A 144,179-nucleotide genomic window follows, 5' to 3' on the forward strand; every position below is an offset into this window, starting at 1 on the left:
AACCTACTACAAAAGGAATATGTCCGAGGAAACTAATTTTGCTAATACATATTGATCTTTTGAAAAGCCCATAGAAGTAGGTGGCAAGGAGATGGTGGTGTATCAGAATGTTCACATAGTTCTGATAGAACTCAAGGGATAAATCCTTGTGTTGAGACCACTTTTCTGACACACTGTTATCAGCAGTCCCTAACTTGGGGGTCCCCGGTCCCCCGCTCGGCGAACAGCGAGGGCTCGAGGGCACTGGGAGCCGCTCGCAGCCGCTCGGAGCACGGGTCCCGTGGCCTTCCGCGATCGCACAAGAGCGGCCCTCGGCACTCGCCGTACGTGGACTCTACCATCGCCGGCGCAGGGGGGGTTGGAGGCCGCGGAAGAGGAGCCCCGAGGGCGGTTCGGGAAAGCCGGGCATTGGAGGACAGTTGTTTCACAGCTCGCATAGCCCGCCCGCCCTTCTCCCCTTTCCACTTCCCACAGCGCCGTCCCATCCGGGAGCTCTGCCGTGTTCCCGCGGCGGCAGGTGAGTGCCCGGCCGCGGCCCCGGCCCGGCCCCCCCCCCTTCTCGGCGGTGGCGGCGGCCGGCGGGGAGGCGCCTGCGCGCAGTAATGGCAGCGCGGTGAGCAGGGACGGAGCTGACAGCCGCCGCCGCCCACCCTCCTCGCCGGGCTTCGTCCTGCGCGCCCTCGGGCTGTCTCCCACCCCTGGCCCCTGCCCCGCGTCCCGCCTCTGCAGCAGGTAACCCGCTGAAGGCCCGGATCCGGTTGCGGGCACCGGGAAACTTCCCTTCCCGGTTAGTGGGTGGCGGGGTTGGGGCGGGGAGAGGAGTTGGGGGCACGGAGGGGGAGGGGAGGGATGGAGGGGCGGCTGGGGACCGGGTGTCCTGTGGGTGACCCCGGCTCCAGGAGCGCCAGCCCCGGAGCCCGGCCGCCCCCGGACTGCATCCCGGGCCTCCCAAGCCGGTCTTGGCCGCCCCTCCCTCGGCCTCATTTTCCTCCTAGGGAGGGAAGGTGCGAGTGCGTGTTCTCTGCTTATTTACGTCCTCACGCGGGCACAGAGCTCTGTGTGTCTGCTGGGGGCGGGGGGGGGGGCGGCATCAGTCTCTTATATCCTTACTACGAGTGTTTTCACTTTTGTTTCCGCAGACAGCGAAGATTGATAGCTCTGGGGAGTAGTGTCCTATGTGCATGCTAGACCTGTCTCACCACTTAGGGTTTGGTGAAATTAGATCCTTAGACTCTCTTAAGAGCACTTAGTTACACACCAGGGAGTCTGCACCATTCCCCATCACCCCGCAAATACGTGCATCTACATAAAACATTTGCGAGTTGCAGGCTGTTGTTATCGTTAAATCCTCTCCTTTCCCCAGGGATTACTATTACCAGTTGAAGGACAGTACCTTGGAAGTTAAAATTTTGATAATAAGATAAAAACTATTAACATTTGCTACAGACTGTTTGACTTTACAGTGTAAGCATCTTTGAACTAGACCTGTCCCAAATCTACACTCATAGTAAGGTATGGGAAATAATCACTTAGTTCTCATTTACTACCGACTACGTAATAGGCATTTAAACACACTCAAAAGACTGCTCCTTCCTTTTTACAATCTCACAGTTCTTTCCAAGACAGACAGTTGAACAAATTGTTTATATTTTGCCTCTTTTGCCCAAATATAGTGTTTGGAAGACCCTTCCAAAAGAGTCAGAGTTGAAATAGCAGATGTACACAGTGTTTTGAGTTAATCTTCTTCCCCCCACCCCCCGCCGCGAGATGCTGTTTATAAGTTGGGGGAACATCTCTGTAGTGTGCATGCACAAAGTATGTGAAAAATACCTTTTCTATGTCTTTGAATGTTCACTTGCATCTGAAATACTGTTACTTCACTCTCCACCCTTTGGTGATTTTTTCAGTGTTTTATATGGAAAGGTAGTTTATTCATGTTTTTTATCTTCACCAGTTTGTCACTAAATTAAATGCTGTGGACCTTCTTTAAAGTCAGTTTTGCCTTGTCTAACAGTTCAATATTTATTAAGCACCTGATTCGTATGCCAAGCATTACTGGAAGCATTAGGGATACAACCATAAACAAGACACATGAAATTTCTGCTTTCCTGGAGCTTCAATTCTGGGAGGTAAGGGAAAGTCAGAAAGTAATTAAGAAATAAAAGCAATTTCAGAGAATCATAAGTGCTATAAAGGAAGTAAAATAAAGAGTTGTGGTAGTGACTGGGATAGACTGCTTCAGATGCTGTGGTCAGGAAAGACCTGACTGAGGTGACTTTTGACCTGATACCTGAAAAGTGGGAAGGATTTAGCCTTTGGAAGTCTGAGGGAAGAGTGTTCCTGTCTGAGGGAACAGTAAATGGAAATCCCTAGAGGTGGTTTCAAGCTTGGGTTCGGCAAATTGAAAGAAACTCAGTGAAGGTGAGCTGGGACCCTCGCGAGAGAGAAGAGGTTAGGTGGTAGCCAGGGGTCAGGTCATGTGAGGTCTGTTATCCAAAGGAGCTTGCTTGGCTTTTATTCTTAAAGTACATTGAAAAGCTATTTCCTTTTTGTGAAGCTGGGAGTGATATGGTCTGGTTTACAATCTGACTGTGAAGGAGATTGGATAAGAGGAGAATAGCAGGGATACCAGTGAGAAGGCTGTGGCAGATTTGAGTAGTGACTGGAGTCCAGTAAAAAAGATTTTGAGATATATTTTATAGTTAAAAGTAGTGATTTGGCATGGTTGGATGGGAATGCAGTTGGTTGGGACAGGGGTGACTCCTGGGTTTGGGGCTTCACCTGGGGCTTGGTGATGCCACGTGTTGGGATGGGGAAGAAGTGAGGGAAGCAGGTTGTTGTATGGGGATAGGGTTGGAGGGGACGTGTTACATAGGACCTGTTAGATGTTCACGTGGAGTTGAGAAGCAGGCAGTTGGATATACACGTCTGGACTTCAGTGGAGAGGTTAGGGAGTCCTTCGTCCATTCAGCAAATAGTTTTCAAGTACTAGCTGTGGACTAGGCGGTGGGGGTGTGTAGTAGTGAAAAAATAGACAAAAATCTCTGCCTTCGTCAGATTTAAATTCTAGTAAGAGAAAGAGATGGGGAGTCATCCGCCTTTATCTGTTGGTTTATTATAATTATGTTTGGATAAAAACTACATTCACCTGATTCAGAATTTGAAATGTTTGATGGGATATAGAATGAAAATCTCCTCTATTTCTTGTTCCTGCAGTTTTTGTCAAGGCCAAATATGTTAGTGGTTTCTTACTCATCTTTCCAAAGATATATTTTGTGCACATGTAGGCAAATGTGTGTAGATTCTTCTCCCCATTTGGCTAAAGTGGAAGCATACTTTCCTTGCTTTGACACCTTGTATTTTTAAGAGTATTAAATAGTATTTAAAAGTTATGAAGCAGTATGAGACCACCTAAAGAAAGAATGTAGAAAGAAGAGGAGACAGTCCTGGGGCACTGCAACATTTTCTGATTTGGTCCCTGCCCTCTTTGAGTTTGGGAACTGCACATGTGGAGTTGTTTAAAGAGCTTTTATTTTTGTGAGGCTTTTTACAGAAGTTTGCACTGTTTGTGTGTGTGTGGGTGTGTGGGTGTGTTTCACCTTATCTGCCTATTTTCTTTACATGCTAAAATAATGTTTGATTATGATTGAAAGCAGCGTTTTCATGTATGTACTGTCAGTTAAATTCAGATAAATTAATGACAAGATCAAGCCCTTGAATGTTAATATTTTGAAGAAGTTTGGCTGATGTTAAATCTTAGAAAAACAAGCAGAAATTTGGAATGTTATCATGAGACATAACAAGTTATTGATACTTGAGATGTATGACTGAATTCTCTCTCAGTAACCAGTTAATAATCAAACTATTTGTTCAGAGTGATCTGGCTCTTTGCCTGGGTTTGAATCTTAACAGTGATGTTTCTATTGCATTGCAGATGTTAGCATAATCTTTGTGTTATTATCTTAAAGAATACAGACCTTCCCCGATTTACGATGGTTTGACTTAGAATTTTTCGACTTTATGATGGTACAAAAGTGATATGCCTTCAGTAGAAACCATACTTTGAATTTTGATCTTTTCTTGGGCTAGCAATATGGAGTATGATAATCTCGTGATGCTGGGCAGTGAGCCTCAGATCCCAGTCAGCCTAGCAATTACGAGGGTGAACAACCAATATACTTAGAATCATTCTGTGCCCATAAAACCATTCTGTTTTTCACTTTCAGTACAGTAGTCAAAAAATTACATGAGATATTCAATACTTTATTATAAAGTAGGCTTTGTGTTAGATGATTTTGCCCAACCGTGGACTCATGTAAGTGTCCTGAGCACGTGTAAGGTAGGCTAGGCTAAGCTATGATGTTCGTAGGTTAGGTATATTAAATGCATTTCAACCTAACGATATTTTTAACTTCTGATGGGTTTAGTGGGATGTAACCTGATCTTAAGTTGAAGAAGATCTGTATATAGATTCAAACTATGTTACTACTGTGTATTTGGAAAGGCCTGTTGGAGATACTAGAACAGAAGTTCCTTTGATTCTTAAAAATTTTGAGGCAGTGAGTAGTGTTAAGATCATGATATTAGCATCTGCAACAACTTTTGGGTGCAGTTAAACCCTGTTGTTTGACCTGGAGGAGGGGAGATGGAATATTCTGTAAGTTGCTTTAAGCTTTGTTATTTTGAAGAATTAAAAAATCCAGACTTACTGTGTTCTCTACTGAATTTATAATACTTTTTATATTGGTTGGCATTTTGATTTTCAGTTAGCTGTCTTTAGCCAGATAACTTCCTATGTAAATTGATCTACCTCTTTTTTTTCTGAGATTGTTCTTGATTTATGAACTGTTTTGTTTATGAACTGTTTTGTTCAGTTTGATTCTTGTGGTTATTTTTGTTATTGTTACCTCCTTTGTTTTCTTTTTTGTCTGAGATAAGTAAGCAGCTAGTTTCTAGGTTGGAGAAATATAATCTTTGGTAGAAAATATTTAATATTTCTTTTTGAAGCATTAGACACTAATTACTATGAAACGTGTGGTGAATGTGTTAAGCCTACTTGAACTCTGGAAATGTGTAGATGTTAATGTCCTATTTGAAGATTTTAGTTATCCAAGGGATTTTCATTTATATTCTTTAACATTGTAAATGATGTTACTGTTGTTATTTAATCATTGGATTATAGCCTGATTGTGTGTCGGAATTTTTCATCAATCAGGCTAATAGTTTATCATTTTTGTTTCTCTTATCATCTGTATGCTTCTTGAAGGCAGCATCTCTAGTACTTGGTAGAGAGAGGTCTGAATATTGTAAATACTTAATAAATATCTATTAACTCAGTGACTTAAGTCCTGTTCCAATGTAGGTTGCTTTTCAAATAGCGAAATGTTGGATTTACCCTGTATAGATATTCCTTGAATTTTTCAACTTTGTTTTACTTCAGTTGAAAAAAAGTACAAGATACTTAAAATTTTATTTATTTAGTTTTGGCTGCACTGTGCAGCATATGGAATTTTCCAATCTGTGCCCCCTGCAGTGAAAGTGTGGAGTCTTAACCCCTGGACCACCAGGGAAGTCCCCCCAAGTTTTTTAAATGTTGGAGTAATTTTAGACTTACAGAGAAGTTGCACAAATAGTACAGAGAGCCCAAGTATACTTTTCCCCCAGCCTTTTGTAATGTTAACAGCTTACATAACCAGAGCACAATGATAAAAATGAGGATAACTAACATTGTTACAATACTGTTAAACTACAGACCTTATTTGAATCTCACCAGTTTTTCCTGTAATGTCCTTTACCTCTTTCAAGATTCAATCCAGGATCAGACGCAGCATTTAGCATGTGTCTCCCTAGTCTCTTGTGATCTGTGATAGTCTTTTCTCATCTTCCATCACCTTCATGCTTGTGATGAGTGTGGTCAGTTATTTTGTAGAATGTCTCTCAACTTTGGTTTGTCTGATGTTTTCTCATAGTTAGATTGAGGTTGTACATTTTTGTCAGGAATACTAGAGAAGTGATGCTGAGTCCTACTCAGTGCGTCACATCACAGGATACAGGGTGTCAGTATATCCTATTAGAGGGATGTTGACTCTCATTAAGGTCATGTCTGTTAAATTTCTCTTCTTGTAAAGTTACTGTTTTTCTCTTTGTAATTACTGGATATCTTGGGGGAGATTGAAACTGTGCAGAAATCCTGTTCTCAAATTTTTGCCCATTCGTTGCAGCATCCTTTGGTAGTTCTTGCTTGTAATAATTATTATAGTAGTGTTCACCTGATGGCAATTTTATATATTTCTCATTTCCTTCTACACTTATTAATTGGAATTCTTCTATAAGGGAGAACTGTCCCTTCTCCATATTTGTTTATTCCGTAATTTGTTTGTATCAGTGTTGGGTCATAGATATTTGTTTTACTCTATGGTTTATAATCTAATTCTATCATTATTTATTTTATCGCTCAAATTGTTCCACTGTGGCTTTCAGGTTAGCTCTTTGTCTTTTGGACATCCCCCATCCTCTTTAGGAAAGCACTTCTATTTTCTGGCATCATAAGATGTCCAGGCTCATATTTTCCCTGCTGCAGCCCTGGAACCAATCACTTCTCCAAATGCTGGTTCCTTCTGTTGGAGAATGGTATCTAGAAACCAAGATCTGGATGCTGTGTGTGTTCATTGCCACTGGGGTGTCATTGCTCCTAGGCCCGCTCAGTGAGCAGAGCGAGAACTATATATGTATACTAATCCATGCATACACAAACGTCTATGTTTATTTCTATATCTTTTTATCTTTGTGTGTGTGTTAAAAACCATGAGTTCACACTGATAACTCTGATTCCAATCAAGCACTATAGCATTTACACTAGCTATCCCCTTTTATTTATGACTACTATTTTCTGACAGAAATAGAGCATACTTTTCTAATAGTCATAATAATGTATGTAGTATAAAGTTACCAAAATAATGAATCCAAGGTTTTTAGATATATGTGACTTAATTTAGCTCTCAGAATAGGATAACAAATATTGCAAGTCATTGGGTTGTGCAAAGAGAGGATAATTAGAGTAACCATTTTTAATATTTGGATAGAAAGTCAGGCCTAGAAAAAAAATGCACTCTTAATTGGATTATATGTGAAAAGGCTTATTGGTCATAGCCTTGTCTAGCCTGCATGCCAAACTGGGCTTGCCTACCCATGAGAGACTCAGACAAATTCAGGTTCTCTAACTCATCCCTGATACGTATATAAGAATTTTTTTTTTTGGCCTCCCTGGTGGCACAGTGGTTGAGAGTCCGCCTGCTGATGCAGGGGACACGGGTTCGTGCCCCATTCTGGGAAGATCCCACATGCCACGGAGCGGCTAGGCCCGTGAGCCATGGCCGCTGAGCCTGCGCATCCGGATCCTGTGCTCCGGAATGGGAGAGGCCACAACAGTGAGAGGCCCGGGTACCGCAAAAAAAAAGAATTTTTTTTTTTTTAAGGCTGGTTGGTATCTTAGATTCCTTGCTTAGATTGTTAAAAATGGAAAAAAGTGAGAAAGCAAGTGAAGAAGACATTAAACTTCATGCTGATAGGAGCAATGTGAAAACTTGGAAAGAAATACTGTCTGTGTAGATGTGTGGGAGAGTCTCAAGTTCATTGAGGAGAGAAGGGTCTTTAATTCTGGTCAAATTAGCTTTATTTTGGAAGCAAATGTCTTCTGTAACTTTTTTGTTGTATTATAAGTACATTCCCTACTTACCACTGTCCCCCTTCCCTTTTTTTGAGACTGAGGTTTTCATCTTGCACTATACATTTTGCCAACTGGGATGACAGACTGCTGTATTTCTCTTTACTGTTTTCTACACCAGTTTCCTCCTTTTTTTTTTTTTTTAAGCATACTACTAGAAATTCTTAGGTAGGAAAGTCATGTGATGGAGATGACATTTGTGGTGTGGATCTTGTGTGTCAAACCTCATTGCAACAGTAAGCTTTGTACCCTGAGCCTCCACCTAACAAAGGTACCTCTTAGCTATAGCTAATGGATCACACATTCAGTACATAAGATGGAAGTATTTAGATGCATTCTTGGAGCTTATTTTCATATGAAATCATGGTAGCATTTTTGGTCAGTGTACACTAGAGACAGCCCTTGAAATGGAAAATATTGCAAAGTTAATAATGCTCTTTGATCGGGTCTTAAGTATTTTCCTTATTTTGTGTATTTAGAATATAACCTGCTCAATAAGCCCCCTGAATGTCATTTTGAAAACTAACTATGGTATGTTGACTTACCTGAAATTTTTTTAGTCCCCAGTATTATATCTTTTTGGTAATTTTTGGAATGCCAAATTTTTGTTGCTGGTACTGATAAATACTGAAATAAAAAATTATCATTTGCTAGTTTTTTGGTTTTGTTTTGTTTTTTTAACTAAAAAGAGACTCACAACTTTAAGCGTTTAGCCATTTACATTATTGATAATTATACTTTTGGAAGGCAACTGAAATGTTTATCAGTAGTTAAGCTGTAGTCATACTGATCAGTATGTTAAACATGTTATACATTTTACTAAAATAGTTTATACTTCAAATAAAATATCTAATTATGCACCAATGTCAGTTCTAGGCTTAAAATGGAATGTTTTGAGATTCTGTTACTGCTTTACCTGCTGAAATGTAATTATCCAAGTCACTTCTTTGTATGAAAAATGTCTAAGTGAAGAACTACACAGTATCACTCCAAATTAAAATCCATCTGATCTTTGCAAAGTTATATCTTTTGTATTTCTGCTATTACTAGTAACTTTGTTTTTAAAACATTTTTGGAGTGGGAATTTTGTTAGGCTGTGTTAACACATCATACTTTGGGGCAGTACCATGTTATTTTGGAGCTCTTTCAGCCTCAGTACCTAAAACTCACTGGAAAGTTAAGATTTTCAGGAGAAAGGAAAGGTTAGTGACAGGTCACCTTTCAGTGTTCTGAGGAGTGAGGTATGTGTATGAGGAGAAAAACTTTAAAAGCAAAAGAGATTTTAGAACATTGCTATCAGAAATCTGGATAGCTTATTAATTTGATTTTCCTGATTGCTTCTTTATTTTCATCTTTACTTTGGATTACCTAGCTATTCTCTTAGAACTGGTAACCGATTTAAAAGTCTTTGTTGTCAGAATATTAGTAAAGTATTTATTGACTTTCATGGGAAGTCAGTGATAAATTAAGAAAGCACAGAGAAGTTTTATTTTTTCTTAAATGATAATTGATAGATAATAAGGATTGTAAGTTAAAAGTCTTTGAAGAATTGTAAGCAGAGGGTATGATATTATCAGACTTGCATTTTTGGAAAGCTTACATTGGCCACAGTATTTGGAATGTAACAAGGGGGCAAAAGAGGATACAGGTGGCTCATTTAGGAGGCAGTAGTTGGGTGAGAGGTGGTGGTTTGGATTAGGGTGATGTCAGTGGGAATGGGAAGTAGTGGTTGGATTCAAGAAATGGTTAGAAGATAGGGTTGACAGGACTTATTCATTGATTTGAAGAAGAGAGTAAGAGAAATCAAGAATGATGAATAAAATTTCTACCTTGAGGAGCTAGATGTATGAAAATATTTATTAAGATGTGAAATACTGGAAATGGATGGACATGTTGAGTTTGAGGGGTCAGGTTTATTGAGGTATAACTTACACATAGTAAAATTCACCCTAAAAAGATACACAGTTATTTGAATTTTGACAAATTTATATGGTCACATAACCACCACCACAATCAAGATATAGAATATCTTATCACCCCAGAAGTTTCCTATTTGCTCCTTTGTAGTCCATCCTGAGTCTCTGACAACCAGTAATCTGATGTATGTCCTTATATTTTTGCCTTTTTCAGCAGCCATACAATACGTAGCCTAATGAGTCTGTCTACTTTCACTTGGCATAATGCTTTTGAGAATCACCCATTGTTGTCCACATATCAGTGATTTGGTCCATTTTAATGTTGAATAGTACACCATTGTGTGAAAGCACCACATTTTGTTTTCCATTCACTAGTTGATGGCACATTTGGGTTTCTGGGTTTTGGTAGTCATGAATAAAGGTGCTCTAAAATTTTGTGTTTAGGTTTTTCTGTAAATGTATGTCTTCATTTCTCATCTATAAATAGCCAGGAATGGGATTGCTGGGTCACATGGGAAGTGTTTGCTTAATTTTAATAGAAACTGCCTAAGTGGTTATTTCATTTTAAATTCCCACCTGCAGCAAATGAGAGTTTCAGTTGCTCCATGTCCTCATCTGCATTTGATACTGTCAGAATTTTTGAGCCATTCTAATAAGTGTATAGTGGTATCTTGTTGAAGTTGTTTTTGTTTGTTTGTTTGTTTGTTTTTTGCGTTACGCGGGCCTCTCACTGTTGTGGCCTCTCCCGTTGCGGAGCACAGGCTCCGGACGTGCAGGCTCAGCGGCCATCGCTCACGGGCCCAGCCGCTCCGCGGCATGTGGGATCCTCCCGGACCAGGGCACGAACCCGCGTCCCCTGCATTGGCAGGCGGACTCTCAACCACTGCGCCACCAGGGAAGCCCTGATACCACTCTTGATAGAGAATTCTAGGTGGTTAGTCATTTTCCCTGAGAATTTTGAAGGCATTGCTTTATATTACCTTCCAGCTTCCAGTGTTGCTCTTGTAAAGCTAAAGACTTTAATTTATGTAGTCGTTTTTTCCTTTCTGAAAACTTACGGAATCTTTTCTTTACCCCCAGTGTTTTAATGTGTCAAAAAGAGGTGCCTTGTTATTTATTTTTAAAATCAAATATTCTGGGTATTCAGTATGCCCTTTTAAGTTGGAAAACTAATGTTCATTAGTTCTGGGATATTTTTTCTTTGATAATTACCTCTCATTCTAATTTTCCAGAATGCATATTAATTGAATGTTAGACCTTTTGGATTAATACTACTTTTTTTTTAAGCTTTCTGATTTCTTTTATGTGCTTCCCCCCATATTTATGGAACTGTTAATGATGATGATGGTGAAGATTTTGTTTTTTACCCTTTTACTTTGGAAAATCGCAAACATACACAGAAAATGCATATTATAATAATCCTTCATGTACTTATCACTCATTCTCAACAATTATCAATTCATAAACAAGCTGTTTAATTTTGAAGCAGATCTCAGACAGCATTTATTACATCCATAAATATTTTGGCATGTGTCTCTGACAGATAAGGACTCTCAGTTTTAAAGCTCTCATAATTATTGTTATAAACATTATTTTTTAAAGTCATCAAATATCCCATCAGTTTATAAATTTCCAGGGTTATCATAAATATAATTTTTAAAAGGAGCTTAAATCTAGATCCAAATAAGATCAGTCACACTGTGGTAGATGAATGTGCCTTTTTAGTCTATTTTAGTTCAGTTTCCATTCCACATATATCTCTCTCCCACTCTCATTTTCTTTTCTCTCTCTTCCTCTTATGTGTGTGCATAGTTTATTGAAGAAATCTGATTATCCAGTAGTTTCCTGCAGTCTGGATTTTGCTGACTTGCAGGTTGATGGTTAGTAATGCTTATATGTATAATATGTATAGCATAGGAGGAATTCAGAAGGTATTTAGTAAACGGTAGTTAATGGTAATAGTGTAATTTTCTTCTCTTATCAACTAGTATAGCAGTTGTAACTTAAATTGTGTTATTAGTATCTTTAGAAGAAAACCTTGTTAATGTCAACATAAAAAGAGCTTACTGGGCTTCCCTGGTGGTGCAGTGGTTGAGAGTCCGCCTGCCGATGCAGGGGACGCGGGTTCGTGCCCCGGTCCGGGAAGATCCCACATGCCACGGAGAGGCTGGGCCCGTGAGCCATGGCCGCTGGGCCTGCGCGTCTGGAGCCTGTGCTCCGCAACGGGAGAGGCCACAACAGTGAGAGGCCCACATACTGCAAAAAGAAAAAAAAGAGCTTACTAATTCATAAAAAAAAAAACTATTTAACTTAAAATTACTGATATTAAACTAGGCACTTCAATTTTGGAGGACTCATCACATATCATATCAAACTTAGTAGAATGAATCCAGATACAGCCAAACAATGAAATGCTATTAAGATTAAAGAAGCCCTTGTGTATTAAAATGGAATACTTTCCCAAATATACTGTTAAGTGAATATATTGTTAAGTAAGCAGTGTAATACCATTTATGTAAAACAAGTAGAAAAAGACCCTCTCTATATTCATTTATGTAAAAAGGGGGAATAACAATATATATGTATAAAATACCCTCAGACACATATAATATATGCCTCTGGTGATGGGAGCTGGTGACTAGAGCATGGGAGTGAGAGGGAGACTGAGATTTCAGAATTTACAACCATGTAAATATACCTTTTCTCCCCTCCCCTCCACGTTAAATTGCTCCAAAGTTTTTTGTTTGTTTGTTTTTTTGTGGTACTCGGGCCTTTCCGGTTGCGGAGCACAGGCTCCGGACGTGCAGGCTCAGCGGCCATGGCTCACGGGCCCAGCCGCTCTGCAGCATGTGGGATCTTCCCGGACCGGGGCACGAACCCGTGGCGGACTCTCAACCACTGCGCCACCAGGGAAGCCCGCTCCAAAGTTTTTGATATGATTATTTCACCTTAAGTGTCTGACAGCTTTATTGAGTTATGCTTCACATACCATTTCAGTGTACTCTTGAACTGTACAATTCAGTGGTTTTTAGCGCATTCACAGCGTTGTACAAACATGATGACAATCAATACTAGAACATTTTCATCACCTAATTAGCAATCACTTCCCATTTTTCTCCAAGTCCTCTAGCCCTGTGCAACCACTGAAATACTTCCTGTGTCTGTGGATTTGCCTATTCTGGATATTTCATGTACGTAAGTGGAATCCTAAAACATGTGGTCTTTTGTGACCAACTTTATTCACATAGTGTGTTTTCAAGGTTCATCTGTATTGTAGCATCTATTAGTACTCCATTCTCTTGTATTACAGAATAATAATCTGTTGTATGGATGTACTGCATTTTATTTATCCATTTATTGCTCGATAGACATTTGAGTTATTTCCACTTTTTTGGCCTTTATGAATAATGCTGCTCTGAACATTTGCGTCCAGGTTTTTGTGTGGACATGTTTTCTCTTGCATAGGAGTGGAATTGCTGGGTCATATGGTAACTATGTTTATATAAATCACTTTTGTGATTATTTAACTTACTATTATTGACAGCCATACATACTTAGAAATGGTGCTCTAAGTGAGAAAATCTAATCTAGGAATCATTTTCAAATGTAATGAAAATTTCGTAAATGTTATTGTCATAAAATATTGTCATAATGTTATCTGGAAACATAAGTAAACATGAATTTTTATTTTTCAATTTTTTTTTAAATTTGGAGACTATGATTTATTTTTAGGGGCCATAGGCACAGTACCTGTGTGCCAAAGTGTTAAAAACCCTAACGTTGCATGAATGGACCCAGAAGAAAGCTAGAGGAAACTTTAGTAATGTGAGATTTGAACTTTGCAGGTGCTCAGTAGGACATAGTCTCACTGACTGGGGATGGAAGTGGTCCTGACAGGACACCAGGTGAAAGACATGATGTGGCACAGGAATGAAAACAAGACTCATATGTATTCTTGTGAGTTGTCTGACAGTTTGGGAAGTGGAGAAGAACAGTGTGGTGGTCGTGGTCTTGTTTCTTTCTTTGCCCTCTCTCTTTCACATCCTTACATAAACGCTCCATGAGTAAATGATCATTTAAACAATTGAAATAAAATGAAGACTTCTCTCACCTTGGTGTCCACATTTTCCACCCATCTAAGAATGGATTATCACTGCACATAAACCCATTCTGTCAGGAACCTGTTGGTCTCAGCAGAGAAGTCAATGCCAGTCTGATTCTGCTAAAACTTCAATAAAGCTAAAAGGTAATCTGTGCAACCATTAAAATAATTTATAAGCAGGGTGTGTAGTATGATTCTATTTTTATAAGGGGAGGAAAGGAATGTGAAGCAGACAGTGACAGCTTTTTGATAGACAGTTACAGAATAGTCCCTACCTTGAAGAAACACTCATAATCACAGTTGAGCATGGTTTAATCCTCTAATAGAGTTCTGAAGTAATGCATAAGAGGGCACCTTACGTAGCTTAAGTGGGCCCAGAAAATTTCTTGAAAGCAGATATTCTGGGCCAAGGCTGAACTATCAGTAGGAGTTAGGGGAATGGGTGGAAAGGGGGAGGCAAGGAGAAGAGAAGAATTTTAGGTACAGAAAACAATGAGGATAAACGGCAGGGTGTGTGAATCAGCCTGTTGTGTTCAGTGACCTCTAAGCAGAGAAGTTACCAGATTATGATGTCAAGGAAGGGGGTCCCATGAGAAGAGCAAGGTGGAGAGGTGCTTTAGTCCAAGGTCAAACCATGGAAGCTTGGTGGGCCATGTTGCCAATGAGCTTAAACCGGATGCTATCTATAGTGGACAATCACAAACAGCTTTCAGTACCAGAGTGACATGGTCAGCTCTGTGGTTTACGTAGGTTATTTTTGTTTCTGAGTGCCAGATCCAAGAGTCTAACTTTCTTGAAGGTCAAGAACTTTGTTTATTGACCACTGTATCCTCAGCCTAGTACAACGCCTGGCATGTATCTAAGTATTCACTAAGGATGTTAGTAAGGCAGTATAGTTGTATATTGCAGTTGAGGGCAGGGGTTACAGCACGGGTCTGAATAGCTCCATGACCTTAAAGCAAGTTTCTTAATCACTCTGTGATCAGTTTTCTTATCTAGAAAATGGGGAGAACATTGGACCCTACCTAATCAGTTTGTTGGGAGGATTAAGTGAACTTACATAAAGCACTTAGATTTGTGTTTGGCTTATAGTAAGTACTGTGTAAATATTAACAGTTGTTAGTATTTCTTTGATAAAGATTAATACAAACTGGAACTGCTGAGGGCCTGATCTCAGAGCATTCATAGGGTTGCACAGGAATGGATGGATTTAAGAAGTATTGAGTAACACAGTTAGATAGGATGTGTGAATAAGGGTGAGACGGAGTTAAGGTTAATTTTCTGATTTAGAGCTAGAGCTTTAGGTTTCCCCCTTCCCCCAGTACACACACACACACACACACACACACACACACACACACACACACACACACACACACACACACACACACACACACACACACAGGAACTACTGCTAATCCATTCTCGGTAGTTAGAGGAAGTTTAAGGCTTGTAGGTGGAGTCCCTGGTATGTTGAAGAAAGAGGGTTGATTTAGTGTGGCACACCCTCTTTTGGGTTTTTGTTTGGCTTCTCTGATTCTTTTTCTTCCCTTCCTTGGACTCCTCTTGAGTTCTTTTCTTCACAGGACAGAAACGTAAGAAGGGCCCAGGGCCACCTCCGGTTTGTGGGCTGGGACCGTGCAGCTGGTCTCCTCCCCTTGTCTCTTTTTTCCTTTCTCTCTATGCATTCCCCCCTTCTCCCCACTGTTTCCCTACCTCCTTTTTTACCACAGCGGGACACAGGAGGAAGAATGTTTCCTCCTTGTTTGGCCCTGGCTACAGACTAGCTTGGTGCTTCACAGTCCTAGTAACGAGGGAAAACTTTGGGGAAGATGTGAAGGCCTGTGCCGGAAAAGTGCTCCCTTGTGCAATTAAATTTAACTTTAGAGATTTCTCTTTTTAATTCTGTTCTTCTGGTGTGATATTGAAAAGGATTTGGAATCTAGTTAAACTGATGCTTCAGGAAAATAAACCCTTTAATTGTCTTGTGTTTTCTCATATATGGCCTCAGTCTCCAGTTTAAGGAGTGCAAACCACAAGGATTTGGGGCCAAAACCTTTTTATTGAGTATCTCTTGTGCATTTCTCATGATGGAAGTTAACTTTTTGGCTCATTAGGTCCCAGCTTCTTTCTCTCAGCAAATTAAATGAGGCTTCTCAATCTTTGGGCCACCCTGGGTTATAAATAATTTGTGCTAAAAGCTTTTTATTTCCTAGAGTTTGCAGTGAATGCACATATGCTGTGGAGTTCCTTGTCTGGACAGTCATGAAAAGATGGCAGCCAGTGTTTATTGTTCTCACCACATGCCAGGTTCTGGTCTCACCCCTTCCGTGCAGCATGCTGTCTAGTTGTGTGGTGCTTTAGAAACAAGTAACTGACCTTGTAGAATTCATGCTAACGTTACCATTGTTTTTAATTAACAGATTTCAACACTAAACTTGCACAATGTCTTTGAAACCAAGAGTAGTGGATTTTGATGAAACCTGGAACAAACTCCTCACGACAATCAAAGCTGTGGTCATGTTGGAGTACGTGGAGAGAGCAACATGGAACGACCGCTTCTCGTATCCTTCCAGTGGCACGGATGCCTGCACTGATCAACATGCTAGGTTCATAAGCTTGTTGAAAAGTGACAACAGGTTTAAGTTTTCCTAAGTGGAAGAACATGCCAGTGTGACTATTTTCATATATATTATTGTTCACATTTCCAAGTTCATTGCCTGTATGTGGCAGTCAACAATCTTTGATAACCTTTTGCTCAACAAATACTTTACTGAGCACTTAGTATATGTCAGGCACTACTTTAGGCTTTGGGAGTACATTTGTGAACGAAGCAAACTACTTTCCCTTCATTCTACTAAAGGAAATAGATATTAAATGGATGTAAAACACAAAACCTGATGCCAGTGCTTCTAACAACAGGTTACATCCCGTGGGGGGACGTAAAGCAAAGCGAGGGCATGAGCGTGGTTGGAGTGCGTGTGCGCGCCTCTCTAGATGGTGGTCAAGGAAGGTCTCCTTGAGGATGTTGATGATGTCGAGGATGGCATACTTGAGCAGAGGCAGGAACCGAGGGAGGGAGCAGGTCACACAGAAACCTGGGGGGGAGTGTTCCAAGCAGAGAGCAAACAGCAAATTCAGTGGCTCTGAGATGGAAACGTTTCTTATTTGGGTTTTCTACATTTGTGATTTAGGGGTTTTATATGAAAATATAAATTTGTGGTTTCCCTAGGACAGTCTGAAACCTGCTGTCCTGCATTCCTACATGACAGCAATCTTTTTTTAAAAAATACATATATATACATACACACACACACACACACACACACACACACACACTGTACATGATATGTATAATGTATGTATATTATTATAACGTTATTAATAATATTATTTTATATATACATTATATATGTAAAAAACACAGTGCAACCTCCAGCACCCAGGCTATATACTCTGGCACCAAAGGAAAAAACCACAGTATTACAATACTGTAGTTTCTTAGTACTGGGGAGGTTAAAGGGGTCTCTAGGAACCCTCAGCCACAGGTAGCTGGAGTAGAGTGGTGGGTGGCAGCCTCATCAACTCTGCCCAGTGTTTGCCAGGGGCCACGGCTGGGAGGGCCTGGGAACGGCCTGTGCCCTGGCAGACTCCTGACCCGCCTCCGTCTTCCACCACAGGGACCACCACACACACCACATTCCAGGGCAAAGAAGGGGCATAGGGTCGAGGCCTGGTCTCTGGGTCTGAGTGCCATGGCAGTGCCCCAGGGCCCTGAAGGAGGCCTTGTGGACTGGGTGGACACTGTAGGGACCAGAGATTCTTTCCCCCAAAAGGGAAGGTGAGATGTGAAGGTATTATTACCAGAGTGAGCTTGGAGATTCCGAGTCCTCTCACGCGCTGTGCCGCCCTCTCCAGCAGTGTCCTGGGGCTGAAGGATGGCTGCCCTCACTGTGCGAGGTGTGTGTTCTCTAGAAAAGCTTGGATTTCATAAGACAGTGATTCAGCTTGTTCTCAATGCCTAACCTAATTGTCAATATTAAACTGAATGTTGATGCAAGAACAGTGAAGTTCTTTGAATTCATTACAATTGCAGTTGTCAGTAAGAAACATTTGTTAGGGTACCTATGTTCTAGGCACTACAGATACAGAAAATGATGGTAACATTTCTAGAAGGCTTCAGAGTTTGCAAAGATCTTTTATATTTTTAATGTAGAAACAAGCCTATAAGATCAGTGGGGCAGATATAATAGATGAGGAAACTGATACTCAGAGGTGAAGGGACTTGCCCCGGGTTATGCAGGTAGTCATTCATGGAGCATACAGACTTGCATACAAGATGTCTAACATCTAATTTCCTGTACTTTCCATTGTATCTAGATGATAATTGTTATGGAGTCTGTCTTTGAAGAGCTTATTTTTGAATTAGTCTCTTAAATTTTTTTTGTGGAACATCATGAATTGTTTTTGGTGGGAATCAGTAAAAACTGAGAAAGGGTTAAAGGTTACTTGTGTGTTAATGAGGTTGGGCTAAGCACATACTCAGGTACTTTTAATGCTGTTTTAACTAAAATAATGAGCAGAGAGAGGAGAGAAAGAGTTGGTCATAGAAGATTACAAGAAAAGAGAAAATGAGCATAAGGTAAAGAAAATAGAGTCATTAAATGTGTTCTTATTCTTCTACAGAATATACAGTTAATTGCTGGTTTATAAATGGTTTTGAGATAGCTGACTTCCTTTGAAAGTGCCCCTTCAGTTACTGATATTTCTAAGATGTTTATTGTTTGATCCCTCTAAGATGGTTCAGTTACTCTTGACCTGGTCACGAGTTTTCTCCTCCTCCCCTGAAGTAAAAAGTATCTACAGAAACAGTAAACTGAGGAGCGGAATATCATTTTAAATTTTATTATGAAAAATAAAGGAATGGAATATCATTTTGAATTTTATTGTGAAAAAATTAGCATTTTATTACGATTTTATTTATTATGTAAAATTATGTTCCTAATTGTTCTAAAGCCAGATTCCCTCCTTTTCCCTGTTATTTTGCCCTAGAATATAAGGTTGACATCTGATACTCAGATATTTTATGTAGAAATTTTAGAGGCTATAAATCTTTAATATTTTGAAACTGGAAAAGAGCCCTCCCTACAAATTGTTCACCACCATATATTAATACTTGATCTTTTACAAAGCATTTTTTGAGGTGTATGAAATATAATGCATACATAAGTAAGATATACATGTAGAGTTGAGCAAATAATTATAAGACAGACACCTGCATTATCACCACACAGGTTAAGAAGCAGAACACTGCTGGCATCCACCAACCTTCCCCCACCAGCTGCCCCTCTCAGTTCACAAGCCTTCTCCTTTCCCTTGGAGGCAACTACTATCATATTATTCTCTTGTTTTTTAAAGAACAGCATGATTGCTTATATATACAGCCTTAAACAATATTGGTTAATTGTGTTTTGAACTTTGTATAAATGGAATCATACTGTGTACATTCTTTTGTGTCATAATTTTGTCTTTCAACATATAATGCATGTGATTAATTTGTTACAGATGATCTTGTAAAATATATATTATTAGCCCATTTTACAGTTGAGAATATAGTGGCCCAAGAGGGTTAAGATTGACTTCCCGATATTGTAGGCTAGATGCTGGGATAAAAATGCTCAAGTCTCCTTACACCCTTGAAGTGGGTATCAAAGAAACCTGGTCTGCCAGCTGAAGTGTTTAGCCTGTGTAAGTATGGAACTTAGTGAACCCCTGTCTACAACATTTTTACTAAATATAACCTCTGTAAGGGCACAGATACCCGTCTGTTTTGTTCACTGCTGTATTCCCAGTATCTGGTACATATAGACACCTAGCAAATATTTGGTGAGTGAGTAGCTACTGTCAGCTGAATGCCATGAAGCATACTGTATGGATGAAAGAAGTAGCATTAATATTTAGCTAGTTCTCTTATTGTGTTGATAAGAGGGCTCTTAACCCTCATCCTTCATAAATGTACTGGGTCCAGTTATGTATGCAAGGCATTCTGGTTGATAGGTAATGTAAATAGAAGACATCAGTGTTTTCTTTTGATGCATAACAAATTACTACAGATGTAGTGGCTTAAATTTAGTGTTTCACTCTTTTATTATCTCCCAGTTCTGTAAGTCAGAGTCCATCGTGTGACTAGGTTCCCTGCTCAGGATCTCACAAGGCTGAAATCGGGGTTGGCTGGCTGTCTTCTCATCTAGAGCTCAGGGTCCACTTTTAAGCTCATTCCTGTTGTTTGGCAGAATTCAATTCCTTACAGCTATAGGACTGAGGTCCCGGTTTCCTACTTGACTTTTGGCTGTGAGCTGCTCTCATTGACTTACGGTCACTCTCCAGTTGTTGCTTGTGACCCCCTTCCATCTTCACAGCCAGTAGTGGTGAGTCAAGCCTTTCCCCTTCTGCAGCTGGTGCAGGGGGGCAGGGGCTGGTAGGGATCTGCCTTTGAAGGGCTCATGCGATTAGATTAGGCCCATCAGGGAAGTCCAGGATCATCTTCCTATTTTAGAGCCAACTGATTAGTAATCATAACTGCAGCTGCCAAGTCCCCTTGCCATGTAAAGTAACTGGGCGTGCTCTCTTATATTCACAGTCCCAGGGGTTAGGGAAGGAAGTCTTCAGAGGCCATTTTTAGAATTCTGCCTAACACAAGTAATAATGATGCTCTATAACAGAAGCTCTGTGACAGCTTAGGTGCAGTCTAGGGTCGTTTGGGACTTACTCCTTAAGAGGTATATCAAATGCTTATGATATGATAGAGGCTAGGTGTAGATGTACATTTACTATTTGCTTCCCTGGGTTGGAGTTCTTTGGTTCTTTTGGTTTACGGTCGACCCTTGAACAACACAGGTTTGAACTGCACAGGTCTGCCCATACTCAGAGTTTTTTCAATAAGTATACTGTCGGTCCTGTAACCACGGGTATGGAGGACGGACTGTAAGGGGCTTGAGCATCCTCGGATTTTGGTATCCACAGTGGGTACTGGAACCAATCCTCTGTGGATACTGAGGGACAAGTGTACTTGTATTCATGATTTTCTGCCTTTTGGTAGCTGTTAGGACAATTTCCAAACCCCAGCAGTGTAACATAGACGGTCTCCTACTTAAGGACAAGATAGATTCTAGTGAATAAATGGTTTTATGTTTAAGTCCATAGTGACTCAGTGAGGGGTTATTTAAGATTGCTTCCCTGAATGTAATTCTCCCAGATACGAAAACCTGGCTCTAAAACTATTGTCTTTATTTCAAATACATATTCTATGAGGAGTCTTTTTCAAACATAGAACAATTTTGACTGCATTGAAAAATGTTGAGGTGGGAAATCTCCATCCTTGATGATCTTCACAAGTGTTAGAAGGAGGACCTCTTAGCAACCTTGGCATCTACACTTAGCAGCCCATCAGTCTTTCTTAGATTGTGTGGATTGGAAAAGGTTGTATCTGTAGTCATCCCTGGTTGGTGCATCAGTAACAGTTTCACTCCCTTCTTCTAAATTATGTCAGAGTTCTTTTATTTAATGAGTCATTTTTTTATCCTTGCTTGCTAATCGATGATTTTATAGATACTGCATTTTTTACATGTCACATTTTTATTTTTTCGCTTACGAAATGTCAATAAAATTTTTCATCTTTTACAGTTTTGTATTGTCAGTTCTTTTTTGACCATTATTTTACCATTTTCAATTTTAAGGTAATCTTTACTTTTATTCCCATTGCAAAACATTGTTTTTGACCCACTATGCAGTAGAGTTAAAAGTGTTAAAACTAAAAATTAAGCCCAAGCATAGGAAGCCTCTTTTAATAGAGAAAATGAACTAAAATAAGTAATTTGCTGCTTACCAGCACTGCCTTTTGGTTGTAACAGAGTTCAGAGCTCTTGCTCCTGAACACATTTTGTTTCTGACTTTGAGAATTTGTAAGTGGAAAGTTTGTACATACAGGTATCTTTCTATTCCGGCTCCCAGAAAAGATGACTTGGAGAAGACAGTGTTTAAATCTAAATCTGACCACCTACGTTATTTGCCATTTCTGGTTTTTTAAAGTATCTTGTCTATAACCAAATCATAATTGAATGCTAGAGGGTTGAAGAGTGCTCCTCTTGGATGCTCTTCCCAAGGCCTAACCATTTCCAGAGTGGTTGGGTATTTGAACAGGTTAAAGAAAAAGAACATATTTAGGTATATCTTTTAGGCAGTTGAGTGAAATTATGCAGTGAGACTCCAAACTATGCTGAGTTAAAATATTCATTTAAAAAATTTATTAAGGTGGACTCCATTAAAAGCAATACATGAGTACATTCTCACTGAGGAAGAGTCAAACAATATATAAGTCCTGTATGTGGAGTGAAATGGGAAAGTCTCCCTGGATTCCTACCTTGCACAGATCCCTTTCCCTCAGCAGAGAGAAGGGAAGCCCTATTAGGTGAATTTTGCTGGTCATTTCTGTTTACATATACATGCAGTGGCTATATTGAGACGTTAACTTTGTTGATGTAAAACATTTGAGCACATAATTAGCATATATTGAAATTATGGTACTGAATTGCTGATTTTTCAGTATCAAGTAAGTTGTGTATTCTAGAAATGTGTATATATGGCGTAAGGGAAGATTAGAGGAGCAAATATCATCATCATGTTGGATGGAAGTTCTGGAAGTAGGTATTCAGAACTTAAAGATAATAAATGTGTCACTTCTGATTGTTGATCTAGAGCCTGGCCAAATTTAGTCATTTAAAAAAATTTTGTTCTTTCTTTTTTTTTTTTTGGCAGTGCTGTGTGGCTTGTGGGATCTTAGTTCCCTGAGGGATTGAACCCAGGCCCACGGCAGTGAAAACTCCGAGTCTTAACCACTGGACTGCCAGGGAATTAAAAAAATTTTAATTTAAATTTAAGTATGATATACGTGCTGACTGGTGAATGTAAAGGTGAATTCTCACAAAGTGAGCGCACCTGTGTACCCAGTAAACAGAGTGCTCCTACCAACCAGGAACCTCTGTTCCGCAGTCGCTGAAGTTAACTGCTGTCCCGGCTTCTACAACACCTAATTCTGACAGCCCTTTTACATCTAGTTTTACTAGGATAGGCTTGTGATCAGTTAAGATTTAAATTATGTCATGAACTAGGACTATTTTTTCTAAAGGCATTTTTAGCTGAAACCTGGAGGGACCCCAGGCTGATCCGGGAGCTCATGTAGTACCTTACTTTGAAGCTCCTTCTCCATTGATGACTTGTTCCCTCTCCCCTCCACCAAACCATGTCAATTCTCTATAGAATTTGTGTCCAGATAAATTAAAAAATTTTTCTTTCTTAGATAGTGTATATTCAAGTCTCTACTTTCTTTGTAATACAGGTGAATATTTTTTATGTTATTGCTGAAAAATAGCTCTTATATCTGTACTATTTTATTTAATCTTCCAGTCTATAAAGGTTCATTATGATATCTAAGTTGACTTAAAATAACTTAATAGTTTCTTTTTTTTTTTAACATCTTTTTTGGAGTATAATTGCTTTACAATGGTGTGTTAGTTTCTGCTTTATAACAAAGTGAATCAGCTATACATATACATATATCCCCATATCTCCTCCCTTTTGTGTTTCCCACCCACCCTCCCGATCCCTAAAATAACTTAATAGTTTCTTATTGTAACTTTTTTTGCTATAAAGAAACCTGGCACAGTGATATTACACTATTTGGGTGATATTTTTGCTTCACCATGTTTGTTTTTTAAGTATGTAAATAAAATTTTAAATATTTAATATAATAGTAATCGAACAAATATATATACATGGATACATGGAGATATTTTATTGGTTACTAATTACAATTAAAAATAAACAATGAAAGAATTTGGAGGGAACATAGGAAAGTCTGACTGAGGCCTCCCAGACAATGACATCACGTGGAGAGGGCTGCTTGCTCTTTTTGGGGTGAGGATACAAGGTAAAGAGTCAGAGCATGTGAGGTTGATTTCCCACCTCCCTTCTATCACCATTGTGTTGGGTAAGTGTCTTTCATTCTGTGTATGTATCTATATAATCCTAAACTGCAAAAATGAAATAAGGATTTTTCATTTTTTAATGCCAGACTTGAGTTAAATCTTTTGTTTTAAAGTAGTATCTTCAATGAATATGAAAACCTTAACAATTTAACTAGAGATATCTATGCTTTATGTGTGGCCTATCCTGAACCCCTTGGAGAAAGACTTTATACAGAAACTAAGATTTTTTTGGAAAATCACGTACGGCATTTGCACAAGGTAAGGATTGATATATACATGATGTAAATGTGTTTATGGCTACATAGTTATTTGACTAGCTCACTGTTTTCCAGTGCAGAACTTGTATCAGGTTAAGGTATTTGTTTTGTTTCCTAATTAGCATTTTTCTAATATGTGTATAAGAGCTTTGGGTCAAGCTCTGTGTTAGGTTCTCCAAGGGAAGTCAGTTTAGTTGCTCCAGATCATACAACTAGTAAGTTAAAGAGTAGGGTTTCAAATCAAGATGTGTTCAATTTGAAATCAAGTGCTTACATATATCCTCTGGATGGTGTTTATAGAACCAAGTTTTCTTTACTGTTGCTTCCCACCTCTTGGTGAATCTCTGTCTTTATATTCAACATTTTAGCTGCCTCTTCATATCCTATATAAGGTCTTTAAAAACCTAGAATTAAAAAGGAGAATGGTAAATTAAAAAGTATGATAGAAAGCCTCTGTGACCAGTTATTTTGGTCAGTGTGCCATGTGCATGAGGGCGACATCACCGACTTGATCTCTGTATAAGCAGTGAATGAATTTTGTAGTATTTGGCTACACACAGCATTTCTGACTTCTTTTGGATTACTGATCTTATCAGGAACTGGATGAGATCATTTATTCTTTGAACTAGAAACTTGACTACCTTCTTTTCCCCCCCAGTATTTTATTTTATTTATTTTTTAAAATTTTTTATTTTATATTGGAGTATAGCCAATTAACAACGTTGTGATAGTTTCAGGTGCACAGCAAAGCGACTCAGCCATACATATACGTGTATCCATTCTCCCCGAAACTCCCTTCCCATCCAGGCTGCCATATAACATTGAGTAGAGTTCCGTGCACTATACAGTAGGTCCCTGTTGGTTATCCATTTATTTTATTTATTTTATACATCTTTATTGGAGTATAATTGCTTCACAATGCTGTGTTAGTTACAGTTGTACAACAAAGTGAATCAGCCATATGCATACGTATATCCCCATATCCCCTCCCTCTTGTGTCTGCCTCCCACTCTCCCTATCCCACCCCTCTAGGTCATCACAAAGTGCCGAGCTGATCTCCCTGTGCTATGCTGCTGCTTCCCACTAGCTATCTGTTTTACATTTAGTAGTATATATATATGTCGATGCTACTCTTGCTTCACCCCAGCTTCCCCCTCCCCCAATGGTGTGTCCTCAAGTCCATTCTCTATGTCTGCATCTTTATTCCTGCCCTGCCACTAGGTTCATCAGTACCATTTTTTAAAAAAATTCCACATATATGCGTTAACATATGGTATTTGTTTTTCTCTTCCTGACTGACTTCACTCTGTATGACAGGCTCTAGGTCCATCCACCTCACTACAGATTACTCAATTTCATTTCTTTTTATGGTTGAGTAGTATTCCATTGTATATATGTGCCACATCTTCTTTATCCATTCATCTGTCGATGGACACTTAGGTTGTTGCTTCCATGTCCTGGCTGTTGTAAATAGTGCTGCGGTGAACATTGGAGTACATGTCTCTTTTTGAATTATGGTTTTCTCAGGGTATATGCCCCGTAGTGGGATTGCTGGGTCATATGGTAGTTCTATTTTTAGTTTTTTAAGGAATGTCCATACTGTTCTCCATAGTGGCTCTATCAATTTACATTCCCACCAACAGTGCAGGAGGGTTCCCTTTTCTCCACACCCTCTCCAGCATTTATTGTTTCTAGATTTTTTGATAAGGGCCATTCTGACCAGTGTGAGGTGATACCTCATTGTAGTTTTGATTTGCATTTCTCTAATAGTGATGTTGGGCATCTTTTCATGTGCCTTTTGGCTATGTGTATGTCTTCTTTGGTGAAATGTCTATATAGGTCTTATGCCCATTTCTTAATTGGGTTGCTTGCTCTTTTGATATTGAGCTCCATGAGCTGTTTGTATAGTTTGGAGACTAATCCTTTGTCTGTTGCTTCATTTACAAATATTTTCTCCCATTCTGAGGGTTGTCTTTTCGTCCAGTTTATGGTTTACTTTGCTGTGCAAAAGCTTTTAATTAGGTTCCATTTGTTTATTTTTGTTTTTTCATTACTCTAGGAGGTGGGTCAAAAAAAAATCTTGCTGTGGTTTATGTCAAAGAGTGTTTTTCCTGTATTTTCCTCTAAGAGTTTTATAGTATCCGGTCTTACATTTAGGTCTTTAACCCATTTGGAGTTTATTTTTGTGTATGGTGTTAGGTAGTATTCTAATTTCATTCTTTTACATGTAGCTGTCCACTTTTCCCACCACCACTTATTGAAGAGGCTGTCTTTTCTCCATTGTATGGTCTTGCCTCCTTTGTCGTAAATTAGGTGACCGTATGTGCATGTGTTCATCTCTGGGCTTTCTATCCTGTTCCATTGATTATATTTCTGTTTTTGTGCCAGTGCCATACTGTCTTGATTACTGTAGCTTTGTAGTATAGTTTGAAGTTGGGGAGCCTGATTCCTCCAGCTCCGTTTTTCTTTCTCAAGATTGCTTTGGCTATACGAAGCCAGCATCACCCTGATACCAAAACCAGAAAAAGATATCACAAAAAAGAAAATTGTAGACCAATATCACTGATGAACATAGATGCAAAAATTCTGAACAAAATACTAGCAAACAGAATCCAACAACATATTAAAAGGATCATACACCATGATCAAGTGGAATTTATCCCAGGAGTGCAAGGATTCTTTAATATACACAAATCAATCAATGTGATACACCAAATTAACAAATTAAGGAATAAAAACCATACGATCATCTCAGTAGATGCAGGAAAAGCTTTTGACAAAATTCAACACTTATTTATGATAAAAACTCTCCAGAAAATGGGCATAGAGGGAACCTACCTCAGCATAATAAAGGCCATATATGGCAAACCCACAGTGAACATCATGCTCAATGGTGAAAAACTGAAAGCGTTTCCACTAAGATCAGCAACAAGACAAGGATGTCCACTCTTGCCACTCTTATTCAACATAGTTTTGGAAGTCCTAGCCACGGCAATCAGAGAAGAAAAAGAAATAAAAGGAATACAAATTGGAAAAGAAGAAGTAAAACTGTCACTGTTCACAGATGACATGATACTATACATAAAAAATCCTAAAGATGCCACCAGAAAACTACTAGAACTAATCAATGAATTTGGTAAGGTTGCAGGATACAAAATGAATGCACAGAAATCTCTTGCATTCCTATACACTAACAATGAAAAATCAGAAAGAGAAATTAAGGAAACACTCCCATTTACCATTGCAACAAAAAGAATAAAATACCTAGGAATAAACCTACTTAAGGAGGTGAAAGACTTATACTCAGAAAACTATAAAACACTGATGAAAGCAATCAAAGATGACATAAACAGATGGAAAAATATACCATGTTCTTGGATTGGAAGAATCAGTATTGTGAAAATGACCCAAAGCAATCTACAGATTCAGTGCAATCCCTATCAAACTATCAATGGCATTCTTCGCAGAATTAGAACAAAGAATTTTACAATTTGTATGGAAACACAAAAGAACCCGAATAGTGAAAGGTTATCCATTTTAATTATATCAGTGTGTACATGTCTATCCCATACTCCCTAACTATCCCTTTCCCCCATCCTTCCCCCCTGGTAACCATAAGTTCCTTCTCTAAGTCTGTGGAAGCTTGACTACCTTTTGTTAGCCCTGTGACCCTGGACAGCTCACCTAACCTACCTTGTAGATTGAACTTCATGTTCCTTTATCTGTAAAATGGAGATAAAGTAACACAGTCTGTGTAATAATATGTCTAACCCTGTACATGACTAGGAGTAGATCTTTTTCAAATGGTAATAACCCATAAGTAGAGCACAATTGATCCTGTGATATTTCCCTTATAACATTTGAAGAAAAGCTCAGTTTTTCAAAGCCTATTTTATCTATCTGTTTATTTTCTTTTATTTTGTTTTCATTGAAATGTAGTTGACATACAATATTTTGTAAGCTCAGATTTTCAGAGCCGATTTTATCTATTTTCTTTTCATTGGAATATAGTTGACATACAATATTTTGTTAGTTTCAGGTGAACTACATAGTGATTCAACATTTACATACATTATGAAATGATCACCAAATTAAGCCTAGTTACCATCTGTCCTTATACAAAGTTATTACAATATTATTGACCATATTCCTTGCACTCTACGTTACATCCCCATGACTTATTTATTTTCTAACTGGAAGTTTGTACCTCTTAATCCCTTTCACCTTTTTGGCCCCCTACTCCAGCCTTCTCCCCTCTGGCAACCACCTGTTTGTTCTCTGTATCTCTGAGTCTGTGTCTATTTTGTTTTGCTAGTTCGTTTGTTTTTCAGATTACACATATGAGTGAGATGATGCGGTATTTGTCTTTCTCTGTGTGACTTATTTCACTTAGCATGATACCCTCTGGGTTCATCCACGTTGTTTTAAATGGCGAGATTTCATTCTTTATATGGCTGAGTAATATCCCATTGTATATATATATACCACATCTTCTTTATCCATTTGTCTATTGTTGGACACTTAGGTTGCTTATGTGTCTTGGCTATTTGTAAGTAATGCTGCTATAACTGCTATGAACATTGCGGTGCATGTATCTTTTTGAATTAGTGTTTTCTTTTTCTTCAGGTAAATACCCAGGAGTGGAATTGCTGGCTCACATGGTAGTTCTGTTTTTAATTTTTTGAGGAACACCCTGTTTTCCATACTGGCTGCACCAGTTTACAGTCCCATCAGTAGTGCATGAGGGTTCCCTTTTCTATAGATCCTTTCCAGCACTTGCTATTTCTTGACTTTATTTATTTATTTATTTTTGGCTACGTTGGGTCTTCGTTGCTGCACACGGGCTTTCTCTCATTGCGGCAAGCGGGAGCTACTCTTCATTGTGGTACGTGGGCTTCTCATTGTGGTGGCTTCTCTTGTTGTGGAGCACGGGCTCTAGGCGCGTGGGCTTCAGTATTTGTGGCACGTGGGCTCAGTAGTTGTGGCTCGCAGGCTCAGTAGTTGTGGCACACGGGTTTAGTTGCTCCACGGCAAGTGGGATCTTCCCGGACCAGGACTCGAACCCGTGTCCCCTGCATTGTCAGGCAGATTCTTAACCACTGCGCCACCAGGGAAGTCCTATTTCTTGACTTTTGATGATAACCATTCTGACAGGTGTGAGGTTATAGCTCATTCTGTTTTTGATTTGCAGGAAATGCTCTACTTTTCATTTTATATGGCAGATACATTTTAGTGTTCTAGTATGTGCATTTATCAGTTTATGAAAGTGGTTTTAATGACAAGTAATTTAACTTAGTCTTAACATTTTTCATATGTTAGTTTTGAAGTTAAAGTTCTGCTGTTGTGAGCTGGTTAGCTTTGGTTATAATATACTAGATAACTGTGTGAGTCATTTATAAATTTTGCAATTTTATGTTTTAACGTAGGTTGTAAATGTGATTTTTAAAAACTTTTTATTTTGAAATAATTTTAAGCTTATAGAAAAGTTGCAAAAATAATACAAAGACTTCTCAAATACTTTTTACCCAGCTTCATAATATTAACATCTTGGGTAACAGTGGTACAATTATTAAAACCAAGAAATTAACATTGGTATAATTGTGTGATTGAAAAATTACAATTGTGAAGTATTTTATGAAAGTTTAGAATATTTATATAATTGTATACCATATTTTCTCTCAAGTCCAGTGACAAAAAAAGAAGTTGGCTATTATGTAGATGACAAAGTAAATTGTTAATATAGCCAACAGAACTGAAAAGTTTCACCTGTGAGAGCTTTTTAAATTACTAAAGTATTGCATTATGTTGTAGATCATTTAGAACATACTGATAAGGAAAAAGAAAATAAACATCACCCATAACATACCTCCGGAATTAACCACTGTTAATACTTTTGATATATCTATTTTTAAATATATCTTTTTTTGATACATATTAACAAAAATATAATTTGATATATGTCTTTTGCATATTTTTGTTTTGTGTAGACTTCCATTTTTTATTAGAAAATGAAGTCATGTTGTATACTTTATAATGTGCTTTTTGCTTTTAATAATATTGTAGGTCTCTTTCTTTGTCATTAAATAGACTTTTGTAATTCTGGCAGTGATTGTAAAATTTTTCATTTTGTGGAGATACTGTGATTTGTTTAAATATTCCTATATTGCTGGGCATATAGATTATTTCCAGTTCATAAAGTTGTGATTATAAACAATACTTCCATGAACACCCTTGTAGCTAAGTTATTCTTGTGTTACCAAGTTTTTTTACAGGGTAAGTCCCTAGACGTGGCATTACTGGGTCATAAGTCATGAACATTTCCCTCCATATCTCTGTGTTCCAAATTGGTGGATATGGAGGCCCGGCTGTAGGGACTTGAGCACCTGCGGATTTTGGTATCCATTGTGAGGTCCTGGAAACAATTCCCCACTGATGTTGAGGAACAACCGTAGTAAGAAATTGTTCTTAGATTTATATTCTATCCAACCAGCAGCAGTAGTTCCTAAGTGGGCCCTATTCCCCACCATTATTAATAGTGGTTGCGATTTTTAATTTATTTACCATATGATAGGCAAAAAAGTACTATTTATAGGCTATTCCTATCATCCTGAGACTTAACTGGTAAAACTCCAAGTTTAAAAGCATAGCTTTCATCAAGAGTTAATTGGATGAGTGTTGAGGTCATGTCTTGCCTAAGGTCATGCGGACGGTTGATGGAAGAACCGAAGTAAGAGCAGCGGTGGCCTCGGGAATGTCTGTCCTGTCCAGTGGATTTTTATTGTTAGACTGGATTTCCATTAAAATTAACTTTTTAAACATCAGCCCTCAGATTTCAGTTTGATTTTCATTTTTCAAAAAATAGTAGGTTTTTATTAAATAAATATAAAATAACTTATTTGGGGAATATGGAAAATGTGTCAATTTTCATAAGTAATCTTATTCACAATAGTGAATAATATGAGGTGATGACATAACTGCAGGCTGATCAAAAGTGATGGACGTGAGGAAACACAATAGAATTACATTCTGTTTTCATCTGATCTAATATTCTAGCCCAAAGAACAGCATCAAACCATTATATTTTGTTTTTTTATCTTAGAGAATGAAACAGTTACTCTCTAGTATGGACGCTTCACTTTCATATCTAAGATTCACATTTTTTTCTATCTCTTTAATTGTTACTAAAGATAGTTAAAAATAAGAATGTAATTTGTAAATGTAATATATAGTGCTTGAATTATGTCACTTATTTGAGAACATTAGTTTTTGATAAATTTCATAGCTTACAAATGAAAATGATTAGTGCTTTCTGAGTAAAAAATATTTTTCTTCTTTTTTTAGAGAGTTCTGGAGTCTGAAGAGCAAGTACTTGTTATGTACCATAGGTACTGGGAGGAATACAGCAAGGGTGCAGACTATATGGACTGCTTGTATAGGTAAGTACACTTTTAGACTCTCGACAGTCTAAACAGTATTGCCTGCATTTGGTAATTGCAGGAGTTTTTTGTTTTTACTACCTACTACCCATGAAAATGAGCAGAACTAAAGCATTACCTGATGTATGGACTTTTCTCTGCTACGGGGAAAGGTCTGCAGTGTGGGTCATGTGGGTATTTGGGAGCCAGGCAGTGTATGGAAACTTATTCTGTGAAAACTAAAACTGTATTTGATGGCATAGCTCTGTTTCTTCAGTTGTCTGGGACTGTGTAACACACATTAAATCTTGACAGATCCGAAGTGAAACTTCAGCTTGGATGAAACTTTTAGTGAATCTAAGCTCGTGCCCCCCTCTAGCATGCTCTTGTTTGACTCTAGGGTTCAGCATTTTATGTTTCATGGAAGTACCTGGCAGTTTTCTCTTGACGTTCTCCCGCCCTTTCCTCTAGACGTACTGAATTACTGGCAGTGTTGTGATGCCTTGTGGTCTCATATCATCCCACCTTTCCTTGTGCTATTCTGTCTGTCTGGATTGCTTTTCTTCCTTTCCCTGAATGACTAGTTCCCATTCCCCGCTCTGAACTCCCCTCTCCTTGCCTCAGTCTCCTGCTTAGATCTTTGGTGTTAACTGCCACTCATGTATGTTCCTGTGGCACCCTGGGCTGGTCCTCTCTAACTCATCCACGTAGACGGTGGAAATAAGTACAGTACCTAGGTACACAGGCAGAGACCCATTTGTTGAAGGACAGTGGATAAATAGGGAATAGTGCTGTTAAGCACCTGGGCCTTGTGGCCTGTGATGGTCGCAGTGATAATTTTGCCCTGTGCATTGTGGCTTGGGCCACAGATGAACCCCTGCCTCAGTTTCTTGCTGGAGAAGAGGAGTAGAGCTAGGTCTCAAAGCGTTTCCTGCACAGGTGCATGGGGCCAAGGCATGGTCGCCTTGGTGTGTCTGTCCTTTGCTTTACTGGTTCGTATTCCCTTTGGTTTTTATAACAACACTGGACTTTACTAGATGTAAGCTGCCTATGTTGGAAACTGGAACTCACTTCTAAATGGCCAGTAGCTCTATTTCCTCTTAGAAGAGCAAAATATAATAAAACCAGAAACCAGCAATTGCTAACATGGGCAAGGTTCGCTGGGGCTTTGGCTTTTACAGAACATGTCTGCCATCCATTAAACATCCTGACATTTGATTTCCCCCCTCCATCCACCAAAGTGGCCTAGTCATAAATAAAACTTTAAGAATTCCTTAGCTAAACCGTGGGGGAGAGCGGGGGGAGTTTTAAGGATCAGAGTGAGAGCATACGCGTGTTTTTGTCACTGCTGAGAAGCTGGGGCCACTGGTATATGGATGACAAAACAGTGCTTCGACTGTGTGCCGTGCAGTGGATCCCTCGTTAGCTGAGATACTTCAGTAAAGATTCAAGTTGTTTTTCTGTTCTTTCTTAGTTTTCTGGGGCACCGTTCTCTTGGTTCTCCTGCACCTCTCTTTACCAAAATCAAATTGGTATTATTGAAAGTAGTACTATTAAATTGGTACTGTTGATGAGCTTTTATTAAATTTTGCAATATATATGATATATACACATATGTATGTGTATATATAAAGCCATATGAGATAGTTGGTTTTTTACAATGGAGGAAAACTAAGAGTCAGAGAGGTCAAGGTCCCTGAGCTGGAAAAATTACAAGGGCAGAATTTAAACCCAGATCAGTCTGAATAAATCCATTTAACTTCTTCATTCTACCTAGCCTCATTCTAGAGAGTCATTGCAGTCACTTACATAGGTTCTATTCTCATCCTTTAGCTACACTCTGCATTCTTTCTAGGATGATCTCTATTACTCCTGGTTTTAGCTACAACCTAGATATTGATAACCACCAAAATAAATGTTTATTGAAGGTGGTCTAAGTTTCAGAGGAATATTCTTACCTAGCTGCCTGTACCTCCAGGATGTTCCGTGGGTACATCGTACTACTGCAGATGTTCACAACTGAGCTTGTTATCTTTTACACACACGCTGCCCCAGAAATACTCATTTTGGTTAATGGTAGTCCTGGACATCCAGATGTATAGGCCGGAAGTCTCAGTTATCCTTCACCTAGGGTTATCCTCTCTACCTGACCCCTCTTGGTCAGATCCTCCAAATGTCTCTTAAATTTATTATTTCCTTTGCAGTGCTATTATAGTATTGTAGTTCAAGCTTTTTGTTGTTTCGGACCTGGACTATTATTGATAACATCCCTGTAACCAGTCTCCCAGCCTTTGATTTCTAATTTATTCTATTTAGTAAACTTCTCAAGTGCAAATTTGATCACCGTCCAAAATCACGTAGTAACTTTCCACTGTCTGTAGTAAAGACTTAGAACCAATGGCTCATGGGATTCACTTATAGAGTGTTTTGTTTGACCTCTGTGGGGTTGGCTTCATGTGACTGATTTATTTAATTATATTGGTAGACTGGGTGGTGAGATCCTTCTCATAGAGGGTACATTTGATTAGATAATTAGATAAAAACTGTAATTAGTATAAAAAGTAGATAGTTAGATAAAAACTGCTTGATAGTCTTTGCTTGTTGGGTAGTAGGTTATCCAGGCTATCTCTTGTTATTAATCTTAGTCTATAAGGAAATCTGTGTGAAGAAATGTAAAGGAAAAAAATCAGTTTTATTTCAAAGCATTTTTCGGTATTATTGTTTTGAAGTAATTTCTAGCCTTTTCTTTACTCTGATTGATTTATAAGATGGATATGCATTAGCATAGGTGACTTAAGGATTCCAATTTTAAAGAAAAATAATGATGCTCCTACGCCACCTTTCCTGCTGCTACATATCTGTTTAGGCCCTGCGGGCCCTTGAAGTGGGATACTTAAAGTATTACCTTGAGAACTAACGACTCTTGAAATCCAGTAGGTATTAGTATGGGAACAGTTCTTATAATAGATTTTTTTAAAGATAGATTGAAATGCCTGATTTCTTAGAGGCTTCACAGTTACCTTAGGCTATTAGTTCTTGTTAGTTAATACTGTTGTGTTACTGCTGATACTCCAGAAAAGCAAAGGATACTTATCAATCACTTTGTTGCCAGAATAAATTATAAAAACATGTACTACTGCATGAGTTAGACCTGAGCAGAACAGTCAGGTATTGACTGTGTGGTAGAGTATTGACTATTTAAAGAAATTATTGAAAGTTATTTTACTTTACGATTTCCTAGAATATATATCTTTATTTAAAAACAAATGTGTGGTTAATAAATCTCATTGTAAAATACTACAGTGACTTAGAAATTAAGAATGGCGTCTGAATCAAAGTGAAAAATTATGCTACTTACATTTTAAATCATATCTATAAATTATTTTAAAAGCTTCTCTATCAAGCTTAAACTGTCAAGAGTAGAAATCTAATGAGAAGAATATAGATGATGAAAGTTAGTGTAAAATTTATTCCATGCGGGAAAGAGAATAGTGACTTGTCCTATCAGATATAAAACGTATAAAGCTCCACTGAAACAGTGTATTGGCTGTGGAATATACACACAGATCTCTAGTGAATCCAGACTTCTGCAGATCTAGCAGCTACTCTTCAGAGTCAGCAAACTCCTACGCTGAGAAGTTTACACTTACTGTATAGGAATAAGGGGGCTGCTGTAGGCTTCTGAATAGGGAGTTGATATCCTGAAAGCAGAATTTTTAGGTAAATTGGATATGCCAGAAATGGGAAATAGAGATCAGTCATGAGAATGTTGCACATGATCCAAGCAGAGAGTCAACGAATGGCATTGACAGTGAAAAGGAAAATAATGGGAGGAGGTGAGGAATAGTGTGAGAGAACAGGAGGACCAGCTGAGTAAAGGAGGTAAACGGAAGGATGAGATAAGTGATGCTAATGTTTTAGGTAGGATTACTGGGATGGCCATGGTACAGTGACCAGAAAAGGAATGGTTTGGAGCAAAGGGTCTTATAGAAAGGCACATGTAATGGTGCAGATATGACTAAGTTCCCCCTACTCGGCACTTTTCACTGTTGATATGTTACATTTGTTTATGTTTTTATGTCCTACCAGATGGGTAAGCTCTCTGGGCAGAGACTACATTTTTGTTTTTCGTTTTTCTATCCTCAGTGCCTTGTCGTACCTGGCATGCAGTACGCACTTGGTCAGTACTTGCTGAATGAGAGTGGGAGACCTCGTGAGTTTTCTGGCCCAGCTCTGCCACTTAGTAGCTGATGGACCTTTGCCGAGTTCTTTAAGCTGTCTAAGCTGCAATTTTCTTACACGTAAAATGAGGATCCTAATAGTACCCCATATATCTACCTCCTAGTATTCAGCCAGCTGCAATGCTTACGCCTGTCTCTGACACACGATAGGCGCTCCATAAGTGTCAGTGATTACTTTTATTTCCTGACATTCATGCTTTTATGATCTGTCTCCAGGCTGCTTTTCCAAGTTTGTGTTCTAATGTTAGCTTTTGCCATCCGTGCTGCTGAAACGTTACCCGTTTATTCATTTCGTAATTCGGAGAAGTATTTTTCGAGGACTGCCTGTCTGCCTGCCACTGTTCTGGACACTGTCTGCCAGACCTCACATTCTAGAGAGGAGGTGGATGTACAAAACCAGTAGACAAAGAAAAGAACAGGATTATTTCTCATAGTAGCAAGTGCTGTGAAGAAAACAGTTATGTATTAGATAGTTACTTCATTGGGGGCGGGAAGTGAAGGCTAGTTTGGTTTGGGGTCAGGTCAGGCCTGAGAGAGGTGTGTTTGAGCCGAGACCAGAGTGACAGAGGCCAGAGGTGAAATGCCCTACCCCAGGGAATCTGTTTCAGGTGAAGCAGCCGTTTCTCTCCAGCTCTTGCTTCCGTCTCAGTCCTGTTCCCCTTTTCTCAGCTGGAAGGCGTGGTGGAAGCACATCAGGAAATTATTAGGGTTACAGTGAGAATGGAAGGGAAAGCTAAATGATATTTTGAAGGAAATGGCTTTGTAACCAGTGGACAGAAGAGACTAAAATGTCACATGGAGCACCAAGGTTGTAAGCCCTGGAGTCCAGAGCTGGAAGTGAGTGAATGTGGGAGGGAACTTGTGTAAGTGGTGGTGGCCGTAGCGCTTTATTATTTTTCATCGTCTGCTAGGATTGTCAGTGGAGTTATGCAGTTGAAATTTTTGTTTTCTTTGCTTGCAGTTTCAGTTGTCTGAACATTCAGCAGACCTTTCATTTTGATTCAGTGAACGTGGGAAAGTGTGTGTTTTAATACAGAGATTTTGTGGTTGTTGCCTAAATACTTGTATTGTCAATAGCTATTTTCACCTTGGCAGAAGCTGTCAAACGAATAGTTTTAGGTGTTGAGCATTAAAGGCCTTGTGGTGAAATCTGGGATGGTGAAAAGTGATGCTTGAATATTACATGCCTTTGTACACATTTTATTTAATCTTAGAACTCTTTATTCATCTTAGTAGTTCTCAGAGTTCATCATAGTTATTAGTCTTTCTTTATAAAGCTGTTTACCCCTGGTAGACAAAGTGATCTTGAATCTGTCAGTTTTGCCCATACTTCTTACTGTCTGTAACAATCTATTGCATTTTCTCACCTACTGATTGTGATTTTTTTGTTTGTTTAAAAATGAAAAGTTATGTATTTAATGGTGATAAAATATAGAGAACTTTCTTGACTTTGATCTTTTAACCATTTTCTGTTTAATTCTTTGCAAAGTGAACTTGGCTTATTTAACAAGAAGAATCCGGGAATGAGCAAATTAGACTGTAGAGGGTTGACCCTTGGATAGGAGCTGTTGGGCTATAAGAGTATTGGAAAGTTTTAGAACAAAACCCCTGAGTTTTTTTAAGTGAGACTGTGGTAATAGGGGTTTTTTCTTTTTTGCTACTCTAGAGGTCTTACTCTTGGTCTCTTAGGGCCTAGCAAAGGGAGTTGGGCTGGTAATTTTTATCTTTTTTAAAAATTATATTTCTAATTTATATATAATTAGTTCCTTTTGGATGTATTACTGAACTACTCTACAGTTGATTATAACCCTAAAATTATTGCTCTAAAGTTGCACGTTACTTGTTTTCCTACTGATTTTGACAGTGTCTATTGATATTATGTTTGTTTTTCAGGTATCTCAACACCCAGTTTATTAAAAAGAATAAATTGACAGAAGCTGACCTTCAGTATGGTTATGGTGGTGTAGATATGAATGAACCACTTATGGAGATAGGAGAGGTAGGACATTCTTTAAATGACTGGCAAACATAAGAGTGTTTTTATATACTGAGGAAATTTGATTCACTGTCCTTTTCTTAAGGACACTGAGTGGACTATCTTAAAATTGTCAAGATTTAAAACATCCTAGGGAATAATTCCCTGGCGGTCCAGTGATTAAGACTCTGTGCTTCCAATGCAGGGGGACGCGGGTTCGATCCCTTGTTGGGGAACTAAGTTCCTGAAAGCTGCGTGGCCAAAGGGAAAAAAAAAATATCCTGAATGTTAAGTAAATGAAATACTGTTATGATTTCCTAAGAATCTTCGGATAGATGAGACGAACAGAAAAGATGTGATGAGTATTATTTTAATAGTTAAATTAATGATGGATGAATGACAGAAGGTTAATAGTTCTGCTGTATGAAAAATCTCATAAAAAATATTTAGAAAATGTTGAGACTCTTACGGTTGAAAAGTGTGAAGGACATGGACTTAAAAGAGAACCTACAAGAGAGGAAACACAAATTTGTGGATGCAACAAATTTATTTTAACTTTAAAAAGTAATTAAAGAGGGCTTCCCTGGTGGCGCAGTGTTTGAGAGTCCGCCTGCCAATGCTGGGGACGTGGGTTCGTGCCCCGGGCCGGGAAGATCCCACATGCTGCGGAGCGGCTGGGCCCGTGAGCCATGGCCGCTGAGCCTGCACGTCCGGAGCCTGTGCTCTGCAATGGGAGAGGCTACAACAGTGAGAGGCCCGCGTACTGCAAAAAAAAAAAAAAAAAAAATTTAAGAAATTCAGAGTAAAACAATAAAGTGTGCAGTTCAACCAATTCACTCAAATTTTTGAGGTACAGTTCAGATTTAAATGTGGAAAATTATAATAATATATAAAACATATACTGACTATGCAAGAAATACTCTGGTGCGGTGTTTTTTAAAAAATTATTTATTTATTTTTGGCTGTGTTGGGTCTTCGTTTCTGTGCGAGAGCTTTCTCTAGTTGTGGCAAGCGGGGGCCACTCTTCATCACGGTGCGCGGGCCTCTCACTGTCGTGGCCTCTCGTTGCGGAGCACAGGCTCCAGACGCACAGGCTCAGTAGTTGTGGCTCACAGGCCTAGTTGCTCCGCGGCATGTGGGATCTTACCAGACCAGGGATCGAACCTGTGTCCCCTGCATTAGCAGGCAGATTCTCAAGCACTGCGCCACCAGGGAAGCCCTAGTGCAGTGTTTTTTTATTCATGTCGTACATATTTATCGAGTCGCCAGACATTGGGGATACAATGGTGAACAGACAGAAGGTCCGCTCTCCTCATGGGGAAGCAGATGCCAACAAAGTAGAGAAATTAATGTTAAATTTTGTTGGGTGTCAGTGAAGGAAATAAACAACTAAGATGCAGCATTAGTAGAAATTTAAATTAGAATAACCCTTTTAGAAAGAAATTTATCAGTGTCTTTCAGTAGACTTTAAAATGTTCAATACCTGTTGACCAGGTAATCCCACGTCTGGTAATTTGTACTGCAAAACTAATACGGAAAAAACGGTTTAAATGTTTAAAAGTATTCCTTGCAGTCATTAATAAGGGTGACTAATGGACTAACAGTCTAAATTTCCAATACCCAATAAAAATCACACATAGAAGACTATATACAATATGATTTTGTTATGAAAGTAGGCAAAGGGATAAATTAGTAGAAAACAGTTCATAGAAACATTAACAAAGGGGAAAATGGTTTTTGAAAATATTTGGACACAACATTATATGTTTAATAGGAATAAAGCTGTAGAGGGGAAAGGATGTAGAGAAACAGATCAGTGGGAAATACCAGAATCTTAATAGCAGTTGCTTTAGTTTGTAGGATTATAAGTGAATGTTTTATTTTATAATCGTTCCTTATCACTAACGCCGTCATGCCCACTCCTCTTCCCAGAGGAAATCACTATAAACAATTAGATTTATATCTTTTCTGAATTTTACCTGCGCATTTACATATAAATATATATATACACACATAATAGTTTTGACATCAGAGCATACATAAAATTCTGCAACTTGTATTTCTTGCCTTTTGTTTAACAAGTAGGGGTATCAAATAATTATTAATTATTTATTAAACTATTCCCCTTAGTTTTCATTTTTTTGTTGTCACAAACAATACTGTGTGAACATCATTGTTCATTTGTTCACTTATTAAATATATTTTGAATCCCTCTGTGTGCTAGACACTGTACTATATGCTGGGAATATGGTAATGAGTAAAGTAAACAGAAATCTTACAATCATGGATTTACATTTGTGTATATATCTGCTGCTACATGAGCAGAAATTTTCATGGAGTGGGTACCGGGAAGTGGATTTTCTGGGTCAAAGCACAGCCTGAACTTTGATAGCCCTGCCACCTTGCCTTTCAAAGGCTTTACCAGTTTGCCCTCCTACTACAGCTATAAAATCCCATTTTCTTATGTATTATCTTCTTTGTGCTAATGAAAAAGAAAAAGAAGGCAAAACCTGAAGATTGTTCCTTGTGGGAAAACAGATGCTTTTACTTATTTTTATAAAATTACCAGTGATCAGAAAAAAGTTATCCCAGGGAAACAGTAGAGAGACTAAAAACAGAATCATACCTGTGTGGATGCAGCTACGTTGGAAACAGGAGAAATCAATTTTTTTTTTTAGGAACAATCAGTTTTTGATACTGGAATAATTTGTACTCTGTATGAGAAAAATTTATTGGAGTTTAAAGGCTTTCATGTGAAGGCAAAACTTGAAAACTTTGGAAGGCAGCATAGGAGCACACATATCTCCTCAAGGTTGACCTTAGGGAGCAAAAGAGTTCTTAAAAGACACAAGAATGCAGACAATAACGGAAAAGATTGATAAATTTGAGCACATTAAAATATAATATATTTTTACTTAAAAAATGCTGTAAAGAAATTCAAAAGTCAAGTCACAAACTATGACAAAGTGTGATATGTAAAACTGTCAAGGGATTAATTTCCACGATATATAAAGAACTACGAGGTCGCATTGAGAGCAAGACAAACATTAATGGAATAATGGGCAAAAGAGATGAATGGACAGTTTACAGAGAAAAAAGAAAACTGAAATGCACAAAAATCATAAAAAGATGTCCAGCCTTATTCAGGAAATTGCCAGTTAAAACGTGAAGGAGGTCCATTTTATGTCCATCACATTGGCAAAGTCTGACCGGAGCCTGGCAGTAGCAGTTGTTGTCAGGATGTTGGCTTCAAGTGTAACGTGGAAAACCACTTGGCTTTGTTTAGTAAAGCTGCACGGCTCCTGTCGGCCAGCATCTCCACTCGTCGGTGTGTATCAGGGAACCGCTTGCTTATGACCACCAGAAGGTGAATACAGGAACAGCCGCAGTGTTCTCAGTGGCAAAAGCTGGGATCACAAACAGTGTCATCAGCAGTAGAAAGTAAAAGCTGATCATAGTGTCTTCATACAAGAGGATACTATATAGCAATGCCAATGATTGAACTATAAACGCTATCAATTTGGTTGGATTTCAATAAGTTACAGTTAAAAAATTATACATAAGAAATAAGATTAAAAAATAACAAAAAATAAATTTAAAAATAACAACAAACAAAACAAACCAAAACGAAAATCATACATGGAAGAGCATACAATGTGATTTTGTTATCAAGGTCAGAAACAGTCAACTTCAGGACTTCCCTGGTGGTCCAGTGGTTAGGACTCCTTGCTTCCATTGCAGGGGGCACGGGTTTGATACTTGGTCGGGGAACTAAGATCCCACATGCCACGTGGTGCGGCCAAAAAAAAAAAGAAATAGTCAACTTCAAAAATATCATATGGGGATAGTTACACACTTGGTAGAGCTGTAAGGAAGGGAATGATTTAACACAAAACGCAGGATAGTGATAATCTCTGAGGGGAAAGAAAGGAGGAGGACATTTGGGGCAACAGTAATGGTGAAGTCGTATTTCTTAAATTGGGTGTTGAATACAGGTATGTTTATTTTATTATTCTTTAAATTGACTTATTCTTTTATGTTTGTATGAGAGGTGTTATAATTTTAAAAACCAGCCAACAGCCAAATCACATTATTTTATTTAACATAACTCCTTTGTTTCCATTATAGTTTTGGTGTCTGTAGCCCTTCCCTAATATTGGGCATTTAACAATCAATAAATTAAGGTTTTATAAAAATCAGTTATTTCTGTAAGATTTTCAATTAATGATAAAAGCTTAATTCCGTTGTTTGTACAAGTCTGATATGATAGTCATTGTCATTTTAAATTAGAAATTTATTTTCCTTATATTCAATTTTTATTTGAATTTTGAAGTAGAGTTATAAATACTTCATTTGATGGGTGTTTTTACTTTTAAAAGAAGTCTTGAACAAATGTTTAAATCAAATACTGAGTAATTCAGCCTTGATGATTTTCCTTTTTCCTGGCAGCTAGCATTGGATATGTGGAGGAAATTGATGGTTGAACCACTTCAGACCATCCTCATCCGAATGCTGCTCCGAGAAATCAAAAAGTGAGTACTGACATTGATCTTCCTGAGTCAGTTCTAATTTGCTGTTTGAAATGGTCTAAAATAGTGAACGGTTGCATGGCTGTCAACTGCACATAGGCCTCGTTTTACTGTAACAAGCCTCATTTTCCATTCTAATGCCAATATTTTAAAATCGTTTTATAATCTTTTGGTTTTGGGGGGCACATTTCACTATGACCTAATATGCTTCGTAAATAAATAAGTCCCTGAAGGAAGTGACTTGTTTTGTAATCCTGAAACATCTTGGATCTTGTAGGCAGTGCTGAGTTGTTTGAACATATTCTCAGCTGAAACCCTGATGACAATAACCTACTCAGGAAAACAGATTCTTCCAGTTGTTGGTCACCTTAATAATCAGTTAACTTGTGAGGTAAATTTATGAGAAAAGGGCTTCCCACTGTCCTCATGGCCCAGAGTGGTTGACTCTTTACCTAACTGCTGTGTGAATAACGTTTGGCACCAAGTAAGTTATCCTGTGGAGTCCAGAGTAGAACATTCTTGGTCAGCTCTGGCCTAGAAGATTCTTACTAGACCTCAGCTCTGGGGAATCCGAAACTGAAATCGCTCACACAGATAAATTTTAGGTGACTGGAACTACTGTGAAAGGAATGCTGTAGGCCAGTGAATTGCTGTGTGATAATGGCCAACTCCCTCTGAAACTGCTTTCATTAAGAAGACCCAAATACGGAGTTTTTTATGTGAGGAAAAAAGCAGAGCGTTGTTCTTACTATGGGGCTCCTAATAAGAAATAAGAGGTTAAGAAAAAAAGCCACAAAAGGAGAGACTATTTTAATAATTAATGTTAACACCAAATAGAAAATATGTGGTAGGAGTTAGTAACTTGGTTTTTAAAAATGGTCACTCACACTTTTCATGATTCTACTGTTTCCAAAGGTGATGAGAGAGAGGAAAGGCAGTAGTGAAGCAGTAGGGTGGAACAGTTTTCTTCCTTCCTCTTTCTCCACTGAACTATGACTGACTAAAAGAACACGTCCAACGAGAGTTACAGGCTCTAGTATAATTTCCTTTGCTAAGAAATATTAGCTTTCTTCTTGACTTAGAATTCAGCTATTTTACGTTAAAAGTATAATGAAAATATTGTTACAATTTTCTAAATGCACTTTTAATGAAATGTCTTTTTTTTTTTTTTAAAGAATTTTATTTATTTATGGCTGCGTTGGGTCTTCGTTTCTGCGCGAGGGCTTTCTCTAGTTGTGGCAAGCGGGGGCCACTCTTCATCGCGGTGCGTGGGCCTCTCACTACCGCAGCCTCTCTTGTTGCGGAGCACAGGCTCCAGATGTGCGGGCTCAGTAGTTGTGGCTCACAGGCCCAGTCACTCTGTGGCATGTGGGGTCTTCCCAGACCAGGGCGCGAACCTGTGTCCCTTGCATTGGCAGGCAGACTCCCAACCACTGCGCCACCAGGGAAGCCCCGAAATGTCTCTTTTAATATAATTTTGATCCAACCTAGTAAATTTTCCTTAAGTGTGATTGTTAACTTGTTAAAAATGAATTTTATGAAAAATTAAAGAAAATATAACTGAGAAAAATAATACAACAGTAGGATACTAATTCTGGAAAAGACATAGGGACTATATGTTTAGAGACATTAGGGCAACTTGTTTTGGTTTTGTTGTTAAAATCAGTTTCCATTAAAGTATTATTCAACATGCTTTACTAATATCTCATTTATTTTTTATGTCTACTCTATTAGGTAGGTATTATCTTACATTTTACAGCTAAAGGTACTAAGGCTTAATAATAATAATAAAATATGGAAACTGTATACCAAGCAGTGATCTAAAAACTTTACGTGTGAATCCCATTTAATCTTCACCCTAGGTGATTGGTACAGTTTACCATTTTACAGTTGTGTTGCTCTATTCAGCTCCCATCTTCTTAATTCCAGAGATTCAAATCTGGAATTTTTAACTCTAAATCCATGATGCCTGTCATTTCAATCCGCAGAATGTTTCTTCCACTCCTAGCTCCAGTACTTGAGCTTAATGATGAATATATCTTGGTTTTATAATGCTTTGAGTATTCTAGTGTTTTCACACGTATTTTCTTTATTTGATCTCAAGGAGGCCAGGCAGGTTTTATTTATAAGTAAGCAAATTGAACTTCAATAAGGAAAAATGACTTACTGAACTTGATGTAGGTAGGAAAGAGACTCCATGTCTTTAAGCTTCCAATTTGGGTCTTTCTGCTACATTGCTTTAACATCTATTTACCCTTTGTCATGTGAGATATCATGGACAGATAGGGTGACAGTAAAGCATGATGAGAGAGTGGTAAATTGCCCAGAGCACTGGGAAAAGTAGATTGAAAAAGGTGGATGAAGTGGAGAGGATTATACAGTGAAAAGATTTCAGAGCAAGGACAAATGACATGCCGGCAATCCCTAACAGATAGACGTGGTTTTATTCCCGCCTAGATAGGTCTCCCTTAGTGCTAACATTATTTAATGTAGTCTGAGAGGTTATTTTTTATCATAATAGCCAAGAGTTACTAAAAGAAAAGACATGTGTCTTTCCTAGTTCTTAAATATATTTAGTACTTGGTACACTGTTTACCCTTGGACGTCAACATTTTTTAGATACTGCTGCTTTAAAACTGTTCCCAGGGTTTTACGTTTGTTTAGCCCTGTGATTCTTAAGCACTTGTCCTTTAGCTAAAATGCTTGCTTCCACCGCTCAGGTGCTTATCTGATACTAATGATACAGCTCTTTTCCTACAACTTGGGTTAGATAATCCCTACCTCAGTTAATTGTTCTTTATTTTACCCAAGTAATATACTTTCTCCATCTTTTCACTGTGTGCTCTTAGCTTCATCAGTAGATGAATTAATTTGGTTAGCACCTTTAGGAAAAGAGTAGTTCCTAATGTAACTTTGGTTGTGCAGAGGTATATTTTATGCTGCACCATCACCTGCATCTCTAGGAGTTTTTGTATAGAATCACACATAGAACTGTCCTTCATTTTCTTATTGTAAGAGAAATATACAGATCATAAAAATTCCCCAACTCACAGGTAGTGTGTTGATCTTCTTGGAAGATTTCACAAAGTTGAGGGCCATCTCAGCCTTGAAAGAGGTAAAGTTATCTGTCAAGCTAATAGAGGACTTTTTCTTGTGAAATCAAAATGTTCTGCTAAGTGAAAATTCTTACTAGGCATGAATGCTGAAATGCTCAGTAAACTGTAATACAATTTCATGACTTTTGAAAAAAGTTGTATTGGGTGGAGTAGGGTTTCTGTAGATCAGAAAAGACGGTCTAAAAAGGTCACAGGCAGGAAAACAAGACAGCAACATAAAGTGACGTAAAAGGCTAAACGACCATGTATCCTCTGCTTTTAAGGTACAGACTAGGTCCAGGCTCTTTTTTTGATTAATTGTATTCTATAAAGGTGGCTTCTTTTGAGGTATATAAGCGCTACAGGAATAATCCCAGCTTCATGCATTTTAGAGAAACTGTTTCAGTGAAGTACTAGATTTAAAAGTGGAATGTAGGTTGCAGAATTTTTTTGTTTGCTTAAGAGAGTCAATGAAACAATTGTGTAATTTTCTTCATGGTATCATGAAATCTGTACACATAAAATTTAATTGATAATCCAAAGGTAAAAGTGCTCCTTCTATATAAGGAAGAAAGGTACAAGTGATGTAGTCATAGGTTGTGTATCTGCATGTTTTTCACAGTGTCTGCTTCACTAAGGAAAGATAAAAGTAATTCTATTCATATAATAACTTGTCTTTTATAATAAAATAGTAGAATTGCCAATTGGGGCTTTCAGCGTAGTAACAACCTAACATTGTTTTTAATTTTAATAAATAAAATGCTGTAACTTTGTGGATCTAAATGTTACAGTGTAAGAATATGAAATTAGAGAGAAGAAAGTAGATACATTTTTAAATGCAGGTAAAAGGATTTGCTTAGATGCTTAAAGATACTGTTGAAAACACAGACTTTTTAATGCTAAATGGATTCAGAATTGCTTTCCTTTTTTCCAGTAGCTCCACAGTTAACTTTCTAGTGTCAAGTAGTCTTTGAACAAAAGTAGAAACTTTAAGTTTTAAAATTTTTTTTAAAATATTTTATTTATTTATTTTTGGCTGCATTGGGTCTTAGTTGCTGTGCGTGGGCTTTCTCTCTAGTTGCGGCGAATAGGGTCTACTCTTCGTTGCGGTGGGCGGGCTTCTCATTGCAGTGGCTTCTCTTATTGCGGAGCACAGGCTCTAGGCGTGCGGGCTTCAGTAGTTGTGCCTGGGCTCAGTAGTTGTGGCACACAGGCTTAGTTGCTCCGTGGCCTGTGGGATTTTCCTGGACCAGGGCTCGAACCCATGTCCCTTGCATTGGCAGGTGGATTCTTAACCACTGTGCCACCAGAGAAACCCCAAAATAAAAACTATAAATAAAATTCTTTCTTTCCCTTTGAATTAGGAACAATCTATAACATAGGCTGCTATGGCTGATTTGTGTTTTCTCTGGCATGTTCATATGTTTGTTATTCTATTTCTTAACTGTTAAGAAATTATAGATTTCATTGAGGAAAAATATCTTGGATAAAAATAAAATTTAGGGCTTCCCTGGTGGCGCAGTGGTTGAGAGTCCGCTTGCCGATGCAGGGGACATGAGTTCGTGCCCCGGTCCGGGAAGATCCCACATGCCACAGAGCGGCTGGGCCCGTGAACCATGGCCGCTGAGCCTGTGCTTCCAGAGCCTGTGCTCCGCAACGGGAGAGGCCACAACAGTGAGAAGCCTGCGTACAGCAAAAACAAACAAACAAACAAAATAAATAAATAAAATTTAATGTAGTAGTTTTTATTCTTTTGTATCTCAGTTTCTGAGAGATGTTTTAAATTTCCCAGCTCATTTTAGATTTATGGATTTTCATCGGTACAGTTGTTAGTTTTTGTTTTATGAATTTTGAGGCTCTGTTGTTAGTTGAATAAATATCAGGGTTATTCTGTTCATGGTTAATTGTTTTTATTGTTATGTAGTAACTTTATTTATCTTGTGCTCTTTTTCTGTATTCTGTCACATATTAATATTGTTATAACAGTTTTCTTTTGGACTTTTGGGGATTTTGCTGTGTGTGTGTATCATTTTAGTGTAAAATTAAATATAGATACAGGAGGCCATACAACACAAATGTACAGCTTAATGAATTATTATAAAGTGAATGTGCTTGTTACTGCCACCTAGGTTAAGGACTAGAACCATGCCAGCCTCCCCTGAGACCCTTGTGTGTGTCATATCCCCTCCCTTTCTCCCATAGTAACCACTACCCAACTTTTGAGGCAATCACTTTCTTCTATTTCCTTATGGTTTTTTCACCCATGTGTGCATTCCTAGACTCTGTAGTTTAGTCTTGTCTATCCTAAAAAAACCTGCTCTAGACTGTGCCCAGACTGAGCTAGACTGAGCTAGACTGCGCCCAGACTGCACCCTGACTGCTCCCAGACTGCACCCAGACTGCCCCCCCAAGACTGCTCCAGACTGCACCCAGACTGCAGCAGACTGCGCCAAACTGCCCCCAGACTGCGCCAGACCACACCCAGGCTGCGCCAGACTGGGCCCAGACTGCTCCAGACTGCACCAGACTGTGCCCAGACTTCTAATCTAACACATCTTTTAATCAATAGGTTTCTCCTCCATCCCTTTTTTTTTAACTTGTAACTTATTTGTTCATGAATCCTGGCCATTTGATCTTTAGACTTTACCACTGTCTGGATTTTGCTGATTGCATGCATGAGGCCCATTTATACGTGTTTCTTTGTCCTCTGTTTCCTGTAAATTGGCAGTTCAGTGTTTTACTCAGACTCAGGTTGGTTCTTGCCGGCAAAACCGAAGATATTTTGTTCTTTGGTAATGTCTGATTTTTCACTCTTTTTTTGATGTAAGCAGCCACTGATGCTAAATGCTGACATCTTTTACTGTATTGGGGTTTGTAAAAAGTTGCCACCTTAATTCTGTCATTCGGTTTTCATTTTTTAACTTGAAAAATTTTATAAAAATATTCTTACCCTTATCTACTATTTGGTTATCATATAGGAAGGGCGAAATAACTGCTTGTTTCTTTTCTTTTCTTTACCCAGTTGTCAGGATAATGAGTTGGTTTGCTGTCATGTTCAAAAAGTGGCCAATTAGCTTTTTTTTGTTCCAACATACTGTGATGAAACTTATAGACTTTATATTTGACTTGTTCCTATTCATTGTCTAACTTTATTAAAGTTTAAATAGCCTCTCTTTGGTTAGTTGGTGCCAGAGCCTTTTTGAAGTGACCCTAGTCATCATTGATAACTTTCTTGCTATCTAGTATGTCAGTGTATTCCAGGCTTATCTTGTACATTTTCTTCCCCAGACCTGGTACCAGCTACTCAGTGAAAAACTTAGTTCCAAATACACAATGACATGTACATGCATTCTTGAAAACCTTTGAGTGTTCCAGATCCTTTCCTCAATCTTCCTCTCCACAGAGGTAATCCCTGTTATCATTTGGTTAACTGTCTTTTCAAACCTTTTTCTATGAATTTTTATATCTATGTAGAGAAATAAATATGATACAGAATACAATACAGAATATTGTTCTGTTTTCTTTTTTTAAGTATAGAATTTTTTCTTTTTTTCTAACTTCTGAAAATCATTTATGACGTACTTCTTTTAAAATTCAGGTTTATATCTTGATAATTTTTCTATGTTTGTACGTAGAGATCTTCCTCATTCTTCCTAAACTCTATATAATATTTGGTAGGGCTCTACCTCAATTTTTAAACTCTTCTCCTAGTAATGTCTATTAGGTTGTTTCCAGCTTTTCCATTACTACAACTCTTGGTTCTGTCATGCGCAGGTGCAGATGTTTGGAGCCATAGAGTATGTGCATTTAGAATTAATGTTGCCCTCTGTAAAGTACCTGTTCTTCCAAAGGCAGAGTATGGGAACCCGTTTCTCTACTACTCATCAAGTCTTGCCAGTCTGAAGGTGAACTGTTTCCTTGATTTTCCAGTGCCTCCTGAGGTGCTCTGGGGTTGGGGCCAAGCAGTCTGGGGGCAGTCTGGCGCAGTCTGGGTGCAGTCTGGCGCAGTCTGGGTGCAGCCTGGGTGCAGTCTGGAGCAGTCTGGCGCAGTCTGGAGCAGTCTGGAGCAGCCTGGGGGCAGTCTGGGAGCAGTCTGGAGCAGCCTGGGGGCAGCCTGGGAGCAGTCCGGAGCAGCCTGGTGCAATCAGGGAGCAGTTTGGCACAGTTGGGAGCAGTCTGGCCGCAGTCTGGAGCAGTTTGGCCGCAGTCTGGAGCAGTCTGGGTGCAGTCTGGGCACAGTCCGGGTGCAGTCTGGGAGCAGTTTGGCGCAGTCTGGGGACAGTCTGGGGGCAGTTTGGCGCAGTCTGGCCGCAGTCTGGAGCAGTTTGGCCGCAGTTTGGGAGCAGTGTGGGTGCAGTCTGGCCGCAGTCTGGCGCAGTCTGGCCACAGTCTGGAACAGTCTGGGCGCAGTTTGGCGCAGTCTGGGGGCAGTCTGGGGGTAGTCTGGGCACAGTCTGGGAGCAGTCTGGCACAGTCTGGCGCAGTCTGGAACAGTCTGGGGGCAGTCTGGAGCAGTCTGGAGCAGTCTGGCACAGTCTGGAGCAGTCTGGGAGCAGCAGTCTGGGGGCAGTCTGGCGGCAGTCTGGGGGCAGTCTGGGGGCAGTCTGGCGCAGTCTGGGGGCAGTCTGGTGCAGTCTGGAGCAGTCTGGAGCAGTCTGGCGCAGTCTGGGAGCAGTCTGGGCGCAGTCTGGGGGCAGTCTGGCGCAGTCTGGGGGCAGTCTGGAGCAGTCTGGAGCAGTCTGGAGCAGTCTGGGAGCAGTCTGGAGCAGTCTGGCGCAGTCTGGGAGCAGTCTGGCGCAGTCTGGCGCAGTCTGGCGCAGTCTGGAGCAGTCTGGCGCAGTCCGGGGGCAGTCCGGGGGCAGTCTGGGAGCAGTCTGGGAGCAGTCTGGCGCAGTCTGGGAGCAGTCTGGAGCAGTCTGGCGCAGTCTGGAGCAGTCTGGCGCAGTCCGGAGCAGTCTGGGAGCAGTCTGGCGCAGTCTGGAGCAGTCTGGCGCAGTCTGGAGCAGTCTGGGGGCAGTCTGGGAGCAGTCTGGGAGCAGTCTGGCGCAGTCTGGCGCAGTCTGGGAGCAGTCTGGCGCAGTCTGGCGCAGTGTGGGAGCAGTCTGGAGCAGTCTGGCGCAGTCTGGAGCAGTCTGGGGGCAGTCTGGGAGCAGTCTGGGAGCAGTCTGGCGCAGTCTGGCGCAGTCTGGGAGCAGTCTGGCGCAGTCTGGCGCAGTGTGGGAGCAGTCTGGAGCAGTCTGGCGCAGTCTGGCGCAGTCTGGCGCAGTCCGGAGCAGTCTGGGGGCAGTCTGGGAGCAGTCTGGGAGCAGTCTGGGCGCAGTCTGGAGCAGTCTGGCGCAGTCTGGCGCAGTCTGGGAGCAGTCTGGAGCAGTCTGGCGCAGTCTGGCGCAGTCTGGAGCAGTCTGGAGCAGTCTGGCGCAGTCTGGCGCAGTCCGGAGCAGTCTGGGGGCAGTCTGGGAGCAGTCTGGGCGCAGTCTGGAGCAGTCTGGAGCAGTCTGGGCGCAGTCTGGGAGCAGTCTGGGCGCAGTCTGGCGCAGTCTGGAGCAGTCTGGCGCAGTCTGGGGGCAGTCTGGGGGCAGTCTGGGAGCAGTCTGGCGCAGTCTGGAGCAGTCTGGGAGCAGTCTGGAGCAGTCTGGCGCAGTCTGGGAGCAGTCTGGCGCAGTCTGGAGCAGTCTGGGAGCAGTCTGGAGCAGTCTGGAGCAGTCTGGCGCAGTCTGGGAGCAGTCTGGCGCAGTCCGGAGCAGTCTGGGGGCAGTCTGGGCGCAGTCTGGGGGCAGTCTGGGCGCAGTCTGGATGCAGTCTGGCGCAGTCTGGGGGCTGTCTGGGGGCAGTCTGGCGCAGTCTGGGGGCAGTCTGGATGCAGTGTGGCGCAGTCTGGGGGCAGTCTGGTGCAGTCTGGCGCAGTCTGGCGCAGTCCGGGGGCAGTCTGGGAGCAGTCTGGGAGCAGTCTGGGCGCAGTCTGGAGCAGTCTGGCGCAGTCTGGGAGCAGTCTAGAGCAGTCTGGCGCAGTCTGGAGCAGTCTGGCGCAGTCTGGAGCAGTCTGGGGGCAGTCTGGGAGCAGTCTGGGGGCAGTCTGGGAGCAGTCTGGGAGCAGTCTGGCGCAGTCTGGGAGCAGTCTGGAGCAGTCTGGAGCAGTCTGGGAGCAGTCTGGGCGCAGTCTGGGCGCAGTCTGGAGCAGTCTGGCGCAGTCTGGGAGCAGTCTGGAGCAGTCTGGCGCAGTCTGGCACAGTCTGGAGCAGTCTGGCGCAGTCCGGAGCAGTCTGGGGGCAGTCTGGAGCAGTCTGGCGCAGTCTGGGAGCAGTCTGGAGCAGTCTGGGGGCAGTCTGGGAGCAGTCTGGGCGCAGTCTGGGCGCAGTCTGGAGCAGTCTGGCGCAGTCTGGGAGCAGTCTGGAGCAGTCTGGCGCAGTCTGGCGCAGTCTGGAGCAGTCTGGCGCAGTCCGGAGCAGTCTGGGGGCAGTCTGGAGCAGTCTGGCGCAGTCTGGGAGCAGTCTGGAGCAGTCTGGCGCAGTCTGGCGCAGTCTGGCGCAGTCCGGAGCAGTCTGGGGGCAGTCTGGGAGCAGTCTGGGAGCAGTCTGGGCGCAGTCTGGAGCAGTCTGGAGCAGTCTGGGCGCAGTCTGGGAGCAGTTTGGGCGCAGTCTGGGAGCAGTCTGGCGCAGTCTGGAGCAGTCTGGCGCAGTCTGGGGGCAGTCTGGGAGCAGTCTGGGAGCAGTCTGGCACAGTCTGGAGCAGTCTGGGAGCAGCCTGGAGCAGTCTGGAGCAGTCTGGCGCAGTCCGGAGCAGTCTGGGGGCAGTCTGGGCGCAGTCTGGGGGCAGTCTGGGCGCAGTCTGGATGCAGTCTGGCGCAGTCTGGGGGCTGTCTGGGGGCAGTCTGGCGCAGTCTGGGGGCAGTCTGGAACAGTCTGGGGGCAGTCTGGATGCAGTCTGGCGCAGTCTGGGGGCAGTCTGGGCGCAGTCTGGGGGCAGTCTGGGCGCAGTCTGGATGCAGTCTGGCGCAGTCTGGGGGCTGTCTGGGGGCAGTCTGGCGCAGTCTGGGCGCAGTCTGGCGCAGTCTGGGGGCTGTCTGGATGCAGTCTGGCGCAGTCTGGGGGCCGTCTGGCGCAGTCTGGGGGCAGTCTGGGTGCAGTCTGGGGGCAGTCTGGATGCAGTCTGGCGCAGTCTGGGCGCAGTCTGGGGGCAGTCTGGCGCAGTCTGGGGGCAGTCTGGCGCAGTCTGGGGGCAGTCTCGGGGCAGTCTGGGGCAGTCTGGGGGCAGTCTGGCGCAGTCTGGGGGCAGTCTCGGGGCAGTCTGGGCACAGTCTGGGGGCAGTCTGGGCGCAGGCGCTTCCCTTCCTCGTGGTACCACACTCACTGCTCCTGCAGGGACACGCAGAGCAGCTAGTCTGCTGATGACCTTGCTGGTTTTGTGCCAGCCCGCTTTCAGTAACACCACTTCTTGCCTGTCCTCCTTCACTATCTTCCACCCCCTCCCTTTAGCAGTTCTTTCTCTTGTGCATTTTGGTCTGTACTTTGTTTTTCTGTGCTATCTAGTCTTCATTCTCTTTTTTTCAATTTCTACAGGTCCAAGGGCTACAGCCAACAATGGAGTGTTAAAAAGTATCCTTCCTGTCACCTCTCAGATTTGGAGTGAGAGCAGGAGGCTGCATTTAATTTGTTGGAACCATATTCTCATTTTAATCATAGGGGGTGAATGGGAGTTTCACCAAGAGATTAATTTACCCATTGTCACATATCAGAATCAGGACTTCTGAGAGTTCCAGCCTAACTTTTAATGACCATCGCAAACCTGGTCTGCTCTCTAAAATGCCTTGGTTTTAAAATCACAGTTAGTGCTTTTTTTGGTCTCTCAGCTTTCTTCTCCTCTCTAATTTATTGAAAATGCTTCCATTTTGCGCCTATCTGTACTTACAATACTAGCTTATTGATGGTTTACTCATGTACCAGGCACTGTGCTACGTACTTTCTTGGATTATGCATAATCTTTACCATATCCTCGTGAGAGTACATACATTTCTTACCCCCACTTTACAGAAGGGGACATCTCTGAGTACTAAAGGTTAATAAGCACCTGCACAAGGTGACATATTAATGCAGCCAGAACTTGAACCTAGGTAGTCTGACTCCAAAACCCTGGTCTTAGGGGCTACAATAAACTATTCCTATTAGTTCCCATCCTCCCAGCTGAGTGATTTCATTATGGTTGTTGTAGGCATTTTCCACTTAGTTCTGTCAAGATCAAATAATGAGCCATATTCTAAAAATTCTTCATATTCTTTTCTCAAGCCTCGTCTCTTGGGATCACTGTTCTTAGATGAGACCAGAGCTTATTCAGATAACCAGCTTAGTCATTGCTTTTATATAGTACTAACTTAGCATCATTTCAGTTTATTTTCATTATCTGTCAGCCTAATAGAAATAAATTACAATGATTTTCTATTGTACCTTTTGTGCAGTTATCAAAGTGTATGGTGAATTGAATAATTATGCCTAAGAGTTTCTGAGTTCAGATGTTCTTCTTACCGGAGAGGACAATTTAGTTATTAAGCAGTAGGAATGTCGATGTTCTTTCTAGGCACTGCCTTACCTGATTCCCGCTTCTCTGGGCCTTTTGGGGTCAGAAACAAATGGCAGGAGTGCTGAGAATAGCAGCAGTGGACGTTTTCCTGGTGCTGAGCAGGGACAGTAGGATTTGGTCATGAAAATAATTTTAGGTAACCTGATTTTCCAAATATTTAGATATTTCTCACTTTTGACTGATTTTCATTTGGTCCCAGACAAAGTTAAAAGGCAAAAAGTAATGCGCTCCAAATCAATGGAATAGGTTATATCATTATTTCAGCAGATTTAATTTGGGCTTAAGAGGGAAGGTCAGCAGAGGAAAGGAGCTCACCATGTGTCACCTTGTATGAACTCATCGTTGTTATTAGTTCTTATATCAAAATGTAGACTTTGTAACTACATTTCTGTGACTGTCAGAAGGACTGTAGCCATATTAATTCAAGCACAACAAACTTTTCCCAGAATATCCAGATAATTAATGGGAGACAGAATGAGGATTAGAGGGAGGCAGAGGCAGGGAGGGACACTGATATATAAAGGTAATTGCCACAATACTTTCCTTAAATGTTAGAAAATCTTTATATCCCAGTACGAAAACCAGAAGATTTTACTAGGAAATGATGATAATATATTTTTCTGTTGCTTTCTTTGTAAAATAATTATTAATTCAAAGAAAAAAATATTTTAAAGTGAGGTGGAAGATTACCATGGAAAGGTAAACCTTTGACTGTATAATGGTTTGATTTGAGCATTATTACTGGAGTCAGAAACTTCCAACACAGAGCCAGACCGTTTTACTGTGGCTTTAGGTCCACTCTTATTTTTTTCCTATTTCATTTTCCTATTTCTGTAATTATAAAAGCCAAACTTCACCTTCATTTCTTATTGTGATTAAGACTTGCATCACAGTAGTACCCTTGACTAAGTAGGAACTTACCAAAATGTCACATGAATAACTGAGATGATTTTAGATCCCTTTGTAACTGTAACAGAATATAGAAATATTACAACATATCTCACTAAATTTCTAAGTAGAGAAATACCTTTGTGCTTAAATGAAAGCAACTCAGTGGCTCTGGCAGACCTCTTAGAGAGAGAACAACAGTTATTAGTCATTTTAATGAGCGATATATTGTATTAGAGTGTACCTTTGAGGAATGAGTCTCATCAGGTTACTGTAGGCATACTTGTGATGGTTCAAAGACTGCATTCTCAGACCACATCCTCTTAGTAATAGAGTTTGTGGTGAGTGAAATTCAAATATTCTTAACCACTGGTATTTAAAGTCTTGAATTGATAGGCTCATAGCTACTTTATTAAAATTGAAGAAGTATCATCTTAGTGTCAACATAGTATCTTTAATTTTACAGTTAAGCTTTTCTGTTGTTTATTGAAATCTAATATGTACATAAACTATCATAAATACTAATTCAGCTGCAATATGAAAAATCATTTTTAAGCATCGTGTGCATTGACCTTTAAAATGCTTTATACATAATGTGATTAGACCAATAGAATAAGCAGCCGTATTGTGGCATACTTTGGTATATTCCCATAGATATTTGTATTCTCAAGAATGTTTTGTGTTATACCTTGTTTTAGTGATCGTGGTGGAGAAGACCCAAACCAGAAAGTAATCCATGGGGTTATTAACTCCTTTGTTCATGTTGAACAGTATAAGAAAAAATTCCCCTTAAAGGTAAAAAGCCTCCTTTAAAAACATAAATAATTAGACCTTTAATTTCTTAAGTTGCCTGTTCTAATTTTTTAAATATGATTTAATTGATTTATTTAGTTTTATCAGGAAATCTTTGAGTCTCCCTTCCTGACTGAAACAGGAGAGTATTACAAACAAGAAGCTTCAAATTTATTACAAGAATCAAATTGCTCACAGTATATGGAAAAGGTAAGAAAACATTATGTTAACTACATCATCTATTATATATCAGGCATGGTTTTATTTAATATTAGTTATCTTAGTTAATATATTTTTTTGGTGGAAAAAGTTCTTTTTTTTTGATCATTACACTGAGTTATAGTTAATGTACAACACCTATTGATAAATCATTGTTCCTGCTATGGCATTTTCCATAGAAAAGGTGCTATTCCAGTTTTCATTGTGGTTGATGCTTTCTGATAAAATCCTGATTGCTAGATTTGCTTGTCTTTAAAATTAATATATATTCATATTCTTGGCAAAATAAACTATATTTTGTGCTTAGTAGATAAGGGAATAGGGTAAGTACAAAAGCTAAGGGTTGGGGTTTTTATCTTCCTCTAAAATGGAAGGAAAAAAATAGTAAAAATATAATAATTCTAGATACTTGGTCTTTTTGGTCTGTTAAGTTTGTGGAAGGCTGAGAAAAACCTCCACGAGAAATTTTAATCATTAAACCAACACACTGATAACCATATTTATAATTCCATGTATATTTTCTCAGTAAAAGAATAGTGAGATTATAAATTCAGTCATCAGATAAGATATGTTAGAAATTTTAACTAGATTGTTTCATCAGCAGTGTTGGATTTCAAGCATTTTATTATCAGATGATTTTTGTTAGTTTGTTTACCTTTAAGAAAGGTAAAATGGGGACTTCCCTGGTGGCGCAGTGGTTAAGACTCCACACTCCCAATGTAGGGGGCCTGGGTTCGATCCCTGGGTGGGGAACTAGATCCCACATGCATGCCACAACTAAGAGTTCACATGCTGCAACTAAGGAGCCCGCCTGCTGCGACTACGACCCAGTGCAACCAAATAAATATGTAAATAAATATATATTTTTTTAAGAAAAGGTAAAATGTTTCAAGTGGAATAGCTGTAGTGAGGCTTCCATAGGCCATAGGTCAGGAAATATCAGTACTTACTGATACGATACAATGGTGAATATTCTACAAAGCCCAGGTCCAGAAGTCTGAGTTGTTTAATTCTTTTCATGCTTTGTCACTCTTTAGCTCTGGGACCTTGAGGAAGTTATCTAGGACATTTTCCTCCGTTAAGTGCAGGCTACACTAAGTCAGTGGGTCTTAGCACTTAGCCCTTTTTACATCTTAGACTCTTGTTAAAGGTTCTAGATCCAATCCTGAGAAGTACACACAGAATATCAGGGATACATACTCTCCTTGTTATATCTGGTTCTCAAAAACAGGCTATTGGCAAACAATGGAAACAACCCAAATGCCTTTCAGGAGTTGAAAAGACAGGCAAAATGTGTATACATACAATGGAATATCATTCAGCCTTAAAAAGGAATAAAGTTCTGACACATGCTACAACATGGATTAACTTTGAGAATATTATGTTGAGTGAAATAAGCCAGACACAAAAGGACAAACATCGTATGGTTCCACTTATATAAAATATCCAGAATAGACAAAATAATACAAAAAGTATTATAGATTAGAAGTTATTGGGAGGGGAGGATAGGGAGTTATAGCTTAGTGGTTACACAGTTTCTGTTTGGTGTAATGAAAAAGTTTTGGAAATAGACAGTTGCACAACATTGTGAATATAATTAATGCTACTGAATTGTACACTTAAAAATGGTTAAAATGACAAATTTTATGTTACATATATTTTACCACAATTTAAAAAAACTAATAATGTAATATACTAAAACCCACTGAATTGTCTACTTTAAATGGGTGAATCATATTATATGTAAACTAGATCTCAAACTATTAAAAGGAAGGCCATTGGAGATTATATTTGGAAAATAACATTTATAAGAATAGGTCATTTAATTAACAGACAATTCATATGGCCTTCCTACTTCCCTTTCTGTATCTTTCCTCTAGTTTTGGCTTTTTCTGCCAGCTACAGGTGGTTTATTTGAAGCCCTGCATTGAGGCACTCCAAACTTAATCTACTTTTTATTGATATGCACACTGCCCCCCATTTTCATTATTTTATTTTTTTCCTTTTCTCATCCTCCCTTGCCTCCCTCAGACCCACATTCTAATTCCTTTTTTATTTAGTTAATCCATAAGCAGGTTAAAGTCATGTTTGTATACTAAACATGGCTAGGTCTGTTTTTCTTTTGAGGTAGAAATTAGCCAGATTCTCTGGCTATTATCTTTATTATCTGGTTCTTGTTGATGTTAACCAGTGTATTGTTTGTACCTCAGTGGTTTTTTAATAGGATAAGCTTTAATAAAGATCTTGATTGAAATATTTGACTATGACTAAATTTTTTTTACTTTAAAAAAATTTAGTGGAATATTTAATGTGATAGTTCACTATCATGTACATACTGTTTGTTTTGTAAGATGAATCAACATAAAGTAATTAGCTTAATCTACATGATCCAGTTGATGTAAATTACTTTCTAGTTTGATAGTTAAATATTCATAAAGTGACCACCTATTCTGGTTTTTAATGATCTTTACCCATGTTTCCTATTGCATATAGGTTGTCTATATGTAGGATGATTGGGGTCAATAAATGAGGGCAAAATGCAGACCATTTAACTTTTCATAAGACCGTGCTGTTCATAAGACAGTGCTGAAATGTAGGTGACATCTAGCAGCTTAATAAAATTTTGAAATGACTTATGGAATGTGAGTTTAAATTAGTTATATAATTCTTATTTGTAAGTTACTTTGCCATGTAAGTTACTTATTGATATTACAGGTGTTTTCTCATAGTAGTTTCTGACTGTAAGAATATATTTCTAAAGGTTCTAGGTAGATTAAAAGATGAAGAAATTCGATGTCGAAAATACTTACATCCAAGTTCATATACTAAAGTAATTCATGAATGTCAGCAACGAATGGTAGCAGACCACTTACAGTTCTTACATGCAGAATGTCATAATATCATCCGACAAGAGAAAAAAAATGGTAAGTGATACCATACATCAATGTGAATAGAAATTAAATTATAAACCCACTTTTTACATCATCTTCCAGCTACCTTAGACTTCCAACATATTTAAGTAATAGTCTCTAAAATATTCGATATGCCTTTTTACGTAATCTATTTTAAAAGATTGTTTTGGAAAAGTATATTTTCAAACTGTATTCTAAAGTCAAAAGAAAAACTGGGAAAATATGTTTACACATTTTAAAAAATCACAGGGGCTAATTTCCTGAATATATTAAGAGTTTCTAGTAAATAAGAGGAGAAAAGACAAAGAACATGAAAATGAAATATAAATAGATTTTAAATATGTGAAGATGCTCAGTCTCACTCAAAATAGGGGAAATACAAAATGAAAATACAATGAAATGTTAACAATAAGCAGTGAATAAAATGGAATTTTTAAGAAAAAAGCAATAAGGATTTTTAAATAGCAGGGAATAAATGTAACAAGATATGTGTCAGACCTACACAGAAAACTAAACATTCATGAAAGCAACATTGATTTATAGATCCAGGGCAATCTTCTCAAAACCCAAGATTCTTTTTTTACACTCTGAAACTCTGAAAGTTATACTTACTCTTCAAGACAATTTTGAAGAGCATGATGCGAAAACTGCGGGATAGCATGACTTGTAAAAACCACAGTAATTAGGAATATGAGGCGTTGGTGCAAGGATAGGCAAAGAGACGAATGGAATAAAATAAAAAGCCAAGAAATAACCCATACATATGTAGATACTTCATTTAAGACTAAGGCAGCCCTGCAGAGCAGTGGGTGAAGGATAGTGTTTTGAACGCACAGCGCCAGGTCTGTTGGATATCCATGTGGGAAAAAAGCAAAATTTGATCTCTACCTCAAACACCATATACAAAATCGATCAATTCATTTTGGGCTTTTGATCTCAATGTAAAGCAGTAACACTTCCAGAAGATAATATAGGAGAATAACTTCATGACCTTGGAGGTAGAGAAAAATATTTTAAATAAGACACAGAAAGCACTAACCACAAGGAAAGATTGATCAAGTTGACTACTTTATCATTAAAAACTTTGGATCATTAAAAAACCATTAAGACCATTGGATCATCAAAATAGCATCACAATGACAGTCATAGGACAAAGGAGCCAAGAATACACAATGGGAAAAGGACAATCCCTTTAATAAATGTTTTTGAAAAAACTGGACAGCCACATGCAAAAGAATGAAACTGAACCACTGTCTTATATCCTACATAAAAATTAACTCAAAATGAATTAACACTTGAACCTAAGACCTGAAGCCATAAAACTCCTAGAAAAAAACAAAGGCGATAAGCTCCTTGACATCCGTCTTGGTGATGATTTTTTGAATCTGACACCAAAAGCAAAGGCAACAAAAGCAAAAATAAACAAGTGGGACTCCATCAAACTAAAAAGCTTCTGCACAGCAAAGGAAACCATCAGCAAAATGAAAAGGTGACCTACTGAATGGGAGAAAATATTTGCAAATCACTTATCTGATAAGGGGTTAATATCCAAAATATATAAAAGACTCATACAACTCAATAGCAAAAAGACTGATTAAAAAATGAGAAGATCAGGGCTTCCCTGGTGGCACAGTGGTTGAGAGTCCTCTGCTGATGCAGGGGACACGGGTTCGTGCCCCGGTCTGGGAAGATCCCACATGCCGTAGAGCGGTTAGGCCTGTGAGCCATGGCTGCTGAGCCGGCGCGTCCGGAGCCTGTGCTCCGCAACAGGAGAGGCCACAACAGTGAGAGGCCCACGTACCACAAAAAAGAAAAGAAAAGAAAAGATCTGAACAGACATTTTTCTAAAGAAGACTTACAGATGGCCAGCAGGTACATGAAAAGGTGCTCAACATTATTAATCATCAGGGAAATGCAACTCCAAACCCCAGTAAGATATCACCTCACACCTGTTAGCATGACTGTTATCAAAAAGGCTAGAAATAACAAATGTTGGCGAGGATGTGAAGAAAAGGGAACCATCGTGTACAGTTGTGGGATAAAAATGAAAAATAAAACTATGATGTGATCTAGCAATTCTACTTCTGGGCATTTATCCAAAGAAAACAAAAACACCCCAAAAAATATATGAACCCTGTTCATATATGTTCATTGCAGCATTATTTACAATAACCAAAATAAGGAAACAACCTAAGTGTCCATTGATAGGTGAATGGCTGAAAATAAACACACACACACACACACAGAAATATCAGTCAGCCATTAAAAAAAAAAAAATGAAATCTACTATTTTGCAACAACATGGATCGACCTCGAGGGCATTGTGCTAAGTGAAATAAGTCAGACAGAGAAAGACAAATATCGTGTGATCTCACTTATACATGGAATCTAAAAAACAAAACACATGAACTCATGGATACAGAGAAGAGCTTGGTGGTTGCCAGAGTCAGTGGGGATGGCTGAAGGGAGTCAAAAGGTTTAATAACTTCCAGTTATTAAAAAAATAAGTCATGGGGATGTAATAATGTATAGCATGATGACTATAGGTAATAATACCATGTTGCATATTTGAAAGTTGCTAAGAGAGTAGATTTTAAAAGTTCTCGCAGATATCGTATAATGACGCTTATGTGTGTAATCTAGAAAAATGGTATAGATGATTTTATTTACAAAGCAGAAATAGAGACACAGAGGTATGGATACCAAGGGAGAAAGGGGTGTGGTGGGAGGAATTGGGAGACTGGGATTGACACATATACATTATTGGTACTATGTATAAAATAGACAACTAATGAGAACCTGCTGCATAGCACAGGGAACTCTACCTAATGTACTGTGGTAACCTAAATGGGAGGGAAGTCCCAAAGGGGGGAGATATCTGTATGTGTATGGCTGATTCATTTCTTGTGCAGTGGAGGCTAACACAACATTGTAAAGCAACCATACTCCAATAAAAATTAATAAAAAAATAAAATAAAAAAGTTCTCATCACAAGAAAAAAGTTGTAAATATGTACGGTGACAGATGTTAACTCGACAGATTGTGGTGATCAGTCTGCAGTGTATACCAATATCATTATGTTATAAACCTGAAACTAACATATGTCAGTTATAACTCAAAAAGAAAAAAAAAAGGCTGTCATACGGTTATATATTTGCAATCCCTGAAAAAGGTTTATGTCCAAAATATAAAATAGTCAAGAAGTTTGAACAGGCACTGCAGAATAGAGATTATGCAAATGGCCAATAAACATATAAAAAGGCTCTCAATCTCACTAAAACAGAGGAATGCAAATTAAAACCAAACTAAGGTATCAGTACTTAGTCACATTTTGATATAAAATGAAAAAGACTGAAAATAATAAGTGTGTGGAAGTGTATAGAGTAACAGGAACTTGTTATATGTTGGACCTAGAGTATAAATCAATGCAACCACCTTGAGACACTGCCAGTGAGCGACTGCTAATGCTGAGCAAACACATCTCTTGCGGTCCAGCTGTTGCTCTCATAGGTGTTCAACCCCCCACCCAAAATGCATGCACACATACACAAAAGGACATGCACAAGCATGCTCACAGCAACATTGTAATAGCTCCAAACTGGAAACAGCTCAAATGTCCAGTAACAGCAGAATGAATTAAAGTACTGCATATTCACACAATAAAATATTATAGGAGAGTGAAAAGGAACACATTATAGCTTCATACAACACAGGTGAACCTTATGAACATGTTGAACCAAAGAAACCAAGCATGAAAGAATTGTATGATTTCATTTGTATAAATGGTTCAAAAGAGGCAAACTGAACCTGTGGTTTGGTTTAGTTTAGTAAGTAACTAATCTGTCACGACAGTGATTACCGTTGCAGAAGAACAGGAGGGGTAGTGATTGGGAAGAGGTATGAAGGGGACTTCTGAGTGGAGGTCATGTCTCTTTCTTACTGTGGGTGGTGATAACTTTGGGAGGGGGGTTCACTCGTGATAATTCATTGAGATACACACTTATGGTTTGTACATTTTTCTGTGTGTGTGTTATACTTCAGTAAAAAGTTTAAAATAAAACCCACTACACTGAGATATCATTTTCCACCTCTCAGTGCAAAGATCACAACATTTGTTGGCAAGGGAGCTCCTGGCCACTGGGAGCTCTGTCTAGAAGGTCCTTCTGCAAGACTAAGCTTTGCATGGCAGTCCCACTTCCAGGGATTTATACTGCAGATATTCTTGCCCATATGCAGGATTATTAATTGTAACATTGCAATATCAAGAGATTGGAAACAACCAAATTCCCATCAATTGTTAAGGAATTGTTGTAATGTAGCCATAAAGTGGAGTGCTAAGCAGTTGTAAAATATGAGGAAATGCTTTGTGTACTGATGTAAAAAGATCTCTAAGTTAAAATGTTGTTTATAGTACGCTACCCTATTTGTATAAAATATAAATACGCTACCCTATTTGTATAAAAAGGGGCAGAGGGAAGAATAGCGTATTTGCTTGAATGGGTAGGAAACAGCTTTGAGAAGATACTAAACAACCACAACGTTGCTTTCCCAGGGGAGGAGGATGGGGTGATTGGGAGAAAGGTGTGGGGATCTGGCTCTGCATACTCTTCTGTAATTCTGCATTTGGAACCATATATTACCTATTATATTAAAAACATTTTTAAACTATTTGGAAATTTAATAATAAATTTCTTTTTCCCCTCAGACATGGCAAATATGTATGTCTTACTCCGTGCTGTGTCCACTGGTTTACCTCATATGATTCAGGAGCTGCAAAATCATATCCATGATGAGGGCCTTAGAGCAACCAGTAATCTTACTCAGGAAAATGTGAGTTACATAAGGAACTGGAAAATTTTTCTCTTAATCAGATTATCATGGAGTTTTTCTTTTGACTTTACTGTTTAAAAGCATGAAAGAAAAGTCCTACCATGCCAATAAATGAAACGTCTTTATTAAAATGTTCAAACCTAGAAGTTGTTGGACACATTTTGGAATTATCAATTATTAGAAAATCAGTGAATAAGATAAACTTCTTCCTACACACTGTCATGTTCATTTAGCAATTGTTAATTAATTTCTCACAGAAAAGTATGTTTGATCTTTCCTTTTTTTTTAATTAATAATTAATTTTTGGCTGTGTTGGGTCTTCGTTGCTGCGCGCTGGCTTTCTCTAGTTGCGGTGAGCGGGGGCTACTCTTCGTTGTGGTGCGCGGGCTTCTCATTGCGGTGGCTTCTCTTGTTGCAGAGCACGGGCTCTAGGCGTGCGGGCTTCAGTAGTTGCAGCGCATGGGCTCAGTAGTGTGGCTCGCGGGCTCTAGAGCGCAGGCTCAGTAGTTGTGGCTCACGGGCTTAGTTGCTCCACAGCATGTGGGATCTTCCTGGACCAGGGCTCGAACCCATGTCCCCTGCATTAGCAGGCAGATTCTTAACCACTGCGCCGCCATGGAAGTCCCTGTTTGCTGTTTCTAAACAGTCTTGTTTCTGTGTAACTGGCATTAATGTTTAGTTAGTTGTAGTGGTAATGGTATTAATCAGTGATAATATAGACAACTTACAATTTGATTTCCTTTTACATGCCCTGGATTTGATAGCCCGGGAAGCAAATTTGGATTAAAACTATCTTCCCTAAATATATGCTTACTACCCAAAATACCCAGCAGTGACCTTCATATCCTTAATCCCCATCTTAAGAGTTCCCTGCCATTTAAATTACTGTTTACAATAAGGTGTCTCCTATCAAAGTGTGTTCCTATTGTCAAATTTTGTTGGACCACCTTCTTTGTTTTTACTAGTGATGGTTGACAAATAAGATAGACATGACATCACATGTCACTTCTCTTTCCTATGTAGAGCTGTTTGCTCCTCCTGTGATGCAGTGATCTGTGTATAGACCTCATTGTTCAGGAGCATTTATTAAATGCTGATCTCCTTAGTTGTAGGTTTATTTGTCTTTGGCAGATAATTCTTAGATGTTATGTCCTGCCGCAGCAATGCATAAGCTTTCCCATTTTTTGTAAAACTATTAATTTATATTGCTTACGTCTAATAGCCTGTATTATTTATTAGGTTTCTTAGTTTATATTAGTTTTACAGATTCAGGGTGTGGAATGACATTGGGCACAGAGGCATAGAGTTTGGTGTCAAGGCCTGGGAGATGCAAATACGAGAGAATGCGTTTGTAGGAGACTCAGATAATTTTAGCTGACTTAGAAGTCTTAGGTCTAACTTCATAGTTATCTCCATTAAGAATGAAAACTCACTTTTGCACTACTAGGTATTCTCTCTGAGATGTGGGGAACTGTACTGCCCAACTCTAGGGGTCTCAGTTTTCACAGATAATGGCTTTTTAACTTCTCCTCTCTCTCTCAGCCTTCAGTGCCTTTGAAGGCCGTTTTTATTTACATAATCCTCTATGAAAGTGATAGGCCTGGTAGTTCTGAGATTGTATCTTGTTACACTTAAGATACAGAATTCCAGCACCAGAAAGAAGTGTTTTTTCCATGGGTTCTTCTAGCAGAGGAACTACAGTCCTGCATTTACAGTGTTGAATGACAGCTAACTTCAACATCAAAGTTTTAGATTTTAAAGACCGTCTTAGCTAAAAACATTTTTTGAGGGTGTGTGTCGTGTGTAACATTATTTGCTTAGGGAAAACTTTACTCTTAAACAACTCTTCACTAAGCCAAATTATACCCTTGAACTTCTTAAAATGTGGTTTTGTACTTTGTATTTCATATTTTTAGATGCCAACACTATTTGTGGAGTCAGTTCTGGAAGTACATGGTAAATTTGTTCAGCTTATCAACACTGTTCTGAATGGTGATCAGCACTTTATGAGTGCATTGGATAAGGTAATTTTTTAATACATATATTCTTATCTATATATGATTTTCTTCATTTAATCATTATTCTTTAAGGTAGTTTCAGAATTAGGGCTTCTAATTGTGAGATTTCTAATCTGGAGATGGAGATTCACCTTAACCAACCAATTTCATAGTGAAAGTCAAAATAGAAGTGTGTAACTTAACTTTTAAGTGAGTAATTGAATGCTTGAATGCTTGAATTATGTGGGAATTGAACTTCCCGTGATTATGCTATAAAAGGAGACTTGTTAATACACTAGTATGTTCTGAAAAATACATGTATAATTTCAATATTCTTTAGTGCTCATTTTTCCTTTGAATATAATACTTAGGCTATAATGAATAATATTTGAAAGAAAAGTAAATATTATATTTTACAAATTTTTAAATTTAAATTTGCCTACATGGTTGTTGTAAGATTTTTGAAAATATAGTCTTATTTTATGTGTATTCAAATATCAGTAATGAGTTATGAAGAATATCTTTCAGTAGGAACAGGATTATATGTAATCATTATATAATTACCATGAGGGACACTGTGAGAGGAGTTTACCCTGTGTTAGATATGACAACAGTATTAACAAACTACCCTCAAAATGCCATGTTTTATGTGGGGTAGTAATTTTTGGACGTACAGATTATAGCGTATATAGAGCCAGCTGTGTTTTTACCCTATTAATGGTGGCTAATTCCTGGTCTGTCTTCTATATAGGCCCTTACATCAGTTGTAAATTACAGAGAACCCAAGTCTGTTTGCAAAGCACCTGAATTGGTAAGTTTGATGGTTGCATAAATGTAAACATATGAAAAGTCAGCATTAGAAAATGAAAACTGAGGTGAATGTCAAATTAATTTGTTTTTGTAGCATTTTTTTAAAATGTAGTTGAAATTAATTATTAAAAATAAAAACATATCAACACTGTATATCATTTAGCTTTTATTTAAGGAATGCAGTAGGTCACGTCTGTAGCCTTTTCTTAAGAAATAATTGAAGGAGAAAATATTCCATTTTACAATGTTTGGGTTGGAAAGTATGACTGCTTTAAAATAATTTGCATTACTTTACATGGAGATTTTATTTTATCTGAGATCTAAAGGGAATTTGATGAAAAATGATAACCTTTAAAGGAAACTTGCTTACAAGGTTGTTGTGAGATTTTTAAAAAGTACTTATGTAATGTCAGAAATGACAGAACTGCTCAAAACTCACCTAGGTGTTCCATCAAAACTTAATTACTGGGCTTCCCTGGTGGCGCAGTGGTTGAGAGTCCGCCTGCCGATGCAGGGGACACGGGTCCGTGCCCTGGTCCGGGAAGATCCCACATGCCGCGGAGTGGCTGGGCCTGTGAGCCATGGCCGCTGAGCCTGCGCGTCCGGAGCCTGTGCTCCGCAACAGGAGAGGCCACAACAGTGAGAGGCCCACGTACCGCAAAAAAAAAAAAAAAAAAAAAAACTTAATTACTTATATCATTGCTGTATTGATCATTCAGGGTTGATTAGATTTTTTACTGTTTATAGTTTTTTAAAAATTTCCCTGATGACATATATTTCAAGTTCTTTAGTGCATGTCCATGATTATTAAAACATAAGCTTGAGGATGGCAAAGACTGTGATCTTATTTTGTGTTGTTGCCACTGTGCCTCCTTTGAGAAGGGCCCTCTGAAAGCGTTACTGTCAATTTCTATTTGAGCTCGCTAAGTACTGTGACAACTTGCTGAAGAAATCAGCCAAGGGGATGACAGAGAATGAAGTAGAGGACAAGCTCACGAGCTTTATTACTGTCTTTAAATATATCGACGATAAGGATGTTTTTCAAAAGGTAAGTTGTGAATCGAGAGGTTTTATGTGTCAGCTTTGATTTATTTTTGAACTTTAAATCATCAGAAAGGAAGTAATCTTTTAAAATATTTTTTAATGTAGTTCTACGCAAGAATGCTGGCGAAACGTTTAATTCATGGGTTATCCATGTCTATGGATTCTGAAGAAGCCATGATCAATAAATTAAAGGTACTGTAGGCCTTTGATATGATAGTGTCCTAGAAATTATTCCACTAGCACACAAAGATGTTCACTGTAGCAATATGAGTAATAACAGGAAATAATTCATCAACAGTTGACTGGTTAAATGTAAAGTGGTGTAGTCTCATGGTGGGATATGCAAATGCTGTATTAAAGGACAAAGTCTCTCTATATGTTGATATAGAATCATCCACAAGATAACGTGTTAACTTTACAAAAACCTTGTATTACGTATAAATGAACACACCTAAAATATTCCTTTAAGTACAAGTTTTGTGGAGTGCATTTGAATTTCAGTTCACTTTTATGTCATTTTAGCTTACACACTGATAAGATAAGCAGTTGCTAATTTTATTTATCCTGAGTTTTTCAATAGTTGATAATTTTCCTGTATGGTATACATTGAATATGTGGTCCTTTTTAAATATACCAAAAATAATTTACCCTTTAATTTTTAGAGGTAATGTTAACAAAGCTTTTTATATCCCAAGATTAGAGATCCAGATTTTCTGACCTGGTGATGGCAGAGTTTTGAATAACTTCAAAGAAATAGATTTCTTCATTACTCAGTTAATGGTGTTAAAAATCTGCCTCAGTACCCCTCCTTTTTAACAAATATTCCCAGTTATCTTTCATGTGTATTTGATACTATCTGTAAACATTATAAGGTATCATCTTACATTCAGTAATGGAGCATTTTGTACTGTTGAAATGATATACAGATTTATAGAAAAGTTCTTGTTTTAAAGGGAAATTTGTTGTTTCATGAATATATGTTTTCATTCACTTATTTAATCTGCATTAAAAAAAAAAGGAACTTTTGAAAGGTTTTGAATAGCTGCTTTGGGTCATGAATAATACAGGCCTTTGGTGTAAGTGTACAAGCAGGACCTTTGACCATAGACCTAGCAGTAGCAAAGCATTCTTAATAATCAGTATGGTTTATTGTTTTTGTTTTTAAGTCATATGTTTTTTAAAACTTTCTTTTACAGCAAGCCTGTGGTTATGAATTTACCAGCAAGCTACATCGGATGTACACAGATATGAGTGTCAGTGCGGATCTGAACAACAAGTTCAACAATTTTATCAAAAATCAAGACACAGTAATAGATTTGGGAATTAGTTTTCAAATATATGTTCTACAGGTATGAATATGTGTTTCATTGTGAGCATTTACTAACCATTTCAAATACTCTGATACAAATGATTAATAGATTGATGCCTGATTACCTTTCTTTCAACCAGAATATTATAGCTTCTAAAGTTATATGTTATATTGATCTGGAATGAACCGTGCCTTGATAGTAATGCTGGTGGGTTTTATCAACATTTTGAGGAAGGAGAAAAAGGTGCTTTAGTTGCTTAAATTATTTTATAAACATTTACTTTCAATTGAGATGTTTAACTATTTGACTTTTCTCCTTCTAGGCTGGTGCATGGCCTCTTACTCAGGCTCCTTCATCTACATTTGCGATTCCCCAGGAATTGGAAAAAAGTGTACAGATGGCAAGTTGGCAGAAAATATATTGGAAGACCTAAGGAATTTTAATAATTATCTTCACGTTATATCACTTTAAATATTTCTCCGAAGTCTTGAGGGCTCACGTGATATAAAAATATATTCACAAATTATTGTTATTCTGCCTTGTTATTGTTATTCTTCCTCAGTATCCTCCCTAAAAAGGAGGGTACTGAGGAAGACTGTAAATTATTGTAGTTTCTAATATTAAAACTGAAATGCTAAGGGTGTCAGTTCTTTGTCAAAGCATGTCTCTTATTCTTAGTAAACCTGTTATCTGTCTTAAGTAGTTCTAAATTACAAGGATTTTGATATTATAAGAAAGTTTAGAATCCAGTACTTACAACAATCATTTTCTAATTTTTCATTTGAATATTGAGCCATCTTTATAATTCATTTATCCCTTATAATAGTTATTTTTATTCTGGACTGTAATTTAGGTAAATATATGTAGAATGTGAAATATTCTAGAAAAAATAGATTGAAGCTGGAAAATTCAAGTAAAAATGGCTTTAAAGTGTGACTGAATAGAAACCATAGACTTCTTACCCAAAGCTTTTAAAGAGACTGTGGAGACTACATCTTTAACAGCTGTTGAGATGTAACTTGTACCATACGGCTTAGTCATGTAGTCTTGTAGTCATTGTATCAGGCTGCCGTAACAAAATACCACAGCCTGGGCAGCTTGTGAATGACAGAGATTGATTTCTTATGGTTCTGGAGGCTGGAAGTCTGAGGCCAGGGTGCCAGCACGGTGGGATGAGGGCCTAAGGTGACAGACTTCCTGCTGTGTCCTCACATGGTGGAAGGGGCTAGGAATCTCTGTGGGGTCTCTTTCATAAGAGCACTAATGCCATAGATGAGGGCTCCATCCTCATGATCTAAGCACCTCCCAAAGGCCCCACCTTCTAAAACCATCACATTGGGCGTCAGGATTTCAATAGGAATTTGGGGAGACACAACATTCAGGCCACAGCACTATACAGTTCACTCAAAGTGTACACTTTCATTGGTTTTCAGTATATTCACAGAGCTTTGCAACCACCAGCACCATTTTAGAACATTTTAATTACCCTAAAAGAAACCCCCTACGTATCAGTAGTCACTCCTCGCCTTCCCCAACTCCCTCCCCTCTCCCTAGCCCTAGGCAATCTGCTTTCTTTCTCTGTAGATTTGCCTGTTCTGGACATCTCATATAGAGCTATGTCACGCGTGCTTTTGTGACTGCCTTCATTCACTTTGCAGAAGAATGTCAAGGTCCATCCATGTTTGAGTCTGTGCCAGTAGTTCATCCCTTTTTATTGCCAAATAATATTCCATTGTATGGAGACACCACACTTTATTTATCCATTCATCAGCTGTTGGACGTTTGGGCTGTTTTGACTTTGGGGTGTGTAAGTAATGCTGCTATGGACATTCACATACAAGTTTTTGAGTGGATGAACATGTTTTCGTTTCTTTTGAAACTGACCCTTTTTGATTCTCTAACTCACCAAAGGAGGCTTATCTTTTAATAGTCTTTTACTTGGGCAGTAACTTGAGGTTGTGAACCAGTGAGTTATGCATATGTTTATGAAGTTTAAAATGAAAATGGTATTTCATTACACTATTTACTAGAGATGTTCACAGTGTGTAGTTTGAATCATTACATTATGTATGTATGTTATTTTTGCTTCTTTCAAAATAAGGATTATAAATCAAGTAACACAGTGTAAGCTCCGGAATCATAACTCCTGATTTTAAATGTCTGCTCTTCCGTTTACTGTGCTCTGTGACTTTGTTCAAATAACTTCCGAATTTTTTGTTAACTGATAATACTACTACTCAGAGTGTTAATATGAAGATGAAATATGTAAAGCGCTTAGTCTGGTATATAAGAAGTACTCAATAAATGCTGAAAGTAGAAGTAATAGTTAATAGTGATAGTAGTGGTAATAGCAGAGTAGCCAGGTAGATTTCAAGATACCATGCATAAGGTGGGCTTTCCGAATAGGAGTCTAATTTAGGATTTTCTGCGTCTTTGAAAAGGCATGATAGTGCAAACCATCTTAGAAACTTCATGAAGAAGAGCATTTGTTTGGATGGGCAGAATATGATCCCAGGGCAGGGGATGGGGTAACCAGGTGTAAAGCACTTTGATGTATTTGTGACCAGGCAAGAGAAAGAAAACTGACCCCTCACCTTTGACAGTCTTAAACCTTATTTCTTCTTAAGAGCCTGCTTTTCCAATCGAAATTAAGGGACAGGGTGGGGGCTGGCAGAACTAAAATCTCCTTTTAGTTTGTTATTCTTCTCTTTCTCCTTGAAATAATTATTTGCCAGTAATTATTGGAGTACTGGAATCAACCCCTTAAACTTTATTTATTAACATATGACCTTCCCCAGGTTCCAGTGTCCTCATTTACAAACAGGAAGTGGGTTTCTTTCTGACTATAAATTATGATTCCAAGCATATCATTCTCTCAGTTTGGACTTTCTCTAATTACCAGTAGAGGGAGTTTGTCCTTAACATTTCTCCTAGTAAATCCAAGTTTTCAGCCACATAAGAATGAAAATCCATCTGTGTATTTATTATTTTATTTTTCACATGTAAATTAATTCCCTTTGCTTTAATGGTCGTCTAGATATTTCCCATCTTTCCCTTAAATATAGCTGTTTATCAGAAATCACATCCATTTTACACGTATCTTAAAACCATGGAAATTAAGCTTTAATTGAAAGCAATTTATTTTGGGGACTTCCCTGGCGGTCCAGTGGTTGAGACTTTGCCTTCCAGTCGGGGCAGGTGGGGACGCAGGTCGATCCCTGGGTGGGGAGCTAGGATCCCACGTGCCTTGGGGCAAAAAAAACAGAACATAAAACAGAAGCAATAGTGTAACAAATTCAATAAAGACTTTAAAAATGGTCCACATCAGAAAATCTTAAAAAAAAAAAAGTACTTTATTTTGCATATTAGACCAGTATATCTTAAATCTACTTTTGTACGTGGTCCACAAACCTGAATAATAACTAAAGAAATATAAGGTAGTGTATATTAGTGCAGCTCTCTGTTTGAAGCGAATACGCTCATCAAATATGAAACATTCATTTTTAAGGCCCCTTGAGTTTCAATTAATGCCCTCAAATGGTATTTGAAAGATGCTCTCTGTTAGCCTGATTATTATAACTATTAAGCCTGACTTTAACATGAGAAGTTTAGTCAAGGTATATTTATTACTAATAAACTTTGATAACACAGTTATTTAATGATATCGTTAAGCAAGATGTTACAACTTTTGTCTTTTAATACCAGATGAATTGATACTACTCTCATTTGGAACTGAATCTTTTTGTTCTTGACTAGCTATGGATATGAGAATCTTTATAATCAGATTTTAAATTTAAGGATAAAGGAATGCTTTCTTTGGCATATTGATATCATCAATAAAACTTTAATGATGGTACTAGTTGCTAGGGCTATAAAGAGGTAAAGCATGTGCTTTCAGAGCTTGGAATATACATCCTAAAGCTAGTTTTGCACTTACATAATTTGTAAAGAGCATTTTAAACTTTGGTTTTCTCAGTTTCAAAAATGTTTTATTTTGCTTTTGTCCATAAATTCCTTATAAATGTTTCATAATTACAAATTGTATAGTAGTAATTGAATTTTATTGACACCCAGGGAGATTATTAGTCAGAGCATACCTCTGGGATCCTTTTATGCCATACTTTGATTTTTTTCTTCGTCTAGATTAGGACCAGGCAGAAAATCATGAGTATTCCCGGTGCCAGTCATTTCCTATTTATCATGCCAAAGGGCTGGTGAATTTGCTCATAGAGGAGAATGCTGCACCATTGGAGGGAAAAAATGCTCAAGTTTCAGCTTCCCAGGACTATCTTGGAATAAATTGCTAAAAGAATTCACCAGTTCTCCTGGCTGGCAGCTGTGAACTTTTGTTGTAAGGAGTGGGCATAGTGCAGCTTACAGGTCAAATGTTGCTGATTGCTTTATTTAAACTTCATTTTGAAAGTACAGAAAGTAAAGTTTGAAGTACAGATAAAAGCTTTAGGTATATCACATATGGCTCGTCATGCTAAAAGTATGTCCACAATTCTGAATTGTGATGTGATGAATATATTTATTTTTCAGTTTTATATGGAAGTTGAGTTTTTACCTTTTTTACATTTCAGTATCATTTTCTCGCTGTAGATTATGTACTAGCTCTTTAGAAGATATGAACTCTCTATTTTTTGGACTGATGTCCTACATTCAATCTGAGGGAGGAATTTTTAAAATTTTAAAGCTATGTTAATAGAATGTTAAATTTAATTTTTCACAATAATGTCAACAAAAGATACAAAGACAGGCCTGTGAAGCTTTGCTTGTATTAGTGTTTGACTGTATGTGGAAGTTAAATTGTGGATGTCACTTTTGGAGTGATCACTGATATTATTCAACCCGTCCATTCAGCAAGGGTATATGTTGGCAAATAGGAGACTAGAAATGAAGGTTTGATTTATATTTTCATGTTGAAATGCGTATGGTAGTGGTTTTGGTCAGGGATTTTATTTATAAAGTCCAAATTGATATCATTCAAAATGATAATTTCTGAATTTATACAAAAAGTTAAATTTGCAGGGCTGTGGTTTGGTGGAAAGAACCACAGACAGGGTTTTAAGTGAAAAGAGCTGGCCTGATATTTATATGATCTTCGTCAGGAACTTGCATAGATGTGTTTTCTCATCTGTAAAATGAGTAAATATACCAGATGGGCTCTAATGTCTTCTCTAACATGAATTTTTTTTACTTTTTTAGTGTAGTGATAGCCAAGTAAGTTAGGTTGTAGAAGCTGAAAATAATTTGATTCCTTTTTTCTTTTTTACAGTTTGAATTATTTTACAGCCAGCATTTCAGTGGAAGGAAGCTTACATGGTTACATTATCTTTGTACAGGTAAAATGCATTTAATTATATCTAGTTTAATGAAATTTACCTGATATGATTATGTTAAAAATTTGGAAATCGATTTCATAGGCCCTAATTGTAGTTGTTGTTTTTTTCCTGATTTTAGTTTTTAACGTTTTCTTCTTCATCTTCCTTTCTGGTTACCATTAAAGCAACTAATAATGAAGTTCAAGTGAAGCATTTTTTTTCTTTTAATTTGCATTCCTTTTATTATGAGTAAAGTTGAGCACGTTTTTATATGGTTAAAGCAAGTGCAGCATTTTTAATAGTGTTTTATAATTATGCTACTTATAAGGAGTTTCTGAATTTTATAATGGTTTCCTATATTTCTGTAACAAATCACTTTTTATAGATACTAGGAATTTTATTTAGAAAGCCAGGCTTGATGAAACATATCTTAAAAACCTCTTCTCTCTAGATATGGCAGATATCCTCAAAAATTTCATTAACTATTATAGCATCACAAGGAGACCTAACCATTTGATTTTTATTTGTGGTACTGTAGTGAACGGCAGTAGTAAACGCTTTTTCCAGAATGTCCCAATTAACTTCCAGTACTTTCCAGTTTTAGAAAAGTTTAATCAAAATCTAATCATTTCCTTAGCTTCTTCCTGGAACAGTGGGGTCTACTAATTGGAAAGTAGGATTAATACTTTGAGTGATTGGAGCCTCTATTCAGTTTCTCTAAGCTGCCTGAAGATGTTAGCCAAAGCAAACACTCAGAATTTCTCTACTTTTGCTAAAGCTATGCTTTGAAAAGTACATTAAATCAACTTTCTCTTTGTATAAGAGGGAAAGGATGGCCATGTATGTTAATGTCTCTTAGAAATGGTACAAGAAAATCTGATTAGTTGCCATACCTTTATTTAGGAAATTCACTCACCTAAGAGAAATTTCATCTAAGTAGTTTCTTGTAAGTACCATTTATTTGACTACTTTATATTTGGAATATGATGTCTCATTTTGTTAGTAATACATATTAGTACATAATAATTAGTACATAGTAATATATATCTTTACAAGTTTATGTTTATTGAACAAATTGGGCATTTTAATTTTTTCAGTAGTTTGTGAAATAAAGAGATGTTCATTGATATTCTTAGTGGTCGCTTAGTAGTTGGCCTTTAATTTTACATCTATTGTGAATTTTTTATATTCTCATTTAGTAAATATAATTGATTTTAAGGAAAAAAACATTGCTGGACCAGTGTTTTAATGTATTTGGATTAAGTTTACTTTTACTTCCCCTAAATATCTATCTTGGGGAGTTTAAACTCCTTTGCATTACCTCAGCAATAATCATTCTGTCTCCTAAAGTAGTTTTAATGAGGGATTTACTATTTTGGTGTTTGGCAACTAGTTATATATTCAGATTAAGATATTATTGGTGAGAATACTTCTTTGGTGGTCCTGTGTACTTGTGTTGCATTACATCAGAAGGCACGTGGTGTCAGACTGTCCCACTGTGAGAGGCAGTAAAGTGGTCACTTGGTTGATTGAGGTGATGTTTCCATTGTGAGGAGACCTTTTCAATTAGCAGGTGATATGAGGGGTGACACTTAGGTCCCAAATGAATACCATCTTCCAGGAACAACTGTATCTGATGGTTGTAGCATCCACTGGTGATCATTGCTTGAATCAGTTATCTTCTTCCTGGTTGCAGATCAGTGATACTCTGTCATGCACTCAGCATTTAGTAGCTGACATTCTTCTGTAAAAAAAACTTTCCCTTAGAGACTAGGTTGCTGATAGGTAGTAGAGGAGTAACTTGGATTAAAGTATTGTGAGAGTTCTGCCTACTCTTTATTTCTGGTAATTGTTAATGACCAATTCAATTATGGTTGTCTGATTTTTCAAGTATGTATGTATTGGAATGTTTTATTCTAGCTTGCAGGTTCTTAAAGTTTGTCAACCTATTCTGAAGGTTAAATGACCTCTTTGTCATTTTCCTTTTCTATTTACACAGCAGTAATTAAGTGAATCATCCAGATTTGGGATTTCCTTTCCTTCCTCCACCCCTTCCGCAGTCTTTCCAGCCATGAGCTGAGTAATAAGAGAGTGGTGCTGAAAAAAAGTGGAAAGAGGTCCATGTACCCCGACACCGATAATTTATTGAAAAATAGCAAGAAAAAGTCATAAAACACAACTAACAAGTTTTCCTGTTTTTAAGGGATGCAGAGTGGATTTGATATCAGTAAATGATACTTAGACCCCTTACTTGCATTGTCTCCTAATGCTCTTTGGGTTCTTGTGGCAGAAGCCTCATTCTGTTTCCAAACCCATGGTAGTACATTGCAACATCTGTGACAGCTAGGTGATGGTCCTAGCTTAATCATGTAGGTGCTTGAGGCATTATTTTATACTTGTTTCTGGGATATGATTAAGCAGTCATTGCACAAATGGTGTAATGCAGTTTACATGATGTTTTTTTTTTTTTGCCTCTCACCGTGTTTTCTAAGCTTTAATGTTGAGATGAGGCTCTTAAAGTGCTCTTTATACTAATTGTTAGTAGGACAGTCCTAATGACTGTAGTCTACGTAAACTCTACATGAATTGGATATTCCAATTAATTAAACTTCCTTTCATGAAAATTCAGAGATTAGGAATTTTTTCTCTAGGTGTTCCTATCCAAATAATTTTGAAAAATATTTCTGAATATCAGTTTTTAAAAAAATAAGTCGAGGCATAATGCAAGTTAGCATAGGCATCTGTGTGGTCATAGTAAGCTGGAGAATTGACTTATATCCTTTAAAGTCTTTAATTACATAATGAATTAATATATATTATTAAATAATAAAGGAAGCACACAATCTTGATCAGAGTTACTAATTACCACTACTAACAGGGAGAATGCAGCCTCTGGGGTAAGTTCATGTAACATACAGCTTCCTTGAGTTAAAATATAGAGCCCTAAAACCAAATCTCATGCTGATATAGTTTATAATTCATTAACAGTCAAATAATGCAGCATGTGTGTGTGTGTGCTTGTGTAAGAGAGAGAAAGAGAAATACAATCACTAAACCATAACTTTATTCTTTAGGAAGCAGTTCTTTGACTTGCATTAACTGTTTTTACATGTTGCAAATGCATAACTGTTTTACACACTGTTTGTTAACAAGCTCTTCAGTGTGCTGCCCCCTGGAATGGGTAGAACTGTAGTTGGCCTAAGCCTGATGTACCTTTCTAGCTCTCAGGGTAGTGTAGGGTCCAGAACATTGTTATTCCATCAACTATTTCAACAAAATAATGCATCTGCCTGTTTGTCTCTCTTCCCATTTGTGTTTGTTCCTAGAAAATTACTGGGGAGAAAAACATTATTTATGAAACAAAATAGCATTGTTATATTTTGGCAGAAATTATGGTTTAGACACTTTAGTACAGGTGTCCTCCTGTATGCTTGAACCTTCCCTGGGGTAGATGAGATACACACACAGGAGGCAGTTGCTGGTAGCAGGCTATCATGCTCTCCCTTTGTCTGTCTGTTTCTCCTCCTACTTCCACCTCTTCTTACTTTTTTTCTGCCTGAGTCTTAGCCTTCCTATTACTATTTAAAGACATTGTTTGAGCTTACTGGTAATGTTATGATAGCTTAACCATGATTTATACTACATACTCAAAACTAAGAGCCGTCCCCTCCATCCCCCCCACCCCCGCAAACAGATGATTACATTGCTGGCAGGAATAGCTTTGCAACAATTTAACCAAGAGTTCTTGGTTCACTCTTTCAGGAGAAAATATCTGAAATAAACAATTATTACTGAGGTAATTTTGGAATGCTTCTTTGAATGATGAGTTTATTGTCACAATTTTGTTTTAATTGTAGGTGAAGTTAAAATGAACTATTTGGGCAAACCATACGTAGCTATGGTCACAACATACCAAATGGCGGTTCTTCTTGCCTTTAACAACAGTGAAACCGTCAGCTATAAAGAACTTCAAGACAGCACTCAGATGAACGAAAAGGAACTGACAAAAACAATCAAATCATTACTCGATGTGAAAATGATTAACCATGATTCAGAAAAGGTATGGGGTAATAGTTCAAGGAATTTAAGCATTATAAGTATTAAAGCTTTTTCATGGGATGTTTGCAGTTTTAAAAGTAAGGTTATAATTGTTAATGCCCTTTGTTCTTTGAGAAGCACTCGAATCAGCTACATTACTTCAGGCTCCTTATGGCCAAGAACTTGAGGCGTCACAGAGAAGGCTGTCTAAGTTGGTACTCGTGTGCCCTTTATAGATTGATCTTATTTGTCCTATACTGTGACAGTTTACTGAAAAATTATTAAAGACTTGACAGCAGAAGGATTCTGGTTAATTGAGGTTTTAAAACTGTAGTCTGTCCTAAATCTTGCTGGGTTTTTTCCCCCATATGTTTAGTTAATATTTAATTACATGGTTCTGTGATAGGAAATGACAGCCTGTTGATGTCTATTTATACGCATATTTAATATGTGTAACTCCATCTCAGGTGCTGTCACTCTCATGTCCCTGAATTTCAGGACTCAACTAACCCCCATATATATATATATATATATATTTTTTTTTTTAAATTAATTTGTTTATTTTTGGCTGCATTGGGTCTTCATTGCTGCATGTGGGCTTTCTCTAGTTGTGGTGAGCAGGGGCTACTCTTCATTGAGGTGCGGGGGCTTCTCATTGTGGTGGCTTCTCTTGTTGCGGAGCACGGGCTCTAGGTGCACGGGCTTCAATAGTTGTGGCACACAGGCTCAGTAGTTGTGGCTCATGGGCTCTAGGGCACAGGCTCAGTAGTTGTGGTGCATGGGCTTAGTTGCTCCGCGGCATGTGGGATCTTCCCGGACCAGGGCTCGAACCCGTGTCTCCTGCATTGGCAGGTGGATTCTTAACCACTGTGCCACCGCACAGTGGAAGTCCAACCCCCATATGTTTTTAATATCTGTCCTGAGAATTAGCAAGCTGATAGTATATTCCTTTTTTCTTTATAACTTTTTTTTCTAGTAACATGTTTTTGTTTTTAAAGTATGTCTTGGATATTTAAATGGTTAAAAAAGCAACAGATATGGGTTAAATTTCCTGCTTCAGATTATTGTGCCGATAAGAAAAAAGTCTTGTAAATGATGCTTCATTTTAATTTTGGTTCATGGCCTACGACTTATTTCTCTCATGAGTTCATTTTGCTAATGATGACTTTCGTAGCCTATAATTGAACAGCTCTAAATGGCATATATGCTGAAATTCAAATCAAGCTTTTCTTAATTTTGAGAAACGATTAATTTTTCTGACTTCAGAAACTTAACAAAATATTAAGTTCTTAATATTAAGGTTTTAATTAAGTCAATGAATTATAAGTAAAAGTTTTTAAGTTTAAAATTTTAAGTTTAAATTTTTAAGCTTAAGTGCCTAAAAAGTTAAGTATTTTTCTAAAGCGTGTTATTTTTACTGCCCAAAAATGTACAAAATAAATATTGATAGGTTGTTTGCACATTAAATTTTAATTATGAATCTGGCATTCTTTAATAGAGTTTCTTTGGCTATTATTGAGAAAGTGCCATCTGCCAAGTGCTTCGTGGTCCTGCTGGTGGACAGATTCCACCGTATGACATGCGTGGCTTTCTTAAGCCCAGTAGAGCTTAAGAGCTAAAAATTGGCTTAACAACTTCCACTTGAGAAAAGTCCACTCGCTTTTGGCAGAGTGAATAAAATGGGTGTTGAGGGCTGATGTCAGAATCACACCGGGGTGGTGAGGAAGTGATGCTTGTGTGCCATTGGAACCAGTTGGCTTCTCTAGTCAGGTTATTTTAATTGGTATTTTGTTACTGCAGCATTCCAAAAAAAAAAAATTTGGTTGTTTGGTTTTTCAAAATGTGATGGAAAACTTATGAGCCTCGCTATTTCATAAAAATTTAAATGTTAAAATTCTGTTTAAGCCAATGAGCTTGACTCTCGTCAGATTTATCTGGTGGTCATGTATTAAACAGTTGGGCCAGAAAATAGCTTTATTCTAAACCTAAGCTGATTGAAATTCTATCAAGCATAAAATTAGGAAAGAATTGTTTTTTCCTTCATTGTTTGACAGAAGACAATTATTTTTCTCTTAAATAATATTTATAATGTAAAAGATTACGAGAGTTGAGTCTTTTTTCCTTGGTCATTATTTAATTTCATGGCATATTATTTGCAGCAATTGTTATTTAGTGATTTTATTTTTATAAATGTAAATGAATTATTTTTAATTGTAGGAAGACATTGATGCAGAATCTTCATTTTCATTAAATATGAACTTTAGCAGTAAAAGAACAAAATTTAAAATTACTACATCGATGCAGAAAGACACACCACAGGTAAATGCTTTCTAATGTCGTTTCTTTTGGAAATATTTAAGCATTGGACTTTACAAGTGGTAATATTGAGACCAATGCAAAACTTTTCATATCAAAATTATGATACATCTTCTCTGGTTTATTTTTTGCATTGACTAACCTTATAAACAGTATTTTAGATTTTAAAAACAGTAGTATAATGAGTATCTTAGGGAAAAGCTATCGTAGTTTAGTCATATTTGCTCTTTTGTTTTTGTTTTTTTCTCCCAGTTTTAATAATTGTCACATAGCACAGTATAAGTTTAAGCAGTACAGCATAATTTGACTTACCTACATCATGAAATGATTATCACAGTAAGTTTAGTGAACATCCATCATCTCATATAGATACAAAATTAAATAAATAGGAAAAAAACTTTTCATTGTGATGAGAACTTGTAGGATTTCCTCTCAACAGCTTTCATAGATAACACAGAGCAGTGTTAATTGTATTTATCATGTTTACATTCCATCTCTAATCATCATTTATCTTATAATTGGGAGTTTGTACCTTCTGACCCCCTTCATCCAATTTCCCCTCTCCCCACCCCCACCCCCTGCCTCTGGTAACCACAAATCTGATCTCTTTTTCTGTGAGTTTGTTTGTTTTTGAAGTATAATTGACACTGTGTTAGTTCTTGTTACACAACATAGTGATTCAATATTTCTGTACATTTCAAAATGATCCCCATGACCGGTCTAGTTACAATGTGTCACCATACAAAGATATTACATAAATTACTCCACACTGTACATTCCATACCCATGACTCATTTATTTTGCCACTGGAAGTTTATAACTCTTAATCTCCCTCACCTATTTTTCTCTTCCCCTCATCTGCCTTCCTTCTGGCAACCACCTGTTTTTTCTCTGTATCTGTAATTCTGTTTGTGTTTTGCTGTGTTCGTTCATTTGTTTTGTTTTTCAGATTTCACATATATGTGAAATCATACAGCATATGTCTTTGTGTGACTTATTTCACTTAGCATAATACCCTCTAGGCCCATCTATGTTGTTGCAAATGGCAAGATTTCATTCTTTTTTTATGGCTGAGTAATAGACCATTGTGTATATATATCATGTCTTCTTTATCCATTCATCTATTGATGGGCCTTAGGTTGCTTCCATATCTTTGCTATTGTAAATAATGCCACAATGAACATAGTCATATTTGCTCTTAAACTGTATTAGCATATATGGATTTGCTTTGTATTCTTTCCAAAAATTTCTACCTTGAATAGTAATATAATCTCATATTTTTCATTTGTAAAATATCAGAAGGTTTTACAACACATTTTTCAAAGAAAAGTTGTAGAAAATGCTTCTCAAACTTTCCTGTGCAAATGAACCACGGGGGATGGTGTTAAAATTCAAATTGTGAGCTTGTTGGTCTGGAGTGGGGTCCGACCCCGGGTGAGCCGTTTGCACGGTGAACATCTGCTGTTGCTTGTTTCATCTCAGCAGCAGTTGTTCTGGGGCAGCCTATTCATATCACTGAAGTTTCCTGATTGCCTCCTATGTGCCACCCTGACCTTGGGCTCGGGGCAGGATGTGAAGGTATCAGAGATAACAGGCCGCTCCAGGGACTTACTCCCCCATGGGAGACAAATGTTAATTGCTGTTAAATTTGAACCCTAAAATGTTCAAGATCTCATTTTCCTGTAGGCTAACGATACTAATTTGTAATATGGATTGTATTTTCTCTTTTAAAAGCTGTTATGAGATCCCTACTGATGTGGCATTGCCTGCTTGTGCCTCTCCTCCACTGTCTTTCCTTGAGCTCCATGCAGAGAGGCCCTTCTGGCCCATCCTTGCTGGCTTCTCTGCTGGAGTCAAATGGAGCCCTTCACAGCTCTTGCCCTTGAAGCCTGCTCCAGTGTGCACTTGGAGCCAGTTACTAAAGTCTACAAGCTTTGTGGTATAAGTTTTTACTCATTGATAGGACAGCAGTCTTGAAAACTATTACTCTGTGTCACTTAAGTTCTCCTTTATTGACTACTTGCACTGAGTACAATTTACAGTAGTGTTCATTTTTTAAAAAATAACCTTCCAACTTTAAGTTAAGAAATTATACATAACTCACTGTAAATATTCTTTTGGTAATGGTTATGTTATATTGGGCACATAATTGTATAATTTGACTCTCAGTATTGATTGGAGATTTATTTAAACTCACAAATAAAATGAGTTAAAAACAAGTGCAGTGAATTAATGTCTCATTGGCTTTTTTTGTCCTTGTAAAACAGGAAATGGAGCAGACGAGAAGTGCTGTAGATGAAGATCGGAAAATGTACCTCCAAGCTGCTATAGTTCGTATCATGAAAGCACGAAAAGTACTTCGGCATAATGCCCTTATTCAGGAGGTAAAAGGGGGAAAAGTCCTCAAGACCTCTTGGGGCAGAGGGTATTAGGATTAGGAATGTTTCTTTGTGAAGATGTTACAGAAATAATACGACTCCCAAATAACATAAAGAAATGCTTCATTACTTAATGAGAACAGTACTCACTTAAAATTTCAGTATTAAACTCATGTTTGAATTTAGAGGTCTAAGTCTTACCGATTCAGTCTTGTGTCCAGTTATTGAAGGACATGGACCACATCACACACTCACTCGTTCCATGAATACACGAGCATCTACCATGTGTGGAGCACCGTGCTGGTCACCATGGGGTGCAGAGCAGCTCAGGATGTGGCTCCTGCTGTTTTGGAGTTCCGTCTAGTAGGCAAGAAACGCGTTATTGAAATAATATGGGAGTAAATATAAAATTACACTCACATGCAACAAAGAAAAGGTATACGGTAGCATGAGAATGTGTATAAAGGTCTTGACATGGGGGTGTGGCAGAAAGCTTTCCTGAGCAGGTGTTACTTCAGCTAAGAGCTGAAAGTTGAGTAGGGGTTGAGTGGAAGCTTGAGGGATGTATATGAGTAGTTAGATAGATGAATTAGTTTATGGTTTAATTTAGTTATATATGACTATTATTTTATTTTGCTGTATCCATGTTCTTCACAGTTTTTATCCCTTCACAACATAAAGGTCGGGCTTTTTCCTTAGTTTGCATAAAAAGTTATTTGCTCCAGTGCCCCCCTGGTGAGAAGAGCACTTAAACATCCGTGTCTCTCCCACAGGTGATTAGCCAGTCAAGAGCTCGGTTTAACCCTAGTATCAGCATGATTAAGAAGTGCATTGAAGTTCTCATAGACAAACAGTACATCGAACGCAGCCAGGCGTCAGCAGATGAGTACAGCTACGTAGCGTGACGCGCGCACCCCCGGTGTGGATGTGAGAAGGTCATTGCCATCGCCATCCGGTGTGTCCTGTGGGAGAAAGCAGGCCTGTGCCTCCATAATTTGGCCATTTGGCAGCCCCTGTTTCTCTGCTGTTTACAACATCACCAGTGCCACGTCATGAGCGTCAGAGAAAATGCCTAGAGATATTTCAAGCTCATGTCATTATGACATTTCTTAAAACTTTATTAAAAAAGAATGAGTGAAGTATTGCTGAAATGTGGAAATTTGGCTGGGTACCATGCTTTTTCTCCCCTTCACGTTTGCAGTTGATGTTTTTTTTTTTTTTTTTTTTAAATGTATCTTAAAGGACATAAGATAAAAAACTTAAATATTGTAATATGACAGATAACCTAATAATTGTATCTACATTAAAATGACAAACATGATATTGCTGCTTGTCAAATAAAAAAATAAAGAAATAGAATGCCTTTTTTATGTGGATGGAATATCACAAAATAATACATATAAATGTCCGTGAGTTTTCAAAGCAGCTCATGCAACTTTAGTTGCATTTGTATCTGAACAGTGTAATTCACTTATACTCCTATTTAAATCCTACATGAAAAACGTCTAGATTGTTGTTTTTGAATGCATAAAGATGCATTCACCATAAAGAATGTTTTATTTTTATGGATTAGAACTACATTGGATTTGAGCATTTTGAATAGTGAGATTTAATTCCATCAAGAGTTTCTGGTGGTGTCCTGCTGCAGCTCAGAACCAAAAGTGAGGGGAATGTGTGTGACCTCACATGTGGCTCAGAAAGACTGTCATTCAAAGGTTGTCTTACTTTTGTTGCCACAGTGTGTCAGTTCTAATGTAGACTAATGCCCCGCCTCTGCTGCTTTCCCTTCTCCCTTCCTCTGGGTTGTAGGTGGTCTTGTGTTCCCGGTGTATTCCTCCCATACTCCTGCCTGCCTGTTACCCTTCCACCCCCTACCACGTTCACACTAGAGTCACTCTCCGACGTCACAGGTGTTCTTAGCAGTGCATAAGCTAAACACTTTTCTTTTTTTTTGGTTTTTTAATCTGTGTGATGCGTTACACCAGCTGCCACTTGCCTAGACATGAAAGTCCATTATTTTGTTTATTATATATATCAACAGCACCATTAGAATGCTCTGGTCTGTTTTCATATTTGTTATCTATCTACCCTTCCCCCACCACAACACACACATACAATTTCTTTTAAGCTGAGATATTTTAAAGCATATCCTACATGTATCATTTCACTTACAGTACTTCAGTTTATATCTCTAACAGAAAAGGCCTTTAAAAAAAACCACAACCACAGTTACTTTGCTACACTTAACAAATAAACAGTAACTTCATATCACTTAATATAGGGTCCATATTCAAACTTCTCTTATTGTTGCAAAAATGGCTTTTCAGTTGGTTCGTTTGATGGCACTTCTAACTCACGTCTCTTAAGTGTTTAAAAAATCTACTGAGCTTTTAATGACTTCTATACTGTATTTCTCATTTTCCCTTTTTTCCCCCAGAGAGAAAATAACGGCAAACCATGTAATACTGTACGTCCACTGTCAAAAAAACAAACCTTTGTTTTTATAACTTGATAAAGTTTTCCAAATTGATTCCTTTTTTTCTTAAATATTTATAAATGTTAAATTAAGTCTTATCCTGATGCCTAATTGTCAAGAAAATATATTGAAAAATGGACAAAATACTTGTGCTGAGGTCGACGGAAGTGACTGACAGGAGTTGTTGTCCCACCCTTTTCCCCATTGCACCTGAAAGGAGACATATTGGAGACACGCTTGTCATGCCCTTCACCGAGCCCGCTCCCGAGAGGGCGGTGAGTAGGATGGGTTTAGCGCACTTTCTGCGGGGGAGCAGGAGCTTGGGAAGAGCTGAGGCTGTCGGGTGGGGTCAGGCAGTGGATGTCACGGTGCCAAACCTTGGCACACAGCTCTGTGCGTGGTGCCCAGTGCTGTGGGCAGGAGGGGTCGGAGCGACAGAAGGGCAAGGCGAGGGAGGAGAGGAACGGCTCTCAACGCTGTAGCTTAGAAAACGAAAAGAACGTGACCAAAACTTTCAGAAGCTAAAAAAGAAATCCTAAAGACTGAGGTGGTTAACATGTGAGCCAGGGATGTATTTTACAACCAAACAATGTGCAGCTCTTGTCAACACTTTGCTCTTTCCTTTCGAAACCAGATATTTGCATCGCTGCTGGAGGTGCAGGTTTATCCTAGGGTTTGCTCCAATACTTTACGAGAATTGCCTTAATATAAACAAAAGGATAGACACTCTGGGGTTTGTGTTTTACGTTATAACTTACGATCTTGATAGGATTTTATAACTTGTGTATGCCGTAATGCTATAACTTTCCTGTTAATTGTTTTTAAACCCTTATTGAAGGCAGACTGTGGCTGGTGCTTCCACATCTTATTTGTTTGATCTTCAGACAATCCTGTTAAATAGGCAGCGTTCCTCTCTTTTCACAGGTGAGGAAACTAAATGTAGAGTGTTTTCCAGGAGTCATTGCCAGAAACCGCAGAACCTGAATTTAAAACCCAGGTAGGGGCTTCCCTGGTGGCGCAGTGGTTGAGAGTCCGCCTGCCGATGCAGGGGACACAGGTTTGTGCCCCGGTCCGGAAAGATCCCACATGCCATGGAGAGGCTAGGCCCGTGAGCCATGGCCGCTGAGCCTGTGCATCCAGAGCCTGTGCTCCGCAACAGGAGAGGCCACAGCAGTGAGAGGCCTGCGTACGGCAAAACAAACAAACAAACAAAAAACCCAGGCAGGACTGTGGACCTAATAAATACAGTCTATTTATATAGAGTAGCCTGTGCATTAGATAGAAATAACTTCATGTTGTACATGAAGAATAGTTTTTCCTGACTTTTCAGAATAAAAGTTTGTGTCTAGTTAATTTGTGATATAATAAACATTTTCTATTTTAGTTTCTTAAGGTACTTATTTAAGCTGTAAATATACATGGTTAAGTGACTTGGCTCAAAACTGATTCATGGCAGAGAGTACTTGTGAATTTAATATTTTACATTCACATGCACAAGTATAGAACATTTATTTCAAGTGCATATATTAAATGCAAGCCTGTTTTCAATTAGAAGTTTTTGAGCTCTATGGTAGCAATGGGTAATTTATTGAGCTCTTAATTTTTGGTCCCTAGGACAGATTCTTGGTTGAGCGAGATCAGAGTAAAGATGTGAGCTTTCAAAATACTACTCCTAAGGGCAGTTGTAAATGCGCCGTCGCTAAATGAGTGGAAATTAATACAGAAAAGCTCACTGGTTGAAGATTGGTATGTTCATGGAGCATACCTTAGGCTGAAGCAGTTAAATCAGGCAATCCTAGGTGAGACGTAAGCCCCATTGGTTGGAGTTCGTTAAAGGTGGGGCTTCACTGATGGGCAGGAATGATTTTGACCTGCTGTGACTGTGCCCCCTGGGAAATAAAAGGTTTTCCTCCCCAGCCTTCATCCATTGTTCAGGCAGTCCCCCTTCCTTTGTCACCTAACAGCCATGCCCTGGGGCCAGCTCTTGTGTGGGTCCCATTGCTGCAACCAGCAGCAGCCAAGATACGGTCTGTGCCCACGTGGAGCGTTTAGACTTGGGACAGTCGGACGTGAACATGCCATTCCAAGTGTAGGTGCTCGCGAAGGGAACTCCTGGCTCTCGGAGGAGGTCTTGTAAGAGAAGTTGAAAGGCAGAAAAAGGCAGGAGCGTGCAGGGGCAACAGCATGGATCCCGAGCGGATCCAGAATACCTGTGTGCCTGAGCGGCTGGTGTCTACGTGGGTGAACTCCATTTGCGTGAAAAGAAAAAAGATGATGGTCATGTTTTCTTAGGTGGTGGGTGCATGAATATTCCTTTAATTATGGTGTGTAGTGTATATATTTCTATTTTTGGTGTTCGTGAACTGTTTCAGAGTATTTGCAAAGTTCAGTGGGAAATGGCTACGCTGCTTTCGTGTGCAGAATGGACTCTGGAGGGAGGGCGGAAGTCAGTCGTGTGAACGCAGGAGGCCTGGGCAGAAGCGGCCGTTAGGAGAGGAGCAGTGGCGCCCTCTAGAGGGGGCAGTGGATAGAGCTGACACCACTTCCCAGTGAGTTGGGTGAGCGAGGAGAGGGGTGAGTGAGATGACCCCAGACTCTTTCTTGGCTGTCACAGTGATGCCATCCAGTGAGATGGGGGACCTGGACGGGGCCAGGGTGGAGAAGGAGCGGATGAGCTCTGTTCCAGGCACCTCGCACGCGACGTGCCTGTCGTGCCTGTGAGATAACCCAGTGGAGGTGGTGGTTGTTCGTACCGGCCTGGTGCTCCGCCTTGTAGATGCTCTGAACCTGAACCTCAGAATCCAATCCTGGAGGCTGCTTAATCCGTTCTCACTCCCCTGACTCTTTAGCCCTTGAATTAATGTCCAGGACAAATGCAACTAGAGAGTAACAGACATTTACTACCACACGAATACAGTACATACGTCTTAAATCATGAAAACAAGAATGAACGGGGATGAGAATATCTAGTTGTTTATACACGTTCTAGGGTTTGTCTTCCTAGAACTTCAGATGGTGGTCTTTGTCACCCTACTTGGAGGCGAGGACCCGTTCGTAGAAGCAGCAACATTGAGCCATAAGTCAAAGTGCCATATGATCATTTCTTATGTTCACAATCTTTGTTAGTGTTAGGCATTTACCTAGAGGGAGGAATATACCTGTGTTTTGCGTTCTCCCGGCAACTTTAACGGTACTGTTTTTCAGCAAAAGGAAGAAACCTTTGAGAACCAACTTGTGGAAAAGAACTTAAATAAGAAAGGCAGGGTTTTTTCAATTTTCGTTTATTGTTTTCTTTTTCTCCATTGTTTACTATTTATAGTTACAATAATTGAAGAATTGCAGCCTGTGTTGAGGTTTACAGCCATGGGGAGAGGGGTAAAGTGAGTGGGTTGCTAATTTTATCCTCTGTGGCCAGATCAGTATTTTCCTTGGAAGAACTTTGGTGTTGCAGGAAAACGATGGAAATGTTCTGTGACTTTTATAACCGCCCTGTTTAGGTATCATTACAGGGTGGTACTGTCCCAGCACAGCACTTGATCCTGTGCTGAGAGCCTGACCTTCTCAGAGTGGGTGGGTTTCATTAGTTTGTCTTCTGGGGAAGAAAGGATAGACACAGAGAAGCAAAGATCTACTTTTAGCAGAAATAAGCTGGTTTAACATAAACTGTACCTAACATGTGGCTCAAGGAGGTCACTGATGCAACGGAAGTCCTCTGACAAAGGAAAAGCTGAATAGAAAAAAAAAAAAAGCTGTTTTAGCATTTTAGTCATATACTGCTGAGGTGACTAAATTCAAATCAATGCCGTGCATGGAGGAAATTTCTGAGACGCCGTGTTTAGGCAGTACGTTTAAAAATAACCATCTCTCGATGGTGGCAGCCAAGGAAGATGTGGTTCTCTAGCCACCTGGAGAAACGGTAAACTGGAAATACGTGGTGTAGGAAGGGACGGGGAAGGGGGGCGGGAAAGGAGGGGGGATGCCGTCGCTGCTTGTACACCACCTGCTCTACCTGGGTTGGGCCACCCCGGGCACTGCTCCACGAAGCAGGGCCAGAGGCACTCAGGCTGAAGAAGAGGTGTCCACAGCCTGACCCCGCCGCCTCTGCCCTTTTCCACGCTGGCATCGGCCCGTGTCCAAACAGAGAGAGCCGGTTTGCATTCCTTCACGAGGCCAGCCTTGATCTGGAAAAGTCAATCAGGCTCACTGCTGACCCAGTCATTTATTTTTATTTATTTATTTATATTTATTTTAAACATTGAAGGTTTTGTTTTTGTTTCTGTTTTAATTTTGGCTGTGTTGGGTCTTCGTTTCTGTGCGAGGGCTTTCTCCAGTTGCGGTGAGCGGGGGCCACTCTTCATCATGGTGCGCGGGCCTCTCATTGTCGCGGCCTCTCTTGTTGCGGAGCACAGGCGCCAGACGTGCAGGCCCAGTAGTTGTGGCTCAACGGGCCTAGTTGCTCCATGGCATGTGGAATCTTCCCAGACCAGGGCTCGAACCCATGTCCCCTGCATTGGCAGGCAGATTCTCAACCACTGCGCCACCAGGGAAGCCCCTGACCCAGTCATTTAAATCCCAGCTGACTCGATCCAAAAGCTCTGGCACCAGTGGGAGTTCCCCAAAGTGACCAATCTGGGATTCTCCGGGAAGCAGAGCTAAAGGACCAGGCAGCTAGCTAATGCATCTTTGCCCCTGCCAGACCATCAATCCCCCCAGGGGTGACTCATAAAGGGGCAAGGATGGGGCCAACTCAGGGAGCTCAGGGGACTCAGTGGAGCACTGTGCTGTGGTTTCTGAAAAAACACTTGAGAGATGCGAGGTGTGATGTGAACTCAGGATGAGGGTCAGTCCGCTTCTGCCTGAAGGGCTTACTTCGTTAACTGTTTTGCAGTGTGTGTGTACGTTCATTTTAATGAGACTCGTCTAATACCCTGTATTTAGTTACACGTTGATTGTCGTTTGCTCCCAATTACTGCCCCAGGTTGGTTAGTGTTCCCCCGAAACTGCATGTCCACCCAGAACCTGTGAATGTGACCTTATTTGGAAATAGGGTCTTTGCAGTTGTAATCAAGTTAAGGTGAGGTCACACTGGGTTAGTGTGGGCCCTGATACAATGATGGGGTCCTTATAAGAAAAGGGAGATTTGGACACAGACATACAGGAGAGACAGCCACGTGAAGATAGAGGCAGAGATTGGAGTGATGTAGCCACAAGCATCAGAAGTAACCAGTAGAGACCAGGAAGAGGCAAGAAAGGGTCCTCTGGAGCCTTCAGAGAGAGGCCAACTCTGCCGACACCTTGGTTTTGGGCTATTAGCCCCCAGAACTGTGAGAGAATAAATTTTGCTATTTTAAGCCACCAGGTTTATGGTACTTTGTTATGGCAGTCCTAGAAAACGTATACAGTTCCCTTTATACATTTTTAAAATGGGTGTGCTTAAATTTTTGTGGGTTTTTATATTTTAAGTATTTTATACTTTAATTTGGAGATTACACTTTGGTATAAAAATCAACTAAATACAAATTTTTCTGATTTTTCCTTAAAAAGACATTGAGGAATAGCTCCCAAAGAATCACCGTTTACCAGATGAAGAATATATACACGAACAAAAAAATCAAATGCCCACTTTGCATGTATGATTGGTTAGCGTATTTGGAGAGAGAAGATTGTCCTTAAATCTTATTCAGTCCACCAGAAACTGCTCTGCTCCCTGGACAGAGCTTTTTCTTCTGTTTCTGCTGTATCTTCCTGCAAGTGCTCACCACCAATCCCACACGTACCAGGAGAACATGGGGAAGGATCGGAGCAACCCAAGTCTGCGGCCAGAACTATTCAAGAAGACCTGTGCTCATGGTGAGTATGTAGCATCTTGTCTGCACGTAAAGTACGAAACGCATGATAAGGAAACTCACAAAGAAGAAAAGCTCTGGTCAGATCCCAGCATCTGGATCAGCAGATTACTAGTTATCTGCTGAAAAAAGCAAGCAGTTTTCCAGTAAGCAGTCTTCTTGCTGGTTCTTCCTCTTCTCCCCAATCTCTTCATGTACAGGCGTCTCAGACTTTCTTTTCTCTATCAACTCTGGTGATCTCACCCAGTGCAATGGCTTAAATGCCAACGGCGTCCAAAATCATAACATTGAGTCCAGGCCTCTCTCCCACACTCCAATGGCCAACTCAGTCTCCATACCTGGATGGCCAGTGGGCGTCTCTGACTGAGCATATCCACAGCTGAATTCCCAGGCCTCCTCCAGCTGCCCCGCACGTGTGCCACTTACAACCTTGCCTGGCTTAGTTGATGGCCACTCCTTCCTTCCAGTTTCTCAGGCCAAAACCTTGGAGGTTTCTTTCCTCACCTCTTCTTTCACAGCCCACATGTTGGCTCTGCTTTTAGAACCTATTCAGAGGCTGGCAGGCGGGTTGCCTGAGACAAGGACGGGATGCAGCAGAGAGGCAGCAGGCAGTAGCTGCAGTCGGCACCCCGAGATGGCTGCAGGCTGAGGAAGAGCGAACGCTGCCATCAGGAAAGGAGTCGGCGGACATCAGGGCCCGGCCACCGAGCCTGGACCGTGCAAGCCGAGGACAGGGTTTCCATAACAGGGATCTGAGCACGGGGCAGGCGGAGAACCCATGTCACCCCCTGCCGAGAGGTAATTCTTTACAACTTCCTTCCTTAACCCAAGAGGAGCCTGAGAGTCTCAGACACAGGAGGACGTTCACGCAGCAGACGTGGACACCAGACAGGCCCGAGCCTGCAGTGTGGACCAGATCCCTCTTCTACTACCGCAGGGGCTGCTCTGGAGGCTGGAACGAGGCTGCGCCTGCAGAGGAAGTCAAGAGGCCCCCGTTTGGAGAGACTTTGAGAGAGAGGGTGGAGGAAGAGGTTGCCATGGGGGACCGTTTCTGAAACATTCGATTCCAGCAAGGAGGCCAGTGTGCATGCTGAGGGCCAGGGACAGCAGCTTCCAGGCCTTGTGTCTCAGGGGCCTCAGTAGGAACCATGGTTGGAGCTGGATTAGGCCCTAAGAGTCAAGTGGGTAAACTCCTCACCCTGTAAGCGTGAAGGGCATCACCATGTCCTCAGGTGGCCCCTGCTTTCCTGTCTCCCCGGCTTCCCAAGTCTCCCCAACTGCACACACTGCACTCCATCCCCAGGCCACATGTGCTCTGCTAGACCCTCCCAGGGCCAGCTGGCCATGGGCCCCACGAAGCAGCCTCAGACCGCGGCTCCTTTTGCTTCTCCTTTCTACCCTCGCGTCTCATTCCACTGGCCAAGGCCTTCGGGCTGGGCTTTAACCAAGGGTGGGTCTGCTCCCCTCCCCCGAGCTGCTCCTAAGACTGGGCCTTGGCCAGAACCCGGGTGCTGATGCGGCCCTGCTGCCCCCCACTCCCACCCCAAGAGCTGTTATGGTCCTTGGAGGAAGGACCTTCCAGATGCTGTCTCACACCCCCGGCTGTGGGGCCTCTCCCGCCCAGGAACGCCTGGTCCTGGGACTGCCCGGAAGATGCTGAGTCCCCTGCGTTCTCTCACCCTGGGCTTGGGGTGCCTGGAAGCCTTGCCGTGTCGGTTTTCCGTTCCCTGGTGCACCACTGTCCACAGGCTTCTCCCCTATCGAGCTTGCTTCTTTATGCCTCATTCCCAGGCTCCCCTCTTGGTTCCAGCTTGGTTCTCTGGAGCAGCAGAGGACACAAGTAATCCCCTGCTACGAGGGAACTCTTCACAACTTCTCTGCTGCAAGCTAAGCACCCTCACTTATGCTGGTCTCCATACCGAGCTCCATGATGGTGTGCACTTTGCTGGGAGGCACCACCCATGGGGACCAGACTAAGTGTTCAAGTGCTCAGAGCTGAGGAGGCTCACGACCTGCCTCTGAGCATTTGGGGTGAAGGAGGAGTCTACGTAAGACAAAGGTTTGCTTTTGAGTCCAGTCCCTGGTTACGTTTTTGGTGTAAATGCAATTCTTTCACACTCAGCAGCAACACCCAGGGAGGCCCCTCGATTCTCAGCTCAAGTCCATGTTCTCGGTGCTCCCATGGACCAAGTGAGGGGATCCTCCAGGCTCTCTGGAGGCACGAGAAAGGCCACCTGCTCTTTTTCTGGAAGGAAGAGTACTGAGGGCATCTTCCCTGACCCTAGGCTGCAATTGCTGGGGCAACAAGAACGTGCTCTGTGGAGGCAAGCTGCCTACAGGCCGCTGTGCTGCTGTGCGCTGAGGGGTCTGCGAACATCTCAGGCCAAACCTCCTTCCAAACATGACCCTGACCTCAGTGGCTAAAATTCCTCTATTTGGGGCTCCTTTGGGTTTGGTTGTGCAAACTGGTGTTCTGGGTGGGCTCACAGGTTTCGAACGCCTCTGCTTTTCCACCAGACAAACCAGCAAGAGGCCTTTCTCTCTGTGCAAAGGGGTTGGGTCACAGGTCTCGAGCTCTGGTTGGAAGGAGACAGTCGGAAGGGCCCTGGAAGTGGGAGGATCAGCCCAGGAGACTGGGAAAGGCAGGGCCACGGGGAGGAAGTGGGATTTGGAAAACAAATGTTTCCCACTGTGCCCTCCTGGAGACCTCTCTCCCCCTCTGGTGGTGTAAGTTCTGGCAGACAGAGGGTTTCCTAGGGAGTAACATGGATGGCAGCACTTTGTCGTGTTGTGACAACTGGTGTGTGTGTGCGTGCATGTGCACACGTGTGTGCACGTGTATGTGTATGTATGTGTGTATGAGTGCATACACGCATATAGACGTGTGCGTGTCTGCACGTGTACACGCATGTGTTCCTGCACACGTAGACGTGTGTACATGTGTGTATGTGTATTGTGCGTGGGTGTTGTGCATGTGTATGTGTGTGCATGTGTGTGTGTGTGCATGCCTGCACGTGCACCGCAGGCTGCAGGAGCTAAAGCTCTGGGCCCTCACTTGTCAGGAGGCCTCTCTATCTCCAGCCCAAGCTGAACTGCAGACATCTTAAACAAAAATAATTTTGCTAGCTGCCTGAAATGACCCCGACCAGGTTACATAGTATCTCTTGCTGAAAAATAACTGGGGCATTGTTGTGAGGATGAAATGAGACAGCTTCTCTGAGTGCCATTCACTGGGCCTGACATATTAATTTAAGTGTTTGATAAATACTATGTGCCTGCCACCAGCACCAATAAGAACCAGTACTCTAAATGTTTCTCTCTTCTCTCTGCAGCCGAAGAATAAGTCCTTTCATGGGCATCGTCATGGCTGCTTGCCCCTGGATGACAACAGCAAGCTCATGGCAGGCTTTCTTTCCTAACCCCTTTCAGCCACCAGCTTCCTTTCAGATGCAACAGAAGCTGAGGCCAGCAGGCGGGTGAAGCTGGCAGGCCTCCTGCTTTGCCCCCAGCTTCCTTTCCTGGGCAGAAGGGGAGTGGGACCAGCAGGAGGGAGCCCTTGGCCATGACCAGAGCTCCGCATCTGGAGAGAGAGAGGATCTGGGGAAGACCCGTGCGCTTAACCCGTCTCCCAGGCAGTGGTCCCCCAGCCCTGAGTCTGCAGAGGGTTCATTCTGCAGCGGGGGAGCCCAGACAGCAGAGCTGCCCTGTTCCCTGTCAGCCTGCGGCTGCCGTAGCACCTGACACAGGGCAGCCAATGGTGGACCTTTCACTACTCTTGGGATTGCAAAAGTGTCCCCTGAGTGGGTCTGGACCCCAAGAGTATATAGAGCCATGAGTGAGCAAAGGAAAGGAACAGCCCGCCAGAAGGGATCTGACCTGTGGAAAAACAAGAATCCGCAGAGACATTCAACCACTTGAACCAAAAGTAATAAAAAGTAAAATCGAAGAGAATTATGGCATAAAAATACTTTGTGGAAACAAGAAACATGACTCTTGCATTTAAAATTTCAATTGATGAATTAAAGTAGAGGATGGTTGAGATCTGATTAGTGGCCCAGAAGATTCAGTGAAAAGAAAAGTCTCAAAATGTAGAACAGGGCTTCCCTGGTGGCGCAGTGGTTAAGAATCTACCTGCCAATGAAGGGGACATGGGTTTCGAGCCCTTGTCCGGGAAGATCCTACGTGCCTCGGAGCAACGAAGCTTGTGCGCCACAACTACTGAGCCTGCACTCTAGAGCCCATGAGCCAAAAGTACTGAAGCCCGCACGCCTAGAGCCCGTGCTCCGCAACAAGAGAAACCACCACAATGAGAAGCCCGCGCACCGCAACTAAGAGTAGCCCCCACTCGCCGCAACTAGGGAAAGCCCACGCACAGCAATGAAGACCCAACGCAGCCAAAAAAATGTAGAACAAAATTACAAACAGATGGAAATATTAAAGGAAGAGATAACATACTTGAAAGTTAGATCCAGAAGACCTTACATGTGGATAGTAAAATTCCCAGAAAGGTAAAAGAACCAGGTAGAGGAGAAGCAATAATTTAAAAAATAATAATAATAATAAATTCCTGTGTGCTAAGAAAAAGACTTGAGCGCTCAAAGTGAATAAATTTACCAGATCCCAGTCTGGATTAATAAAACAGCCACTTAAGGAATATCCTAGTAAAATTTCTGAATTCCAAGAGAAAAGAGAAAAATCTTTCATACTCTGAACTAAAAGGAAAAGAATCAGCAAGGCACTGGATTTGTCTTCTAGAACACTGAAAGCTAGAAATGATGGAATAACATTTAAAACTACTGAGAGAAAAGCAGCCAAGATTACTGTACAATTATTAGGGTAAAAGACAAATGTTCAACATTGTGCAAAGATTCAGAGAATAAATCATAATCTACTTCCATTTGATGAACATATTATACTTGAGGACTCTAATCAAACTACAAATAAAGCAGAAAAAAAGACCTCAAGATTGGAGTGATGGGCAATGAGCTTTGCAGTGTGTGTGTTGTGATATATGTAAAATGATAGCATGGTCCGGAATGTGTAACGTAAGTGCTAGATAAGGATCTTGGAGTAGAAACGATGCTACAAGCAAAACTGTAATAATAGCCGGGAACTAAAAGCACTAAACTACCTGATCGTGCAGTGGCCTGTGTGATCCATCTGGGTCCAGGAACCTGCAGGGTAGTTGTAACGTTCTCAAGCTTCCTTCTTCATGAGGTAATGGAGTGCCATGGTGGAGAGACATCGTTTGCTCTGTGTTTTGTTTTTACGTACAGTGCTAGAGAAATATTTGTCCCTGTGTACCAGGTGTAGGATGGTATCCACTAGGAAAATGGAAAATTATGGTAGAACTTTGCATTTCTCAAGTCAGCTAAGGACTAACAAAAATCCACACCTGCCCCTTGCCTCATCCCCACTCCCCAGCCCCACATCCTGGAAGGTCTCCATTTCCTTGGCTAAGGATAAAGAAACTTGAAGAGACCACACAGAACTAGAAAAGTTGTGTGTTTTGGTGTAGCTGGAATCCTGGATCTGAGAGGCTTAATTCTGTTATGCTTCACAGTCGTATATTTTTAGGACTTGCAATTCTGTTCAGGGAGAATTTATACAAACAACTCTAATACTTCCATTTCAGGAGTGAACACAGACATGCAGATCTGCTGGTTCTTGAGCCCAATTCAGAGCCATCAAGGCCTCGTCTCTGGAGCTGGAGTGGGAGTCGGAGGCAGTATCCAGGCACCCTGAGTGGCCCCTCGGCATCCATCTTTCCGGTAGGAGAGCAGCTTGCCTGTAAATCTCCTAACTAACAAGAAGGAAAAGGGAGATGGGAAGGAGAATGTGATCACATCAGCAAACTCAAGGAAAAGAGAAGAAACAACAGTATAAAATAAATAGTAAACAAAGTAGTACGTAAGGTTTAAAACCTATAATCTTTGTTACACTAAGTGTGCATAGGCTGAGTTCCCTATTATATTAAAATACAGAAATCGTAACCTATATGTTGTTTATAAGAAGCACACTTAAACCAATCAAGATAGGATGAAAATGAAGGAATAGGCAAAGTGATCCAGGCAAATACAGGGAGGAAAACACCCAGAAGTGGCAATATTAACCTTAGACCAAGTAGTGTTTAAGATTACTAATACAAAACAAAATAGAAAGAGGCCTTATAATAAAGGCAGACTTTATGAAAAAAATATAATCAGTATAAATCTGTATTCACCAAACAACATAGCAGCTAAACGTATAAAGCAAAAATGATTAGGAATGCAAAGAGAATGTTGTAAAAGTGTGACTGTAGTTGAAGATTTAAGAAATAAACTTCTTTTTAAGGAAATTTCCAAACATACATAGAAGAGGAGAGAATTACACTATGTTATAAAAGTGTTATGACTCCTGTGTTTTCATCACCCAGCTTCAAAAATTATCAACATGGTGCCAATTATGGTAGGAGATTTTAATGTATCAATCTCAGAATTGCCAACCTATTAGATAAAAAGGCATGTAAAAACAGAGAAATTGAACAAGATAATCAACAAATACAGTTTAATAGATATGCAGTTTTATATACAGAGAACTTTGCATTCCAGAAATACACTAGTCCCCCTTTATCTGTGAGGGATACATTCCAAGACCCCCAGTGGATGGCTGAAACCGTGGACGGTGCCAAACCCTATATATGCTATGTTTTCTCCTATACATACCTATGATAAAGTTTAATTTATAAATTAGGCACAGTAAGAGATTAATAACAATAACCAGTAGTAAAATAGAAAAATTATAACAATATACTATAATAAAAGTTATGTAAATGTGGTCCCTCATTCTCAAAATGCCTTACTGTACACATTTAATGTCCTTTCCGTCTTAACTAAGCACTTATCACACACTGTGGCTGTAACTTTTGCAGTTTGAGTTTCGGCAGCAAAACTAGCATGGATTTGTTTTTTCTTCTTCACAGTTTCATCGATAGAAGATTCATTATCTTAGCAACCTCAGCATATGATTTTATTTCCTTATTAAGTCAAGAACTTCTGCCTTTTCACTTACTGAAGCATTTGCAGCTTCTCTTCGCCATATTTGCATTGCCAGCATCACTCCTCTTGCGTTTTGGGGTCAATATGAAGTAGAAGAAGGGTTATTAGAATACAAACTTTTTGATACCATGACAGTCAGTCTGATAATTGAGTCAGCTAATGACCAAGAAACAGACATTCCTTCAAAGAAGAAATACAAATGGTCAATGAGCGCATGAAAAACATGCCCAGTATCATTAGTCACTAGGGAAATGCAAATCAACCAACAAAAAGCAACCACTTCATACCCCCTAGGATGGCTGTAAGAACTAGTGTGAGCAAAGATGTGGAGAAATGAGAATCCTTTGCTGGTGGGAAGATAATAAAATGGTGCAGCTGCCCTGGAAAATGTGTCAGTTCCTCCAAACTGTAAACATAGAATGCGATCCAGCAATTCCCTCTTGGGTATATACTCAGCAGAGTTGAAAACTTACATTCATACAAAAAGTTGTGTACAAGTATTTATAGTCACATTGTTCATAATACCAAAAAATGGAGCAACAACCCAAATATCCATCATCTGAAGAATGGAAAAGTAAAACGTAGTGTATCCATACAATGGAATGTTATTCAGCCACAAAAAGGGATGGAATTCTGATACGTGCCACCTACAACATGGATGAACCTTGAATACATGATGCTAAGTGAAGGAAGCCAGTCCTGTAAGACCACATAGTGTATGATTCCATTTATGTGAAATGTCCAGAATACACAAATCCATAGAGACAGAAAGTAGATAAATTGTTGCTGTGGGCTGGGAAGAGGGGGATGTGGAGTGAATGCTACTGGCTATGGAGTTTCTTTTTGAAATGATAAAAATCTTCCATTCATAGGGGTGATATTTGCACAACATTGTGAATATATTATCAACCACTTAATTATATACTTTAAATGGTGAATTTTACGGTATGTGAGCTATATATATCTCAATAAAAGTTAAATATATGTATATTTCACATATAGATATTTATGGAAAAGATCAATGACAGAGAAAACCTTAATTTTAAAAAGCAGAAAGTTTACTGGCTACGTTATCTACGTGATCATAGCAATTCAGTTAGATAGGTAAGAAATAATAAAAGTACACATTACAAAGATGGCCAAAATGATATTTAAAACTTGAAAGTTAAGAAACACTCTCCACCATTATGATCCAATAATACGAAGTGCTGGTGAGGATGTGGAGCTACTGGAATGCTCATACATTGCTGGTGGGAATGCAAAATAGTACAGACACTGGGGAAAACCGTTTGACCATTTGTATAAAGTTAAGCACAAACCCACCATGTGACCCAGCAATCCCGCTTCTGGATACTCACCTAAGTAAAACAAAAACCTATGTTCACACAAAAACCTCTGTGGGGATATTTTTAGCAGTTTATTGATAATTGCTGAGACCTGAAAACAACCCAAATGTCCGTCAGCTGCTGCCTAGATAAACTGGTACATGCATACAATGGGAAACTGCTTGGCAATTAAAAGAAATGAACTATTGACACATGCAGCAGTGTACATGAATCTCAAATGTATCATGTTAAGTGAGAGAAGCCAGACTCAAAAGGTTCAAATTCTAGGATTCCATTTGTATGATGTTCTAGAAAAGGAAAAACTACAGGGATGGAGAACAGATCAGTGACGGCCAGGGTCTAAGACTTGGTGGAGAGTTTGACTGCAAAGTGGTAACACACAGGAATAACGTGGCGGGCAGGGGAAGTGTGATGGACCTGTTAGTATCTCCATTGTTGTGGTTGTGAGATGGCATTTGTCAGAATGTATAGAACTGTAATTAAAAAGAGTCAATTTTACTGAATGTAAATTTGAAAAGAAAGAAAGAAAAATATCCTTCAAAATAACCCTTGGAACCAAAAAACAAAACAAAACCCACCAAAAATCAAAATTAAAGTTTCTTTAACACTCTGTGCCAAAATATACAGGGTGTAGTTAAAGCTATATTCCAAAGAAAAGTTATAGCCTTAAATCCCTTCATAATTAAAGAATAAAAACAAAAATATAAAATAACTTAGCAGTCGTTTTTAAAAATTAAAAAAGAAAAATAAGATTAAAAGAAAGTACAAGAAAAAGAATTAAAAACATTAATGCTGAAATCAGTGAAATAAAAAACCAAAGTATTTTTACAAGAATAAATCCTAGAGTTATTTGAATAACTCAGTATGGAAAAAGCCCTCTGAGCCTGATTACAAGTTGAAAAAGGAAAAAGGAGATATAGCCACAGCTACATAGATATTAAAATAATTTTAAGAGACTATCACTTGCAATTCTTTGACAAAACTTGAAAACTTAGAGGTAATGGATGATTTCTTAGAAAAAGTACAATTGTCAAAATTGATGAAAGAATAATAGAACAATTACTGTAGAAAAAAGTGAAATGTTGTTTGAGAATCTGCCATTAACACAATGTCACAGTTGAGTTCTATCTAATCTTTAAAGAACAGTTCATTCCAAGGTTATTTAAACTATTCCAGGCCATAAAAATAGTTCATTCACTCATTTATGAGTCCTGCATCATTTACATCAAAACTTGAAAGACAAATCAAATAATGAAGTTATAAATTAATCTCCCTTATAAATAGAGATGCAAAAAATTTTAAGTAAAATATTAGCAAACTGACTCAAGCAACATATCAAAAATTGATAAATTCTGATTAGGAATGCAAGGAAATATCAGGAAATCTATTGATATAATTCAATCACAAATTCAGAATATCAATAAAATCCTTATCTATAATCATACCAACAGATGCAGAAGAGTCATTTGATAATAATCAGCATTTATTTTTTAAAAAAAAACTAAAATAGGCATAGAATGAAAGAAAATGACTTGTGCATAATTATATCAGATTCACTGGAGTGAAGAACATAACTCAAAACAAAAACTAAGAAAAAAGCTGTGTCTATTACTGATAATATCTTACACTTTCATGGCTCTTCATTCTTGTCAAAACACTTTCAGAAACATCGTCCCACTGTTCTCACAACTCCGTGAAGCCCGAATTTGAGAACAAACTTTAATGGTGCTGTGCTTCATTTTTCATGTTTGGAAAAGAAGACTTGATCTAAGTGATGCCTGAGACCCACGCGGTGATGAACCCACTTCTGGCTGAAGTCGCCAAGTCAGAGCAGCAGAGGACACAGAGACCCGCGGTTTCCAGCCCCACTTCCTTCCCTGTGCCTCGTGGAGAAACCAGGGCCTGAGTCCTCCTCATTCCAGGCAAGTACAGGCTCTGGAGCCCCAGCTGTTGGGCTATGTTTTTGTTGCCATTTTGGAAGAAGAAAATTAAGAAAAACCATCCTGTTTAGGGTTTGCCCTTTTGGGGTGGGGGAGGATGAATTTTCATTTTCTTGTAATTTCAAACATGCAAAAATGTTGGAAGCATAGCACAAAGAACCCTGTTATGCCCCTTCTCAGATGCACCAATTATTTACATTTTGCTCAATTTGGTTTATTTGAGCAATAAATCACTCTATTACTCTATTTATGTAAACATTCTTTTTCCTGAACTGATTGAGAATAAGTTGCTGATCCTGTACACCTTTTGCCACTAAATACTTGAGTGTGTTCTCTTGCATAACCACAGGGCAATCAGAAGCAGGAGACATTTATAAACCACCACTAGCTAATAAAAATCCCGATTTACATTTTATATTTTTCTCATCTGGAATCGAAGCCCAGATCATGCAGTATCATTTCTCTTCAGTCTATTTCAATGTGGAAACATTTCTCAATATTTCATTGTCCTTTGTGAGCTTATGGAAGAGCAGGAGGCAGTTCTATAGAATTTCTCCGAAAAGGAGAGAAGCATCCCCGAGACCCAGGCACTGGCAGATCCCGCCAGTTGGGCCGTGGTGCTGCTCTGAGCAGCCGGCATCCACAGGAAGGAGTCAGTGTTCTGCTGAAGCCCAGCGATATCACAGAACCCCAGGGCCACCCTGTGACCATGCTGGTCATGACAAAAACAAAACCACCTTCTGATCATGTCTCAACACAGAGAAAACACGACCATTGCCAAAGCTGCAAAGTACCAGACACCCGCTCTGGCTAATAAGTGACAGCTGCTCCAGCCTGCCCTCCCCATAGACAGGGTTAAGACGTCTGGGCATAACTTACCCCTGTGTCTCAACAGTAACCAACCCAGAGCAAAGCCCATGCCCTTAAACCCTCCTCCATACCACCTGTCCCAAATCCCATAGGTCCTCCTAACACGCTTTGATAGGATGAAGAATAAGGCCGGCTTGTCCAAACGCAGGGATGCTGCTGTTGTCCAAACACAGGGATGCTACTGGCCATCTTTGATTGATCCTCCCAACTGGGGCTGGTTTGGGGTTTCCTTGTGATTAGACAAAGAAGCTGACACATCTAGGATGGACACTGAATTTTAGAAAATAACTTGGCCTGGGTGGCTTTTCAACAACCAGTTGAATACATTTTCCTTAAACGTGATCTGAGAGATCACGGGGTCCCCGTGGTGGGCCAGAGGGGCCCTGCAGTCACTTTGGCCATCCTCAGACAATTCTCCAAATTATTGTGGAGTATCTTGTTGTCCCAGAAAGTAAGGATGCTTTCCCGGACGGGTAGTAGAAATGGCAGTTCCTCAGTCGGAACTGGCTCCTTTTCTCTGAAATGCTTGTTCATATCCTTTGTCTATTTTCTACTGGGTTGTGTTTTCTTATTTACTGATTTCTAGGAGGTCTTTATGTATATTTGGTAGTAATCTTTCATCAATGATATTTATGGCAATACCTTCTTCCAGTTTGTAATTTGTCTTTTCACTTTCTTTAGGGTGTCTTCTGTTTGTTTGTTTGTTAAATTGTGTGTTTTTTTATTTTTTACTTTTTATCGTGGAAAATTTCAAACACATAAGAGTCGAAAGTATAATATAATGAATCCCCAGATACCTGGGTTTTAACAATACAGCAGTTTTTAACAATTATCAATGAGTGACTGAAGGTATTTTTGTTTGTTTGTTTTTTAGTTTTTGTTTGTTTTGGGTTCTTTTGGGTTTTTTTGCGGTACGCGGGCCTCTCACTGTTGTGGCCTCTCCCATTGCAGAGCACAGGCTCCGGACGCGCAGGCTCAGCGGCCATGGCTCACGGGCCTAGCCGCTCCACGGCATGTGTGATCTTCCCAGACCGGGGCACGAACCCGTGTCCCCTGCATCGGCAGGCGGACTCTCAACCACTGCACCACCAGGGAAGTCCTGAAGGTATTTTTGATGAAAAAAAGTTATTAATTTTAGGTAGTCAAGTTTATCGGTATTTTATCATTAGAGATTCTTTGGTCTTATTTATTTTTAAAATAAATAAGTATCTTTTGGGATAATTTTAGATTTACGGAAGAGTTGCAAGAATGGTAAGTGCAGAGTTCCCGTCTCCCCTGACCAGTTTCCATTTTCCCTAACGTTATCCTACATTACCATGGGACATTGTTAAAATTAAGACACCAACACTGGTGCATTACTATTAACTAAACACCAGACTCTGTTTGGATTTTGCTGATTTTTCCATTCACAGCCTTTTCTGTTCCAGGACCTCACGCAGGAAACCACAGTGCATCTGTTTGTCACATCTCTTAATCTGCTCCAGGACCGTTTCTCCGGCTTTCTTTACTTTTCATGCCCTGACACTTTTGAGGAGTAGTGGTCAAGTATTTTGTAGATAAGGCCTTATTTAAAAATTAGTCCTTACTTGCAGGCTAGAAGAAGTCACCTATGTTTTCTTCTAAAAGTTAAAATTTTTTCTCTTGACATTCAAGTTCTTAATCTATTCAGGATTTACTTGTATAGTGAGGATCCATGTTCATTTCTTTTTCCATAGAGATAACCTATTTTTTGTCATTGAGCAGTTTCTCTTTTCCCCAAGGATGTGCCATGACCCCTAGGTCATATTTTAATGTTCCTCTTTTGCATGGTTCTGTTTCAGGCTATTTCATTCCATTGGTCACTTTGCCTGTCTGCCAATAACACAGTTGCCTTAATTACTCTAGCTTTATCCTGAGTCTTTGTGTTTGGCAGTGGTAGTCTTGTCTCTTTCATCTTCTTCTTCAGAAGTGTCTTGGATAGTCTTTGCTCTTCCTCGTACATTTGTCATGTTTCATAAAAATGAACACATAAATTCTGTTGTGAACTTTGATGGGAGTTGCATTAACGCTATAGATCATTATGTGAATTATGACGCTTTTAGGTTAAACTTTCCTGCCCGTCAACATAAAATATCATTCCCTTTATTTGGGTCTTCTTTAATGTTTTTCAATAAAGGTATACAACTTACTGTGTATAGGGCTTGCATATCATTTATTAGATTTATTTCTAGGTTCATTAGGGTTTTTGTTACTATTAAATGGTGTCTTCTTAAAATGAAATTTTCATTTATATGTTTATATATATCATCTTGCCAAACTCTCTTTCCTTTTTATATCTAGTAATTCATTTGTTAATTCCCTTTAGTTTCCTATGAAGACAATCATATCATCATAAAATATTATGATGATATTTCAGTCCTTATGACTTGAATTTCTTTTTCTTGTCTTGTGCTGGCTGGGACATGTTGAATGGACATGGTAATAGTGGACATTGTTGCCTTCTTTCTGACTTTATAGGACACTATTCCTACTGTTTTTTTAAATTCAAAGCTATACTTGCCTCATGAAATGAATTGAGGAGTAAACTTTTTTCTTTATTATAGATATGTCTGTATAAAATTAGAATAATCTATTCCTCAAATAGGTTGACTTGCCTGTAAGACAAACTGGGCTTGGTGTTTTCTTTAATGGGAAAGAGCCCATTTCTGACATACATCATGTTTAGAAAGTCACTAATTTTTCAAATGAAAACCTACTTATGACATTTATTTTTCCAGTAAAAAAGACTCTCCTTATCTATCTATCTATCTATCTGCCTATCTATCTATCTATCATGAAACCTTTGTAGTAGCTGACTCTGCTGTGTGGCTTTTGGGTTAAATATTAGCTGAACACTTTTGAAGGGCAAGTTTCTGATTAAAGAAACTGATTTCTTAAGTGCATTTTAAATAAACACACACACGCATTTACATCATACCAAAATACTTTTGAGAAAATGACAGTGTTTTAAAATAAATTAATTCTCTGTGTGTGGATTGTTAAAAATCTCTTTTGTGATTCAGGCTGACTTCTTTTTGACACTACATTCACGTCTCATCATGTCCCTCCTGACTTGCTGAAACATGATTACCTGGAAAGGAAGTTCTCCTAGGAAGAGAGATGAGTTCTGTGAGAAAGAGGAAGACAGACAGGCGTCCATAGCAAGGCTGGGCGTGTTTCTTAGGTCTCCTTTAAGATTCAGTCCTTGAAGAACAGGTTGAACTCTTGCTCCCAAAGATAAGATCAACTTTTCAGAGGAAATGTCAAAAATTTAAGAAATAAGAGCAAAGCTGTTATTAATCATACCTTCACTCACGTAGCTGTTTTGAATGCCTCCAATGTGCAAGGTACCATAGTTGACACTAAGGATACGAGGAATAAATAGGAAGCAGTTCTTGCCCTCAAGCAACTCACGGTCTAACAGTATTAAGTTGATAATTAAATATGCACAGGGTATTGTGGAAGGTGAAAGTGTGTGTTCAAAGACAGCTTCCGGGGGGAAATGGTGCTCCAGAGTAGGAACTAAGCCTACAGGTGGTCCACAGTACAGAATCAACACTTTGTTTTCAGTAAACAATGAATGATGACTCTCTTCTACTACTAGGTCTGAGTTGAACTACCTAACACCCCAATTGCCTTACTGAAGCCAGCAAAAAAGCCAGACAATATGTTTAAAAAACATAGTCTTCCTAAAAGCATCAAAGAACTAAACAGATAGTGAAGAGTTACAAGGACAGGATGTGGGATGAGATAGGAATCCAGAGAACGAAGTCCAGTATTGGCACTGCTTTTGCCTAGAGGACACTTGTTGACCCAGAAGAGGTGGGTGAGTGGCTGGCAGCACAGGGATAGCCTTCCAGGACTAGGAGGACAAGCAATGGACTCAGGGAGGTGCGAGGGTGTGGGCAGTCTTCAAGGGCTGTACCATAGGAATAAAGGAAAACCTGAAGTAACCATGATATTAACTGCAGCCTACTTTCAAGTCCTTTGGATTGTCTAGAAAAATCTCAACTGTTACAATATTGAGGTAATAATGATGGTTGGTGTGCCTAAGACCTTAGCAGAAACTTAAGAAAAGCATCTCTGGAGGAAAATAACACCTATGCTTGGTCACAGCTTATTTCTATAAACAATTGTAAAACTGCAATAATCCATGCAAGATCAAATATAACCCACTACATGAGGCGCTGAGGCAAATAAAAGAATCAGCACAACCAACAGGCACTAGGAATAGACTCAGAGATACTCTAAGGTGCAGTTAACTAGACAGAAACTGTAAAATCACAATACCTGTTATGTTCATGGAGATAAGCCAAACTTTAAAATTTTAGCAAAATATTATTTTAAAAAAAATGACATTGCATATGTGAAAAAGAACTGCATCTGTCCAGATCCAGACAGAAAGTCAACCCCAGATAGGCTGTGCACTAAATGTGAAAGGTAAAACAATGAAACTTTTAGAAGATAAATAACATAGAAGAATATTTTCCTGACCTTGCATTAACACTATTTTTGTTTTTAAAAAAGATCAATACATTTGCCTACATTAAAATTAGGAACTTCTGTTCATGAAAAGACACTAGGGGGAGAATAGAAAGGCCAGCACAGACTGGGAAAAAATGCTTGCAGCCTGTCTAGCTGACAAAGCAGCTTCTATCTAGAATATTTAAAGATGTGCTGCCAATCCATAAGAAAAGGACAGATAACCCAGCAGAAAAATTGGCAAGAGAATGAACTTTACAAAAACAGAAATCCAGAGGGTTAATAAACATATGAAAGGACGCTCAATTGCTTTGCTAATCAAGGAAATTAAAATTAAAATCACAATAATATACCACTACCCACCGACAGAATGTCTAAAATTTTAGAAACTGACTTCCAGGATGTGAGGCTACTGAAAAATTCATGCATTACTGGTGGCAGTAAATTAGAGCAATCACTTTAGGAAACTGATGGCTGTCTCCTAACATTGAAAATACATATACATACCGTGTGACCCAGCAATTCTACTCCTACCTTTATACCCCCCGCATATGCTCCTAGGAATTAACAGAGGTGTGTCCGAATGTGCACAGTGGCATTGTTTCAAATAACCCAAGACTGGAAAGAACCCAAGTGTCCATCAACAGCAGAACGGGTAGGTGGTGGTGTATTTGCGTACGAAATGCAAAGAGAGTTGTTTTCGCTGGAAGCCATGATGACAACGTGGATGGAGGGGCTCAGGTAACCGCGAAGTGATACAGAGGAGCAGACCCTGAGCTACAGAAGAGTGAACGTGCCCCCGGAGACGCCCCCAGACCTGCAGTCCTGTCTGCTTCCACCTCCCCCACCCCTTCTCCTTCTTGCAGTAAACGGGACGTTTCTTTCCCCATCTGCCCCATGCTCTGGATCCCTCTCACTTTTTAAAAATATTTATTTATTTTTTTTTGGCTACGTTGGGTCTTTGTTGCTGCGCACGGGATTCCTCTAGTTGCGGCAAGCAGGGGCTACTCTTCCTTGCGGTGCGCGGGCTTCTCATTGCGGTGGCTTCTCTTGTTGTGGAGCACGGGCTCTAGGCGCACGGGCTTCAGTAGTTGTGGCAAGTGGGCTCAGTAGTCGTGGCTCGTGGGCTTCAGTAGTCGTGGCTCCTGTGCTCTAGAGCGCAGGCTCAGTAGTTGTGGCACACGGGCTTAGTTGCTCCACGGCATGCGGGATCTTCCTGGACCAGGGCGCGAACCCGTGTCCCCTGCATTGGCAGGCGGATTCTTAACCACTGCGCCGCTAGGGAAGAACCACACCACACACACTTCTGAATCTTTAACTCTTCCTCCTGATGGAGCCCCCTCCTCTCCCAGTCTCCTTACCTCGGCAGCCCTGTGTCACTGTTGCCTCCCTGCTGAAGTGTATGCTCCCTGTGGGCAAGGCACCCATCTGCCTGGACCACCCCATGCGGTGGGGGTTCGGAGGGCCTGGCCACACCGAGGAGGCTCGGTGACCTGTGTCTGAGGGCTGCACTGTCCCACCGCTGCCTCGACTGGCAACGAACGTGATGCTTTGCAGGGCCCTTCCTCTTTTCTGGGTTCCCCTCTCTTTGCCTGTGAATGAGCTCTCCTCCAGAGCTCCATGGCCCTCTGATCTTGGCACTGGGCCCTAGGACCTGTGACCTGGAGTGCTGTGAAGTGGATGGAGAGGGGAATAGTCTCCCCCACCTTGTTCCTCCACCTAGTTCTCAGAGGAGGTGCTGGGATGCGAAGCAGCAGGCAGGGGGGAGTCAGCTCAGTTAAACTGTGTGCCAGGGTCTGGGATAGGCTTCCCATATTTCCCCCTGTATTTTATTTATCTGTTTATTTATTTATCTATTTATTTATGCAGGTCAGGAAGTATATTAGTTTGCTGGGGCTGCCTTAACCAAATACAGAGACTGGGCAGCTTAAACAATAGAAATGTACTGTCTTTCTGTTCTGGAGGTGGGAAGTCTGAGATCAAGGTGCCAGTAGGGTTGGTTCCTCCTGAGGCTGTGAGGGAGAATCTGCTCCAGACCTCATTCCCTGGCTTGTGGACAGTCATCTTCATTCACTGTCCTCCCATCATCTTCCCTTTGTGTGTGTGTGTCTATGTGTCCAAATTTCCCTTTTTTATAAGAACACAGTCATATGGGATTGGGACCCACCTAATGGTCTCATTTAAACTGGATTGCTTCTTTTTTTAAATTAATTTTTATTGGAGTATAGTTGCTTTACAATGTTGTCTTAGCTTCTACTGCAAAATGAATCAGCTATATATATACGTAAATCCCCTCTGTTTTGGATTGCCTTCCCATTTGGGTAACCACAGTGCATTAGGTAGAGTTCCCTGTACTATATAGTAGGTTCTCATTAGTTGTCTATTTTATACATAGTATCAATAGTGTATATATGTCAATCCCAATCTCCCAATTCCTCCCACCACCCACTGTATTTTTTAAATATTTATTTAGTTATTTATTTATGGCCGTGCCATACAGGCATGCGGGATCTCAGTGCCCCGACCAGGGATCCAACCCATGTCCCCTGCAGTGAAAGCACGGAATCTTAACCACTGGACTGCCAGGGAAGTCCCCCATCCTCTATTTTAAAAATAATTTAATTCGCAAATCAACCCCCTAAAGTGGTTTTTACAGGAGAGTGAGCTGAGGTTTAGAAAAGGTGAGTCAGGTCCCCGCCTTCCCCTCGCCCGGCTGCCTCCGCGGGACACGTGCCGGGACCAGCATCAGGCTCTATCCCTAGTCTGAACCTGGCTTCTACTTCCTGAGGCTCTGAGGCCTTGAGCAGGTGGCTGAACCTCTCTGAGCCTCAGTGTAAGTTAGGGAACTGGGTAGGACCCCCCCCCCCCCCGCCGCTGGCTGGCGTCAACAGGCCCGGGGGAGCTGAGGGGCAGGGTTGCGGGCTGGGAGTTGGGGTGCATGGCAGTCTCTGCCATGTCCCGTGGCCAAGTTCGAGGGGAGCTGGAACAGGGAGGGCCTCCGGGGCAGGCGGGCTGGAGGGAGGGTCCCTCACCTGTGCTGGACCTCGGAGAAGATGGGAGTCCGGGGGTCTGCAGTACCTTTCCTAACCCCTGAGTGGCCACCACAGGACATATAATGTAGGACATTCCTACAGGGCACTGGACACTCCAGAATCCCCTTCCTCTGACCCTCAGGTCCATTTCTATCCCCTTTTCTAGTTCCACCTCAGGTCACACCTGTCTCTTGAGTTCGGAAGAGGCTGGAATCTTCCCAAGGTCTCTGTCACCTGTCTCTCCTCTCACGGCCTCTCAGCTGTCATCTCTTTACCGACTGTTGCTGTCACCTCCTTACCGTCTCCTTCCTTCTTATCTCCTCACACTGTCCTCTCAGCCGCTACAGATCAAGATCCTGCTCAGTCTTCAGAGCCTTCTCTGCTGATCCCTTCAATCCGAGCTGAAAGCCGAAAGCCGAAAGCTCTTTGTTGGAAATCCTCCGATGCCCCTTTTCGCGTTGCGGGAGCCATCTGTGTTCTGTCATTCTGTGGGCTTCTCTGTTTGCACACAGTTGACGGGGAACTCCTTGAGGGCTTTGTCCATGTCGCCCCTCAGCCTGGCCTCCGACCTGCCTGAGGGAGCAGCACATGAGCGACCGCAGAGCTGGTCCTTCTTTCCATGTCTGGATGCCCCTCCACTGCCGAGCAGCCTTCAACTGCATTGAAGCATCCCGTCCTGCCCTTTGCTGCTTCCTCTCAATGTTTCTACTAATCACTCCCCTCTTTTCTTCTCACGGCCCAGTGCCCCTCACACAGAGCCGGGGCTCCGGCCAGGAGGCTGCGGAGGTGGCCAAGTGCCATCCTGGCAGCTTCCAAGCTTCTCCCACTGCCCTGCAGTTCCCCGGGCCTGCAGGTGGGCACCTGGAGCCCGTTCAGACTTCTCATCTGGAAGGTGTTCACTCTTACCAGTGGGGCGCCCCAAACTGCTTTCTCTCCTGTGCTTTAGAGAAGACCTTGCGGACCTTCTCTCTTCTCCTGTTTGGTCCTTCATTTCTCCAGGCAGAAGGTACCATCTGGAGGGGACAAGGACACATCTTGGTCTCTGGGAACCTGCACAGGAGGCGGAGCCCAGAACGCTGACCTCTCTGCTCAGGCTGCGGATATCAGCAGCTTGCTTCCTCACTGCCTCCAACCCGATGTTGAAAGCGAAATGCTCCACTAGAAAGAGTTGCCTTGAGGCTGAGTTATGGGAGCTTTCTGGCAGTGCCAGGCTGGCCTGTGGTCACTGCAGGCTCCTACAAGTAGTAAAAGTTGACAGTGAGGAGAGTAAGACAAGGAAGCATGTTTCTTATTCCAGGAGGGGATGGGAGGGTATCTAATGGCTGCAGGGAATTCGTGAAAATGTCTGGGTTCTCATCGCGGTTCATGGGGTCGGAGTCTGACTCCAAACATCTCCCAAGGCCTCGTCCCTGGTCCTGCTCTATTCAGGGTCTACCAGCATCTGTGAATCTTTGCTTCTTGACAGAAGGAGGAAGCCTAAACTCAGGGCATCAGCCTCTGTCCCAGGCCAGAGGTCACGACTTTAACAGTAACTATGGTTTTGCCGATCCTTCCTCAGGGTCTTCTCACAGGTTTGACCCTATTTACCCCACTGAACCCCAGGCCTGCCCGATTCTCCTTTATTTCACAAACCTTCTTGGCTCTGAACTTGGTTTCCCCAGTGAATGCTCATTTCAACTCAACAAACATTCCTTGAGCTTCCAAGAGAGCTGCAGTCTCTGCCTTCAAGGAACCTTTAACTTTGTAGTGAAAATAAGACACTTCCACAAAAATCAAAATGTAGGTTGTGGTGTTTCAGCAGATGGAGAAGCAAAGTACTGCTGGAGCTGAGAGGAGGTTAGTTCCAAATGAGTACAGGGAAAAAGAGGAAGGCAGGTCTGGGAAAGCTTCTTGGAAGAGGTGGCATTGAGCTGGGCTTGAAGGCTTCAGGAAGTCCAGATGGGTGGAGGAGAACATTGGGCAAAGGGAGGGTGTGCTTGGGGAATCACCAGCATTCCACTATGGCTCAAGTACAAGTTGAGAGAGAAGGAGAGAGACAGAGACACAGAGACAGAGAGAGATCATCAAAGGAAGGTTGAAATGATGTCATTGACGGTCTTCAGGTCAAGCTTAGAAGTTTAAACTTTTGTAGAAGAGGGGAAACCAGAGAAGAATTTTGAATCGAGAAATGCCCAAGACTCATTCTGGAAGCCATTCTTTTCCCCAATCAGTCAGCATATCTACATCCGTAACCTCTTTAAGAATTCATCCTTCTCTCTCCGTCCGTAGGGTTACCACAGCCTCTGTTCACGCCACCATCTTCTCTCACCTGGATTGATGCAGCACTGCCCTAACTAGTTTTCCAGTCTCCAGACTCCCCTCCACTGTGTCCACTCCTAATGTATTCCTCCCCCAGCAGCCAACTTGGTCATTGTCAAAGTGCAAATCCCACTGTGCCCATTTCCTGCTTTGTGATTTGCGAGAGCTTCACGTTATCCTTGGGATAAAGCCAACATTCCTTTCATAGGACCCACCTGTCCCTTCCTGCCTCTTGCCATTCCTGCTGCCTTACTAACTGATCTCTAATTCTGCAGTCCCTTTCTCCATGGGAATGCCCCCTCCACTCATCACCTGGCTTGACTCCATGGGTCTCTGGGTCAAGGTTCAGCTCCGGTGCCCCTCTCCTGGGGACCCGGCTCTGTCTCCCACCTCCTCTGGCTTCAGCTCCCCAGCTTCCTGTTGTTTTAACACTTATCGCACAGCGTTGAAATGGCCTGTTGATCTATTATTTTGCCCTGGTCTCTGATTTTTGATCGGATCTGTGTTCCCACAGAGCAGGTGCTTGGGGCTCAAAAAAAAAAAAAAAAAAAGTGTTCTCAGAAGGATGAGTAAGTGTTCACTTCCTCCCTAGACTGGCCTTTCCTGCCCACAAGCCCCACGCCCTCTGGACAAATTATTTGCTCTTGTTTCTTCTTCTCTTCTTCTTTTCCTTGTCTTTCTGTCCAAAGAGGTAACTATAGTGCAGTAGGAAGAGGACACATAAAGTTGTTTACAAATAACACCTCTGTGAAAATTCTGGAGTGAAAGGCCCAACGGTTAGCAGTAGTGGCCTCTGAGGAGTAGGGCAGGAGATGATAGTGTATTCTTTCCATTTTCTCTAATTTCTTAAATTGACCGTATTTTGTAATGGGGAAATACTCTTTTTTTCCTTTTTTTTTTTTTTTTTTTTTTAGTTAGAAAGACTGAAAGAGCTTGGTTTCAGGTGACTGTCTAAAACAAGAAAAGCAGAAAAAAACATATATTTATAAAATCTCTCTCGAAGGACATATAATAAATGGACAATGTCAATCACCTTCTTGGAGGGGAGCTAGGAGGCCAGGGCCTGGGGAGACAAACTTTTCACCGTATCCCTAAGTAACTTCTGGATGTTGAACCACGTGCAAAAAATAGTGTGATTACAAAGAACTGAGTTTGACTTTTAACCCTCAGGTAACCGAGGGAACCTCACTTTCCCCATTTGTGAAATGGAGAAAACAGATGCGACTTCACAGGGTGGCTGCAGGGAGTGGGTTGCACGGGCCGGGCTCTGGGGCGCCACCCAGAGGCGGGCTTGGGCCTCTGCCCTCTGATCCCCTAGTGCTACCTCCCTCTCACCCCTGCTTGTCCTCCAGATGAAGCTGTCAGGGCCGAACTGTGTCCGCCAACATGTCTCCCCGGGAGTTGCCTGCCTTGGCTCCCTGCCTGTTGGAAAACAGCTAATAGCATGGAGCAAAAGCCACCCTTGGAGGCTCTGGGCATCTCAAACAGCCAGACAGCTCTTTGTGTTTTCTCAGGTTCTCAGCCTGCCAGCTAGTTCCACACATCAGAAATATTTTGGGTCAGCACTGCAGTTTCAACCACACAGATGCATTTTGTTTCATGACTACTTCCTTATAATAGCTCTGGGAAAAACTGCGCTGGGCCCCGTCCCAAACCACGTTCCTGGCATGGCCAGCTACATTCAAGATGGTGTCTTTGGGTAGAATCATAAAAGAAATCGAGATCTCCTGCAACTCACTAGGATTTGGTCTGGAAAAAAGGACTGTTTGGGTTGAGTTTCTAAAGGGCTGTCATCACCACGACCTTCAAGCTGTTTGAGGCAGGAAGAGGAGCTTAATGTGCTATGTTTCTGCCTGTTCAGATATCCCTGTTTTCTGTGCAGCCCAGTGGATGTTTTCCTCCTGTATGTGGGTATTTATTGAGTGTTGATGAGAAATGTGATGCTGAAGGAGGTGCTGTCTTTGTTGCCTGGGGTAGGGCTGCCAGATTTGGCAAATAAAAATACAGGGCGCGGGTTAAATCAAAATTCCAGATAAACAATGAATCTTTTTTTAGTATGTCCTGTGCAATATTGGGAACACGCTTACATAAAGATTTTTCATTGTCGTAGTCTAAGGATGTCCCATGTAATATTTGCATACTTATACTAAAAATTACTCATTGTTGATCTGAAATTCAGACTTAACTGGGTGTCCTGTATCCTATCTGACAAGCTTGCCTGTGAAGGACACAGACGAATCCTCCTTAGCTCCACAGGGGAAACAAGAGGCCTCTTGTTCACAGGCTGGTCCTATTCTTAAAAGCAGCCCTCCAGGTGGGAGGGAGGCTCAAGAGGGAGGGGATATGGGGATGGATATATGTGTACGTATAGCTGATTCACTTTGTTGTACAGCAGAAACTAACACACCATTGTAAAGCAATTATACTCCAATAAAGATGTGAAAATAAATAAATAAATAAAGCAGCCCTCCGCCCTAGGCCACAGGCTCAGAACCCAAATGGGCCGGGCCCAGCGTGCTTGCTTGGTCCCCACGCCCTCCTGAGCACTTCTCCTCCCCCTGCCTGGGATCCACGTCCAGGATGGGATCTGCTCTCCTGGTTGCCATGACTCAGGCTCTCCCCAGATTTGTTCTGTCCTCTTTAGACAGATCCACCCATTGCCTTGGTGTGAGGATCCAGCTCGGGAGAGGAATCTAGTAGAAATGCTATCAGTCCAGAGGCCCGAGTTCCACTGAGACCCTGTATCTGAAGATGTGATTGGATTCCAGAGGCGGGTGTAGACGTGTATCCTTGCTGAATTCCACCCAACACCATCTGCTGTGGGGCAGTGGGTGACTGGGGTGCCTTTCCTGCTGTTTCATTCTGGTCCAGTAGGTGAATCGCCAGTAGAGTCTGGGCCGGAGTCCTCAGAGGGAACTGTGTCACCTGAGAAAATAGGATTCAAACTCACTTCTGAGCCACTTCATGATGCCAGATGCCCTGCTAGCTCCCAGAGACCTATACCCAATTGTGACTTTCTGCACAATTGTGACTTGGACTGCTTTCTGGCATGGCCCTGACCTTCCTTCCAATGAGAGGCCATGTGAAAGGGGCCATCAAGCCCTGCTGGTCAGCACATGGCGTGCAAGATGCTGCTTGTGGGTTAGTGAGGCCTAACAGGACACTCCACATCGTGTTAGCCAGAGGCCATGAAATACCACATCTGTGCTGGCTGCTAGGGCTGCTGAATGAGGTACCACACCGTGTATTGTCTCTTGGTTCTGGAGGCTGGAAGTCCAACTCCGGGTGCCAGAAGGGCCGGGTTTCCTCTGACACCAGCTGGGAGGCCTTCCCGGATTCTGGTGGTTGCTGGCCATCCTCAGTGTTCCTTGGCCTGCAGACCCATCACTCCAACCCTCCCCCTTCACTTGGTCCTCTCCCTGTGTCCTGTCACCAGATGCTGCCCATGACGTGTATTTTAACACAAACTGCTAGTTGCTAATGGAAAAGTTGACACCAAAAATCTGAATTTGGGTAGGTAACAGTGACAAGTGTGCCAGCTTTGCTAAGTGCAGGTGACTGTCTTGTCACACACACGAGTGTAAATGAATTCGTTGTACCCTTTTCTGAGAGTAAACACAGAGAAAGGTGGGGGACACGGGATGGGGCACTCGAGGTCACAAGTGAGAGAGGACACCTCTATCTGGGGCGGGATGAGGGGAACCGAGCCCCTCAGCACCTGGGGGTGCTCCACGGGCGGAGTGGACCTCGGACCCTGCGGGCGCAGCCCCGGCAGTGACGCAGATGCTCAGAGCAGTGTCCTCACTCCTCGGCCTCTGCACCACCCTCAGTCCAGCCTCTCAAGGTCCCCTTCTTCTCTGGCACTTTCCTTGGGCAACAGAAAGGTTTTTCATGGGATATTTTGGAGTTTTTTTTAATCATCTGTACACGTTTTGGCTAAGGAGGTGTTTTCTGTGACTCCCAGCCATGCCTACTTCCATCTGGTTTCTCGTGGTTTCCGGGACAGTCCTCGCCCCTGACCCCAAGGCAATCAGAGCTCTGATTTTTCAGGAATATTTTTCACCTGCACGATTCTGCACCCCTTAGAGCCTCTGCTGAGGAGAGTTCTACAAATGCCGTCCTCATTCATTTTTGTTTATACAGCACAGCAGGAGGCATCTGTCCACATCCTTGTTCCAAGGCAACACCGTAGCTAAAATTTCACTCCTTAGTTTACCCCCAATTTTGAATTTCTTGGTTGAGGACCATCACTTTCTTAATTTAAAAAAAAATCTTCCACCACTGACACATAGCATTTGGCTTTTTTAAGGGCTATTTTCGACAAAGCTACTAATCGATTTAAGTTTACTTAAAAACGAGAAAAACGATTTAAGTACTATATATACACAGGCTAAAGTTTCTATCCCTGATGAGTTGGAACAATAAGAATGCGCTGAGTTTCAGCTGCTGGGAGGTCAGCAAGGTGGGGTCCCTGGGAGTCCCAAGGTTCTGGGTCCACACTGGGTGAGATGCACCCGCACGAGCCTATGAGGCACACATTGCTGTCTGTGTGCTGGAGAGGGGTGGCCAGAGCTCAGAGCCCAAGGAGCTTGTCCAATGTCATTCAGCTACTATAGGGCAGAGCAAAACTCTGCACTTGGGTTCCCTCACAGCAGAGCTGATTATTCACAGCCTCTGGTCGGGTGACCACCTGCCTCACGCCTCCCACTCAGGGGAGTCTGGAAGGGAACACCCTCCTATAGAGGGTGGGGAGCAGGGTGGGGAGGGAGTTAAGAAGACACACCTTTAACTCTATTTGTTTGTGGATTATTCAACTTTGATCCAGGGCCAATTTATTACCTTGGTAATTCTTAAAAAGCAAGAAAATTTTAAAATCGATTGATCCATCCATACAAATAAATATTTGAAGCCTAAGAGAAAATGAAAGAAATGGAGGCTTAGCAAAACTGCATTATTCCATGTCATTGACTTTTATAATCTTTTTTTTTTTTTTTTGGCTGCATTGGGTCTTCGTTGCTGCATGCGGGCTTTCTCTGGTTGCGGCGAGCTGGGGTTACTCTTCGTTGCGGTGTGCGGGCTTCTCATTGCAGTGGCTTCTCTTGTTGCGGAGCACGGGCTCTAGGCACGCAGGCTTCAGTAGTTGCGGCACGTGGGCTCAGTAGTTGTGGCTCCCAGGCTCTAGAGCGCAGGCTCAGTAGTTGTGGCTCATGGGCTCAGTTGCTCTGCGACATGTGGGATCTTCCTGTACCCGGGCTCAAACCCGTGTTCCCTGCATTGGCAGGCGGATTCTTAACCACTGCGCCACCCGGGAAGTCCTATAACCTTTTGAGAATAGTTGTAAATCAATGGATGTTGAGAGTCTGTGGTGTTGGCTTGGCTGCCATCATCTTGTTGGAACAGAATTCAGTTCTGGATTTTGTCTCCTGTGTATCACTGCTGACCTTACGAAATTTGGGGGTGTATTTTGTAAATTTGCATACGTGAAGGATGGCAAGCCCCTTCAGAACACAAAGTACGTTCACATTGCACCCTTATTATCTGTTCTCTGGGGCATCTTGGGCAAAGTGCGTAAACATTCTCATCCTAGGTCTGAGAACAATAGATCTTTTTTTGCTCAGAAAACTAAACAACTGGAAAACAGTTAAGACATAAAAGTCACATGAGAAGTACATGGCTTAACTCAACAGTCAGTATTTACATAGTTAATATAAAGTGGATCATTAACATATAAATATATTTGGAGAATGAAAGAGGAAAAAATAGAAGTAGGTAGTTGCGTTAAGTTCAGAAAAATCCTGTGAAAACACTGGCTCTAAAGTTAATATGTACCAGAATCATTGACTAAAATGGTTCCAGCGTTGCCACTGGGAGTGGGACTTAGGGTGGGGCTGCTGTTTTTCATTAGGAACCTATAATCCTTTATTGTCAGAGTTCTTCGTTGAGACGACAGAATCCACTCTAGCTTTTTTCTTCAGAAGACAGGAGTTTAAGGACTAGCTGGAGCTCCAGGAATCACGGGGAGATGTGAAGAGGCTGGGTTTCTACGGTGGTTCCACACTGGGCTGCAGAAACGTCCACTGCCTGGACGCCCACTGCCCTGCTGAGAGCAGCAGGCTCCTCGCCACGAGGAGGCGAGGCTCCAGGTCAAAGGTGTGGGAGGTCAGCTGATGGGCAGAACCTACCTCCCACGGTCCAGAGTGGTGCTGAGAACCAGCAAGGCTAAAATACTGCTGGGAAGCCGGGTTTTTATGACATGGAACTGTTCAAACAAATTTTATTTTTTGAAGCCAAGCATACATATTACTTTGATGAAAATAAAAAAAACTAAGAAAGAGAAGGGCTTTGTGAGCTGGAAGTAGAGCCAGCTTCTAGGCTTGTCAAGTACTTTTAATAGGATGAGTTGGCATTTTCACATGGTAGGTGGAAAGTTATTTGAAGGTTGGATTTTAGCTCACTTCATCTTAAGGGATGCCGTGTGGCCCTCTTGCTGGCTGTAGTCAAGTACAGGGGAGGCCATGAGCCTGGTCCTTACCCAGGAAAGAAAGACATTTGCAAAGCCAGTGCCTCTCCCCCGGTTTTGTTCCGAGCTCCTGACCTCCCCCCTTCCCCAGGCCCCTTAAGATCGACATGTGAAACTTGATTATCCTAAAGCAGTCATCGAAAATCGTATTGTGTCAGGTCAGATGGCTGACTGAGCCTGGCCAGGGACAGGTGTCCATGGAGGAGGGAGGAAGTGGACACTCCAAGGGGCATATTTATAGCAGTTGGAGTTAAAAATACAACCAGCCTGGTCCCAAAGCCTGGGCTGGATGCGATGGGGTGGACCTCTGTGATGAGTGAGCCTCACAGTGCCGAGGAGCAGAGTGGGGTGGGGAGGAAGGCCCCTCGCCACAGAAAGCCCCAAGAGACGGCTCGCCCAGAGGTCTGTGATGCCGTGAGGTGAGGTGACTCGTCACCGGCAACCCGACGTCTCTTCCCACGTCTGGCTTCCTCGCCAGCTGGAGCTTAGGTCGTGGAACACAGAGGGGAGCTGCAGGAACGCATTGATGAAATCTGCAGGGCAGGGGAGGACTTTCCAAAGAGATTCACATTTAATCACGGTGTTCCCCCCCCCAAGTTTTACTGAGATATAGTTGGCATATAACATTGTCTTAGTTTGAGGTGTAGAGCATAATGATTTGCTATATGTATATATATGTATTGAGGAATGATCATGGTGGTAAGTTTTGGTAACAGCCATCACCTCACACAGTTACTCTTTATTCACAAGTTGACTGACCGGCAAGTTTGTCACTGATGTACATTGTGTTGTATCTATTGAAATGTGCTTCTGGAAAGAGATGGAACATTGGAGAAAACTGCCTTTGTGGTGAAAACATTGTTGCAAATTACAAAAACCACTTTTTTTTAATGAATGTAAAATTTTTATTCATTTCTTTTGGTACAAACTAGTGTTTATTTTAAAATAATATTTAGGAATTTATACTCACAGGACATGTTATAGTTAACATCCAAAGACAAAAAATATTTCGTGACAATTTATTATATACTTAGTACTAAAAAGCTCCTAAATCTGAACAGTGTTGGCATTACAAGATTAGAGAGTTGTTTTTGGCTAATGATTATTATAGAAAAACACTGAAGAAAATTTCAACCATTACAATTATAAAGGTATAATTTTATATTTCATGAAGGACAGTAGTCATATTTAGCAATAGTCTCATTTATAGAGTATACTAACCTCGAGGTTGTATTTTGATGCTGTTTCTTTTCAATTCTCTTCTTGCAAATAACCAACAAGGCAGAAACTGCTTCTAACTGACAGTCCAAACAAAGGAGGAATCATGGCTAACCGTCTGGTTGCTAATATTTGTTAAAGGCAAATTGCAAACTTCTGAGTATGGTTCAACATCACCAAAAGGAGTAAAGTTGCTCCCTCTGACCACCTTATTCCATGAAAAAAGTGTACTTTGACTTCTAAAATGGATTTCAGAAATTCAGTAGAAAGATTTAACAACTATGAACATTTCCAACACTGATTTTTCTAATACCCAGAAACATCCACTTAGCAGTTGTAAGACTAATTTGAAAAACTGAATACTATTATACAAATGTAAATTATTACTATTAGCTAGTAGGAATAATCACTTGATTCTTAATCCTGTTTATATTTAATTATAAACATAAGACTGATTTTTAGAATAAAAAGAATGAAGAACATCTCCATCATGTATCTTTGTTCCCAATAATCCCTTTCAGATAGATCTGTGAAGTAATACAGAGCACAGTGTCGACATACCTTTCATTTCAAAGGCCAAAAAAAATGGGCCTTAAGTAGTGAGATCACTTCTATTAGGCTTTATATTAGTATCAATTAATGAGTTAATCAGTCAAACGAGTATCAGTTGATTTAATCTCGCCCAAATGAATGGGTCCCTGTTGGTTGATCAATGCAATAGAGAAACTCTCCAGGTAAGAAGTATCCAAGATATTCCACTGCCTCTGGGGTGGTGTCATAATGGTAGTGCCCACCTTCTTCATGATGACTGAAACAATGAGTGTGCTCCAACCACAAATCAAACCCTGGGTCTCTGGAGATAAAAACTGGCAAACCAAAGGAGGCGTCATCTCAAAAACGTAACCATTTATTCAAGTCTTCATCAGAGTTCAATGGGTAGGAAGAAAATTCTGCTGGCATAATGTGAATCTTCACTTTTCTCTTCTGAATCACGAAAGTACCTCCCATTCCTACAGGCTTATCTCAATAATGTTTTTCAAGAGTCTGTCTTGGGCTTCCCTGGTGGCGCAGTGGTTGAGAGTCCGTCTGCCGATGCAGGGGACACGGGTTTGTGCCCCGGTCCAGGAAGATCCCATATGCCGTGGAGCGGCTGGGCCCGTGAGCCATGGCCGCTGAGCGTGCACGTCCGGAGCCTGTGCTCCGCAACGGGAGAGGCCACACCAGTGAGAGGCCCACGTACCGAAAAAAAAAAAAAAAAAAAAGTCTGTCTCATACAAGTCACAAACTTAAGTTTTCCAGTTCTTCTTTTGGCTTTCACCTCAATGACCTTTCCAGGTTGGCCTTCACTGGCAAAAAGATTAGACAGTAATGCACACCCCAAATCATGATATTTCTCACTGTATTTCTCTAGTAGGCACACTCCCTCTGCCGAGTTAACAGGAGCAAGGTAACTTCCATTCACAGGAGGTTTGTGTTCACCTTCTGTTTGAACAACTGGCATAAACTCAGAATTGAATCCAAGAGTCTGAAATGGGCCTGCTCCTGCTCCAAAAACAAAAGCTCCAGGAAGCTGGATTTCTTTTAAGATTTTATTTAGATCATAAACTTTTTTTTATTTATAAGAGGCAATAAGTAAGGCACACCTCCTACTTCTGCAATTCTAGTTTTCCCACAGATACCTTTTACGGGAAAGGTAAGTGGCTCCTTAGTCAAATTAGGGCAATCAACTACAGACACCTGGACATCAGCAAAGTTATCTGTTAGCACCTGCTGAACTCCAAACTCCAGAACTCCATGCTGCAGCAGCTCTCCTTTCCACGTGCTGCCTCTCCCCTTCTGCGCAGGTCCTAAGCAGAGGCCCCACCCCACGCTTGGACGTCGCCCCGCCTAGGCCCCGCCCCACGCTCCAACGTCCCGGAAACGAAAGAAGGCTGCTGGGAGAGGCGGGGAGCGGGCCTCTTCCCGCTTGCGGGGACCCAGTGCAGAGCGGGTCCCGCGTGAGGCCAGGGACGCGGATGCAGACCTCTGGGGCCTGTCGCAGGCCTGGATTAACTGACACACATGGCAGAGAGACGCCAGCTCCCAGGTACTGCCCGCCACCGTCCACCATCTAGGGAATGCGGCCGGGAACCCCCTCACGCACTACCCTGGGAGCGGGACGGGGCTGAGAAGAGGAGAAACACGCAGGGATGAGGCCTGACCAGGGAACGCCTGGGGGACCCACATGTGAAATCTAAAAAAAGATGGGTGTTTTTTTTTTTTTTTTCAAGAGAGAAAGAGCTGGGAAGAAGCACACTAACAGGAGACCCGAGTGTGAGCGCACATGTGCCTCCTTCCCTGCCTCCTGCACACGCTGCTGGGTTGATTACTCACCGTGGCTGGGCCGTGGGGTGGGGGGCGGTCAGGCTTTGCCCTGGGGAGTTGGGCAATTACAGTTCTGAGTGTTGAAAAAAATAGTCTCATTGCGCCCATGGGCACCTCTGGACGCTCAGAGGGAATGGTGTCAGCAGGGTCCTCCTCGTCAAGCTGTCCAGAGACCCTGACTAAAGGGGAGAATTATGTGTATTGAACTCCCTGCGTTCTCTCCCCTTTACTCCTACCCACCTCTACTTTCCAGACCCCAAAGCAAAAAACAACACAAGAGTGACAACGGTGGCCAGCTTACAGATAGAGAGCTGTGAAAAAAATCCAAAGTAGATTTTCAAATCCACCCTGTTTATGCGACTTTCCAAGTGGTTAAGTCAATGATTCCCAGCCCCGGTTTTAGGACACCCCCAAGTGTCTTTATTCCAAGGGCGATCGTGACATTCCAAAAATAAAATGATTTTAAGTCCCTGCACTTTAAACTAAGCTCACACCTTGTACTCGTTACAAGCACACACTTTCAGAGGGAAAGAGATTGAGAAATCCAACAACAGTCTGATTCCAACAGACCGGCCACAGCAATCAAAATACCACTTTGTATTTGGGTAACGCTTTGCGGCTTTGAGAGCACTTTCTGATTCCTGGGTTAGGGACTAAACGTGTGAATTAATACAAAAGATGACTGTTCTAGCCTCCACATTGCACTAGAGGTAGGAACGGAGACGGGCCCTTCCTCTGGCACGAAGCTATCGCTATGTAGCTCATCTGTGAAGTTTCAGTCTGTCAGCGGCTGGTGGAGGTGCTGTTTGGAAAAAGCTGGTGGCCCAGGCCTGGGCGGCAGTGGCATTGCTTGGGCCAGGCAAACAGGGCTCTGCGGGGCCCGGGGTCATGGTCAAAGAGAAGGAAGGGCAGGCAGCTTCAGGCTGGCTTTCCCACTGGGCCGAGCAAGGCTGGAAGTTCTGGGGCAGCGGCGTGAGCAGCTGGCCAGGTTAGCAATGAGCTCATGAGCAGCAAAGCCCAGGCTGTAATCTGGGTCCATTTCTTCCAGAGCTCACTCCCCTGCCAGCCTGCGGAGCTGCCTCTCTGTCGAATTCCTAGAACTGAGTTGTGTTCAGAGAAACTAGGGTCTGCTTATGTGGGGCTGCCTGCATCCTAACAGGTTGATGTTTATTTTAAAGCAACACCATGGAAAGTGAAGAACAGAGAGCAAACTTGGTTTTAAAGAAAATAAATATGAGACAAAAACTGAGAGAAACATTATGTGTCACAGAAACACAATTCAAAGAGGTTCAGAAGGCCTTCTGCTGAAGCAACCAGAGCTTCCTCTTCCACTCCTACCTCTGGCCTCACCCTGTTTAACGCCGGCCCACCTGTTCACTCCCCGCTGAGGGGCTGACGTGCTATCTGCTTGTGGTTTTGATGCCTCGTGGGCAGGATGGCTCAGGGCCCCTCTCTGGAGAGGGACAACTCATTGAGAAAATGGCCAAGGGCAGAGAAACAGCTCCAAAGGCTGATAAGACCAGCCAGAAAGAGTTAGGCTGTAATTAGTGGGGTTTGGGTATCTGTCTCCAGAAATCTAGCCCAACAGGTACACTGAGTGTTTAAGTAATGAACTAAAGTTAAAAACATAAAAATGCACATTATATGTGTGTTGTGAATGACATTCACATGCACTGTGTACAACTGTACTGAATACAGTTTTCCAGTCCATACGTGAAACAATGTGGCAGATTAATAATTTTGGCAATCATATTAGCTGTAGATGACCAACACATAAACCCACATGCTACTGTAACTTGACAGTTTATTTGTATTTTAGGGAGTCACAACTAACGCTGCATAAGTACATCAAGGTTCACTTTATCAATTCAGGGACTGACTGTTGTATTATTTTATATTTCACTCTGAAAGATAGAATTAAAACATCTTTAGGGTAGAAAAACATATTTCAGAAAAAACTTTATTTCCTCTTTAAATTGACCATACCTGGCTATATACTTTTTTTTTTCGGTACACGGGCCTCTCACTGTAGTGGCCTCTCCCGTTGCGGAGCACAGGCTCCGGACGTGCAGGCTCAGCGGCCATGGCTCACGGACCCAGCCGCTCCGCGACCTGTGGGATCCTCCTGGACCGGAGCACGAACCCGTGTCCCCTGCATCGGCAGACGGACTCTCAACCACTGCGCCACCAGGGAAGCCCCTGGCTATATACTTTTTAACTTATTTCAGTATTTTTACCATGGGTAGTTAGGTCTAAGCAACAAAAAGGAATTGTCATTCCCCAGGATATAATATACATGATAGAAAATGACTGTCCTTCTGTATTCACACTGACACAGACAATTACAAAAGGGGCAGTCTGGGATCTACTTTATTTTCTGCAGTTGTCATAAAAAGCAAATGTCTATTTTCACTTGGGAAATGGGATACATTATAAAAATCAGGTCAAAAGATGCAGATAGTTGTCACTGTTTATATGTAGCTTTAAAGCCTGGAGAATGTTCTTAATGTTTTATTTCCCGTTCATTTAGTAGCTTCCATGACTAGGTTTGGGTGCAAGAAAATTTACTTCATAAAAAGTCATGCACCACATATTCTTAGTATACACTTTCAATCGTCAGGCATCGTCTCCAGATTTCGATTTCTCTAAAGTCCTGGCAGTTTGCTACACGTCAGTCAGTGATATTTGTTCATACTTTATATACTGTTTTATGATGATTCAGGCAGATTTGGGTTATAAGTACCTTTAGGAGAACTGCATCCTTTGTTTATTACAGAATATAGACAATGCTGCATGAATAATTTCTAGCCTAAATGGATGGCAACCGCATACTTCTACTTGCTGAGGCCAAACTTTCAGAATCATTTTTGATTCCTCTCACATTCTACATCCAAATCCACCAGACAGTGCTTTTGACTCAACCTGTGGAATATATCCAGAATCTTCCCAGGGCTCACAACTTCCCCTGCCATCCTGGAGTGAGGCCCCACATTCGGGCACCGTCCTCCTGTCTGGTCCTCCTACCCCAGCCCTGGTCCTCTTTCAGTCTGTTTTCTGCCCAGCAGGCAGAGTGTCCCTTTTAGAGCATGAGTCAGATCTTGTCACTGTCCTGTCCCAGCCCTGCCATGGCGCACCTCACTCAGAGGGAGAGTCAAAGTCCCCAGGCCCACACTCCTTGCCCCCAGCTCCACACTCTGCACCAGCCACGCTGCCCTCTCCACCCTGCCTCCAGGCCTTTGCTCTCCCTTTCCGGATAGTCACTTGGCTGGTTCCTTCACCTCCTTCAAGTATCGATCTAAATCTCGCCTTCTTATTGAAGCCTGGTGTGAATACTCCCATTTAGGATGGGAAACCGTCCTGTCACAAACCCGTTCCCCCAAACAGTGCTGATCTCCCCATGCCACTCTCCTCCTCCTCTTTCCGTAGCCCTTATCTATCACCCTTAGCAAACCGTAGAACTTGCCTATTTATTACGGTTATTGTCTGTTTTCTCCCTAAACTGGAATGTATATTCTGGAAGGCAGGGATCTTTCTTTGTTCTGTTCACTGATGCATCCCCAACTTGATAAATACCTGTTTATTTCAAGCGTCCAGAGGCACTTGATAAATACTTGTTGGAGGCATCAGTGTGATGCCTCAATCTACCTAACAGAGCAGTATCACATGGTCGCTCTGGTGAAGGCCTGTGGGGCTGCAGCCCATCCTCCCTGCACTGGGCTATGGCTCAGCCACGTCTTACCTGGAGAAGGACCAGAGCCCAGCCTCCTTTGAGCTGAGTCTGCTGTCTTATAGATGGATTCATGGGTGCCTGTTTTTCTTTTCCTTTTTAGCACCTTTAATTATCCTGAAAAACAATTTTGAGTGTGATGGTAAATTAAAACATGTTTCTAGCATGAGTAATTTATTCTTATGTATGTGCTTTTCCAGGTTTGCGGGCAAGGCTGCCCTCGTGAATAGACCACTCATGTAGTCTTGTGCAGTTGGAAGGGTCTGAGGAAGGCCAGCTCGCCCCCAAATATCTTCCTTCTGGTGGCATGGTCCACCAGGAGGTTAATGGGCTGGAGGGACAGTTATTGAAGTTTGTGATGACTCCCACCTAGGGGAGGCAAGTCTTGATTGTTCACTTGGTTAGTGAAATCCTAAATGGTGAGAAATAGTATGGAAATGCATTAGCGAATGAGTTAAAGCTGGAAGCATGAGAATGCATATTAGAGCAATGGCTTGTTGACGGCATGCCTGACGTTCACAGTGCAGTTTTCCTTTAATGCCCTTCAGAATGGAACTTCAGCGTCTGCATCAGTCAGGATGGGGCGGGAGGCTGCGTGGTGGTCCCTGGGCCAACCTGCCTGTGTTCCCTGAGGAGAGCTGACTGGCTGTCAGCTGAGGCTCAGTTCAGAGAAGGAACGCCTTAGAACGGCAGTCACCTACCAGACAAATAGCAAAAGCTCTGGGCACCTGGTGACAAAGATGAGCACAGCAGTTTCTGTTTGAAGGATTTTCCCGGATCTTTCTGATCTATCCACCCGGAAGTTAATGCGAATGAATGCCGACCCTTAGTCTGGACCAGCGGGTCTTCAGCCTTCCCCGGGAGCATTCGGGGCTGGCAGCTTTCCTACCAGACACATGAACCACTCCCACACAAATGAGGAAGGGAACAGCCTTGGGCCTTGAAGCCTACGGCTACTCAGACACAAGGCCTCGGAGACCGTGGGTGAGGAAAACAGGTCCCGCAGAATCTGTGACTGTAGTGCACAGACCGTCACCTTCTTTTCTCCCCACTGCAGTCAGGAAAGTGCAGGGTCTGGAAATGCACACAGTGAAAGAGGGGACACCCTGTTTGCACTGTGCACATCTGCGGTTTCCGAAGTGTAGGCTTGTCCACAAGTGTAACTTCTGCTACAACGCAACGTCTTTCTGCTGCTTCTCCCTGCTTGCAGCTGGGAGGCCTGGCAGGGACCGCCACTGGGCCTTTATTAGGTGGGTCTCACCAGGGCGCACGGGCACGGCCTCTGTTCTGAAGTCGCTAAAGCATTAGCGCAGGCCGTGGGTCCAGCCCTCGGCCCATCGCAGGCCTGCCCGGCTCTCTTTCCAGAGGGCGGAAGTCCCTGTCCTGCTTCCCAGTGTCCACCAGGCCACAGGTTGTCTGATCCAGGAGCTTCCATCTCCAGACAGGCCTGGACCTGGGGGGCGGGGCCGCGGCAGGATAAGGAGGAGCCTGGAAGGCGCAGGGCCTGGGGAGAGGTGGAGCCTGGGCTGGAAAGGGTGTGTCCTGGGTAGGGCCTGAACTCGGAGGGGCGTGGCCTCAACTTGGGCGGAGCCCGAGGTGGGGCAGGGTAGGCGGGACCTGAAGTCCCCACCCGGGTTGGGTGGGACCTAGGAAGGGGTGGGGCCCTAGGTGGGGCCTGTATTGGGAGGGGCGGGGCCTTGGTGGGCGGGGTCACCCTCCCTCTGTTGGCTCAGGTCCCTCTAGGCAAAGCTGCGAGTCTGATCTGGAGGGGTTTCCTTGTGGAGCGATTGCAGGAATGGTGACGTGCTTTAGCCTTCTTGTGTTTGTCCTGTTCCTACTCTACACCCAGGGATAAGCTAACTGGTTCAAACAACGGAGAAATGTGCCGCATCAGGGGCTCCAAGCGTTTTTCCCGGACCAGGCTCCTGGCCATTAGAGTAGATGAGACAGACACAGGCCCCTTAGGAATGAGCTGCACTACAGGTGAGATGAACTGTGACCTTCCAGGAATCAAAATGCTTTTCAATGGTTTTATGGTTTAAAATCACAAAAGAAATACAAGATTATTGCTTAAAAAAATCAAAATAATGCTGTTGTATATGGAGTAAAAAGTGAAATCCTTCTTTATATTTCTTGCCCTCCACTCCCACTGTCCACATGGGACACTGTTGTAAGCACTGCTGAAAGGTTTGGTGCACCTTTCTGGAGGTTTTCCTGTCCATTGAGTGTGAGTGCACACACAATCCACATTAAACATACACATGGTATTTTTTTTTCTTTTTCTTATGTACATAGGGCTGTAGCTTACATACTCAAAACAAAAACACTGCATCAGGAGGGTGTTCCTAGCAGTATATTTGATCCATCTCATTCTTTTCAACCAGGGCATACCATTCCACAGTACGGGTGCAATCATGAAAACTTTTGGTGGCTGTATTAGTTTCCTGGGGCTGCCATTAAAAAAAATTACCACAGTCTTGGTGGCTTAAAACCACAGAAATTTGTTCTCTCACAATTCTGCAGTCTAGAAGTCCCAAATCAAGGTGTCAGCAAGACCATGCTCCCGCAGGGCTCTGGGGGAGGATCCTTTCTTGCCTCTTCCAGTACCGGGGGCTCTAGGAAATCCTTGGTGTTCTTTGGCCTGCAGCTGCATCACTCCAGTCTCTGCCTCCATCTTCATATGGCCTTCTCTGTGCATCTTCTCTTTTTATAAGGACATTGAATTTGGGGCCCATCTTAACTAATTGCATCTGCAAAGACTCTGTTTCCAAATAAGGTCACATTCTGAGGTTCTGGGTGGACACGAATTTTGGGGGACCACTATTCAACTCACTATGGTAACCATAGGTCTTGATGGCTTCATTTTACTGCCCATTGTCTGTGTCCCAGTCCAAACCCAGATGGAAGAGTCATAAGGGCCCATTCCTGAAGAACTTTCCATTCATCCCATGAACAGCAATGGACTGAGCACCTGCTATGGGCTAGGCACCTAGATTAGAATAAGCTGTGGGCAAGACCGAGGCTCCGGCCTCACACAGTGCACTTGCTCTGTGACAAGGGCTATGTCTGTCGTCAGAGAATCCCCATGCCTAACACAGTGCCTGGAGCTTAATAACTAAGTGTTCAATTAATGAATGAGTGAATGGATAAATGAGAGATACTGACAAACAAGCAGATAATAATAATACGTAGTGGTATGATACTGCGATAGGGGCAAAGTACAGGGCAGCCAGAAGAGCAGCTGTAATCGAGACTTTGGGCGTTAGGGATGCTTTGTTGGATGAAATAACTCCTAAGTTGGGACCTTACTGGAGTTAGTTAGGCAATGAGTGTGGGGTCGGAGTGGGTGGAATGTTCTAGGCAGAGGAAAGGGTGGCTTGGCAGCTGGAGGTGAAACAGGTGTAGAGAATCAGAAACCATTAGCTGCTCAGGATGGGTCCTGAGCCGTCTCCGCCGGGGACAGTGGTAAAGGAAAAGCTGCAGGGCCCTCTAGAACAGTCTGTCTAATAGAACCTTCTGCAGTGAGGGAAGTGCTCTAGATCTGGTCCGTCCAAGGTGGCGGCCATAGCCACATGTGCCTAGTGAGCGCCTGAAATGAGGCTAATGTAACCGAGGAACCGAACACTTAATTTTATTAAATTTTTAAGAATTTAAATATAAGTAGCCACGTGTGCCAGGAGTTCTTGTATGAACAAAGCAGCTCTAGATCCTAATATCCTAACTTAATCCAAAATCACAGTTTTGTCCATGAATTCAACTTCTTCCTGTACTACTAAGTCCTTTGCTAGATTTATCTACCATCGGGGAGCCAAACGGATCTGAGCTCTGCCTGCTGTCCAGGTTAACAGAGGCCACGTCAGGAGCTGGGTGGCAGAAGCAGAGCCAGGACTTAGATCTGAAATGCAGTTAACATTTCTTAAATGTCTACGGTAATCTAGACACACATGACCATTCTTTGAAACACACACTGTTACTCTTAATTTAAAGAACTACGTGTAAATATGTACCAACAGTGGGAAAGACCCATTGCCTCTGGGTAGAGTCAACTGAGGATCAGAGGTCAGGAGGTCAGGGGGCAGGAGAGTTTCTTTTCACAAAATGCCCTTTTATACTGTTAAATTTAATATGAGCACATGCTATCATTAAAAGTCAACCAAGAAAGCAAAACCAATGGTTTTTAGTGGTAAACAGTGGCTACTACAAAACGAAGGGAATTAGAATTCCCCTTGGCTCTGGGAAGCCAGCCGAGCAAGGTCTAAAGTCAGTGAGATTTACTTGATGCACTTACTGTAGATGAGATTTTAAAAGCTCACCGTTTCCCAGAGACAGTGCTTCCTAGCTGTTGTCTGGAGAGGGGCAAGGAGGCTCCCCAGATTCCATAAGAAGCAGGCAACCTAAAATGTACCCCATGCCAAACAAGCCATGAGTTGTGCCATGTTTAAACTGTAACTGGGTGAGGGAGAGTGAATCACAACTGAGAAAATGTGGTCACAAGGAGAAGTCAGGATACGGGTTTGCTGGGCAACTCCAGAGATATGTCAGAAGCGGCTGCACCAGCAGGCTGACTCGGTCCTCCAGCTGCAGCCAGACAGCCACGGCCATAAGGACCTGAAAAGGGGATACTTTAAGGATATCGGGTCTTCTTTGTTCTGCCTTTATATCCAGTAAGTAGCGTTCTTACCTTCCTTTGCATTTTGTAGTGCGTTTTCCCACTGGGGAGAAACAGTGCTGACTGGGTGAAACAAGTATGCTCATGTTACACAGGAGTGAATGCGTTAACGCTCTGCAGTGCCACAGCCAGTCCTCTGTGAATTTGGATTTCGGGGGCCAGCGTCACATATGGAAGCAACACAGGCTTGGAATGAGAGGAACCCAGCTCCCATTCTCAGCTTCTCCCCTCATTAATGTGTGATCTTGACCTTATTACTTAACCTCTGAGCTTCAGCTTCTCCTGTGCAAGATGGAAATGAGCTTGGGTAAAAATCGAGAAAATACGGGCAAAGCACTTGAGATAATGTCACGTGATAGACATTCGATAGATGGTTCTCTCTCACTCTCCCATGTATAAATGAACATGTCAAACCATACATATATGACACAGAGTCCCCCTCAGTGAGCTGAACGGGACTCCAGCTACACTCACAGCCTCTAAGCTCCCCCAGAGTCCGTCGGCCAGCTCCATCGAGTTTATTTGGGTTTGGGACATCAGATCAAGCTCTGAAGACAGGAGCCTGGATCTAGGCAAAGTCTGCCACCGGCTGGATCTGTGACTGAGCAAGTGACAGAGCCTGCCTGGGCCTCAGAGTCCTCATCTGTCAAATCATGGGGACACCTGAGCAAGAAAAAGCAACATTGCAAACCACAAAGAATAAAAGGTGGGAGTAATGGCAGAGGAAAAGGACTCAAGTCAAAGACAGTGACACTTGCAGCGTCATCTCCTGAATCCTTCTTTCCTATATGCTGACTGATGATGCTGCACCTGAGCCCTAGCCTTTGGTGGCCACTTCCAAGCAAGTGCACTTGGTGGGAAGGAAAGGGCCCCTGGAGGCTGTGCAGTCAGGTGGGGTCGAGGCAGGGTTTGTGCCTGGCGGGGAAGCTCCATTCAAGTTGCCTCTGTCGTGTTTGACAATGATTTTCCCTGAATGAAAGACCCTTAAAACATTTTCTGGCATGTAGTGAAATTTTAATAACTCTATATTTTGTATCAGAAGCAAGATGTAAATGTTACTGGATCACAAGGGAAAACTCAGTTCTGTTTTACTCATTCACACAACCCAGTGAAGAGTGTACAATGGAAAGGACTTGGATGGGTGTGATTCACACTTCTTTCCCAAAGTAGGATAAGCAACAAGGCCATGTCCGAATGGACGGTGGTCATGGAGGCACATAACACTCATGTCCAGATACTGTTGGGAGGCAGTAAGATGCTCTGATATGGGTTCAGCAGGGGCTGGAAGCCAATAGCATTTGGAGAGAGGAGGGTCTGAACAATAAGGCTGTTTCTTCTCCCTGAGTCAGTAAAGACTAAAACCATTAGCTTCAGAAATTGCCTTCTTGGGCTGAGTCCCCACTCCTCCTTCCAGAACTTAGACAAAGACTTCAACTCTGTTCTCAGCTTCCCCACCTGTAACTTAAGGGCATCCTTCATCATTCTCACAGGGTTGTTCTGAGGATTAACTCAGCGAGTATCTGTAGAGTCTGGCCCTTAGCGCTTGTGAAGGTCAGCATCGTGCAGAAGAAGCGGAGGAATGGGGTGGCAGGATGCGGTGAGCCAGACGGAGCCTAAGTGGCATAGTTCGGTTTTGAGCAAAAGCCCAGTCATTGGAGGGGAGGCTGACACAGCTTCTGGTGTTCAATCAGGAAGAGAAGGTTTAATCAGTAATCACCTAGTGAGAGAGGAAAAACTGTAGGTTATTGTCATCCTTTCTCCCTCTCCTCAACATACAAATGCCACATTAATGACGTCCCCCAGAAAAGAATCCCTCTTTGACCCACACGCCCCTTCATTTACTGAACCCTCTGTCCTCCATCCACTCCTGACTCCAGGGAAGGTCCCGCCATCTCTCCTCCGTTCACAGCAGGACTCCAGGCTGCCTCTTACACCATCCTCCTGTGCTTTCTCTTGTTCTCTCTTGCACTTGCTCCATCAGGCTTCACTCCACGAAGGCTACCAATGTCAGGGTCCCTAGTGACCTTCGTGGGGCTACATCAACCCGCAATTCTTAGTCTTCCTCTTTCTTGACCAATTTGCGGCTCTTGTCACATTTGACCACTTCCTCCTCATTACACGATTGCTTTCAGTTGGCTTGGGGAACACCACACTCCCTTGGTTTTCTCCTCTGTCCTTGACTGCTGCTTTGGAGTCTCCTGTGCCGTTCTTCCTCACCCCCAAACTCTGCCCATTGCGGTGCTTGGGGTATCATGGGTCCTCTTCACTTCTGGTGATCTCATTAGTCTCCTGGCCACCAGTAGGGTGAGGTCTCCCATATTCAGATCTCCGCCCCAGACCAGCTCCCTTAACTCCAAGTTTATGTCCAACACCCCAGGGGAACAGGCATCTCAAGCCTCCAACTCTTTTTTTTTTTTGACATAAGAATACCAACTTCATTTTGTCCAGGAAGGATGTTAAAAGAAAAAAAAAAACTTTACTATTTAGAATCACCTTCATTTCACAAAACAAAGGACATGTTAACATTTTAAAAATAGAAAGAGCATAATCTCAGAATCAAGCCTCCAACTCTTGCTCTTTCCCCCAAAACTTGCTGCTCGTATGGCTTCTTATTTCAGTAAATGACAACTTCATGCTTTTGGTTGCTGCTTGGGACTGAATTGTGTCCCCCAGATTCATATGTTGAAGCCCTAAGCCCCCATGTGACTGTATTAGAGAGAGGGCCCTACGGCGAATTAAGGTTAAATGAGGTTGTAAAGGTGGAGCCCTGACCCCATAGAACTGGTGTCCTTATAAGAAGAGGAAGAGACACAGAGATCTGTTAGCAAATTCTGTCTTCAAAATACATCCAGACTTTATCTGCTACTCATCACCAACAGGGTTCAGGCTGTCGGATTATTGCAGCAACCTCTTAGCTCATCTTCCTGTGCTAGTAGGAAAGAAGGTGCCATCCACCTGGTACCTGAAAAGCTTTCCTTGGGAATGTGGGGAGTTTTCATTCTTCTGAGGTTGGAATAATCCTCGGAGAAACAATATGTGGGGTTCAAACAGTCCCAGTGGTCTCCTTGGGACTTACCGTTAGGAAGGAAAGTTACCCAGAAAAGCAGTGGTTCCAGTGTCCGGCCAGGGTCGGCGTGGGCCCGCTGAGAGCACTTGCCCGCGAAGTGGGTCACAGCCAGCCTGGCCTTGGGCCCTACATCCTCCGCCAAGCCTGCTCTAACCCCAGGAGGGAGTCCGACACTTACAGTGCAGCCAAGAACTGTTACTGGAACTCCATGTTCTGATGGCTCCTGCAGAGACCGCTGACAATTTTTGCTTCAGAGTACGCTCTTCCAGGAAAAACCTTCTACAGAACAGATTTAAAATCACATCAAGTCACAAAAAGATATTCCTTCCGACAAAGAGGCAGGAGGAGCCAGGGGCTGCCTGACCTTTGGCGAGGGGTCAGCCTGGGCCTGCCTGCACCTACTTGCTTCGGTGCAGGAATTAACCCTGGCGGCTTCTTCCTCGAAGGCCAGAAAGCCCAGAGCGCTGAGTGTGCTAAGCCTACTGCCTCCCAGTTCCTGGTGGGCGCTGGTTACAGGAAAGCAAGGGGTCTTTGTGTTTGGCTCCTGCCAGCTGGGACTATGAGAACTGATTGCCTTCAGAGCGCTTCTCGTTAAATGTTTGTGCTCATTCCTTAAAACTTTCTGAAACAGGTGGTTAAGAACCGGTGACTTCAAAGTGAAATGGAAGGCGTAAGAGAAAGCATCATGGGTGTTGTATAGCAACCATCTTCAAGAAGCACGAAGCACTTCACGTCAGGGGATGTCTTGACATGCGGTCCCCAGACTCCGGAGGCCCAGGTTGTCTTCAGTCCCTTGCCATGGGATGCTGGGTGGATATAAATGATTTGTTTCTCCTCTTTAATAAAGTACTTAAAATGGCCACAGTGGTACATGCATCTGGTTAAAAAGTTCCAGCAGCGTAAAGGCTTCGTGAAGGACCACAGGCTTTTCTCCAGCTGTCTCTCCCCTCCCACCACCCCTCCTCCTCTCTTGGTTTTTATCAGGGGACTTTTAGTTTTACACCGTCATGGTTCATATCCACGTTTGCCTCTAGAAACACAATGAAATGTGGTGCTCTGTCTGTAGATTTATTCCAAATGTTTCAAACATGCAAACAGTGTTTGATATGCAAATGTAAAGGTCTTTTAAGATCTTTAGGCTCTAACTCTCTGAGGCCTGGGTCCCTGTGTGATTACCAAAGAAAACCCTGGCTTGGCCCATTCAGTTATCTTCCAATCGTCCCCTTTGGGGTGGCAGGAACCGTGCAGGCAGCAGCAGGTCCCATCATGTAAAGACTTCATTCTGCACGTATCTGCATGGCTCCAGACCAGGTTTGCAAGGCACACGCAGATGTTATGCAAGTACCTGAGGTAATTACTGACTAGTCTTGCTGGCTGCCTTGCAATAAAATCAGGGAGAAGGGCTCCACAGCTCAACCCCATTAGGTCACCAGAAGGCCCAGTATCTTCTTCTGAGCGTGAGTTTAGCGCAGGAGAGCTGGCAAAGATAGAAATGTAGGCTTCTGGGTAGCTGTCAGGGCCTGTTGACATCACCCCGCAGAAACTGCAAAAATAAAATAAAATAAAAGTGAAAAGATTTCCCAAAGCCTTTGACAGAAAAAGTACTTTTTAATCAGATGCAGAAATCCTTCTCAGCAAAGAGCGGTGCTGAAGCAGCCACACTCAGGCCACAGCACGGTGAGGGCCAACGAAGCAGGACCTGCTTTCGGTGTCAGACTGTGGACCCAGGTTTGGTTCTTGGCTTTGTTCCTTATGAGCTGTTGGGTCCTGTTAACTTACTTCCTCTCTGTAAGCCTGTTTCCTAAAGTGTAGGGGTACCTGCCTTACCCTTCTTGTGGGATGGTGAACCTCCACGCCCAGCAGGCTGTGCAAGCTGGTCACCACCACCCACCTCCTGTTCCTAGGAGATGTTCATGTCTTCGCTCTGGTCCATCCTGTTTCAGGCAGGGTTGAGCCAACACCTGCAGACAGACCTTGTCTTCAAATGCATATTTTTTTTTATCATCTTTATTGGACTATAATTGCTTTACATTGTTGTGTTAGTTGCTGCCCTATAACAAAGTGAATCAGCTATACGTATACATATATATACATAACCCCTCCTTCTTGCATCTCCCGGCCACCCTCCCTATCCCACCCCTCTAGGTGGTCACAAGGCACCGAGCTGATCTCCCTGTGCTATGCGGCTGCTTCCCACTTGCTATCTGTTTTACATTTGGTAGTGTATATATGTCCATGCCACTCTCTCACTTCGTCCCATCTTACCCTTCCCCCTCTCCGTGTCCTAAAGTCCGTTCTCTACGTCTGCATCTTTATTCCTGTCCTGCCCTTAGGTTCGTCAGAACCATTTTCTTTTTTTTAGATTCCATATATATGTGTTAGCATATGGTATTTGTTTTTCTCTTTCTGACTTCACTCTGTATGACAGACTCTAGGTCCATCCACCTCACTACAAATAACTCATTTTCATTTCTTCTTATGGCTGAGTAATATTCTATTGTATATATGTGCCTCATCTTCTTTATCCATTCATCTGTTGATGGACACTTAGGTTGCTTCCATGTCCTGGCTATTGTAAATAGTGCTGCAGTGAACATTGTGGTACATGACTCTTTTTTTTTTAAAATAAATTTATTTATTTTTATTTTTGGCTGCATTGGGTCTTCGTTGCTGCATGGGGGCTTTCTCTAGTTGTGGCGAGCGGGGGCTACTCTTCGTTGTGGTGCGTGGGCTTCTCATTGTGGGGGCTTCTCGTTGTGAAGCACAGGCTCTAGGCACACAGGCTTCAGTAGTTGTGGCACGTGGGCTCAGTAGTTGTGGCTTGCGGGCTCTAGAGCGCAGTCTCAGTAGCTGTGACGCATGGGCTTAGTTGCTCCACGGCATGTGGGATCTTCCCGAACCAGGGCTTGAACTCGTGTCTCCTGCATTGGCAGGCAGATTCTTAACCACTGTGCCACCAGGGAAGCCCACATTACTGTATTTGAATTATGGTTTTCTCAGGGTGTATGCCCAGTAGTGGGATTGCTGGGTTGTATGGTAGTTTTATTTTTAGTTTTTTAAGGAACCTCCATACTGTTCTCCATAGTGGCTGGATCAGTTTACATTCCCACCAGCAGTGCAAGAGGGTTCCCTTTTCTCCACACCCTCTCCAGCATTTATTGTTTGTAGATTTTTTGATGATGGCCATTCTGACTGGAGTGAGATGATACCTCATTGTAGTTTTGATTTGCATTTCTCTAATGATTAGTGATGTTGAGCATCCTTTCATTTGTTTGTTGGCAATCTGTATCTCTTCTTTGGAGAAATGTCTATTTAGGTCTTCTGCCCATTTGTGGATTTGGTTGTTTGTTTTTTTGATATTGAGCTGCATGTGCTGTTTGTATATTTTGGAGATTAATCCTTTGTCAGTTGCTTTGTTTGTGAATATTTTCGCCCATTCTGAGGGTTGTCTTTTTGTCTTGTTAAAGTTTTCCTTTGCTGTGCAAAAGCTTTTAAGTTTCATTAGGTCCCATTTGTTTATTTTTGTCTTTATTTCCATGTCTCTAAGAGGTGGGTCAAAAAGGATCTTGCTGTGATTTATGTTATAGAGTGTTCTGCCTATGTTTTCCTCTAAGAGTTTTTTTTTTCTTTTTTTTTTTTTTGCGGTACGCGGGCCTCTCATTGCTGTGGCCTCTCCCTTGCAGAGCACAGTCTCCAGACGCGCAGGCTCAGCAGCCACAGCTCACGGGCCCAGCCGCTCCGTGGAATGTGGGATCCCCCCAGACCGGGGCACGAGCCCGTGTCCCCTGCATCGGCAGGCAGACTCTCAACCACTGCGCCACCAGGGAAGCCCTCCTCTAAGAGTTTTAGAGTGTCTGGCCTTAAATTTAGGTCTTTAATCCATTTTGAGTTTATTTTTGTATACGGTGTTAGGGAGTGTTCTAATTTCATTCTTTTACATGTAGCTGTCCAGTTTTCCCAGCACCACTTATTAAAGAGGCTGTCTTTTCTCCATTGGATATTCTTGCCTCCTTTATCAAAGGTAAGGTGACCATATGTGTGTGGATTTATCTCTGGACTTTCTAATCTGTTCCATTGATCTATATTTCTGTTTTTGTGCCAGTACCATACTGTCTTGATTACTGTAGCTTTGTAGTATAGCCTGAGGTCAAGGAGCCTGATTCCTCCAGCTCCGTTTTTCTTTCTCAAGATTGCTTTGGCTATTTGGGGTCTTTTGTGTTTCCATACAAATTGTGAAATGTTTTGTTCTAGTTCTGTGAAAAATGCTATTGGTAGTTTGATAGGGATTGCATTGAATCTGTAGACTGCTTTGGGTAGTATAGTCATTTTCACAATGTAGATTCTTCCAGTCCAAGAACATGGTATATCTCTCCATCTGTTTGTATCATCTTTAATTTCTTTCACAGTGTCTTATAGTTTTCTGCATGCAGGTCTTTTGTCTCCTTAGGTAGGTTTATTCCTAGGTATTTTGTTCGTTTTGTTGCAGTGGTAAATGGGAGTGTTTCCTTAATTTCTGTTTCAAATTTTTCATCATTAGTGTATAGGAGTGCAAGAGATTTCTGTGCATTAATTTTGCATCCTGCTACTTTACCAGATTCATTGATTAGCTCAAGTAGTTTTCTGGTAGCATCTTTAGGATTCTCTATGTATACCATCATGTCATCTGCAAACAGTGACAGTTTTACTTCTTTTCTGATTTGGATGCTTTTTATTTCTTTTTCATCTCTGATTGCTGTGGCTAAAGCTTTCAGAACCATATTGAATAATAGTGGTGAGACTGGGCAACCTTGTCTTGTTCCTGGTCTTAGTGGAAATGGTATCAGTTTTTCACCATTGAGAACAATGTTGGCTGTGAGTTTGTCATATATGGCCTTTATTATGTTGAGGTGAGTTCCCTCCATGACTACTTTCTGGAGAGTCTTTATCATAAATGGTGTTGAATTTTGTTGAAAGATTTTTTTGCATCTATTGAGATGATCATATGGTTTTTATCCTTCAATTTGTTAATATGGTATACCACATTGATTGATTTGCGTATATTGAAGAATCCTTGCATTCATTGGATAAACCCCACTTGATCATGGTGTATGTTCCTTTTATTGTGCTGCTGGATTCTGTTTGCTAGTATTTTGTTGAGGACTTTTGCATCTATGTTCATCAGTGATATTGGCCTGTAGTTTTCTTTTTTTGTAACGTCTTTGTCTGGTTTTGGTATCAGGGTGATGGTGGCCTCATAGAATGAGTTTGGGAGTGTTCCTCCCTCTGCAATGTTTTGGAAGAGTTTGAGAGGGATAGGTGTTAGAACTTCTCTAAATGTTTGCTAGAATTCGCCTGTGAATCCATCAGGTCCTGGGCTTTTGTTTGTTGGAAGTTTTTTTTTTTTAATTTATTTTTTAGTTTTTGGCTGTGTTGGGTCTTCGTCGCTGCAAGTGGGCTTTCTCTACTTGCGGCGAGCGGGGGCTACTCTTCATTGCGGTGTGCGGGCTTCTCATTGCGGGGGCTTCTGTTATGAAGCACGGACTCTAGGCGCGTGGGCTTCAGTAGTTGTGGCACGCGGGCTCAGTAATTGTGGCTCGCAGGCTCTAGAGCGCCGGCTCAGGAGTCGTGGTACACGGCCTTAGTTGCTCCACGGCATGTGGGATCTTCCCAGACCATGGCTTGAACCCATGTCCCTGCATTGGCAGGCGGATTCTTAGCCACTGTACCACCAGGGAAGCCCCTGTTGGAAGATTTTTAATCACAGTTTCAATTTCAGTGCTTGTGATTGGTCTGTTTATATTTTCTATTTTTTCCTGTTTCAGTCTCAGAAGGTTGTGCTTTTCTTAGAATTTGTCTTTTTCTTCCCGGTTGTCCATTTTATTGGCATATAGTTGCTTGTAGTAATCTCTCATGATCATTTGTATTTCTGCAGTGTCAGTTGTTACTTCTCCATTTTCATTTCTGATTCTGTTGATTTGAGTCTTCTCCCTTTTTTTCTTGATGAGTCTGGCTAATGGTTTATCCATTTTGTTTATCTTCTCAAAGAACCAGCTTTTAGTTTTATTGATCTTTGCTATTGTTTTCTTTGTTTCTATTTCATTTACTTCTGCTCTGATCTTTATGATTTCTTTCCTTCTGCTAACTTTGGTGTCACTTTTGTTCTTCTTTCTCTAATTGTTTTAGGTCTAAGGTTAGGTTGTTTATTTGAGATGTTTCTTGTTTCTTGTGGTAGAACTGTATTGCTATAAACTTCCCTCTTAGAACTGCTTTTGCTGCATCCCATAGCCTTTGGGCCATTATATTTTCATTGTCATTTGTTTCTAGGTATTTTTTTATTTCCTCTTTGATTTTTTCAGTGATCTCTTGGTTATTTAGTAGTGTATTGTTTAGCCTCCATGTGTTTGTAATTTTTACAGTTTTTTTCCTCTAATTGATATGTAGTCTCATAATGTTGTGGTCGGAAAAGATACTTGATACGATTTCAATTTTCTTAAATTTACCAAGGCTTGATTTGTGACCCAAGATATGATCTATCCTGGAGAATGTTCCATGAGCACTTGAGAAGAAAGTGTATTCTGTTGTTTTTGGATGGAATGTCCTATAAATATCAGTTAAGTCCATCTTGTTTAATGTATCATTTAAAGCTTGTGTTTCCTTATTTATTTTCATTTTGGTTGGTCTGTCCATTGGTGAAAGTGGGGTGTTAAAGTCCTCCACTATTATGGTGTTACTGTCGATTTCCTCTTTTATAGCTGTTAGCAGTTGCCTTATGTATTGAGGTGCTCCTATGTTGGGTGCATATATATTTATAATTGTTTTATCTTCTTCTTGGATTGATCCCTTGATCATTATGTAGTATCCTTCTTTGTCTCTTGTAATAGTCTTTATTTTAAAGTGTATTTTGTCTGATATGAGAATTGCTACTCCAGCTTTCTTCTGATTTCCATTTTCATGGAATATCTTTTTCCACCCCATCACTTTCAGTGTGTATGTGTCCCTAGGTCTGAAGAGTGTCTCTTGTAGACAGCATATATACGGGTCTTGTTTTTATATCCATTCAGCCAGTCTATGTCTTTGGTTGGAGCATTTAATCCATTTACATTTAAGGTAATTATCGATATGAAATATGAATATTCCTAGTACCATTTTCTTCATTGTTTTGGGTTTGTTATTGTAGGTCTTTTCCTTCTCTTGTGTTTTCTGCCTAGGGAAGTTCCTTTAGCGTTTGTTGTAAAGCTGGTTTGGTGGTGCTGAATTCTCTTAGCTTTTGCTTGCCTGTAAAGGTTTTAATTTCTCCGTCAAACCTGAATGAGATCCTGCTGGGTAGAGTAATCTTGGTTGTAGGTTTTTCCCTTTCATCACTTTAAATATGTCCTGCCAGTCCCTTCTGGCTTGCAGAGTTTCTGCTGAAAGATCAGCTGTTAACCTTGTGGGGATTCCCGTGTATGTTATTTGTTGCTTTTCTCTTGCTGCTTTTAATATTTTTCTTTGTATTTAATTTTTGATATTTTGATTAATATGTGTCTTGACGTGTCTCTCCTTGGATTTATCCTGTACGGGACTCTCAGCGCTTCCTGGACTTGATTGACTATTTCCTTTCCTATATTGGTGACGTTTTCAACTATAATCTCTTCAAATATTTTCTCAGTCCCTTTCTTTTTCTACTCTTCTTCTGGGACCCCTATAATTTGAATGTTGTGTGTTTAATGCTGTCCCAGAGGTCTCTGAGACTGTCCCCAGTTCTTTTCGTTCTTTTTTCTTTATTCTGCTCTGTGGTAGTTACCTCCACTATTTTATCTTCCAGGTTACTTACCTGTTCTTCTGCCTCAGTTATTCTGCTATTGATCCCTTCTAGAGAATTTTTAATTTCATTTATTGTGTTGTTCATCATTGTTTGTTTGCTCTTTAGTTCTTCTAGGTCCTTATTAAACATTTCTTGTATTTTCTCCAATCTATTTCCAAGATTTTGGATCATCTTTACTATCATTACTCTGGATTGTTTTTCATGTAGTATTCCTATTTCCTCTTCATTTGTTTGGTCTGGTGGCTTTTTACCTTGCTCCTTCATCTGCTGTGTAATTTCTCTGTCTTCTCATTTTGCTTAATTTACTGTCTTTGGGGTCTCCTTTTCACAGGCTGCAGGTTCATAGATCCTGTTGTTTTTGGTGTCTGCCCCCAGTGGGTAAGGTTGGTTAAGTGGGTTGTGTAGACTTCCTGGTGGATGGGACTGGTCCCTGTGTTCTGGTGGTTAAGACTGGATCTTGTTTTTCTGGCGGGCAGGACCGCGTCCAGTGGGGTGTTTTGGGATGTCTGTGAACTTAGTATGATTTTAGGCAGCCTCTTTGCTAATGGGTGGGGTTGTGTTCCTGTCTTGCTAGTTGTTTGGCATGGGGTGTGCAGCACTGGAGCTTGCTGGTCGTTGAGTGGAGCTGGGTCTTATCATTGAGACAGAGCTCTCTGGGAGAGCTCTTGCCAATTGATATTATGTGGGGCCAGGAGGTCTCTGGTGGTCCAATGTCCTGAACTTGGCTTTCCCACCTCAGAGGCTCAGGCCTGATACCAGGCTGAAGCACCAAGACCCTGTCAGCCACACGGCTCAAGTCACCTTTGCCAGCAGAAGCCTTCTTTCCGCTGTCCTATCAAGGAAGCCAGTCAGGGGGCTTCCCTGGTGGTGCAGTGGTTGAGAGTCCGCCTGCCGATGCAGGGGACACAGGTTCGTGCCCCGGTCTGGGAAGATCCCACATGCCGCAGAGCGGCTGGGCCCGTGAGCCTTGGCCGCTGGGCCTGCGCGTCCGGAGCCTGTGCTCCGCAACGGGAGAGGCCACAACAGTGAGAGGCCCGCGTACAGCAAAAAAAAAAATAAATAAAAAATAAAGAAGCCAGCCATTCCCAGATTAGGAAAAAAATCTTTACGCCCGTGGCCCAAATGAATATTTTTTTTTAAACTACAGTCATTCTTTTAAAATATATATATAATTTATATTTTTGGCCACACAGCACAGCTTGCAGGATCTTAGTTCCCAGCCAGGGATTGAACCCATGACCCCTGCAGTGAAAGTGCAGAGTCCTAACCACTGGACTGCCAGGTAATTTCCCCCAATGCATATTTAAAACTAGAGTTCTGCAAAGAATTCCTGCTGTCTCTCCATTCTATTTTTGCCGACTGGGATTTTTAAGTTTCAAGATATTTTACCTTTCCCAGGTGGGCTACAAATAATATCATACTTTAACATCTTGATGGGCAATACCATAAGCATTTAAATATATGTGTCTTAATCTCAGCCAATGTGAGCCTAAGTGAGTCGGAGGGAGATGGAATTGATAAAAATTCTGGTATTTTATGATTATCTAATAAGATGGAGATCCCAGAATGTGTGTGTGGGTTCCAAATGAGGCAGCATAATACCTGCATGGACCTCATTTTAGTGCTGGCATTAATATCTTGGCCAGGTTTTTAAAAGGTGTCCATAAATAAGAAAACCTTTATAAGATCCTTCCAGTTTCTATTGAGTGTGTATAAGTACATAGAAGTGATACTAGAGAAAATACAGCTATCTCAGCCACTAAAATTTGTGTGTGTACATACATATTTCCATTTAAAACCCAATGAAAATAATTGAAATAAAGGAGCATTCTGGATAGGTATCAACGTAGACAAAACGTACACTGAATTGCACCATCATTGCTAAGTAAATAGTGCAGTTCAGAATTAATAAGTGATAAAATTACTCTGTTGCTTTTTAACTCACTTGATGTTTTAAAGTTCCGTTTCTATTACAAACTCACTGAAATACTCAGAGAAAACTCTCAAGGCATCTTCAAGCTGACTTTTTTATAGCGACTAAATGAAAACTAACAGCCAGGTGCTCGGAGTTCGGAAATCCAGGCACTGGGTTGTTCTGGCCTTTTTGGTGGTCCTTTTTGGTGGTCCCCTGGTCCTTTTATGACAATAGCTGCAAATCTCTTTTTTTCCTTAATAAACTCTTTATCTAGACATTTTAATTTATTTATTTACTTTTTGTTGTTGTTGTTTTTGTTTTGCGGTACGCGGGCCTCTCACTGTTGTGGCCTCTCCCGTTGCGGAGCACAGGCTCCGGACACGCAGGCTCAGCGGCCATGGCTCACGGGCCCAGCCGCTCTGTGGTATGTGGGATCTTCCCGGACCGGGGCACAAACCCGCGTCCCCTGCATCGGCAGGTGGACTCTCAACCACTGCGCCACCAGGGAAGCCCTATTTGTTTACTTTTGGCTGCACCACGCGGCTTGTGGGATCTTAGTTCCCCAACCAGGGATTGAACCAGGGCCCAGGCAGTGAAAACACTGAGTCCTAACGACCACCATGAAATTCCCTAGTAATTTTTAGATTTGCAGAATTATTACAAGGATAGCACATAGAGTTCCACACACCCTTTGCTTAGTTTCCTCTATTATGACCATCTTATATTAGTGTGATATATTTGTAACAAATGGCGAACCCATATTGATATATTATCATTTGAGTCCACACTTCAAATTCCCTTATTTTTAAACTAATGTCTTTTTTCTGTTCCAGTGTCCCATCAGAT

General features: G+C 41.2%; 1 protein-coding gene and 1 pseudogene across 4 annotated transcripts; one reads left to right on the forward strand and one right to left on the reverse strand.

The window, feature by feature from the left end:
* Positions 1 to 492: 492 nt before the first annotated feature.
* CUL2 (cullin 2) lies at positions 493 to 83,966 on the forward strand. 3 transcript variants are annotated; one of them, XM_082647563.1, is made up of 21 exons: positions 493 to 517; positions 16,165 to 16,305; positions 23,940 to 24,042; positions 31,383 to 31,477; positions 37,591 to 37,696; positions 42,122 to 42,204; positions 55,454 to 55,550; positions 55,647 to 55,757; positions 58,528 to 58,690; positions 63,384 to 63,508; positions 65,425 to 65,532; positions 66,257 to 66,316; positions 67,235 to 67,363; positions 67,465 to 67,551; positions 68,556 to 68,708; positions 68,992 to 69,069; positions 73,948 to 74,014; positions 77,851 to 78,053; positions 80,249 to 80,350; positions 82,615 to 82,731; positions 83,499 to 83,966. In XM_082647563.1, the coding sequence occupies exons 2-21, from the start codon at positions 16,187 to 16,189 to the stop codon at positions 83,628 to 83,630; spliced, it is 2,238 nt and encodes a 745-aa protein (XP_082503689.1). In that variant the 5' UTR covers positions 493 to 517; positions 16,165 to 16,186; the 3' UTR covers positions 83,631 to 83,966. The 3 variants fall into 3 exon arrangements, with proteins under 3 accessions (XP_082503689.1, XP_082503688.1, XP_082503690.1); XM_082647562.1 differs by lacking the exon at positions 493 to 517 and adding an exon at positions 605 to 732; XM_082647564.1 differs by lacking the exons at positions 493 to 517; positions 16,165 to 16,305; positions 23,940 to 24,042; positions 31,383 to 31,477 and adding an exon at positions 36,429 to 36,534.
* Positions 83,967 to 120,480: 36,514 nt separating this feature from the next.
* On the reverse strand, positions 120,481 to 121,309 carry LOC309818639 (ester hydrolase C11orf54 homolog; annotated as a pseudogene). The gene is made up of 2 exons: positions 121,073 to 121,309; positions 120,481 to 120,852 (listed from the first exon to the last, which is right to left on the reverse strand). The product of its transcript is annotated as an ester hydrolase C11orf54 homolog (transcript).
* Positions 121,310 to 144,179: the final 22,870 nt, after the last annotated feature.

This window comes from Grampus griseus (assembly GCF_964374135.1).
Source record: "Grampus griseus genome assembly, chromosome: 2".
NCBI lineage: Eukaryota > Metazoa > Chordata > Mammalia > Artiodactyla > Delphinidae > Grampus > Grampus griseus.

Excerpts from the sequence above, each read along its gene's own strand:
- CUL2 (XM_082647563.1), top strand. The coding sequence starts at position 16,187 with ATGTCTTTGAAACCAAGAGTAGTGGATTTTGATGAAACCTGGAACAAA. Across the intron at positions 42,205-55,453 it reads CTGCTCCGAGAAATCAAAAA|TGATCGTGGTGGAGAAGACC; the intron begins GTGAGTACTGAC and ends ACCTTGTTTTAG. Across the intron at positions 67,552-68,555 it reads CCATGATCAATAAATTAAAG|CAAGCCTGTGGTTATGAATT; the intron begins GTACTGTAGGCC and ends TTTCTTTTACAG.